General features: G+C 34.9%; 15 protein-coding genes across 17 annotated transcripts; 8 read left to right on the forward strand and 7 right to left on the reverse strand.

The window, feature by feature from the left end:
* The first annotated feature begins 273 nt into the window (after window positions 1-273).
* Window positions 274-3,075, forward strand: LOC130980174 (uncharacterized). Its single transcript, XM_057903822.1, has 6 exons — window positions 274-606; window positions 1,442-1,550; window positions 1,649-1,779; window positions 1,870-1,947; window positions 2,102-2,248; window positions 2,753-3,075. The coding sequence occupies exons 1-6, from the start codon at window positions 304-306 to the stop codon at window positions 2,855-2,857; spliced, it is 873 nt and encodes a 290-aa protein (XP_057759805.1). The 5' UTR covers window positions 274-303; the 3' UTR covers window positions 2,858-3,075.
* A 503-nt stretch (window positions 3,076-3,578) lies between these two features.
* LOC130980173 (rhomboid-like protein 19) lies at window positions 3,579-6,199 on the reverse strand. The gene is made up of 8 exons (XM_057903821.1): window positions 6,034-6,199; window positions 5,823-5,950; window positions 5,296-5,356; window positions 5,010-5,176; window positions 4,687-4,792; window positions 4,401-4,603; window positions 4,156-4,293; window positions 3,579-3,911 (listed from the first exon to the last, which is right to left on the reverse strand). Exons 1-8 carry the CDS (start codon window positions 6,088-6,090, stop codon window positions 3,821-3,823), a joined length of 951 nt encoding a protein of 316 aa, XP_057759804.1. The 5' UTR covers window positions 6,091-6,199; the 3' UTR covers window positions 3,579-3,820.
* Window positions 6,200-7,028: 829 nt separating this feature from the next.
* LOC130980176 (chlorophyll a-b binding protein 6A, chloroplastic) lies at window positions 7,029-8,723 on the forward strand. Its single transcript, XM_057903824.1, has 4 exons — window positions 7,029-7,286; window positions 7,375-7,477; window positions 8,132-8,420; window positions 8,507-8,723. Exons 1-4 carry the CDS (start codon window positions 7,096-7,098, stop codon window positions 8,644-8,646), a joined length of 723 nt encoding a protein of 240 aa, XP_057759807.1. The 5' UTR covers window positions 7,029-7,095; the 3' UTR covers window positions 8,647-8,723.
* Window positions 8,724-9,490: 767 nt separating this feature from the next.
* On the forward strand, window positions 9,491-11,661 carry LOC130980172 (putative pentatricopeptide repeat-containing protein At5g59200, chloroplastic). Its single transcript, XM_057903820.1, has one exon. The coding sequence runs from the start codon at window positions 9,491-9,493 to the stop codon at window positions 11,411-11,413; it is 1,923 nt and encodes a 640-aa protein (XP_057759803.1). The 3' UTR covers window positions 11,414-11,661.
* A 10,046-nt stretch (window positions 11,662-21,707) lies between these two features.
* On the reverse strand, window positions 21,708-26,121 carry LOC130980171 (patatin-like protein 6). The gene is made up of 4 exons (XM_057903819.1): window positions 25,992-26,121; window positions 24,705-25,887; window positions 23,186-23,493; window positions 21,708-22,070 (listed from the first exon to the last, which is right to left on the reverse strand). Exons 2-3 carry the CDS (start codon window positions 25,788-25,790, stop codon window positions 23,224-23,226), a joined length of 1,356 nt encoding a protein of 451 aa, XP_057759802.1. The 5' UTR covers window positions 25,791-25,887; window positions 25,992-26,121; the 3' UTR covers window positions 21,708-22,070; window positions 23,186-23,223.
* A 1,212-nt stretch (window positions 26,122-27,333) lies between these two features.
* On the forward strand, window positions 27,334-30,149 carry LOC130980170 (uncharacterized). Of its 2 annotated transcripts, none has more exons than XR_009086888.1 (7): window positions 27,334-27,682; window positions 27,944-28,334; window positions 28,518-28,655; window positions 28,746-28,905; window positions 29,001-29,148; window positions 29,243-29,373; window positions 29,609-30,149. XR_009086888.1 is itself a non-coding variant. In XM_057903818.1 (7 exons), exons 1-7 carry the CDS (start codon window positions 27,344-27,346, stop codon window positions 29,801-29,803), a joined length of 1,488 nt encoding a protein of 495 aa, XP_057759801.1. In that variant the 5' UTR covers window positions 27,334-27,343; the 3' UTR covers window positions 29,804-30,149. The 2 variants fall into 2 exon arrangements, 1 of the variants encoding a protein (XP_057759801.1); XM_057903818.1 differs by having other exon boundaries at window positions 29,257-29,373.
* A 177-nt stretch (window positions 30,150-30,326) lies between these two features.
* Window positions 30,327-30,881, reverse strand: LOC130981587 (uncharacterized). Its single transcript, XM_057905168.1, has one exon. It carries the CDS (start codon window positions 30,879-30,881, stop codon window positions 30,327-30,329), a length of 555 nt encoding a protein of 184 aa, XP_057761151.1.
* Window positions 30,882-31,414: 533 nt separating this feature from the next.
* On the reverse strand, window positions 31,415-34,974 carry LOC130980165 (uncharacterized). Its single transcript, XM_057903812.1, has 4 exons — window positions 32,257-34,974; window positions 32,040-32,166; window positions 31,808-31,909; window positions 31,415-31,706 (listed from the first exon to the last, which is right to left on the reverse strand). Exons 1-4 carry the CDS (start codon window positions 34,884-34,886, stop codon window positions 31,632-31,634), a joined length of 2,934 nt encoding a protein of 977 aa, XP_057759795.1. The 5' UTR covers window positions 34,887-34,974; the 3' UTR covers window positions 31,415-31,631.
* Window positions 34,975-35,548: 574 nt separating this feature from the next.
* On the reverse strand, window positions 35,549-36,589 carry LOC130980178 (uncharacterized). The gene is made up of 2 exons (XM_057903825.1): window positions 36,262-36,589; window positions 35,549-35,785 (listed from the first exon to the last, which is right to left on the reverse strand). Exons 1-2 carry the CDS (start codon window positions 36,524-36,526, stop codon window positions 35,766-35,768), a joined length of 285 nt encoding a protein of 94 aa, XP_057759808.1. The 5' UTR covers window positions 36,527-36,589; the 3' UTR covers window positions 35,549-35,765.
* Window positions 36,590-37,857: 1,268 nt separating this feature from the next.
* Window positions 37,858-41,219, reverse strand: LOC130980175 (aquaporin PIP2-1). The gene is made up of 4 exons (XM_057903823.1): window positions 40,750-41,219; window positions 40,357-40,652; window positions 38,569-38,709; window positions 37,858-38,396 (listed from the first exon to the last, which is right to left on the reverse strand). The coding sequence occupies exons 1-4, from the start codon at window positions 41,054-41,056 to the stop codon at window positions 38,277-38,279; spliced, it is 864 nt and encodes a 287-aa protein (XP_057759806.1). The 5' UTR covers window positions 41,057-41,219; the 3' UTR covers window positions 37,858-38,276.
* A 3,494-nt stretch (window positions 41,220-44,713) lies between these two features.
* LOC130981588 (protein FAR1-RELATED SEQUENCE 5-like) lies at window positions 44,714-51,467 on the forward strand. The gene is made up of 5 exons (XM_057905169.1): window positions 44,714-44,923; window positions 48,072-48,092; window positions 48,179-48,283; window positions 48,568-50,835; window positions 51,375-51,467. Exons 1-5 carry the CDS (start codon window positions 44,714-44,716, stop codon window positions 51,465-51,467), a joined length of 2,697 nt encoding a protein of 898 aa, XP_057761152.1.
* Window positions 51,468-67,993: 16,526 nt separating this feature from the next.
* On the forward strand, window positions 67,994-68,620 carry LOC130981589 (uncharacterized). The gene has a single exon (XM_057905170.1). It carries the CDS (start codon window positions 67,994-67,996, stop codon window positions 68,618-68,620), a length of 627 nt encoding a protein of 208 aa, XP_057761153.1.
* Window positions 68,621-75,762: 7,142 nt separating this feature from the next.
* Window positions 75,763-77,118, reverse strand: LOC130981590 (stemmadenine O-acetyltransferase-like). Its single transcript, XM_057905171.1, has one exon. The coding sequence runs from the start codon at window positions 77,116-77,118 to the stop codon at window positions 75,763-75,765; it is 1,356 nt and encodes a 451-aa protein (XP_057761154.1).
* Window positions 77,119-79,416: 2,298 nt separating this feature from the next.
* Window positions 79,417-87,057, forward strand: LOC130981591 (protein ENHANCED DISEASE RESISTANCE 2-like). The gene is made up of 20 exons (XM_057905172.1): window positions 79,417-79,575; window positions 80,087-80,161; window positions 80,336-80,389; window positions 80,469-80,534; window positions 80,619-80,668; window positions 80,770-80,897; window positions 81,011-81,048; window positions 81,151-81,248; window positions 81,350-81,445; window positions 81,540-81,604; window positions 81,695-81,766; window positions 81,864-82,305; window positions 82,446-82,519; window positions 82,605-82,777; window positions 82,845-82,997; window positions 83,104-83,247; window positions 83,334-83,429; window positions 83,512-83,613; window positions 84,310-84,390; window positions 86,839-87,057. Exons 1-20 carry the CDS (start codon window positions 79,417-79,419, stop codon window positions 87,055-87,057), a joined length of 2,385 nt encoding a protein of 794 aa, XP_057761155.1.
* Window positions 87,058-90,770: 3,713 nt separating this feature from the next.
* On the forward strand, window positions 90,771-94,723 carry LOC130979065 (GATA transcription factor 8-like). 2 transcript variants are annotated; one of them, XM_057902425.1, is made up of 4 exons: window positions 90,771-90,911; window positions 91,027-91,097; window positions 91,773-92,043; window positions 93,569-94,723. In XM_057902425.1, the coding sequence occupies exons 3-4, from the start codon at window positions 91,789-91,791 to the stop codon at window positions 94,358-94,360; spliced, it is 1,047 nt and encodes a 348-aa protein (XP_057758408.1). In that variant the 5' UTR covers window positions 90,771-90,911; window positions 91,027-91,097; window positions 91,773-91,788; the 3' UTR covers window positions 94,361-94,723. The 2 variants fall into 2 exon arrangements, with proteins under 2 accessions (XP_057758408.1, XP_057758407.1); XM_057902424.1 differs by lacking the exons at window positions 90,771-90,911; window positions 91,027-91,097 and having other exon boundaries at window positions 91,143-92,043.
* Window positions 94,724-112,090: the final 17,367 nt, after the last annotated feature.

Genomic DNA, 112,090 nt, shown 5'->3' on the forward strand with positions numbered 1-112,090 from the left:
GACACATGTATACGCTCTTTTTGTTGGATTTGTGTCAATTTTATTGTACTTGATTAAAAAAGATTTGTATGTGTCGTTTATTTATTTATTTATTTTTCATTTTTGGAAAAAAAGCTATGACTTAGGGACTTGAGAGATTGGATTGTGTTTGGAAAATGGAAGGTCAATAAAATAGATAATGAAATAAAACAAAAAACAAAAAACAAATAAATAAAAAAATGAGAGTATAAAAAAAGGAGCAAAATAGCACGTAATGTAGAGAAAGAGAATAGAGCAAGGAAAACGGTTTCCGTTGCGGTTGAAATGAAATCAATTAAAACTGAGGCGGAGGCAGCTGACGGAGGAGGAGGAGGAGGAGGAGGAGGAGGAGGAGGAAGCAAGCAGAATGTGAACAAAGCTGGTGGTGGATCATACGGTTATGGCGGTTACTTAGAGACGAGCAAAGCTGAGAGAGCCATGTGGCTTATGAAGTGCCCTCCTCTCGTTTCCCGTTGCCTCGGCGCCTCTCCCTCATCCGACCCCTCCCGCCCCGTCGCCAAGGTCATCGTTTCCATCGATCCCCTCAACAACTCCGACAACTCCTCCTCCGATGACTCTCCTCCCCAGGTACATTCCCATTCCCTCGCACATCACATTGCTCAATGCCTCAAATCCATCTTCATATCTTTCCACTAACAAAGTAACAACGTTAAACAAAAATCCTGTTCAGTTCTTTTCTTAAACCCTAGCGAATTATGATTAACACGGCTTCAGTAAAAAATAAAAATGTCATTTTTTTGGTTGATTCTAGATTCATTGTTTAGTGTAGACAGCTTTCGTTGCTTCATGTTGAGGAAATGCCATGCCATGCCATGGCCTGATTCCTTGATTTCTAAGCATTGCAATGCTGCTGTTATGGTTGGTAACAATTCAAGAACCAGCTCTCACATCTCAGCAACATAAATTGTTGATATCAATGAATTTTAAGTTGATAGCAATGCAATATTAATTTATTTTGTGATTATTCACCGGCTGGAGTTAATATCAGCCAGCTATCTCTGGATCTTGCAATTTATATAGTTATGGAGCAGTTGAGCAATTAAAAATCTGATTTGATCCTCTGGATGTTTCTTGAATCTAATTTACAAGACTAACCTTCTGCTTAATTGAGTAGATAAGTGGGGCCGTGAATGAAATTAACTTTTTACTTCATTGCTTTAACAAACATGATATGAAGGTCAAAATCAAATGTAACTAGCTTTGTATTTGAATTATATAACTTTGGTCAAAATCAAATTTAACTTCTTGAATTGCTTTAGAATTTGCTTTTTATTTCTATTTAAGAATGGGATATGTTGTGTATCATATGTGAGAAAATATTTTGATTGTTATTGTTAGTGACACTTCTCTCTGTAATTTTTCTTTTTTCTCTTTAAATTGATTGTTTAGTTAAAATCCTCAGTTTACTATGGAATTGGCTGCGACCGAAGCTGGGAATATACCCAGATGTTTTGCTATGGATATGTCTAAAGACTTCATTCCCATGTCTGTCTTCTCGGACACACCCCAAGGTAAATATTTGTCATTGTTTGACTTGATAGAACTTACATGTGATGGTAACTAAGCTGTTAGCTCATATCTTTCTGTGACATAATGTTGCTGGTTGTAGGAAAAATATGTGTGGAGGGAAAGATACTGAACAAATTTGACATGAGACCCCACAAGCAAAGCATGGAACTTTATGGGAAAATATGCCGTGAGAGGACACAGAAGTACATGGTCAAAACTAGACAGATACAGGTTTCTTGTGGCTCTCATTCTCATAATATTGATGTAGTGTTTTGAGCAACTTTCATTTGCCTCAGGTTTCTTAACTATTCTATTTTTCAGGTTATTGACAATGATAGTGGGGCTCATATGAGACCGATGCCTGGACTATTCACCTTTTCATCATCTTCTGGACCCATTGTAAGTTCCTCATGCAAAATCTAAATCCGTATTACCATGCAAAGTGAGAGGAATCCGGGGATGAGGAGTTGGAGTTGAGGAATTTATATAACTAGCCATATGCGGTTTGATATATTTCTTTTTGTTTGTCTCTGAAGTTTCTATATTGAATTAGGAAAAGAAGAAAGCTCCAGCTAAAGCAACAGAAACGAAGAGAACAAGAAGGGACCGTGGAGAGATGGAAGAAATTGTGTTTAAGCTGTTTGAACGGCAGCCAAATTGGAGTTTAAGAAATCTCATACAAGAAACCGACCAACCTGAAGTATGTGCTTTGACTAATATATTTCTCTTAATATCCAGCTTTAGTCTATTGGATGTTACTTTATGATAATCTTATGGAGCAATCGTTGGAAACATAGAGTCATAATATGAGGAATTTGTTGCTTCTAGTGGTTATGCATGTACACTAGATGCCCAATACGTATGCAATTGGACGACTTAAATGTGCCAGGTAGATTTCATTAGTTCAAAGAAATTGTATATATCATGCTGAGAAATTCTGAGAGATTAGTACTGTATCATTAATTGTTGAGATCTTATTCTGTGCTGTTGCCTATCTAGTGAGCAAAGACTCTGGTGTTGTTGCTGTTGTTATGTAATCTTACTCTGTTCAATTGGTAGATATCTCACGATTACACATGGATATGAAAAAAATTCACCATTATCTCTCCACCTGACATTTATTTATTTATTTTAAGCAAGATATATAGTTTCAGTAGTGCCTTATATAACTGATGTGTTGGATCTAACACACTTTTTTCTGCAGCAATTTCTGAAAGATATACTTAAAGATCTGTGTGTCTACAATAACAAAGGAACTAATCAAGGCACTTATGAACTGAAGCCAGAATACAGAAAAGCCGGGGATTAAGCAACCTTATGTTATGCTTATTATCAATTTGTTAAGTCTCTTTAACCAAATATAGGTTACTCATTCCCGTTTGTCCATTCATTTTGGAGTTGCAAAATGGAGCCAGTGTGCTTCTTGTTTGTGCAATTTCTTTAAACATGAATTGCCTTTCAGTGAACTATCATAAGGTTTGATATTTGAGTATATCCTTATAAATGTTTTCTTCCTCTTCTTTATGAATTATGTGCTACAATTTGCAATCTTAACTCTGGTCTAGAATATGCTATTCTCTGTGCACTAAAGCAACATTTACATTCTTTAGGTACATTCTTTAGGTAGAAACACATGAAATTTTACTGCATTATGTCCTGACCGTGAGACTTAGCATTGCAATCATTTCGGTAAGGACTGTACTTGCTTTTACAAGTTTTGGGTTCTAATCTTAATTATGAAGCTGTGTTAAAGCTTAAGAGACCATTTTCTTCCAAGCAACTCTACTTTCTCGGAGAACTGGATTGCGTGGTTGTTTTGATTAAAAAATAAATGCAAATTTTCTTTTAAACATTATAAATTTTGACGAATCAGCGGGACGAAATATTTTCCAAAATCCATGCAACATGGTACACGATTGATTGATTTATTTTTCAAATAAATTATACCTAATATGCCAGGTTACCGAAAACAAAACAACGAAGGAGAGCAAAAACTTGGATGCATGCGAAAGTTACTATTGATACTGGTATAACAAATACAACAAATCTTTTTATTCTATATCTTGGTTAGGTACAAATGTGAGTCGGTTATATTTTATCCGACAGAAGAAAGAAAAAACTTTAGATTCACAAATATCATTGTCCAACGGAAAATGAACATAAAAATGTTACTTGACCTAGACAAAAATTTTGTAACTATACCCCTCCGAAAATGTCACTTGTAATAGTTTCATATTGACTGAACCGATCCCAATTTACAAAAGTTGAGGAATTATACATTTTCTGCAGCATCTCTCTTTTGTGACTCTCCAGCAATGCGCGCAGCAGCCAACCTCTCTTCCAGTGCTCGGGCTCCTCTTTCTCTGCAACAACAGGATCAGTTAGAAGGGAATGTTTAAGAAGAACTATTACTAAACAAGGTAAATATACGAATAATTTAGTTGAAGAAACCAATAAAACTGGCAAAAATGAAAAATAACTGATGAGGACCTCCTCCTGTTCATTGTTCATTTATTTTATTGTTTTCCAACATGTCTCACAGAAGCAATTTCTATTTGGCAACATCACTGATCTGATTATAACTAAATTGCAGTAGAGTGAAAATACCGTCTCCTAGTAGCTTCGAATGAGTCAGAACCTGGCAAAGACTCACTATCCTGGGTGTAAGCTTGAGCATTGTTCAAAGCATCGGATCTTCCGCAGAGCATTCGATGAAATATTGATGCAATAGGGTCTATGATTGGTCTACAAGGCAGCATCCAGAAAAAAAAAAAATTATTGATATCTACAAAGATTTCAGGAGCCTATAATGAATCATTAATTTTTTGTTACAACCTATGATCATAGTTTACCTTAAAAATCCAGGGAAAAATGAGGAGAATGCAAAATCCTCACTTGGGTCACCTCTAATTTTTGTCTCTAGTTTGCTCTGCCAGTATCTAAGGTAAATCCAGCTTATATATGTGCCAGACACTATGGTTGGAAGATACTCTGCAGCCTCTTCTGTCCAGAAGGTGATGGCGATGGAAAGCAATAAAGTGATAGACGGCAACCACTGAAGAGACATGGAAGTGGCAACATAAACCTATCGTTGCGGGAAAGTAACAACTTCGAAGCAATAGCGGAATAGTATCAAACCTTCGCTTTTATCTTGATGAGAGGAAGCTCTTGATCTGGTATAATTTGCTTAACGCCAACCAAGAAACCAGATATAACTCCATGAAATCCCGATAGGGGAGTGTAACTAGAAAATTCCAAAAGAACATAAGTGGATCAAAACAACAAGTACATGGTGGAAATGGAAAGTAGAGTATATGTTAAGATTTGACAAATAATAGAAAACAAGTAATTCAAAATGATGAGGCAGGCAAAAAATAATTAGAAGTAAAAATGAGACAGGAAGTAGCATGAGCAACATGCAGAAAATATCATCTCAGATGATAATATTAATATGTGCTTACAGGTAACTCTCCTTTGTTGAAATGTAGTATAAGGCAATAGCGGTGACGAATACACACATCGAAGTTAGAAAGTTAACCACGAAGATGAACTTCAAGAATTCTCTGGAACCCCATATTGGTTCAAGTAGCTTTCCAATAAACAGAAGACTTATTGTGCTGATCACCACCTATAAAATTGTGCAACCAATGTCAATTGCTGAGTTTTCTTCAAAACAACATAAGCAACTCTGGAATTATAATGTTCTATAGCACACAAACTTAAGCCTGAAAAACAGTAAGAGCATACCCCATATACAGATTGCTCGACATAACCAGCTGTAATGAGATTCCAGGCGAACGGAATCGTCCTGCAAAATGAATGCAACAGCAAAATAACTTCCCAGAGTTAAAAAATTTAAAATAAATAAACCGGATGCAGGCTATGAATAGCCCTTGTATGAAAGCTAGAAGCAAAGGCTCAGTTATGAAAAGAATTTACTGAATATTGCAAAGCAATGGTTTCACACTTGAGCAAGAACAGGCACAAGCACAGGACTCAAAAATGCTTAAGCTGTGAAACCTTACTAATCTAAGATTAGTTTCCTTTCAATCTGAAACTAAGGGAGCTCAAGTCACCCGCATCGTCATGGTCATCATCATGATCAATCGACTTTTCCAACTTGAAGTCCCTAAATCAAGTCTACGATTACAATTGAACTTTACCTAAGCTCCTGAGTTTGATTACCTTGATAATCATGTCTTAAATTAACCGACTATTCCCTAAAATAAAACGATGAATTGGAGGAGCAATAGTAAAGAAAAAATGGAGGGAACCTGGCGGGAACGAGAGCGAGGTAGGTAAGAGAAGAAGGGAAGAGGTAAACGAGAATGTGAGCGGCAACAAGAACCACTCCAAGGCCCTTACACAGCTTCGTGAATCCACCTGACAACAGCCCCGTTCCCTGTCATAACAAGAACAAAATCCGTCACAAAATTTGGAGATCTGGCAATACGATCATTGAGAGATAGAGAGAGAGATGCATACCGGTGAAGATGCTGAAGATGAAGATGAAGGTGCAAGTGGAATCGCTGACGTGCTCATCGACTCCGATTTCGATTTCAATTTCGATTTCGAGATAGGTGATGAATCAAGTGAGGTATGCGTATGCTACGTGCAATTAGAATTCAGAGTTAGAGTGGCACTTCTAAACTAATTCAACTATTCAAGATTCAAGAAAGAAGAAATCATTTGCTTGTTCAGAAAAATTTTTTTTGGGTCAGGACTCAGGCCCACATATGGGCCCAAACCACTTGGTATACTGCTTGTTCAGAAATTATTGGACACAAATAAAGCCCACCCAAGTGCAAGTATCCTTGGCCCAATATAAAGCCAATATGAGAGAGACCACCAAAAACATTATGTACAATTGTACATATTAAAAAAAAATTTTACCTACCAATTTAATTATTATACATTTGTATACAAATACATATAGTATTTCATAAATTTCCAACGTGTATTTATATTAATTTTATTTCTAGAGCTAGACACCAAAAAATATATATATTTTAATGTATTGTTAGCTTTTAGTATACATATATTATATAATATGGTAATTGGGAAATAAAAAGCACACTGCATGATAATAAGAATTTACATGCATTATCCTTTCGGGTAGTAACATTACTCCACATATATGAACTTTTCGCATTATAGTTTTTAGATAAATACGTTATGTTAAAAATATCATATATGAAGTGATAATAACATAATAACTTGTTAAGTTAGCAAGCAGATGTTTTGTTTTTTCTTTTTTACAGAGAGCAATTAGTTCGGATTGCACAAAAAATGGATCGATGGAGTTTAGATTTTTGAGAATCTAGGAAGTGATTTGCACCACACAGAAAGAGAGAGATATCCACAAGGGACAGAGTGGATGGACAAATATCTACGTGGACCAATGACATGTCTGAAGTTACCATGATTATCCAATAGAAAGCAACTTTTGGATTCGCCTATATCCACACCAGTCTCCCTATATTCTTGAGGCTTCAACTTACTTACAAGCTGCCATTTCCTTGATTGACTATTTTTGAGTGAGAGAGAATGGCGTCTAACACATTGATGAGTTCTACTATATCAGCTTTCCCGTCTCTTCTTTCTTCCTCAAAGTCAAGATTTGCCACTTCAATTCCAATCTCATGCTTTGGAAGCAATGTGTCTTCTCGCTTCTCCATGACTGCTGACTGGATGCCAGGCCAACCTAGACCCCCTTACCTTGACGGTTCAGCTCCAGGGTATATACACATTCATTGATTCAACAATTCAGGTTTCGTCATACACATTCATGGTTCTAATTCCTGAGTTTGATGTGGTGTGTTTCAGTGACTTTGGATTTGACCCTCTTCGTCTTGGAGCAGTACCAGAGAATCTTGAGAGATTCAAGGAGTCTGAACTTATCCACTGCAGATGGGCTATGCTTGCTGTTGTAAGTCTCTCTTCGCTTAATCTTCCTTTCCCCTCTTTGTGATCTGTGTTATATATATAGAACAGTTAGGCTGTGTCTTGAGAAGAGTATAATACAAGACAGTCAAAATAAGGACATAAATATAAAAATAAAAAAAATGTAGGAAACAAATTATAACATAAGCTAATTCAAGCTGACTCTTTATATTTCTAGTTTTGAAATTAGAAAAATTAGGATAGTGAATTTTTTTTCTTTTTTATAACGAACTTCCTGTTTTTTCAACTAATTGGTTCTAGTTGACTACACTCTTAGTTGGTTCTCTAGTAAAATGGTATAAAAATAAATATTTTTTTTATTTTGATTAGTAATAAATTAAAATCAATTATAAAAATCTAATTTACATATGTCATTTCTCTCTCCTCTTCTTTTTTGACAGAAAATTTATGTCTCTATACATAATATTTCTATATTGTTTTTTTTGTTTGGTTTCCACGGTATTCCTAGTTCGACCGGACAGAGACTAATCCGCTGGCCAATAAGTTGCCACCTACACATGGCGGGATTCTATCATAATTTTGTGTCCTGTGTCTTAGTATATGTAAACAAACTTAGCCTACAAGACCTTAGAAAGCAAGTAGGAAAAAAAAAAACCTTGAATTTTGTTGTGTTTTGCAGCCAGGTATGTTGGTACCAGAGGCATTGGGCTTAGGAAATTGGGTGCAAGCTCAGGAATGGGCTGCGAAGCCCGGAGGCCAAGCAACCTACCTTGGAAACCCTGTTCCATGGGGCACCCTCCCCACCATTTTGGTGATTGAATTCCTTGCTATTGCCTTTGTGGAGCACCAAAGAAGCATGGAGAAAGACCCCGAGAAGAAGAAATACCCTGGTGGTGCCTTTGATCCTCTGGGATACTCTAAGGATCCTAAGAAGTTCCACGAATACAAAATCAAAGAAATCAAGAATGGTAACAACTTGATAACATTCTGTATTTTTTCTTTGCTTGATGAATTGAAAACTGAGACAAATTTGTTTCATGCTGGATATTTTTAGGACGTCTTGCTTTGTTGGCTTTTGTGGGATTCTGTGTGCAACAATCAGCATACCCTGGCACTGGACCATTGGAGAACTTGGCCACTCACTTGGCTGATCCATGGCACAACAACATTGGAAATGTCATCATTCCCTTTTGAATTCAGAGATTTCTCTGCTCTTTTGTGCTGTACTTGTAATTAGAATTTAATTTGATATGATATGATATGTTTCAGAAGTCACAACTCATACTTCGTGATGAAACTTTTAAGCTCAAAGATAATGATAATCAAATAAAAAGAAGCAAGAGATGGTGATAATTGGTGTTAGAATCAAATTAAAATGTGTGTATAACTGTATCCTTCCTTTTCTGTTGTAAAGTTTCTTCAATATTTTCACCAATCATCATCATCATCTAAACAGTGATACTTTCAAACAAAGCTATCATAACTCTTCTTTGTTTTTTGAATCTAATGGGAAACAGAATCTAAGGTTAACTATGATCAAAGATTGCACAAGCAATGAAGAAATGAGATGTCAGATGTATGATCCATTCAAACTAACTAATAGCAAACTTCTTTAACTAACTTGATTAAATAATAACTCTTAATAAGTAACAATGATATGAGTAATTTTTTTTTAACGAAAGATTGGAGACTCAAACTCGCAACCTCTTAATTGAGTATGAGAAGATTATGTTATTTGAGATATGAGTACAAAGTCATGTAAAACAATTTAAAAAGAATGTAACCGTATTAATCTTAATTCGACGCGAGTTGAATATATCATCTTAAAATAATTCAAAATATACAAAAAAAATTAGCAAATTAGCTGTTAAATTATCTATTATGATTATATATATATATATATATATATATATATATATATATATATATTATTTCACACAATTTTTTATATTTCGTATTCCACGATATATTTAAGCAAGTGGTGATGTATTTTTACATTTTCAGTTTAAACTAACCAAAGCCAAAGAGAGAAAAGGAAATGAGTATTTTGGTTTTGCCAAGTGTAACCACAAACCTATATAACTCATCAAATTCATATACACATTCTAAGGCCAAAACCAACAACGACCAAAACATTTGTAGAGACACAGACATCATCTCACTCTTGCAACAGAACCGTAAAAACCTCAAACATGTTGAATCCATACATGGCAGAGCCATAAAGAAAGGAACAGAACAAGACCCTTTTGTTGTCTTCGAGCTTGTTCGGCTCTACTGCAAGCTCAACTCCATTGACCATGCCACCAAGCTCTTTCACAGCACTCACAATCCAAATGTGTACCTTTACACTTCCCTCATTGATGGGTTTGTGTCCTTTGGATCTTACTCTGCTGCCATTGGCTTGTATGGCCAAATGGGACACAACAATGTTTTGCCTGATAGCTACGTTGTTACTTCGGTGTTGAAAGCCTGCGTGTTTCAACGTGCTCTGAGATGTGGCAGGGAGGTCCATGGCCAGGTTTTGAAATCTGGATTGGGTTTGGATAGGTCCGTAGCATTGAAGCTTATTGAGTTATATGGGAAATGTGACGAGGTGGAAGATGCTCGGAAGGTGTTTGATAGAATACCTGAAAGAGATGTTGTTGCGCGTACTGTCATGATGGCTTCATATTTCGATCATGGCATGGTTGAGGAGGCGATTGAGGTGTTCAATGGACTCAAGACTCAGGATACTGTTTGTTGGACTGCTATGATAGATGGGTTGGTGAGGAATGGGGAATTGAATAGGGGTTTGGAGATGTTTAGAGAAATGCAAGTGAAGGGGGTGGAGCCTAATGAAGTTACCTTTGTTTGTGTCTTGTCTGCGTGTTCGCAGTTGGGAGCCTTGGAGCTCGGCCGTTGGATTCACATGTACATGCACAAGTGCAATGTCAAGTTTAATCAGATTGTTGTTGGAGCACTGATCAACATGTACTCAAGGTGTGGTGATATTGATGAGGCACAATTATTGTTTGATGACATGAAAGTGAAAGATGTTTCAAGTTACAATTCCATGATCTGTGGATTGGCTTTGCATGGGATGAGCATTGAAGCGATCGAGTTGTTTAGGGAAATGCTTAAGCAGGGGATTAGTCCCAACAGTATTACCTTTGTTGGCGTCTTGAATGCTTGCAGCCATGGTGGGTTGGTTGAGTTAGGATTTGAGATATTTCAATCAATGGAAACACTTCATGGGATCAAACCACACATAGAACATCATGGATGCATGGTTGACATTCTTGGTAGGGTAGGTAGGCTTGAAGAGGCCTACAACTTCATTGAGAGAATGGGAGCACAACATGTTGATGATAAGATGCTCTGTGCTTTATTAAGCTCTTGTAAAATCCATAGAAACAGTGAGGTAGGAGAACAGGTTGCAAAACGTTTGAGTGAATGTTCTAAGATGGACTCTGGATCCTACATCATGCTGTCAAATTTCTATGCTTCATTGGGAAGATGGAACTTTGCTGCAGAATTTCGAGAAAAGATGGAAAAGGGAGGAATCTTGAAGGAACCAGGTTGTAGTTCCATTGAAGTTAATAATGTAATACATGAATTCCTCTCAGGGGATCTTAAACACCATGAGAGGAGAAGTATCTACCAAAAATTAGAGGAATTAAACTATTTGACAAAGTTGGAGGGATATTCACCAGCAACAGAGGTGACTTTACATGATATTGATGATAAGCAGAAGGAATTGGCTCTTGCAGTACATAGTGAGAGGCTTGCAATAAGCTATGGATTGATCTCAACTGAACCTCACACAACGTTGAGAGTTGTGAAAAATTTAAGGATCTGTGATGATTGCCATGCCATGATCAAGCTCATAGCGAAAATTACTAGCCGGAAAATCGTGGTTAGAGATCGCAATAGATTCCACCATTTTGAAAATGGACATTGTTCTTGTAAGGATTATTGGTGAGGGATGTTAATGTTACACATAGCTCTTGCTAAACACCAGAACTTGTCTTCCAATTATGGTGAAAGAGAATTGAAGTTAGAGTCAAACCAAGAAAGAAACTAAGGATATGTTAATAGAATCAAGCGAGAATTTTTGGGAGGACAAGATAGGATTCCTTTTCTTCCTTCAATTTCAATTTTAAGTATAAACTTGTGCCTTGTTTTGTTTGGCTCGGTTTGGTTTGTGTTTGCATGCATGCATGCCAGAACTTTAATGTAATTAATAAGATGGTGAAATTTATACACGTAAAAAATTGTGAAAGTGAGTAATCACACAATTATTGTCTGTGAACAATGTACGAACCCAAATAATTTTAACTTTTTTTGTTGTAGTGATGTAATAGCTTATAGCTATCTACCTCAATCACAATTTTGTCTTGCTTTCTGTTATCTTCACACATGAACATAGAGTAAGAGCATATTAGGACTCTAACTCTATTATGTTATTTTCTTGGCCCACTTAACACATGGGATGTTAAATTGAGTGATTGTTCTATAATTGCATCCACACTAATAAAATAATAATAATAATAATCTCACCTCATATAATTAATAATTTATTATTATTATTATTATTATTATTATTATTATTATTATTATTATTATTATGTTTTTTTTTCCTTTTTTACTCAAATGATCTTATTCTTAGGCTCTTTGATTTTTTTTATTAAACTTGATAATTTTATTTTATCTTATTTTCTTATAAATTTCGAGTGCAAATTAAAGCGCTCACCGAATAAAATAGAATAAAATGAATGCTTCTAAGTTTTAACTAGAGTATGCATTAAATTTAAAACTTCATGACAATCAAAACCAAATAATATAGGTTAATTCATACTTTTTTTAAGTTAAAAAAATCATAGAATCTCTAATCCAAATGGAGAATACTCATGAGAATGAAAGAAACACTCAAATTAAAACCATCACAATTATACACAATTCAATCCTATGACACAAATTTATGTAACTTATCAACTCTTATTTTCTAATTTTTATGACTATACAACAGATAACCATTCTCTTTATTATTAAACAACTGTGTCTATTTTTTTTTTAATTTTTACTTATTATTACTCTAGTTCAACACTAATTTTCACGTTTGATTTAGTAATAAAAGAGTCATTAGTTGTTCGATAAGAAAACACAAATTTTCTCTTTAGCTATATATTCAATAATTAATTCTTTTATGGTTAATATTACTAATAAAATTAAATGTAATAATAATAATGAATAATACCGAAGGAAGTATTAGTAAACATAAATATTATAGTATATTCTTTAGAATATTATTATTATTATTATTAGGTTTAATTACTTTGTTAGTCTCTATAGTTTTACAAAATTTTTAGTTAGGTCCCTATATCTTTTTTTCTTTTAATTAAGTCCTTGCATTAATTTTTTTTAATTGAGTTCTTACACTTTTTTTTTCTTTTATTTGAATCTTTGTACCTAATTTTTATTTTAGTTGGTTTCTATACAATTAAGTTAATTACTATAAAAAAATCTAATTAAAAAAAAATTGATATAAAAATTCAATTAAAAAAATTATAAAAATTTAATTAAAAATTTTGTAAAACTATAAAGAACAATGCAGTAATTAAACCTTATTATTACTATTTTGTTTTTTCTTTTTTGGAATGATAAAAGAGATTTCATGAGCTTGCTAGCCTAGGTAGGGATAATAATGGAGCATATGAAAAAACAGAATAATTTGTACAGCTGTAACATTCACACAGAGAGAATAAAGTTGTTATAAACAAATGAAACAAATGTTACTTACATTATTACATGTAAACATTCGTATGTATCTATATTTACAGTTGACAAATTAAAGAAACCTGCCATATAGCATTGCATCCACCACATACGTTATTAGGGTTTTTTAGGCAGAAGGAAATAACAATAATAATAATAATAATAATATATTAATAAAAAAACAAATAGAAGAAGGAAAAGAAAAAAAAAAGCTGAGCTGGCTAATACTACTAATAATAAAATTTAGCTAACATGTAATACATAATAAATTTATGATTAGCAAAATATTTTTTAATTTATAATTGTAATATGTGTTTTTAGGTATAAAATAAACAAAAATATTTGATAACAAAAAAAATCAGCAAAAAACAATCATAACTTGTCTTATTTTGTATTTATTAATTATTGTGACAATTAATAAATATTAAATAAGACAAATTTTGACTGTTTTTTTGTCTATCTAACATTATTCTACAAATAAACTCATGATAATATTAATAATAACATTATAATAATATAAAAAATGTTATTTATATATTAAAATTAATTATTAATTTATTTATATATAAATATATATATAATTTAATTTATTTTTAATATATATTTATATTTTAATATATATTTTATATTAATAAATAATTTTAATGACTGATTTTAATATATAAGTATCATAAACTAATGATGCGGAATATATGTAATATGCAATTGAAAGCAAACAGGCTTTCGTTTCCTTGCTTTCTCCTCAAAAGGGGAGCAAAATTAAAGTATTCAGAGAGAGGGAACATGGTGATTGGTGATAATGCCAACACCCAATATCTGTGCTTTCTTTTTTCTAATGGAAAAATATTATACATATATGATGGAAATATATATATATAATTGATGTGTTTGATTGTTAAAAAAACACACACACATATTATATGAATAAATGATGTGTTTGATGATACCAATGGGGAAAGAGAGAGAGAGAGAGGTACAAGCAGAAGAACACAAGACTGCAGGAACTGAAGCATGCAGGCACAGGCATTAGGCATTAGGCATTAGGCAAATAATAATGGGGGCCAATGCCAATGAAATCTGACACCATGATTCCCACACTTGTTCCTTCCAACACTCTACACGATAAAGCTTCCATCCCCCAACTCTTTTTTTTTTTTTTCATTTTTATTCCCTCTTTTCTCTCAATCCCTTTCTTAATCATTTACCATATTCTAGCTATGCACAATAATTCCCTATCATAACCCTACCTACTTAATTATATTATTCCTCTCTTCTCTTCTCTTCACGCTTCAACATTCCATACCCAGCAGTCTTCACCTTCTTTTTGACTATTTTTTTATGTCCTTTCTCCTGTTTAAGCATAATGCATTAATTAATGTTAATCTATGATGCACGAATACTGATATGGACATCACATACGATACGACATAATATAGAATATGTTGACATACAAATTTTAAAATTGTATAAGACATAAAGATACACATGTTTATAAAATATAATATTTTAAAAAATAATAATAATAATAATACGTTGATATTTTATTAGTATTAAAATATAAATTAATTTTTTAATTATTTTTAATATTTTATTTTAATTATACAAAATATTTAAAATATTTTTTATTTTAATAAATAATAATATATATTATTTCTAAAATTATTTCAAAAATACATATTAAGAATAAGGTTAGACATACAAACACAGCAACTTAACAAAATATTCGTACTTCATAGATATTAATTAATTAATTAATGACATATGCTTAGTTTCAAGCTTCTAAACATTATAGTGTAACCAACTCATCTGTTTAAGTAAGTATCGGAAGTTCAAATTTCACTTTATATATATAATAATTCATTGACCAACGATAAATTTTTAAATAGAATTCAGATTCGCAACGAATTAAGTTTTAATTTGTCGGATGAAAAAATACCGTAAAAAAAAACATTAGTCTCTTTTGACCAATGCTATTAGGTGCTCTTATACATATCCTTTGCTTGAATTAGCTTTCCTGCTAGGCTGCTAGGGTTTTATTACTTGCCCAAAATTTATTGAATAATTCAAGTTAAATAAAATAAATTATATCTATTTAAATTTCTTAATCTGTACTATAAAGATATTTGTGAGAAATTTCTGGTAGCAGTCAACATATTTTTTACTAACCAAATTAAATTCGAGTTGAAGAAGAGGCTACTAATTTAATCAATGTTAAAGCAAGTTTTTGGACTTATCAAGCATTTATACAAAACACATATTTATAGGTAAATATAACAGGGAAAACAAGTTAATATTCAATATTTCAAATACAAGATTGATTGGTAAAATTAATTCATATTCTTTCACTTGTATGTGAATGAATATGATAATCTCTTTTGAAGTTTAATTAGATAACACTACATTTGAAATTATTACATTTTAAAATTATAATACCGATTGTATTTCTGATACAAAGTATGACTATTTTCTATGTTATAATAAATTAAACGATATCCACTTAATATCACCAAACTTTTTGAGATATCAATATATAATAATTTATCCAAATTAAAGTTATATGTTTCTCCTTTAAATTAGAGTAAACTACTATTTATTTGAATACTACAACTGTAACTATTATATAAAAGAATATATATATATATATATATTAGTTGGACAAAACTACTTAACGAACTATTTATTTAAGACATGTTGTCAAATTATACTAACTCAAACTTTTATGAATATAGAATTAACGTGTAACTTATTATTTTGTCCCAATATTGGGAATAAATTATATTTGTGTTTTAAATATTTAAATCGTCTTATTTATATTTCTAACGTTTATAAAAGTAATTTAATATTATCCTACCGTTAATTATACTAACAAATCAGATTATATTTTTCAATTATTCTCATTTGAATATATTCATTCTCATTTATATCTCATTTGAATGCGTTTGATTTTAATATTATACCCACTATTTATATTTAGGTTCAATTATATTCCTAAAAAAATAAATTATTTAAATATTGTAAAGATTAGTTTCAATTTTTAATGAGTTGTTTTTTGGAGTAGATCATCGGTTCTATCCCATACATTTATGTTTTTAGTTCAAAAAATTTTTTAAAACTCAACCTAAAACTCATAATGTGTAATTGACGACAGAATAACATTAATTTACTTTTACAAATATCAAAAATACAAATACAACGATTTAAATGTTATAAATACAAATAAAACTTATCCAAACATTGAAGACAAAAACAATAATTTACTCTTTTTACATCATTAAATTGTTGGTGTTATATATATTGCTTCTCTTACACATACATGATACACCCATGCATAATCAAACTTCAATGACTTTATATCCTAGAAACAAAGTATAAGGACCAAATTAGTAATAGTTGATAATTGATTTTGTGATAAAATTTCCTAATTTATTCATCAGCAATGTCATAATAAATTTATTGTCAAAGTGTGAATTTTTTTCATTATATATTCTTTAAGTAGGAAAAAAAACATATGAAAAATATATTGATTGGCTTGATTAGAGCCCAACTAACTTTTTTTTTTTGGTGAATATATATAAGATGAATCTATTAAATCATAAAGCAGTTAAAGTAATTAATATGATTTATAAAAAGCATCAGCCATGCTCTTTCTATGATAAACCAAATAGATAATAAATAAAAAATATCCAATTAAACCATGCTTATTTAGTTTAGGAGCTTTTAAAAGGATATAATTTTGATCTTATTAGAGCATATGGATTAAACCTGCAAGCTAATATATTTATATATATTGTCACTTATTTATACACTAATAATTATGATTTAAAATACAATATATATAATATGATATTAGAAGAGCAGTAGTTGGGTAAACATAAAAAATAAAATAAAATAAAGTATACGGAAACATATGATGCCCAACAAGAAAAAGAAAGCACATTATGGTAATATTTATTTGCTTTATCTTGCTTTAGCTTTATTTTTATTTAAAGAAAGTTAAGTGATAGGAATCCATTATCCATGTCCTCCAAGCACTCTAAGACAAATTGAGTTCAGAGATGAGAAAGCAATGTTAGCTTTACGACCTAGAAAAGGAGATTTCAAACACCACAAAAGTTTAGCTTAGGAAATTGAGTGGTTAGTATGTAGCCTTACACACACCACTATTCTCTCTCTCTCTCTCTTCTCCATTACTTTCTTCCTTCCCTCCTTCCTTGACTACTTACTATTACTAAATGGGGTCTCTCATTCTCTCTATATTTAGACCTTGGCTTCAATTCAGGGCGTCCACAACCCCACATCTTCCTCCGATCCTTTCCCTTTCAAAATCCACTCCATTAATTATTATGCAAAATTAATGGACTTTCTTTAATTCATTTTATTCCATAGTTTTCTTTCTAGGACTCTATATTCTTTTCATTATTATGACCTACATATATACATATATACACCTACCTACTCCTCAATTAACTAGTTTAATTTTCCCCATCTACTTTTACAGATCTTGATACTAAGCTTCATTAATTCCTCCATCCACTCTTACTCTCACTCCTTCTCTTCCGATCCTCACTCAAGAAGGAAATGAGAAATGATCTACGGTTTGATCATGATCATTATCATGAAATTATGCACATACACATACATACATATATGTCATGACATTGCATTTATATATCGATGTCATTGCATATATACATGCACATTCTGTAGGTTTAATTTGTTACTTGCTAGCATCCTTACTAGCAATTTAGTCCTTTAAACTCCATGATTACACATCCATATACACATTGCATGCTTTCATATTCATGTCTCTGTAGGTTTATTGTTTGATTTTTTTTCCTTGATCTAGATCACATCACATTTAATTAGTTGGATGAATATATGTTTGTGTATGTGCCTGGCTCCCTGTATGCCATTTTTAGAGCCTATTGAAATTTCGATAATCTCTGTAAATGGCGTATGAGGAGCCAAGCACGCATATGTTTCATATACATCTATGAAAAATGCTTGGTTAGGTTTATTAGAATTTAATTATATATATATAATTATATATAATGTCTAATAATTAATATGATTCTCTAATTTCTTATAAGTTGTTTATCATATGTTATATATACATAAAATACATGTAAATTATTTCACATAGCACGGCATTGTCATTTTCAAAGTCCAGGCTGTGTTAACTCTGGAATCAACAAGATATATGTGCTTATCCTTATTTCGTTTTATTGTTTTTGCATAATAATGCTGACCTAGGAAACAATATATATCACTTGTATAACAACATTACTAGGTAAATATTCCCTCATTTTTATTGTTGGGGCTTATATGTATTAGTCTTTGTTTTATTTTTCATCTTGCCGACTCTTATATATACTATTTCACTGTGCATTAGAAGAGAAAAAAAATCTTATAATAGATAAGAAACTGTAAAAGAGTATAAGTTCCAATGAAGTAGTATTGTTTGTGAAAATGATCATGATAGTAATAATAAAAAGAGAAAATATAGAATACTAATTTTTAGTTAATTAATATTAGTTAATTTTAGGATTTAGATTTATAATTTAAGATTTAAAATCTAAAATTTAAAATAAACAAAATAATTTTAAAAAATTAATTGATATTAATAAAAAAAAGTAATTATCTAATGTTATTCTTGTAAAAACTAATTACCTCTTCTTTTTTAATCCTGTAGTCATGTCATGCTTGTCTACAATAGCATAAAAAGAAGCAATAATGTCATCATATGATACATTGTATTTAGTACGCATTACATATTTAAAGATAAAACCCACAATTTTGTATGATGAGAAGTTAATTAGTCACATGGTAAATGCCAGTTTTGACTTCATTCAAATTACTGCTTCTTCTAATAGGAATAATTTAAACAAGTTGGCAATTGAAGGCATATTTTATTTCTCAGTGATATAAACATAACATTTCCATAAGTTTATATGTTATACATATACATATTGTTCATTAATATGCATGATTTCTTAATAATTTTAGTTAGCATGTTTATTGAGAGAATTACATTGAAATATATGAAAATAAATGATAGAGTCAACCTACCAAGAATATTTACCTTCCTTACCTTAATATTAACATTATTGAACATGGTTTATAGCCTTAGGAGTTATTTTTGATAGTCTTAAAAATATGGGTATGGAAGCTATTATTCTATTAGAAATTATTGTCCAGGTCTAATCGAAATCATCTTTGAACAATATAAACTAAAGCAGATCATGCTTTCTAAATTCATCTCAATGTTATGTATAAAAGGGCGAAAAAGAGTCAAATAAACTTATGATTTTTGAGTTAAATGTGAAATTTTTGGCAAACATACTTAAATTTTATAATTAGATTAAGTGGTTAATTAACCAAGTTGTGAATGGAATAAAAATATATATAAGCCAAAGTAGTAAACTAGACTTAACTCAACTCACTCCTACTCTTAATCCTTTTATATTAATTCTTCACGCTATGATATTTTGCATGCTGGAGTCCCTTCATACCCTGTTCATTCATTCTTTGTCATGCAAAAATGTTCAGCATTAAAATTATGTTTCCGGCATATAACCTAATTCACTTTCCATGGCAACTTTTATGGAGTATATGGAAACATATCATATGAGATCAACATATGATATAAAATAGAACCGATTATAATAAAAATCTAGTTAGGAATTGGACCATTTTTTTCTATACAATATTTGAGGCAACAACATAACCAAGTAATTTTGGCATGTAGGGATGTATCTTTAATTCTTTATTTACGTTGAATTATTAAATAATAAATATCCATAATTAAAAAGATAAAAACATTTTCAATAACGGTATTTGTATATCAAACATTTCAGACACTGATCATATAAATTTGTTATTAATTAATTTTGAATTTAAATTATCTTTTAATTAAGAATAAAGAGAGTGGATAGTAGACGACAATGGATTGTAGCGATGGTGAATGTATTATATATATATAAAGCTTATCCGTAAGCGAAACTACAATATTATTTAGGTAATTAATACCTAAACGAATTCATTTTTCGAACTTATTATCATTGTTGTTATATGTCACTATTTTGTTATAATTTTAATTTGTTTGATTTAATTAGGTCAACATGTTGAGTATTTTAGATTGTCAGGGGCCTATGAACATCCTAATCTTATTAAGAACGATAATAGGTGGATAGGTAGATGACTCACTCATGGGGCCATAGATAGAAAAGATGCCTAAATGTCAAAGGGATATTTATATATAATCCAATCATGCATTTTGTTTAAGAAAGGATAATTTAGTTCCATATATATAAAGTTTGGCCATATATACATCCATTGATGAAGATCAAAACAGTGATTTGTATCTAAAGGATGAGGAATGATGTGGTGTTTGTGCCTTTGTTGGCAATAACAAATAAACAAACAAATAAAGCTACTTAATAATAATACAAACTAAAGATCTATAGTGGGTTGTGAGACATTTATCTACCAAAAAGATTGCATAGCCCTAATAAACAAGACAAGATTAAAGGATCACATCCCACTAATATATTTAAAACTAATATTCAAGAAAAACAAATTAGGGAAAAAGAAAAGTCGTATCAATAGAAAAAATTTCTTGTTAATTTACTTTGGTTAATTAAGATATTCAGAGAAGAATAACTGAAATTAATTTTCTTGAGCTGTATTATTGGAACAATATAATTAATGTGCGTGTGAAACATGTGCATGGGAGTTGAAGAGGTTTCCTCGCCCTCACGCACAAAGCAGAGGGAGATTCATCCATTAAGGAGTTTAGGTCCTACATGAAAATGTAATCATAGATGTTTGACAAATAGATGCATGTGAGGTGGCAAGAGCTGGTGTCGCCACTGCCATGCATCCTAACCACGTTACTTATTATTAGTGATAAAGAATTGAAGGAGATTATCACACAAGTAATTAAGATAGATGGAAGGTTGTGAAGAAAGTACAACACATAAACATAGTACCTTTAACCTTTTTCCGTTTATATTTTGAGAGGCACTTCAATATTCTTACTTATTGGTTTTATTGCATGGAGAAAAATTGTATTTTTTTTATGGTAGATTATTAATAACAAATGATTGAACATGTGAAAGTGATGAAGTGAAAACGCATATATATACTAGTCAACAAGACAAGGATTTGATTCCTAGCTTGCTACCTTACATTTCGGCTACTAGGGTGTTTCATTAGCCAGTCACTAGATTAGGTGATTAGCACACAAATTAAGGGTACACGATGCATAAAGAACTGTTTTTCCTCTCTCTACTTTTAAAGACTTACTGAGTATCATATAATATAATTTGGATAGTATATATGATATGAAATGTTTAAATCCCATTGTAAAACAAATGTACCAAAATAATGGCAGCTTTATATAAGAAGCTGAAGAGCAATTTTAATACAATTCAAAAGATATATTACAAGAGTATGTTTGATTTTTTTGGGTTTTGGGGGGGGGGGGGGGGGGGGGGGTGTTGTAAAACTGGTGAACATTCATAAATGAATTTCAAGGCATGATAATTTTCACCTCATTTGTTTCCTTCAACTAAATATGCCCTAAAGTGGAATGGACCTCTATTCTGATTTTTGAAAATGAGAAAGAAAAAAAAAAGTATAAACAACGTATTCATGTTTGATCCTAAAAATGCTTCAACATATAAATATACTATACACTTCTGACTTAGAAATGTGATGTGGGCACCTCAACTATATGTACCTTGATGAGCAAAGTATTCACAGACATTTTCCACTCTTTTAGCACTCAACTCCCTAACTTGTATTTTCTTCTACTTTTACCCTTACTCCTGCTTTCTAGTTTTTGCTTCCTATGTTTTCCCCTGCAAAACAGGTAGAACTTGATATCAAAACATTTTGCATGTGAAATAAATAACAAGGATTTTGAAGAACAATGAAGATATTTATTAAAAGAACAAAACAATGCTTTTTACTGTGTGGGATAGACACAATTTGTGGCTTATAATTTGTTTTGCTTCACAAATAAGGACAACGGGACAACAAAGAGAGACCAGAGCAAAACTATTCACGACCTTAAAGGAACGAAAGAAAAATTTTGGAATTTGAGAAAGCGTGGAGCTTTCTGTTCTTTAGTCAAATGAGCAGTGACTCACCTTATTTTTTCTGGGCCAAATAAAGTAAATAAGAAAATTTTGTTTGGTCTATTCATTTTAACATGCCCAATTGAATATCCACTGACTAAATTCAACTCAGAATTCTATATCTTGCAAATCGCTTTGTAAAAATCAGCACAAGTTTTTATTCAGCAAAGACTGATATATGATACAACAAAAAAATTACTCCTGAAGAGATGCTGTTAAATTATGAACATTTAATTCTGTGAACTACCACTGCACGTGGCTTGAATAATAGCAGACAGATTACCAATTGAAATGGTCATTGTAATGTTCAAAAGGGTCCAATATTTTGTCAGGTTTGGCTGTAAGTGATACTGATATGCAGCTCATCATATACCCAAAGGAGGAAACAAGACAGGCCACAAAATAATTCAATTGGAATAGGACCTAAACTTGGTGTCTTGATGAATATAAAAAAATTCAATCCAACGATCTAAATGGGCAGATGAATTTAATATCTTACCATGGTGGCAAAAAAGAATGAACTGCATATCAGTCATCAACCCTACCATAATTTTTTAACTTGTATCAATGCATTATTACATCAGAAGAACCTTTTCAGGACCACGGATGTACCCCACCACTGTCATCTCATTGTTAACTTTTTATCGCTAGCCTCTTCAATTTTGACATGAATTACCCCATGCCCAAGACTACAATGTTGTTCCATAGCATCAAATTAAACAGCAAGGCTCTAATACTTTATCTATATTACATATTTACATAGTTCAAGATTTTGATTATCAAACAACAATTTACTGATTTAGAATAGCCTTATCAACAAGGAAAAGAAATGTTACCTTTTTCTTCACCTTGGTACTGAACATAGTTTTAAACTCTAGGCATTCTTTGGGTTAATTTGCTTGAGTGCAACAGTGGGAGCTATTCTGCTGCTTCTCCTCTGATGTTCCAGAACAAGTTCTCCGGCAAACCAGTCAAGTTTCTCGGAATTACTCTGCTCTGATATTCTCTTTCCTCCAAGAAGCACTGACTCTACATTCTTTTGCTTCAACATCTCCTCAGCCATCTCAGTTAATATTTTTACATTAGCGGAACTTGTATCTATATCCAAGTTGGGTACACTTAGTCCAATACTTGATCCATTTGCCTGTTCATAAGAACTGTTTAGAACAATTTTTTAATTTAACATGTAACAGTAAATATTCTTAAAGGAGAGAGGGTGTCATTAAAGTGGTGTTCATTTTAATAAGGGTCTAGAACTTAGAAGTTGTTTGCTATATGCACAATGAGCTCTATAAAGAGCAAAAGGGAAAAAACAATTGAAGGATTAGATGCACACACATAATTAAACAGAAATAAAAGCCAAAATTTCAAGTGATGATAGCTGCTTAGAACCAACTTGAATAGGATTTTTCAGTCAAGGCCTTCTTAAAGGACTCTCCTTGAAGCATTTAATGCTTTTGCTATAAAAAATACCACCCTTTGGTCCTACAACTTCAAATGTGCATTCATGATTCATCCCATTTCATCAGAGGGACTAGGCACATTTCATTGCATGAAAACCAAGCTTTCCCTATTATTGATACATTCTTATAGGACAAAATGTATTGGAGATTACCGGCAATAGATATCCCCTTTACTCACAAGAAGTACAAATCCAGCTATCCAAACCTGATCCTATCAACTTGCAACATACAGACAAGGCAAAAATCATTTACCGAGACCCCATTCTCCTGCCATTCATCTGGTGTGAAATTGACTCAATTTAATGCCCTTTTTAACGTTTACGAAATTAACACGAGTTAGGTAACTCAAAAATGAACCAGTTAGTCCTAAACTTAAGGGCAAATAGCAGTTTTGCTGTTGACATTCTGAACAAAGAAACAAAATCCAACAATTCTCCACCACAGCACCACACAAGAAGACAACCGACCTTTCAACGGAAAACACAGAAAACATCTCATTTCCTGAGCCAACCAAAAACAACATGCCACCGTTCCTCCCAAAAATCATGTGCACCACCAACACTCATTATGTTAACCCCAAGAGAGGGGGATAAAATTATAAAAAACTAAATAAACAGATAAACTCTTCTCATTTCAACCATAATATATTCTCATGATTATGAAATGAACCAAATTGATTCAACCGTGCATCACTATACCATAAACATCCCTAACATAATAATCACCTTGTTTGCACAGAATTAAGTCATTTCAAGCAAAACAAACATGTCAAATTGTAATGTAGCAAAGACTTGAGGCTTGGTTAAAAATTAAAATGGTAGTCTAAACTCTAAAGTGAATAATAATTCGAAATAACAAGAAATTGCATGCCAGTGTAAAACAGTTTTACTACCTGTATTCGAACATAGTTGGAGGTGCAGCCAGCATTAGCGAAAGCCATGCCGACAGCCTGGTCAACGAGGTCAGCGGAGCCATCACCGGCGATTCGAGCCATGGGCCGAGCCCAGTCCTTGGGCTTCCAACGCTTGACCTGGTCGTAGCCATATTCCATCAGCTCCAAAACCTGACCCGTTCCGAGAGACAGCACCAATATGTCCTCCACACCTCTAACCATTGGGAACTCCTGCTTGTTATGGATCACGTGCGTAATTGCGGCCCCGGTGGGGTTCACCGTCGCCAAACTGCCGTCCACCGCAAGGCACCCGGTCCGACCGTCCAACGACCTCATTTTAACCGGATCGAACCGCCCTGGTTCAGCTGATGTGGCCATGCAAACCTCCCAGAGCCGAAAGTCGAAGCTGTCGCTCTCAAGCGCGTCAGCGCGTGAGAACAAGAACGCCGCCGTACTGGACAAATCGTAGCACGGTATGAGAACCGGTTTAAGCGTGTCCTTCAGCGTCAGGCTTCGACCGTTCGAAACAAACGCTTCCTTTAGAGTTTTTTCCAATCCGGCAGTGGCAGGTCGGGTCGAACCGGAAGTTAAACTCCGCCGGAAAAATCTACGGGCGCCGGAAGAGCTCGGACGATAGAACCTCCTCCCTCGCTCCGCCAGAAGTTTCCACGTGTCGTCAGCGTGGAAAATCGGCCGCCGATGATCCTCTGTGGCGGAGAGCATCGCGGCGAATATGCCTCCGACGCCGGAGCCAGCTACGACGTCGAAATAATCGGCGATTCTGGCGTCAACGTTGCCGGATTTCTTCTTGAGCGCGTTCTCTAGATAAGCCAGAGCTTTGCCGGCGAGGATTCCACGCATGGCTCCGCCACCGTCGATGGCGAGGATGCATACTTTGCCACGCTGACTCCGAAGCAGACGTTCAGGGTCGGAATTTGTTGGACTAGCGAGTTGCTTCGGTAAACAGAGCTTAGGTTCGTTGTAACCGAAAAGGAACTTTGTCTCGAGAATCGAGAAGATTTCATAGCTGAGTTTATCAGTGTCAATGCTCGGCTCTTCCATATCCGCAAGATTATTAGAATCCATTTCTTGACAGAATCAACGAAATAATTTTAATTTGTTTTTCTTGAGCTGAACCTTCAAGCTACGGTTACCTTGTGTGTTGCATGGGATTGGATTCAATCTAATAAAAAAACGAAGAGAAAGAAAAATGGAATTGTGGTTGAGAATGTCAACAAGTTTGAAAGTGATGAATGTTGAACTAAGCAGAAATACAAACATACATACCTTTCTTTACGAGTGCTTTGCTTCCACGTGGCAGTTTCCTGTTTTCCCAAACACCCGCTTTGACGCCTCGCTCAGTTTCGGCGTTTTTGTTTGTTCAAACTTTCAAACTTAAAACTCCAAGTGTTGTGTTATGTCATAATCCACGTTTTTAATATTATAGTGCATGTATCATCCTATCACGATCGTGTTGTTGTTTTAAATTAGTTTTAGCTGAGATCAAGTACACCTTTGGTTAGCTATACCCGTCTTTGTACAAAAACCATAACTACATAATTATAGATTAAATTCTTACAAATAACTAACATCCTACGCAACCAATAAACCAACCAGCACATAAAAACAAAGCAGGAAATTGCCATATCACCAATGGATTATTAGTTGTACAGGATCATGGATAAGTGACGTGGTCATTATCCAAAATGTTGTCCCAATAATGTGTAGTGTAATAATCTTAAATACTATTTTGTTTTGGTCAACATACGCTATTCTTTGTTTTCACGCCTTTTATTATTATGTTATCATTATTATTTGAGGCGTGATTTACACACCTAATAAATAAACTATTTTTTTTCGCACGGTATCTTCCATTCCAGCAGATTAATGACTAATTTGTCGCGGTATATAGCCAATGAGTTGCTGCAGTCTCCATCTCGGGATTTGAATTCTCGACACTTGTTTAACCGGACTAGTGAGCTAATCATTAGACCAACCTAACTTGGTTAATAAATAAACTAGGAAAAGTATACGTAACCAACAAAATTTTTGAACAATGTGTAAACAATGTGAATTAATAGGGTTAAAAGAATAAATTTAATTAGTAGCATTAAATTAGGGTGTGGACTTCCGTTGCTTTTGAAAGAATTTGAGAGTAGTATTCAGCGGGACTGCCTTTCTTAAGCAGTTTCTTGTTTTTTTTCTCGTTCTTAGTTTTTGTTTATTTTCTTTTAAGTTACCAAAAAAATTAGGGTGTAGTGTATTTTTATTTGATTGGTGGTTGTTCATGTTGTTCAAAATTTTCATTGTTGCTGTAGCACTCCCCAATAAATTATTACTAGTAACTTACTTTCGCATCCAACATTGGGCCTTACCAAAAAACACATTGGGCCTATATATGTGGCTTTGGGTATTCATTAAGTTCCAAATCTATGGCCTTGAAGCCCAAGGAATTATTTTCACATGAAATACAAAACGTTTATTTTTTGTGTGGGCTTTGTCCTTTGGATCAAGCCCGGACCCCAAAAACATGTGTGTTATTGTAGGCTTGTAGCATGGTGGGGACCATTTTCCAAGATATTTGGAGATCACAGAACAAGCAATTGATTAATGTTAACCATGTGTCACTTTGTCCACTCATGGATTCACAATGCATTACTCATTTTCGCTCTTCATCATACTTAACTCTCAAAATTCAGAGACATGCAGAAGCAAATTCAACATGGGCAGCAACAAATCCACCAAGGAAAATTATTAGCTTCAAAACAAGCAAGTATGATATGTTGCAGCAAAAGGCATCAGTGAATTGCAGCAAGAAGGGTTCTTATGCTAGAAAGGCAGAGAAATGCTGCACTCAGTTAAGCAATTTTGCTGAGAAGACCAAGAAGAAGGGTAGTGTTGCTGGTGCAGTAGCTCTAATCATTGGTACTAGCATTGGTTCTGGGATTCTTGTACTTCCACAGAAAGCCTCTCCTGCTGTACAATACTCACTCTTCTCAAATAAACTCTCAGTTTTAGTCTGTGTAACTTTAAGCTTAGATCAAAGTTTATGGTATTTATAATTTACCATTGATGGATACTGTATACATATGTGAATAAAAGTGAAATATTTGTGTATCTTAGTGTAATGTGTTAATTATCAATCAAATTAGTTCTTACTCGACAGGAGAAATGTCCTATATAGTTAAAGTTATTTGACTAACTAAAATATATTGTGCAATACACATATGTAATTGCAGGGATTTATTCCAAGTTCTGTATCAGTGATTCTATGTTGGGTTTTTCTCCTCATTGAAGCACTTTTGCTAGTTGAAATCAATGTGGCTCTGATGAGAAACAAAGAAAAGGAAGAGGAAGACAATGAGTTGGAGGCGATTTCTATCAGAACCATGGCACAAGAAACACTAGGAGTTTGGGGTGGATCATTAGCAACTATTGCTTATGTTTTCTTGGCATATAGTTCCATGGTTGCCTATTGTTCCAAGTCTGGGGAGATCCTTTTCAAATTGATGAATATCCCAGCACCAGTTTCTGGTTGTCTATTTGCCTCGCTCTTCGCAATGCTCGTCTGCTTTGGAGGAACTCGCGCCACAGATCAAGTGAACCAATATCTAACTGCTTCCATGATTGGTACATAAACATTTGAACTATGCCTGCTTGTGAATTCTGATTTGTTATTAACATCCTTCAAAAACTTTGGAACAGCCATTTCTTTTCTTACTTTCATTTATTGGCATTGTGTAAACATGACCAAAGATCACTAAATGTTGTGTTATTCTGTCACTGTGACACACTTTAGATTCTTGTTAGCAGGTTTATTATTGGCTATTGAGGTGGTAGCTGTTCTGTTTGGGGGATGGTCAGGAGTAGGGGGCAACAATGATTGGACAAAAGTTCCACCAACCATTCCTGTAATTATTTTTTCCCTTGTGTATCATGATATAACACCAGGTAAGAATCTGAAAATTTTTATCTGGCTTTATTATTTTCCCTAAGTACTCTTGCATGAGATCAGTAACTGTTTTTTTCAAATCCTTACAGTTCTTTGTGCTTATTTGGAAGGCGATCTTACCCGCATAAGAGCTTCAGTTATTCTTGGTAGTCTTGTTCCACTGGTGACATTGCTTGTCTGGGATGCAGTTGCACTTGGTTTAGCAGCTGAAGCTGAACAAGTAATTGATCCGGTTGAGTTGTTATACAGGTAATTCAGCTTCTGCAGAATAATTTGGAGAGAATACTGAGAAATTTAGAAATGGAAGTTGGATAACTAAAAGTTCATAAATGTCAATGGCTTAGGGTGAAATGGAGTGGTGTTCCACTTATGGTTGGAGCATTCTCTCTTTTAGCTCTAGGCACATCTCTTATTGGCACCCTCCTGGCCTTCTCAGAGTTCTTTAAGGAGCAACTGAAAAGCTTATCTTGGCATTCCACTTCAGCACAAAAGGTAAATTTTTACATATATGTAATGTAACTAGAACATTTTGATAAGAGAATAAAAACTATGTGACATGATCACAATTGTTATAACTGATGAACAGAGCTGGTTGGGCAGGGAAATTGGTGGGGCAGGAATAAGGTGAATCTTACAGCTGTCACAATGGTAGTTGCACCTTCTTTGTTTGTCTCAACAACATTTCCAGATGCATTCTCAGCTGCCACAGATATTGCTGTAAGTTGAGGAAGAGGGTATTCTATCTTTAATGGGGCATTGGGAATTAGTTTGTCTTTAATATATATTCATTGAGATGGTCTGGTTCTTAAGCATTGTTGGATCAAGTGCTTATTATTAGACCAAAAGATATAGCTTAACCTTTATGCAATAGTTTAAGTATACTAGAGTCATTTACATATAAGAGACTTCAATTCTGCATTTTTGTGACTGTTGATGCTTGATTCGGAATTAGGGGGGCTACTGCATGTCAGTGCTCTATGGAGTTCTTCCACCGGCGATGGCATGGGCAATGGACAAGGGTGAATCCAAACATTCTGGGGAAAGGGAGTTGTCCAATGCTAGGCCTGCACTTATTGTGGTTGGACTATTTGCATGTGGCATTGTGGTGGAGCAAATTATTCATGATTTACTAGTATTGCACCTATAATATACTTCTTGGTTTCTTATGAGAGGTACTGAAGTAGGTTCTACAAAGCACTCCCTCCTGCTTTGGCAACTGAACTATGCTGGATGATTTTGAAGGAAAGAGGAGATATGTCATGGTGCTGATAGTTTGTGAAAGCACTGTTGAAGGAATATAGAACTTGCTACATTCAACTCTGCATGATTGAACTATGCTGGATGATTTTGAATTTCTTTAGGATGTATACAATATGCTTCTCAATCTGTAATCTGTTCATAAATATCCATTTTTCTTCTTGTTTTGAATACTAAGGCGCCTTGAAAATTTTATATATTGTGAATTTTATAATGGACAAAAAGTTATTTTCCTACTTTTATACTGCATACTTTCAGATTCTCAATCTAAAGAACAAAGTTAAAACTGATTATCCATAATGTCCATGCAACTCTGAACAAGGCTTCTACCTCAGTTCTTATTAAACCATTAAAAAAAATGACCTTACATAAAAAAAAGAATAACAGAAGAACCAAGATATATACTAGCCAATTCAAAGATTGAAGTCCTGTGCTGCATTGCTATAATGGCTTCTTCTGATATTGTTTTGGCGCTTTTTATAAACCAACCCTCCAAATCCTATCAGAGCTGCTCCCAACAGCACTCCTATTACTATTCCTGCCTTTTGTCCACCACTCAGACCAGATGAGCCTCCTCCACCCCCTGGACTTGCAGGTGCTGGTGCTGGTGTAGTGTGAGCAGGAGGAGCTGGTGCTGGAGATTTAGGTGTTGGTGCTGGAGCTTTTGGTGCTGGTGCTGGAGATTTAGGTGTTGGTGCTGGTGCCGGACCTTTTGGTGCTGGTGCTGGAGATTTAGGTGTTGGTGCTGGAGCTTTTGGTGTTGGTGCTGGTGCCGGACCTTCAGGTGATGGTGCTGGAGATACGGGTGCAGGTGTTGATGCCGGGCCTTCAGGTGCTGGTGCCGGACCTTCAGGTGCAGGTGCAGATCCTGGTGACATAAGCTGAGCCTCCAAAGAGTTCATCAAATTTGCTGACACTAGATATAGTACTAGGAGACTTAGCCAGCTACTTCTCATTATTCTTGCCATGGTGTTTGTTCTTACACTAAATGCAAGGCATGACCAGCATTTAAAGGCATCAAGCTTTTTCAACTTCAAGATGGAGAAAATTTCTATGCTTATTAGAATCTACTCTTTGTCCTCCTCATCCAAACATTGTTTTTGACGTCTTTCATGGTACAATATTTCCAAAGTTTTTGGCACAGGTCCTTGGATGTTTCTGAAGATTGAGAGGGACAGAAGCATGCAATTTTTAGAAATTCCAATGGTAAACACAATGTGCTACTATTATATTAGTGTCAACAATTGAAATCTGCAAATTGCAGTGGCCTATGATTCAATTATGAATATCTCGAGACAGTTGAACATAACTATATTAGTTGACAGCTTGAAACAGATAGTTTAAAAGTCTTCTTTGACCAAATTATTATATTGATTTTCTTTTCAACGGGTCTTATAACTTTCTTCTTGTTGCATTCCTTCGTAATCTTAAGATCATTTCTTGTATATTCCGCTACAATTTGTTGGATTCTCAATTCAAACAAAGGTCACTTAAACTGCAGTAATTAATTCCACTATTGGGGATACCCTCACTTGTATCATAAAGTGTTTTATACAACTTTTAATTCTATTCATAAATGGTATTATGATACAATGTTATCTTAATGATTATACACTTTTATCACTGTTGCAAAACAAAATATAAAGTACAATCACTTTTTCAGTTACTTTCTATAGCGAGCACAATACATTGGTACTCATTGTTGAAGTCACTATTCTCTAGTTTACACTTGCAAGTGTCTGAGATGCTCCTCTTATCAGTTCTGCTTTTATTAGTTCCAAAATGTTAGAGACCTGTTGAACATTAGAACAATTGAAATCAGAAAAGATACATATGAACTAAGAACATGATATGATTTTAACTGGAAAATCAAATAGAAGAGGAATTTCATTACCTCAAAGTACTGCTGCAAAGTTGGTGCATGCAGAGCAAGTGTTACATAAATCTGCTCAAGTAATGTTAGCAGTTCTTCTACTTGATCACCAAGAAGATCAACCTGTATTTCAGCATTTAAACTTCATTTTGACCATTTTCAATAATGCTATAACTGTGAGTGCTTTACCCGTTTATTTAGCTAACTAATTAATTAATATAGAACATAAAGAGTGTGAGATTGTGATATATACCTCAGCTTCAGCATCTTGGAGATTCTGGCACCTTCTGATGAAGGCCTTTTGGTAAAGCAATTGTTTGTTTCTCAAGCTATCAACTAACTCAATAACCGAATCTAAACAACACTTCATCTTTTCCAATCTATAAGCATATTTTTGGGAAAGTATAAGAGGAAGCATGAGATTGGTACATGTTAGTTATGCATATAAAAGATATTGGAATTCGAAATACCTCACAGTCATCATCTGTAAGTTTTGGCTTACCATCACCTCAAATTCCGGAAATGTTCGTGAAAGATTCAAGAGGGGCAAGAAAACTGAAGAAGCAGGATGCAGATACTCTTCTTCAATAGATGACGTGTGATGATGAAAGCTTTCTGAGTTACTTAGTCTGTGGCCTAAGTTGCTGCCTAACTCCCTTAGAAGTGCCTTGCTTATACCTAATTGTTGCAAGACATTTTCTACCTTGCTATTTAGTGAAAAGAAAGTTCTTTCCTCCCCAGTTATCAAATCTTCAAATATTTCATGCTCATGTAGGTCACCATATTCCGAACCCAAGTCCAGTTGTTTGCTGTGTTCGTTGATCTCCGATTGTGCACATAGCAGCAGAGTCTCTCCAGCTTCAAAACATCTAAGTAGAGACTCTAGCAATACAATGGTCATGTTCTCTTCTCCCTGTGTTGCCAGAACTTGATTTAGCATCACAGTAGGATAATTATCTCCACTTATGTTGTAATGACCTTGTGATTTGACTTCCATGGATAACAGAATAGCATCAATTAGTGTCTCAACCATTATGAATTGGTGTATCTGCTCCCTTATCAAGTTCTCCATGTAGTACTTTTCTGCCTCATTCTTCCACTCCTTAAGCATGGCTTTGAAGACAACCATGCTAACATCTTCCTTCAGAATACTTTCTGTAATTATGAATTGTAACTGATCTACAAGACTGGTGTTGTTATCTCTTTTCTCTCTTGAAGCATAACTGGCTATATCTGCGAAACTTTTCAATGTTTCTGCAAAAACAATCCAATGTATTTCTTCTCTTACTGTGCTGTCAACATTACAACCTTCCATTACTGTGTTGAATTCCTCACAAGTTTTCCTAAACATAAGCGAGCATATATCCTCCCTTATGGTGCATTCTATTTCATCCTCTTGGTTACTACACGTCGAACGTTGTACTTGTACACCATATTCCTCAGCTTTACCACACTGACACTTGGTTAAGGCAAATTCTGGATTAGAACTGATATCCTTAGCTACCTCAGAGAAGAGAACCCGAATTATATCATCACTAATCTTCCTTTCAATGATATTTTCTTCGGTATATTCATTCCACTGATTAATTAAGTAGCATTTAAAAACACTCTCCTGTATTAGCATCTCAATGGCATAACTATATGATATACTATTAAATTCTTCTACCATACCTTTACCTACAGAACCATGAATGCCTTGTGCTTTTGACCTTGCCATTGTGTTATATCTCTTTTCTGTTGTTAACAACTGTCCTTTTCCTGCATTGAATACTCCAATTTCATTCTCCCAGGTGCTTCCCCAGTGATCAGTATCCTTGTTAACTATATCAGTCTCATATATTTCGGATAACCTCCTCCGTGGAAGTGTTTTGCTTTCACGAAAAGATTCACTCATCTCATCATTCCTATCTGTAAGATTATCCAATCTTTCTATAACGGCACGGATTCTTTCTTTGAGGCGTTCCCTTCTTATTTTGGAGGATGAGGCCTTCTTGTCTTGTGCAAGTCCAAGCTTACTCAATTTCATTTCTTCTTTCGTTCTGCGAATAATAGACTCATGACTCTTTATCAGTTTAGCAACAATGTTACTCCCATCTTCATTCTCTTCCACTTTTGGCGGCTTTGCCTCATCCACCTTCTTAGGAGACCTTGGCTTTTCGAAACATCCTTCGTCCTGGGAAGCCTTGGTTGGCGAAGAAAGCGCCGAGCAGTCAGAATCCTCAGCACATGTTTCATTCAAATTGGCAAGTTCATACTGCAGACATGTAACCTCATTCATCATTTGTGGCCAATAATGCTCCTGCCAATGTTTCAGAACCTGATCCTCTTTTTTCCTCTCTTTTGCATCAGCATTCTCTTGAAACTCCCTCAAGAAACTTCTAATCAAAATAGACATAACATCTTTTTCGATTGCCAACTTCCATTGCCTCTCCTTTGGCCTCATCTCACACAAGACAAGAGCACTCTGCATCTTGGTAAAAGCAAGATCCATAGTCTGCTTTAGTATTCCAATGTCTGAACCCATCTCTTCGATCTTTTTCCTGTCGATGCCACTCTGTGATGCCTCACCTGACTTGCCATGTTTTGTTTCAACTCTTTGTTTCATGTTTTGCATATGTTGATCCATACAAGTCCTTAATTCTTGGACATCACCCTTACTATGCTTGTTTCTTGTTGTTTGATCATTCTCATAAGTTGGACTTGTAGCTGTCCCAGTTCCAGGGCCGGAAGACGGAGACATTGGCCCTCTTTCTTTAAGCTCTGTCAACTCTCTGTCCTTCTCTGATATGGCCAATTCAGATTCCTCGAGGCGACCTTGGAGGCGATCTTTGATTTCTCTTAGCTCTTCAAGTACTTCTTCATGATTGCTTTCTAGAGACTTGTTTTCTGTCCCAGCTTTAACAATGTTGAGGCATCCTTCAAGCTGCATCACTGCCAATTCATAGAACTTTGATATCTCATTCAAGCGTTCGATGACTCCAGTTTTCGTCTTCATCCTTTCTTGAGCTTTGTTCATGCCGTATTGCACAATCCACATCATGGTGGAGTCTGCCAATGATACGTCATATCTGCCTTCAATGTGTCCAACAATCTCGTCCATTTCTTCAAGAACATGCACACCATAAGGCAATTGCAATCTGTAATCAACAAAGAAAACAATGCAGAAACTGAAAAATAGATCTGAAATCCCCAACTGACCATTTCAACAGCATTGCATAGTTATTACCATGTCTCTAGCCATGCTTTAAGGAGCTTCCACTGCTGTTAAGTAATTATCATGTTAAATAATGACCACAGAAGGTTACCAAAGCATTTTATGTTATTTCTCACATTTTCTTTTCATTATTCTTAGCTAATTTTTAATTACATTTTCACAATAAATATCATTAGCCTGTGAATCATGAGGTTAATATCTGTGACTGTGTCTATAAATAGGAGATTCGGTTATTTTTGTAAAAGAAGAAGAGTCCTTATTCCTTAATATTTCGTATTCCATATTGAATCTTTATCAAGATCATGATCATATAAAATAACGGAATAATTACATCCAATGATATTCCGCTTATTATATACATACGTGGGTACATTTGATTCTTGCAACACATATTGGCGTTTAGTAGGCATCAATGGTTTATATAATTACTAAAAGAAACATTTGTGGGCTTTCTTAATATCCACATTAGTTGTTTTCTTATCACTAATTTGAGCAAGTTGTTGGGAATGCCTCAAGCATAATGTGAGAAGTTGTTAAAGATTAAAAAATAAAAACAAAACAAAATGAAATAGATCACTTGCTACAACATCGACGACAAAACCTTATCCCATTATTTACAAATTTGTCACAGCACAATTATGTATTTAGTACACTGTATAGTGTATGGTATGATGTAATCTGAATATTACAAGAAAACCAACAAGACGCTTCAAGAATTTGGTCCCTGTACTTTGAACAAATAGAAGGCCAGCAAGGAGTAACTGCTTATTTCTCTTCAACGCATGCTTCAAAATCAAGTCAAAAGAAAACAAATCACAATTTAGATTAGAAAAAGGACGTGCAAATAAAGAGCAAGTTCAGTGCGCTTAAGATTAATCATATTAAAACTCAAATGATCATTGTGGAATTTCTGAGCTCTAAGGAGATGAAGAGAGATTCTTCAAGGGGTTGATTAGTGATGAATCACACCTTTTACACACATATATATACATTGCTATAAGAAACTAACTACAACTGAATAACAAATTCTGCCAGCTGTCACTAACTGATTCTATTTCTAACTAACCTGCATAACTAATTACAGCTTAGCTACTTCACTCAGAGGAAAAACACAAGATTACAATTCAAAAATCAACTGTGTTAAAGAAGTAAAAATTAGATCTAACTTCTAAATAATTTAATGATATCATATAAGAGCAATTAAAATTGAAAATAGGGCAAAAAGAAAGAAAGGTGAGGGTTAGATTAGAGAGGTAGATACCACCGCAGCAGAAGCAACAGTAGCAGCAAGAGAGGAGCAAGATGAGGTCTTGGCACATGGAAGCAAAGGAAACGCCGTCGTTTTGGGATGCTGAGTCACCCTCCACCTCCACCTGCACCTGCTGCTGATCCTCATCATCCAAAAGCTTCTGCTTCTGCTTCTGCTGCTGTTTCTGTTGTTGCATTCTGTGGTGGTTCCATTCGAGCCTCTTTATGTATGAGAGCTTGAAGGAATCTCTCAGATTCTTCGATGGCCATAGATGCATCTCTTTTTCTCTTTTTTCAGATCCTTTCTTAGTTCAAGATATGCTTTATGCTATCACAATTGACAAGTGTGAAATTATTTTTCCATTTTATTCATAATGCTTCTAATTAAATACTGGTCTTTTTACGATTTTACCCCTTCTGTTTCTCGATTTGGAATTTGTACTTTGATTTTGGGCCAAACACTAAAAGAAACTCGTTTTTGTACAAAGGGCCAAAGCCCAAAGGAAAACGTTATGGGCTCTTTTACATATTTTTATTTTGGGGCCAGATATTCCTACAATGACACTATTTGTACAAAGTTTCTGTTGGCAGGACCAAAAAGTAAATTTCTTCGGACACCAATCAATTTGAATTAGTCGAATCGTCAGTTCACTCTTCTTAAATAAGTGTCGAAAATTTAAATTTTGTCTTGTATATGCAGCAACTCATTACCCAATAATAGACTTTTAAATGAGCTAAATTACGCAACAAATTAGTCATTAATATAGATCCAAGAAGTAAATATTTTACGAAAATATTTAATAACAAAAAAAAAAAACTAAAAACAGTCAAAACTTGACTTATTTAACCTTCATTAATTGTCGTTTCTGTCTCCTTATACTAAATACTAAATAAAGCAAGTTCTGACAGTTTTGTCTGTCTCTCCAGCATTACCTTACATTTTATATGCATATGCATGATCATTTACTGAAAGTGGAGATCTAGACATGGAGGGTTGGGATGTCAGGGTAGACAAGGGCAAAGCACAAGGAAAAAAATGAGTCCCCAACCCCAACTGATGATGAATTAGGTGATTGGCCTTCCCTTAAACTATAGAGTATTGAGGACACCAACAATACTAATGCTGAAATTGGTGCCATTTTTGTTCTCAAGGGATTATGCATCTCATGGCCCCTCCACTCCTCACTTTTTAAACTATACTTTTTGTAACTTTTCAATAAACACGCCACTTCCTGTGAAAATTAAGAATGAATTTGGACCTTAGCCTTATGCACCTAACACAAAAACAAGGGAAATATTCATCCACAGCAACAGTCAAGAATTATTCACAACCATTATTTTAGTATATTGAATTTTCTTCTGAGTCAAACTCCTTTTTCTTTATTCAAACTCATTTTTCACTTCCCTTCCAAGTTCGAATTATGTGCTATCACTGTACACTAGCCAAAATAAAAAGCAACATACAAGGATCATGAAACTTAGAAAATCATGACTTAGGAATGACGTTTGTGTCTAATCAGTGATCACTAAATACTAATCTATGCAGCATCAAAACTTGAGCTAATTAAAAGTACTACTTCATTAGATATGCTGTTAATTTAATAATTAGTTGGCACATAAAAGGTGGGATTCATTTATAAATAATGTTACAAATCACCAGCAAGTAAACCTTGATTTTTCTTAAAATATTCTTTCATTAACATAGAATAGAGTACAAGGAAAATAACCAAGAAAAGAAAACAACACACAGAGAGGAAAGTGTTTGTGCAAAGACAAAAGGGATTTTACAAAAGGCTCCCTTAATTGTCATGAAAAGAGACTTGAATCTACAATGATCCACCATCTTCAAACCCCCACCCTACACCCTGTGTTATCCTTGAAGAGAATGCAGTTGAGAAAGTTCAAAGAAACCTTGGACCATGCAATGCAAGCACAACCACTTCACATTATTTTACATTAGCAAGTAGCAACCACCATCATCATCAACTCAATAATCTTGTTTAACTTGCACTAATTAAGATTAGCTCATTAGACATTGGGATTGCTCCTGAATGATCCAAGAGCCTTAACTGCACCTGCCCTCAAGATGAATTGGTGGTAGAAGGCTGCAATGGCTGCCCCAATGAATGGTCCTACCCAAAAGATCCACTAAACAAGAGCACAAGAAATTACATGTCAGCCAACAAAATATGCAACCAATGTTTTACTTAAAAGAATATTCCCCTGCGGCCACGAATAACTGTCTATTCTATTCGAAGATTCGACAGTTGTCCGTGGCCAAAGGAAATAAAATACTTTGGCAAAAGAAAAGGTTACTAACATGGTCATCCCAGGGCTTGTCTTGGTTGAAGATAACAGCAGCTCCAAAACTCCTTGCAGGGTTAATGCCAGTTCCAGTGACTGGGATGGTGGCCAAATGAACCATGAACACAGCAAATCCAATTGGAAGTGGAGCCAAAACCTGAATAGTACACAAATGCAACATAATAATTAATAAGAAACCTTTGATCACATTGAATTAAAGCCACAAAAAAAGAAGAAAAAACTGTGGATACATGAGAATCTAAGGTTAATTGAGGAGCCAAAAGCTGATAATGACAAATGTGGATGATGATGGCTGGAAATTCCCACTAGATTTTGCAATATTGAGAAAATGACATATTAAACATCATTGTCACAATTATTTATGATGGCTTTAATTTTAGTCCTTGAACACAGTCACACGCAATGGTTAAGAAAAGATATGTTATGCTTTCAAGTCCCTAAGATTTAAAAAAGCAAAGCCTGAGAAAAGTTAACCAAAGTAGAATCCACTTTTCTCAAGAGAGGAATAAAATTAGATCAGATTCAATTTTTTGAATGTGACAAGTCATGAAAAATCAACCACCACCACAAAATTTATAGATGTTTAGTGGGTCTGTTTTCCTCAATCATGCTACCATTTCACTTCACTAAAATCATAATGCATCCGGTAATTTTGGTGAAAGAAAGAAAGGAATGGATTCAATAGGAAATTACTTATATGCCATCTGAAAAAGGTTACCAACTTTCTTGTATTGAAAACTATCAATTAATAAAGTAGTAGAAAGCAAGGAAAGGCAAGCTTAATAACAAGGAATAAAAGGAACAAAAAAAAAAAAAAAACCATTAACAGTTAATAGTGCCGAACCAACCTAATTTGTTTCTTTAGGATGAAGTCTCTAGAGAAAAAGTGGTGGAAAGAAATGATAGTTTCCAATCTCAAAAAGGAATCTAATTGGGTAAGAACTGATTTAATTATGAAGGATGGACCCTCTACTATTTCATATCATATGATGTATACAATATATTATAAATAAAACAAATAATGTTGATCAAATATAAATCCGCTAGCACTATTATTAGTCTTTAATAATTATATATGTTGACTATGCCCAAAACTTTGCACAATAACGGAAATGGCATGATAACATGAGCTGTACATCATCATTTCATATGGAAAAATAATGAGTGACACTTTGGCAGCATGTACAAAATTATAGAAAAGGAATGGCTAAGTTTTCAAATAATTGTGGCTAACTGAACTGGGAAGATTAAATTGGTAGAAGATTAGCAACAAATAAGTGAGATTATCAGTATTTCATGGAGATAATCCTTGATTTAGTCCCTAAAATTTAAGGACTGACTCCTAAATTTCAATTGATCCAAATTAGATCTAACTGGCATTAGTATTTGAGATCATTTCAACATTGGGCATCAATATTATTTTGTTTTATTCAGCATAGAAAATTAAAGTGCCAAGTCAGCACATCATTAAGGGATATAAGCTTAGGGATATGATTGTAAATTTAGAAGTCTAATTTAGATCATTAAAAATCAATTTGAGTTCAACCTTAAAATTATTTCTAAACCAAATTGAATATTAACACTCAAATTTCATAACTGAGAATTGATATTATCCTCCACTAGCTAAATCTACAGAAGCACAAGATATATTTGATATTTCCTTACCAATAACCAATTTGTAATAATTTATTGTAAACAAACTACAAGGGCTGAGTAAATCCATGCTTCACAAAAATATGGCAAAAACAGAACACAGAAGACTAATAATAAGTGAAATTCTTACCGGAACATGAGAATCTCTGGCGCTTCTCTTAGGGTCAGTGGCAGAGAAGACAGTGTAGACCAAAACAAAGGTTCCAATGATCTCAGCACCCAAACCAGTGCCAGTGCTGTAACCATCATTGAGTGAATTAGCACCACCACCATACCTGGTGTAGAGAGATTTCTGGAAGGCCTTGACCAAGCCAACTCCACAGATAGCACCTAAGCACTGAGCCACCATGTACAATATGGCTCTGATCAGAGACACCTTCCTTGCCAAGAACAACCCAAATGTCACAGCTGGGTTAATGTGACCCCCTGATAGAAAAAATCCAAACTTTTAGAACAATAAAAACAGAACAGAACAGAACAACATCCTCTGTTTTGAGACTAAGAAAAAGGAAGAAAGAAGAACCTGAGATTCCAGCAGTGCAGTAAACAAGGATGAAGATCATGCCACCAAAGGCCCAAGCGATGCCAAGAATGCCAACGCCGCCGCAGACATCACCGTTGGCGGTGGTGTCAGTCTGGCTCTTGTAGCCAATGACAGTGAGAACAGTGATGTAGAGAAAGAGGAGTGTGGCTATGAACTCAGCAATCAAGGCTCTGTAGAAGGACCACTTAGTTAGCTCCTCAGCATCAATGAGTGGTGCTGGTGGAGGGTCTTGGTAGTCCTTTCCCGAGAAGGATCCACGCTCAGCAACCTCAACGTCCTTCGCCATTACTTCAACTTGAACTAGTTCCAAACACAAAGGGAGAATAGAAGAGAAAGGAAGAGAATAGAAGAAGAGAGAGAGGATGTTGTTGTGGAAAAGGGTGAGAACAGAGAAGAGAGAAGAGGGGGTATATATGGTGGTGGTGGAGTGTGCTTACTACTTACTACAAATCGCAAAACACAGAGATTAATAATACGTTCATGTATGATCAAGCATTGAAGCTACTCTGTTAAAGTGTGGAGTAGTTAATAAGTATTTTAATGTGATTTGTAGCATTAATTATCCGTTAATAATATTTTTAAGAGTGAATATTTCATTGGATCCTGACAATTATTTTGAAAGGATAACGAGGTCTTTAAGAAAAAAATATTCAATCCGGCCACTGATATTTTTTTTTAAACTGATTAGTTCTTGTACCAAAAAAACAACACTGATTTTTTTGTGTATAGGGCCTAATCAGTCTAAAAGCTCAGGGTTGGATTATGTATTTTTTTTTGTCAAAAATTTCGTTGTCTTTTAAGGTAATTGTTAAGGACTATTTTAAATTTTTTTCTATTTTTAATAGTGTAAAATTATATCTAATAATATAAAATTACTCAATTTTCTCTTTTAATGATTAAGTGTTGGCCAAAACTTAATAAAAGTATCGATTTTTTAGATTTTTCTTAGAACAATTACGTCCGTTTCTTTATAGGATTATTCATACTATTAACATAAAATATAATTATTTTTATTCATATAATATTATATTATTAAATATATATAATATTATTTTTTATTAATATAATATTATATAATTAAAAATATATATAAAATTATTTTATATTGATATTATATATTTAAACCTTTTAATTTAAAAAGAAATTTTTTTTAGAAATATACTTACGTCACTCTTTATTAGAAATACATTAAACTATACATTTTTTCTAAAAAAAATAACATATATCATTATTTTTTAAAATCAGTCATATATATGTTTTATTATTTTAATTCAAAAATAATTAGATTTTTATTTTTTATTTTATCAATCTCAATATTTAAAAAGAAAATAAAAAAAAAAACATAACTCTTAATGTTTCATTAATTAGCGCTTCAGCGCTTGCATCACTTCTCAATCAAATCCATGAGTAATAATAACCATTCTAGTTTTCCTTTTTTCTCATTTTGATTTAATTTGTTTGTACTTTTATTTAAAAAAATTGTTTGTTTTGTCATTATTTACCCTGTAGATTCTAGAATATTCTATATTGCATGGTTTTTGGCTTATGTGAGTTATATCCCTTCCATTCACGGATTATATTCACATTTGCCAAGTTGCTCATTATTTTCAATTCTACACCTTTTAGGTTTTTAATTCTTCGAGTTTATTTTTTTTAATGCCATTTTTGGATATTGCTAAAAATTGCCGTAAATTAGGTGTTTTATGCATGGACAAAACTTATTTTTCATGGAAATTATAAACCATGGTAATGCACTTAGCTATTAAAATAATGTTGTTTTTATTAGCTATCACATAAAGTTGAAGCCTCTAAAACGTTCACAGATTTATTTAAAATAAATAAAATCAAGCACAAAAATGATGGATATTTTCAGTAATAATCGTTCCACTTCCGTGGAGCCATGGAGAATTTGAAATTACTCTTTTGCCCAGCATTATATTATTGAACACTTCATGAATCCATTGGATTTCACTACTACTCTACTTGCTTCCCCATGAGTTGTCTTTAATTCTCATTTATTTTTGGCTAAGTAACAAAACAGGTGGATTTGTGACTCACAGGGAATACCTAGTTAAGCAATTAACAGTTGTATTCAAATCAAAGTTCATTGAGTATGATTCACGTAAATTATTACCAACAAAATACAAGGTTATCTTATTATGGGGGCAAAAAAAATTCCTTCCAAATAAGACTTGGCAACAAATTATACGGAGTACAGAGCAAAATTACAATGTTGATATCTTAATTTACTTTTATAAAAAAAAATTATTTTCTGGTAAAAAAAATAAAAAAATGCTTTTTTTAACCTAATAATATTAAAGAACTCAAAATAAAACAAAAATATTTCTACTAAAAATTTAAAATAAGCTTAATTAGATTCTGAAAATATTTTCCAAGGATTCTTCAAATGCCAGTAGAGAGGTGACTAACTTTATCATATGCTCACTGTCAAAAAAACAAAAACCTTATCATATGGTCAAACTGGCAGCATCTGTCGTTACCTCATTTTTTTTTATATCGTTAATATCATCCTGTTCAATTTTCATGCGTCCAATTTGAAAACGTGTTTCACCTTTCATATATCTAGCTAATTAAACCAGCAAGAGTTAAAAGAGATAGCCAGAAAAAAATGAATAAAATTTGTCATATATTTTTTGTTCTTGATGAATGCCCATAATATAATGAGTAGCCTTGCTTTGCAGTTTGCATTGCATACATACTGTTCGGTCCACAAATCTAATCTAATGAAAAAGAATGTATATCTTTCTGGTTCATTCATGATTCATGATTCAATGTTCGAGGACCACTTTGGCTTCCATAACCAGCAGACAACTTGTCTTTGACCACCCCCCCTTACACACGTGTCGACTTCTCAATGGAGAAGTGATTACGTGTTCCATTTAGACTGGGAATGCCAGCTCTAGTTATAGACACACAGTGCTGCACTGCTGCATTATTATGCTAAGTGTATATTTTAAAATGGACTATATTATGTGGATATCAAAATCAATCATTAAAATTAATTATTAATATAAAATATATTAAAATATAAATATATATTAAAAATAAATTAAATTACACATATATTTATATATAAATATATTGGTAGTTAATTTTAATGGTTAATTTTAGTTGTATAAATAATATTTTTATGTTAAAATTAATTATCAAATTCAACTACTAATATAAAATGAGATATACTATATTTATATTAAAATCAGCTATTAAAATTAGTTATCAGTATAAAATATATGTGAGGATAAAAATATACATTAAAAATAAATTAAATCACATATATATTTATATACAAATATATTGGTGATTGATTTTAATTACTAATTTTAGTTTACAAATAGTATTTTTTATATAAAATACATACTGAAATATAAATATATATTAAAAATAAATTAAACCAAACATATATTTATATATAAATAATTATTAATTAATTTTAATAGCTTATTTTAATATAATAATAATAATATTATTATTATTATGTAGCAAAATAAAAAAAAAAGCTAATAAATTATAGCTCAAATAGCATAGTTTTTTATATTTATTTAAGAAATCGTAGATTTAAGTCTCTCTAATTTTAATAAAAAAAATAAAATAAAATTAATTTTATGGTGTCTATCAATTATTACCTAATTTTTGTTTAACTTATTTTTTATAATAAATTTTAAATTTTAAAAATAATTGATTTTTATATTTTTTAAATTAAATATTAATTTTTTATCTTTTTAATAAATAAATATCGCTTTTTAGGCAATATAACATTCAAAGTAAAATAAAATAGAAAGGAAAAGTACACTTTGAAAAAATATGAAACGACTAAAGATGAGTACCGTAATTACTGACAAAAACATAGAGGATAGTACTAGTGAAATCAAAAAGTGGGGTTTGACAGTCAAAAACAAAAGAGTTACTGTGCAAGTATTGAAGAATGTGTTTTGAAGTGTTGGACACGTGGTTGACCCTGGAATTCACAGAAGCAGGTGCTGCAAAAGTTGTGGCTCCAAACGACTCGACGGTTTCGCCGTTTCACATTTTGGGCTTGTGGGACCCTCCTCTTTGTAGCTCCTTTTTTCTTATTGGATTTGGAGCCCAACAGCTACGAAACCAAACTACTCGTTATCTTCCACCTCATCACTCAGTTATTCATATTTTTTAATATAAAGATAATAAATAAAAATTATTAAATAATAATTTAATTAAATATGTTAAATTATTTAATAATTTTTTTCTTCTAAAAATAATTATATGTGAGTCGTCGTTTTTTATTTACGGCAATTATTAAAATATTTTTTATATAAAGTGATAGTTAAAATTTATTAGGTAATTTTACATATTTAATTAAACTATATTTTATAATATATTTTATATTTTATCTATTATTTTTACATAAAACAACTTTATATAAGTAATCACTTTTATTTAAAATATTATCCTTTTTAAATTAACGGTCAGCTAATAATACTATAAGAAATGAATAAAAGTTAATAGTTTAAATTATTTGAAAAAATCAATTCACCGTCTTTCTCCAAAGTATTATTGACATTAGGACACCAATAATGATTCATTTGATAAGAGTAGGAGAGATAGAACAGAGCCATCATTAGAATTGTAGGAGTGCCGACTAAGCAAACATATTTTGTTATTTAATTATTTTTTGGAGTGGACAATATAACGTTTTAAAAAAGTGTTTTCTATGAAGGAAGTTTATAACAAAAAAAATAATTAGAGGCTGAGAATTGGTATGATGATACTAACCCTTAACTAAAGAACAATATCTTGCATGGTCTACCTAGTTTTGGCTGGCTGGGTGAGGAGTTTGGCATATATTTATTTAGAGCACTATTAGTCATTTGGATTAACAATGATTAGCTTGCCAACCATATTCTTATCATTGGAATTAAAAATGTTGTATTATACAGAACTAAAAGATAAAAAAGAACATACAAGAGAATATATATAGTTAAGGAAGAGGAAGATAAATGTACAATTAAATTATGCTTTATTATTATCCTTCAACCTAACAATTATATTGCTAGCATAATTGCATGCCAAAGAATTATCAATTGAATGAATTAATATCTAATTTTGTAAATGTCTTTTGAATTAGACATAATCTTCTTATTTTAATAAGTCTCATTTACTTTAATAAGTCTTTTGAATTACACATAATGTAACGGTCAAAAGTTATTGGACAGTCTGTTTATCTATTTAAATAAGCAGATTTTACCTCTAAAATTAAGCTCGTTTGAATTTCGGGCTAAACGAAATGAATCTAATTTACCCGAAAAAATGACAAGTTAAACGGACTAACCCGCGAACTAAACGGGTGGTCCATTTTTTTTATATTAAAAAAAAAACAGTATTTTTAATTGATATTTCTCCCGATTCAATCCGAAAATCAGATCAATCAACTAAAAAAAATTATTTTAAAATTTTTTTACTTAAAAGTGGTATTTTTTTTAAAAATATTTTTCAAAAAATAAAATTAAATGATAAACGGGTTGGCCTGTGTAACCCATCGGACTTATCATAAATGGTCCGGGCTAAAAAATTCTGCCCGTGAATAAAACGGACCAGTCCATTTAACCCACGAACTTAACGGGCCGAACTTAAATAGTCAGGCTAACCTGTTTGACAGCCCTAATTGTTATGAAAAAGTTAAAGAAATACTAATGATAAATTATTAGATTTAATAAAATTAAATATTAATAAAATAAGAAAGTAAATATTTAATCAAATTTAAGAATAATGAAATTTTTATATTTTTTTACTTTATTCATTTTCCCAGTTTGGATAAATTTAACCTAAATAAAACAAGTGGTTGGTTACATATTTTGTCTTTGTCTTATTTATATTATTTAAAAAGGATATCTATTTTTGGTTGGGGCGGTGCTTAGCGCTGTAATCACATGTTGAAAATATAAAAGATCATTGCATTGTTTGTTGTTTTCCAAAAAAAAAAAAAAGAACATTAAACTAAATTAAAGTGGTGCATGAATCATCAAATAGGTTGTTGATTTGGCTTCTCTTCATGTCCTTGTAGAAATTAGTCAGGCAACCTCCACAAAATGAAGGGAAATTAAACAAATGAAGTATTAAAAATTTTACTTGTGCTCAATATAACGGGCATATATGATATAGGAAGGTTTTCAAGTGGTCCAGACCACTTTTTTGGATCTCTGATGATCCATGTACGGCCGGTTAATTTTTTCGAGTTTGTCCTGTAGCGGGTTGTGAAATGACGTGAATGTCCCTGAAGAAAGTCAAAAATGACGACAGGAGGAGTGCTCAGCTCAAAGGAAAAGTGAAGCCGAGTAGCCCCTCAGCAAGCTGGCGTAAGAGGTAGAGTGCTTGGGATGTAATACGCTGTCGTTTTGGAGAACCCCATATGCCCTAATCTGATATTGTGGTCTCACCCATGGAGGCTTCGAGACGGTCTTCATCCCTCATCGTTTGTGTTGTTTGTGTATGTAGTTAAAGTGACGGTGACCTTCGAGTAGTGGATCGGTGATAACGGCGGAGGTTGGAATGTAAGTAAATGGTCATCGCAGCGGAGGCGTTGTTTATCTCACCCGGCCGATCGCACCAGTTCTCAGCATAGATCGCGGGTCGTGTTAATTAAAGGCGGTGGAGATCGCGCAATTGTGTTCGTCGACGCGTGGGTCCGATCGCCCTGTGTAAGTCCGTCGATGCGTGGAACTCATTCTGCCATTTTCCGTTTTGTTTTCAATTTAATTTCTCCATTGTGACATTGTTGCTGAAAGTTTAAGCTGTCTCTGAAATAATGGAGTTTTTACTACCCTAATTCGATGTTGTTGTTGTTCTCGATAATTATGAAAAGATATTGTATGATGTTGTTGAAAATTTGTGTGATGTGACAATGTTGTTTTAACCCCATTGTTGATGCAATGAGATGATTGAGCAGAAATTGTCCTGTGAAAAAAGTTGAGGTAATCGATTTTGTTGCTTAATCCGGTTACAAACTCTTGAATTTGCTGCTCCAAAGAATGCGTTATTGTACTCTGTTTTTTTAAGAAAAAGCCGTCGGCATTTATTTTTTTACAAATTGCTTTGTACCTACCTGTATTGTTAGTAATGTTAGGAATTAACGGTGAACGTGTTTGGTTCTTTGTGTCGTAGTTGTAATGCATGTGGTGTTTTTGGAAGTTTGTGTATGTAGTAGGGAAGTGGAGGCTGTCATGATGTTGGAAGCATGTTGGATAGTAGATGTGGTGGTAAAGTAAGGGTTTTTGTTGTATGTAAGTGTCATAATTTTTCATTGATAGGCTGAGTCAGTTTTGATTCGGGCAAGTTGATTATAGTAACTGTGGCAAAGAAGTTTGTGCAATCCCTTGTTTATTGTTTGTTATAGTTTGACATTTTTGGCTTTCAGGTAATAATGGCATCAAGTAGCAAGTTTTGCAAGGATGCGTGTATGTGGAATGAGCCTCTTCTGGACAACTGGATGGAGGGCAATGCTGGTGTGTCGAATCCACAGGTACGACGGGTACACGTGCCAATCTGTATAGTGTGTGGGTGGGTTCGAGTTGGATGGGAACGGTCTGTTACACCAGCTGGGTGGTATTGTTCATGGAGTTGGTTTTACTGTTAGCATGGGTGAGGGTTATGCTGTGACAAGTTATATTCTATGTGGTGACTATGATGTGACGAGTCTGATGCGTTTAAGATCGCATCTGCAAGATATACATTTTGACTAATTTAAAATGCAAGGCTTTGATGTTATTTAGTGTTAATATGCATGGATATGCAATATTTAAACAGAATGCATTGCACATAATGGCAGCTGGTAGCATAATGTTTGTCTTGTTATTTCAGGACACAATGTATGATACCAGAGTGGAGGAAGATGCTGAGTCATCCGATTGGGAAGGTAGGGGGGCTTCGATGTTGCCCGTTTTTTTGGGTTTGGATGGGTTGCGAGTTGAAGATGTTCTTGAAATGGAGTTCTCTTCACCTCAGGAGGCAAGCGGCTTCTACAACAATTACAGCCGACTAAAGGGCTTTGCATCAAGGCGAGGCAAGACAGTTAGAAACACTGCTGGAGAGATAGTGCGGTACACGTTTGTTTGTAATAGGCAAGGATTTCGAGAGAAGAAATGGTTGGAAAAGGTTGATCGCAAAAGGGAGCATAAGGCTGTAACCCGATGTGGATGTTTGGCGGAGATGAGGATAAAGAGGAAAGAGGGTAGTGGGAGGTGGTATGTTTCGCGTTTTGTCGAGGAGCATAACCACGAACTTGCGTATGGGAAGCTTGTTGATTATCTGCGGTCACACAGGAAGATATCTGAGGTAGAAGTTGCTCAGCTAACAACCATGAGAGAGCTTGGGATTAGCATACCTAAGATTTATGAGTCCTTCGCAGCACAACTAGGGGGTTTTAACCTGGTAACATTCACAAAGCAAGATATGTATAATGAGATACGGAAACAGAGAGGTCTGCAAGGCGGAGACGTAAGTGCAGCTGTTAGGTACTTGGAAGGTCTGGCACGCATGGATGGGAAAATGTTTTGGCGCTACAAGTTGGGATCAGGGCAACACCTATGCAACTTGTTTTGGAGCGATGGTCGTTGTCAGGAAGATTATGCGATATTCGGCGATGTGCTAGCATTCGACGCAACCTATGGCCGCAACAAGTACAACCTACCTGTTGTAGTATTTTCCGGAGTAAACCACCACAACCAGACATGCGTATTCGGAACAGCAATGGTGTCATGCGAATCGCAGGAGTCATATATTTGGGTTCTTAGGCAGTTTCTGGAATGCATGCAAGGTAAGGCACCGCAATCAGTCATCACGGATGGCGACCCGGCGATGCGTATAGCAATCCGCACTGTTTTTCCTGACGCACATCATCGGTTGTGTGCCTGGCATCTGCTGAGGAACTCGACTGCTAACATAAGCGACCCGAGATTCACACAAATGTTTAGACACTGCATGCTGGCAGATATGGAAATCGAAGAGTTCGAAGCGTATTGGGAGTCAATGGTAAATGAGTGCGGTGTGAGGGAGGTTGAGTGGGTTAAGGACTTGTACACCAAAAAGCACGCTTGGGCAACCGCATACATTCGTGGTAGATTTTTTGCTGGAGTACGGACAACCTCTAGGTGCGAGTCACTACACGCCAAACTAGGGAGGTTTGTTGAGAGCAGGTACGGGGTGTTAGAATTTGTGAGAAATTTTCAAAGGTGTGTGGATTTTCTGCGTGACACCGAGGATGAGCTAGACTTTCGTTCATGGTACGGAACACCTGTGCTACAAACGGAGTTCGTTGAGCTGGAAAAGTCTGGATGGACTATGTTCACCCGCGAAATGTTTCTCAGATACCGGGATAGCCTGAAACGGTGTGTTCGTGTTAGAATATGTGAATTTGATGACAGTGACAACCCTCATGCATATACTCTTCAGAAGTTTCGGAGGCCTGAGATGAATTGGAAGGTTTATAGGGACCATATCTCGAACAGATTTAGTTGCAGCTGCATGCGTATGGAGTCGTTTGGCATTCCTTGTGTGCATATCCTTTCCGTTTGTGTAAGGCTAGACTTGGTGGAAATCCCTGAAAGCCTGGTGCTGCGTAGGTGGTCTAAGGCAACCAAATTGGAGATACATAACCAATGTGGTGAGCAACACATTGCTGAACCAAGTGTGACCTATAGGACACGATTGGGTGCTTTCTCCCAGCTGTGTAAGCGTTTAGGGCGCGTTGCTTGCATGAGCGATGAAGACTTCAAGCTTTACTCAAACAAGCTTATGAGCGATGCTCTGTTCCTTGAAATAAAGTACGGCTTAAGACCATTAACGGATAATATGACAACAGCAAATGATTGCGGGGTGAAGGACCCCATTCGTGTCAGGACAAAAGGCACGGGTCGGATGAGTCAAGCAGGCGGTTCTGCGCCGAAAACGAAAAGAAAGTGCAGCACATGCGGGAAGCTCGGGCACCGGAGGACTAGATGCCCCAACGGAGGCGCACAAGCTTCACCCAGGAACAAACAATCACTTGCTGGGAGAAATAAACGCAAGCGAACGAAGGTTACCACCTAACTTATTCCTGCATGGTCTATTTAGTATACGACGTTAGCAATAAAACTAACTCTATGGAACGGTTTAATATTAATGCCATCTAAATCTCTGAACTCAACTAAACGGTGTTTTTGGAGCAGCAGTAGGTATTTCATTATTATGTTCCTGCACATATGTTTTCTAAAAAATTTAGAAAATTTGTGTGTGTGTAAATAAAATACAGTTAGTGATTAATGCACGCAGGCAATTGTCTGTGTGTAAATTTTTTGATTCCCATTGAACTGTGTGTTAACATGTTACCTGTTTTGCGGGTATATACAATGCCCGACGATGGTATAGCGGCAGTCCTCGTTTTAATAACATTAAAGTCACAAGATACAACTTGGCTTTTATTAAGCCAGCGTCTTCACAAATCGTTCATGCAAATCATTGTGTGCATAAGTATGATTTAGCCAGTACAATGTTCATGCTGCAAGGCGTTTCCCTATCATTGCCTAATTAGTGTCTTAACAGCTATGTGTTTTGACATGCTTGTTAATATGCAACAGGTACCCGCCGTTGTTCCAGATAATTGTCCCCCTGAAAATGCATGTCAAGCTGGATGCGAGTTATGGGAAAAATTTTCGCTTGCAGACCCATGACGATGGTCGACTTAGTTGTGAGCTGTTATTCCAACTACGATGTTAAGCACGACATGTTTGCCTGAAACCGATTATTATCTGATTTCTGATGTTTGCATATAAGGATGTTGTTAATAATAAACCGGTAAATCTAATTTCTATGTTATTTGGTGGCTACAATGTTAGACTCTGCTCGTACTGACGTTTATTCATACGAACACTAGGACAGCTGTGGTTTCTTATTATAAATTCCATAATGAACGGGATTATGCGGATTAGTTGCATTTTATGTGCTGTATTACCCATGATTTTGACGTTCTGCGTTGAGGATTCATGCAGGAAGGTATTGATTTAGGTAATCTAAACCGTGATGTGTTCCCATATGGCCCCAAAAGTGACATAAATCGTGTACGAAGGTTTGGCCTTTCACCCATTTGGGTTAATTAATATTTATATATTCAACGTCATAACCGGTAAACCGTTTCAGATGGGGTTTCTCCAGCTACGTAATGGTCGGTGTTTCATTGGTCCACTAGTACACCGATTAAGATTGAGTATTTTAACTATATGCAGTCATACCGTAATAGTTAAAAAAAACTAATCATGTCAACAATTCATTAAATGCAGATACTGTAATATGGCTTATTTTTTGTTTATTTTTTGTTGTTGCAAACATATATAATCTGAAATTTGATTTTAATTGGCTTACAAAATTTTATATCTATCACATTCAAGAATGAAGAAGCTTTAGCCTAAATCAGCTGATTGTTATTGTTAAATATCATAATAGGTTACATTTTGAAAGCAATTAAATTGAAATGTAAGAATATTAAAACTTTATAAGAATAAAAAACCTTTAATCTACCAGACCACAGCTTGCATTTACGGTAGTATTACTCTAAACAGATTAAGCTATGATTATTAATAGCGAACCAACATTTATTGTTTCCTAAACGTTATTCATATAATCAATAGTCGTATGGATGAACGAGTGTTGTGTCTTTTTAATTACATCTAAAATTTATTCCAAAACTATTTTTATGATTATCATTTCATAGCATACCGTAATATTGCTTCAGAGTGGAAATAGCAACAATTAGATATCATCGTTAAACCTTTTCTTAACGAAGGGGAGTAAAATCGACTGTCAGCTTTTGATCCCTTATCTTGTTCGACTACCATGTAACAACTGCAAAATGACACAGGTCCTGCTAGTGCTTCTAAAATAGCTATAACTTCATTCATTAATAAACTGCATACGGTTCACATAGTTTTCCTAGCAAAAGCAGGCAGCAGCCATATATAACATCAAGGGCAATCAAATTGCCATAACCTACGTACAAATACGTTTTGGCCATAGATCCCCATTCAATACCAGTAGGTGTACCTCGGGGGGTGTGGATGTTGTGCTCTAGTCTGTCGACAGGACCACTAGTATCCACACTCAAAAGTAGCCATGAAACACATAATAAAACCAGACATACATGTACCACACAGTTTGAAATAGTAGTTAGCCAAACAAGTAATACGAGTTCTACTAAGATCACAGTTTCCTGCTTGTAATCAAACGTTAATCTATAACAAAATGCAGTTGTCATCTGTGTTTCTACCAGATTTCTGAAGTTTTTCAGTCCTTCATGCGAATAACCTTCCTCCACGCTGCATCTGCCTTGGAGACCACTGTTGCCTTCACCTCGTTACAATCCAAAAGGACAATCTTTGTTGCAGTTTTCATCCTTAATTTCAACGGGTCCATCTGCTTGTAAGGAAAATATGGGGTCAAAATGCATGTACTCCTTCGTAGAGACACAACATGGTAACATAATGGAGGACGAACCTGCCAGGGAAGGTTTGAAACTTTGAATTTGCCTTCTGTTTGGATCCAGTTCAAAATCCACAGACATGAATCATCGCTGCAAATTCGGAACATGTCATTTCAATCACGAATTCCGTCGGCCAGGTAGAGTTGAGAGATTATAAAAGAAATCATTACCATTCCTGGTAACTTGGGACTCCATCAGGATACTTAATTGGTCCCCAAGTGGTCGGATCAGCACTAACATGGGAAAAGCTCAGCATGTTAGGTTCCAGCATGAAAAACTGGGCGAGCAACAGTAGCTGCATTAAAGAAAAGCAGAGGGGGGTAAGTTGGCACGGAATGATAACCGCATTCACGTCTGTAAAAGTTATGGAAAATTTGTTGTGAGGTAGAATGTTGTGCAAATTCTTTTTAGACTAACAATGGTTCGCATGTTGCGTTCCCTCCGCTCCTTGTGCTCTGGAGATCTTGTGACATCTAGGCAGTATACCCTCCCATGCTTAACGTCCACCACCATCAGGTACCAGGTGTATGTTTTTTCGCACACCGGGACCAAAACCTGTCAACACAGCAAAAATTAATGCTAGGCTATTACTTGAATGAAAAAATGGTCAAATTTGGAGTTAAAGGTTATGTTAACAATGTGTTCTAGACGACTAGTTGCCGGCAACCATCTGTTCATGTATTTTCTCCTTATGACCTCGAATGGCGTCATTGCTATGACGTCATCGGCAAACACCGAAGGTGTGTACCAAACACGAGGAGGCAGAACGCAGCAGGCTCGCATGGAGGCGCTCATGAGGATTATGTTCATAATCTGTGCACAAAGGAAACAACTGTGTCAGTCTTGTTATGTATCTCATCTTTCTAATATTAACGGCACCGTCGGGTTGTACTCACGTCAACATTGGGCATATAAACCGGCGATAAGGAATGGAATCCTGCTCTAGGAACTTCCAATGGTGAGAACTTGAACAGTGTTTCCCTGAAATTTGGGGAACAACATTCACGTCCATTACAACGTTATCTACAAAAAATATATTAGCTACATTATAAAGATTCTAATAACCAAAGATTATCCTTACAGATATTGATCATTTTTTCCAAAAATGTAAGCGGCCATCTTGCATTCGTCAAGTGTCAGGTCCATGTGAACGGTTGGCCTAAAAACCATTTGGAATCCCTTAAGAAGAGGCAATATAATGTTAGTTAGCCACAGCATACGAGGTTCTAATCAATTAAATGCGTAATTAGTATTATACTGAGCATTCAACGGTGGGGATTCTTGCCAGTGGAATTAATAGAACGGGAGACTCCATTACGTTCATCATTCCATACGGTTTGAATGCACTCCCAACCCCTACAGAAGAGACATTAACATTCGTCTGGCTATTCTGCTGAGTCGTTGCGACCTTCCTACAGTTAGGCTGTTCTTCCCCAACGACATGGTTAGAATCGATTGGCTCCAGTTTAGGGATTTTAAGTGGAATGCCGCATGTTTCTGGGGGAGAGAACATCTCACATACTTTTGTTGTGCACTCAAACTTTGACATGCTCGGTAGGTCCCTGTAAATTTGCACAGCCCCCGTATGTTTTGTTAGTCGTTTGTTTATAAGATAAAGAACGGCAGTTACATAAGCTACCAAGTGTGTAAGTTACCTTTTCACAGACTCCGTCAACTGAGTCGAGTGTAATGGTCGCAGAGTGGGTGGTCCTTTTAGGCACACCAGAGCACCAGTACTGCGCAAGTGGGCGCTTAGGCTTTCCTGAACTGTCAACGCCCTTAATAGGGCGAGGAGTTGAAAGTGCCTCGTCTATGATGACGTCGTCGTCAAAACCAGGAGAGTTTGGCACGATTATGTCTAGCGACGGAGTAACAGCTGACATGGCCAACCACTTTCCTTTCTCCAAGCTTTTCGCTTGTTCTGCTGGTGATCCAATTTCCTTAGTAACAGCTGTTAAATTTTGTCTTTGCCCTATGATGTTGGGTTCAACCTCCGGGTAACGATCAGCTGCCATTGTGGTCTTATGTGTGGATGGCATAGCGGCTGCTGAAGATGGACTCGCCCCTTGTGTGGTTAATAGTGAATGGATCTCAGTAACGGACTTCCCCGTCTGGTACGTTGGTCGCTCCAGCGCCGACATGCGACCCTCTAAAGCAACTGTCCTCGCATCGATCTTCTGTGAACTCAGTCAAGAAAGCAAAAAACACAAACATCAAACAACATCGCATTTGAATACCATTTTCGACCTAACCACCATGTTAGAATGGGTCAAATGTGGTCTTGCTATGACATGGTCACGTGGGATATTTTGTTTTGCTCGGGTCAAACAATATAAATTAAAAATATTTTGGACGAAAAATGGATCACCACATGTTCTTTAAAACAGGGCATGTAAAATATATGTTACGAAAGATGGTGCCTTTGTTCCAAACCCAGGCGCATTTCATAGATATCTCATCGAACATAGTTGGACTCAAATTTCTTGTTAGAAAAAAAATAAAAACGGGTCACGTACCTCGAGCAGCTTCACTGCGAGGAGCAGTAGTCCATCATGTTGGGTCTTGGGATCTTCAGTTAGGTTTTCTCCCTGACCACCATTAGGGCTCTGTACCAAAAAAAAAAGTTACACAACCATTATAACAAACTCCGGTTTCGCACAAAGGAAAGAGGGTAGACCAATGTCAGCAAGACGGTTCATTCGTACCACGTTCATCGTTAGCTCTAGATTAAGGGTCGACGTTCCATCTGCGACCGAGACCTTGGGAAGGGTTTCCATTTCTATCACGGGAACAACTCTGGAAAACAACGTCAAAAGTTGTTAGTAAACTAAAAAAAGTGCTTAAACGGATAAGAAACACACTATTTTGATAAACTCTTTAGGCCGAAGAAGGTGTGAGCTTCTGAGGACCCACATGGGGGGAAGCAACATAGACGAAGCAACATTTAACTTACGCATCATTGGTCTCAGTCTCCTCGGACTCCCCCGGCAGATTCTCCCCGTCGTCCATTATCGCCATTTGTTGGTTTAGGGTAATGTCTGCCTTTGGTAATTGGCTGGAGTACCGTTGTTAGGCTTTCTTTTTGGTTGTGTGTTACTCTCTTGCTTAAGCTAACATTTGATTTTATACAGATCCCATGACTGAAGCCTTTGTGCCAACATTGATTGATGTGACCCTTCCAGGTTGACCCACCTATTTCTGTGCTACCCACCCCTTGACAATGTGTGTGGAAACTACTCGATGTTCACAATATATTTCTTGATTCACTAGCAATTTTGTGTAGAGTTTGAACAGTCTTGCCTTCCACAGGTTGCCATTTCCAACGATAACATAACATGAGATCAAAAATTTATAATTGTAAAGCTAAATATTAAATAACAAGTTTAAAATTAAATTTAAATTCAGTAATTCTCTTCTATGCATAATGTCAAATACATGTTTTCTAAGCTAAACATTTAATAATTAAAATCTTAATTAATGCGTCAATATAATAATATAATCAGCCGTTGTTCGGTTTCGACTGGATTCGAATTGTTATGGATAGTCGCTGCGACATCCGCTGCAATTCAGCCTTAGGTACAAAAATCCAATCAGATAAGATCTAAAGTATTTCGGTTTAAATCGGTTATGGTATGGGTGTGATTGTAAATTTTGGTTTCATTTGGCTATACTTTGATTTTACAACCGTCGAGCAAAGGTTTTAGATGTACTTACAACAAAACTTTTCGCAGTTTCATTGTATTGAATTTCATCGGTTATTCACCAATTAACCTGGAAAACCTACCATTTTATTTCAATGTAGTAAATTCAATATAAGCGTGGATAAATACTACAACTTCATTCCGTTCGTCTTGAACACTAACAAGCCGTTATCTTATTAAGTTTGCAAATAATATTAAATTGTTATTGATAACCTTAATTTTATTGAACTCTTGTTAACCGGACAAAGTATATGCATTTCACAACATATTTAACTCTGGACGTGTTTGTCATTCAACTGTTCCCTCCGCCAACCTGGCTCTCACAGAGGATAGCAACAACTTGAGTCAGCTGTTAATAACACTGCTAACATGGAGTGGCTAAGTGGGCCAATCCATCCCAGCCCGATGCAGCCACGCGAATACAATATGGACAAACGGGGCGGACTGGTTCGACCGGCAACTAAATGTGTGGAAAAATATACTTAAAGTGACAACTCTATGGACGACATGGCTATAAAATCAATTGCACCTGGGGGTGGAAACAGGCCGGGCCCGGTGGGAGCTTACTCGTAACAGGCCATCCCTGTATTAGAGTATGTCAGGCATAGCCTGACCTGTTGCCTGGTACAGGTTTTGTTATGAAGATTGCGCCTGGCCTGTAATTAAATCTGGCCTTGCCTGAAGCATGTAAATTGGCCTTTTTTATTTTTTATAATGATTATTCGTAAAAAATATTTTAACGTTTAAAGTTACAGAACATAAAATAACAAAAATATGGATAACATTGATGCAAAGCACACATATCAAATTACAGACACAAATGGTGCGATGGACAAAGATATTAGGGTTAACCACCAAAAACTCCCCCGAATTATTCAAACGCTGACAAAAATACACCCGGATTTTACTATCGACAAAAATACCTTTAAATAATTTAAAAACACAACAAAAAAATACATTAGAGATTGAATTTTGATGCGATTTTTGGAAGCATGATTAGAAAAATAAGATATTATTATCTTTAAAATTGGTGATTTTTTGTTAAGTATATAATTTTTTTGTAATTTTTTTGTTAATAACCAATAATACTTTTAAAAACTCACAAAAAAATATATATTCAAAAAATTACCAAATTTTAAGAATAATAATCTCATTTCTAATCATGCTTGCAAAAAATTGAGTCAAAAATCAATCTCTAAGGTATTTTTTAAAAATATATATTTACTGTTGGGTATTTTTGTTGTTTTTAAATTATTTAAGGTATTTTTGTCGATAGTAAAATTTGGGTGCATTTTTGTCATTTGAATAATTCGGGGACGTTTTTGGTAGTTAACCCAAGATATTATTATAAGAAAGGAAACACATGATCCAATATTTTTTACTAGCATTTCAAGTAGCACAATAAAAGTCTCCATATATATATATTTGCAGGCAGATGCCGGGCTGACAGGCGCAAGAGCCTTTTTCAAGTGACTTCGAATGGCCTTTTAAGTAATATAGACTTAGTTAATAGCTTGAGCCTTAAACTATTTCCTATCAGTCCAGACTAGACCAGGCCAAACACAGGCCAGGCTGCAGGCCCTGTTGGCCGCCTTGCCTCTGTTATTAGAACATGTTGGGGTTCTATTCTGTGATTATATTTGAAAATAATTCAATCTATATTATATAACACAACTGATCTAATCATTGAGCCAGTGACCCACTCACCAGACCGGTTCAATAACAGGTTTGGTTTTGGCAACTTTCGGAGGAACTTTATGGACAAGAGACTCGATCCACATATCAACATTTTAGTCGGGTTGTCAGTACGGTTGGCCTATTATGAAATTTAACCCATAATTGGTGGGCAATGTGCTACAAACCAACATAATCACCCCATAATATCTTACTCTAAACGGCCACAAACCGTAACCATATATATTATATGTCTACACTAATAGCGAAACGTTACTAATTGTTTCTTCACGTTTGGCCAACTTTACTTCTGAACGTAAGTCGTGTTTAAGATCTTCAGATTATTTTTTCATCTTCTGTTCCTTGCTGACTATACTAGTTATACATGGTAAGATAAAAGAAGGGATACTTTAAATTAAAAAAATCATGTTTGCTGTGTAGTTTATTATCGACATTGAAGCGATGTGTACGAACCACATTATGAAGATGCCAGCAGAGATATGTCTTTACACAACTGGCTTGTTATACAGTTACGTGTGCTGGGTCTGGGCCATTAACGTTTTAAAGCGTTTAAAAGTATCCGGCCCAGTACGTTTTTTATAACAGACCGGAACACGCAATAGCAAACAAAGGCCAGAACGCAGCTCCCTTGCAGGAAGCCTTGCCAGTTTCCAACAAAATAATATTGCAGGCCTCGTTATAAATAAGATTCCATCATAACCATTTTACAGGTCATGCTTACATTATCTGGTTTTTTTAGGTTAAAAGTGAAATTTGCTTTCGCTACAGTAACGCAGACAACATCTGTTAGCCGTACTTTAATCACCCATTTTTTAAAAAAAGTTACACATAAACAAAAAGAAACATATCCAAAAAGGAAAATTATTGTTTTTCATTAATTGGTTGAATATGAAAATTGAAGATAAAGAATACGGAGGGAAAAAAATTTGGCGGGCCCACTCAATTTCTTTGCTCTCCTTTCTATTTCCTTCCTGTCTATTTCTTTCCTTTCATGCAAACATAGCATTATTGAATGAAAACTATCGACTTTGGCTTCATGATTCACTGCAATATAGAAATACATAATATAATAAATAAAATATTTTAAGCTGTGTTTTGATTCGAATACTAATTATACATCCTGATTGTTTTAAGTTAAAATTTAAATTCCGGCTTCATCAGTTTAGATGTGTTACAAATGGAAAAAAAAATTGTCTTTTTCGCCGATACGATTCCATAAAAATAAACCCGTTGACCATTCAAAGAACCAATCTGAAAAAAAAAAAATCTGACTTTAAAAAAATCGTTGCTCTAACATTTACTTTTTATTTCGCTGGTCATGTCTGTTCAGTGTAAATATAACGTTTAAAGCAATAAAACAAGGACAAACAGAAAAGAGAAAGTAATATCTAAGGTTTGAAATGGGAATTAATTTAAATTACCATCATCGTTAGAACTTTTTCTTTTTAATATTGTATTACTAGAGGTAAAATCCTTCATTATGAACCAAACTGTGTGTTAAACACAACTATGGCCATTTACAAAACGTCAGTGATGTTTTGTGTTTTTTCAATTAAAATAATATTTTTTTAACAAAACGTCAGTGACGTTTTGTTCTTTCATGATCAAAATATTTTTTTTATTACAAAACGTCAGTGACGTTTTGTGCTACTACCACAACTGTGTAAAACACCAAAATGATCAAATATTTTTGTATTTCACATTAAAATTATTCATATATAAAAATTTTAGCCTCATCGTTACCTACAAGTTACAAGTAAATATCATTAGTAAATATCAATATATAATTTGTTGTAACCAAATTTGTGTACAATTATTTTATGCGAATGTATAGAAATCTCTGCATGTTCTTTTAATCCTGTCACAACCTTATATTTCCCGTGATAAAGTGGCTACTGTCTTCAAAACAAATAAATAAATTTGAGCCGAAATCCCTCCTCCTAGCACGAGTTTGTGGCCCATAAAAAAAGCATGGATTTGCAAGCAAACATCGTCTGCACTCACGTACCATAGTTCCCTTTCAGGGAAATGAACTCTGCTAGCCTTTACCCTCCTAGTGGCCAAGGCCTGAACGCAAGCCGGTACTAGGGGTGCAGGAGAAGTAGGCATTAAAAGTTTCATTACACGTCAGCACCAACTCTTGTGTCAACTTGGCCAAAACCTACATGATCCGGGAAGGGTACGTGTGTCGAATTACCAGTGACACATCAATCAGATAAAGATTTTGATGTGACGCGAGTGAAGAGAGGAGGCGCTGATTTCATGCTTTTGAGGGTGTTGTTACCCAAATTATCATTTTCAAAGCTTCCCCAGGAAGACTGCTTAACCCTACAAAGACATTATTTGTGATGATGGGGGCCGAAGCAAAGCGAAACAAATTTTGAATCCCCATATCCTCCCACCGTAAAATCCCAAAAAGTTAGTCAGCTTTCCTCAGCTTGTCCTGACCCAATGGAGGAGACCATGAAGCAATTCACCTTTTTCGTTGTCACGAAAGGTCACAACACCGGAGTATACATCTCCTTTGAAGAAGCCAACAAGCAGATTCTCGGCCACCCCGAACCGGAGTACACAGGGTTCAACAGTTACGTCATGGCACTTCACGCCTACGAATCAAGGATGGAAACGCTGCAGGATGACAAGGAGGCAACTGCGGAAATGATGGCCGAGACGGGCACGGTCGAATCACCGATGCGGACGCCCCAAACCCTACCAACATTCGAAGGGCGCGTTGCCTGTGTTGTTGGCGGTAAAGTTCAGAATGACCATTTCTCCAGTGTCACTATATTCACAATTAGTTTATTATTGACAGGCAAACAATTCCAAATTAAGGCTAAATTTTTTTCTTACTGACAGGAGCACCAATGATCCCGGCGGATGAGTGTGCGTCGCATAACTTCGCCCTTAGCAACAGCATGGAGCTCTGGCTATCAATGTATTGCTACGACAGTAAAATACCCAGCCCGTGTTTCTTCCGTGAGGAAAAATTCCACAGGGTGCTGGGACCAATTTATGCTTTCAATGTTATAATCCCTGGAAACCCGTTTGGGCCAAACCTACGTGCAAAGGGTCGTTACACGGTACTGGAGGATGATGCGAGGGAGGACGCTGCGTTCAGTATGTTGTGGGTTCTCTTAGCATACACGGGTAACGACGTCAGAGACTTCAACTATCTTCGTGCTAAGTCTCTGGAGAGGGAAAAGGCGGATCTTCGGGAAGAGATCACGAGGCTGGAGTCTAAGATACACATGCTTGAATCTATTTGCGACAATAGCCTTGATTGTATGACCCCATAGATCGAAGTTAAAATGATGTCAACAACCCAGCCATAAAGGTTGCTTTATTCCTGCTAATCCCTTGTTTACCTAAAACTTTGTTATTTCCGTGTCTCTAGGAGGAGGTTTTTGAAGGGTTGTGAAGACTTTTATGTTTTACATATTTTGTATATCATGCTGTATCTTCTATGTCCTGTTGAAGCATGGCATCGAGAGACACATTACGTTATGGTTAATCTGCTAATCATTTCCCGTGCTTAGATTGTGAAACGATAATGGTGTGCAACGGCAATTACAGGTGTATTAGTTTCTCCCGAATAATTTTCTTATTAGAAGATCTTTGTTTGAACTCATGTGTTGCGAAAAAGGAACATCTAATTCATGTTGCTTAATGCTCTGTGAACTGATAAGACGAGATGCAACTATGCAAGTGTGCCAGATAAACATTGTAGTGTTGAACCCAACGTTTTACAGCTACAACAACTAAGCAGAGATGAAATTGTGCATACCAAAGTGTATTGTGCAAAACGATAAACAATTTATATTATAAGAGAAACATGGGTTACTTCCAACATAGGAACCTGTTTGTTTGCATGCAAATAAACTAATCGAAAAACTAATGCCTTCTAATCCTGACCAAATTATGGTGACGCCATTACAACAATTAACCGAACCTGCACCCTCCAGCAATGTAGAAGAACAAAAACCGACGAGAAATGTAGAAGAACAAAAACGGACGAGAAATATGGAAAGATTCCACTTTTACACAAGTTAAACAGTAATAGTGAAATGCGAAGACAAAACAGGTCAGAAATATGATGCGCTTGTCCAATGCTAACAAGGTTTCAATGCCAAAAAAATAACATAGCAGAAGAATTGGCTCTTCTCAACCGCCAAAACAACAACTAAAGAGATGATTGCATCGCGCTGGAGAAATTCATATGGTAGAGTAATCTAAGGCACACAGATTATGTCAAAACTACTTAGTTAAAGGAGAGAACATTTTAAAAGGAACAAAATCAGTTAAGCGTAGTCGTTGCAATACAATCACCCATTCACGACAGAACAAAATTTTTTGACAAATGAAATAGGACAATCCAAAACAAAACTCAGATCCTCTTTAACCCAGGTTGATTCATTCAAAATCAACAAATTGGACCAACAGCTCCACCTCTGGTTGGGTACGGGAGATCTCAAACACGGCCAGCTTGGGTACAGTTATGTTGCACTTCCTCAAGAATCCCCCCACCCTTGACTAATGCTGCCACAATTGCGCCTTCTTTTGCCAACGTATCTTCCGTAGACTGCCTGGACGGAGATCTCCCCCGCTCTCAGATTTACAAGGGCATCATCGTTGACGTCGTCTCCAAAGTGCGGCACATTTGGCTGACCAAACCATAATTGAGAATCGTAATTAAGGAATAAAACAGATAATGTGGTCCCCAAACTTAAAGAAAAGAAATAGGTGTATATAGAGTGTAGAGACAAAGCCATTACCAGGAAGTGGATGCCCAATAGCCTTTTTGTGATGTGCATGATGAAAAAGGGGTGCTCCGACTGAAAAGTCTGCTCCACCTCAGCTGCAGCGGAGCTCCTGGGGACATTGATACATCCCATTCGACGCCGGGGCGCTTCAGTAGGGCATGTGCGTTTCCTGGGCGTCTGGGGGGGTGTTTCGTCGCCGGAGTCATCACCCGACATATCATACGTCCTTTCCACACCCGGCGACTGAAAGATGCGAACGCTGAAGTCGTCTCTGCCCTTGTGCTTCAACAGCAGAATGTTAGATGGATTTAGCTTGTATTCATGATAGAACCGCTGCCATCCCCTGCCGAGAGTGATCTCTTTCCACCCATTGGGGGTGCATGCAATCTTGTAAGAATGGTTTGACCCATCGGCGACCGTAATGTACAGATGGTTGCTATCTTTGGGGAGGAGCCCATTCGGTATAGGCAGACGCTGCGTAAAAGGGAAGATGAGGAGTGCGAGTAAGAGATAAAACAAAATCCCGCGATTAGACTAAGAAAGAATCGCAGAAATAAGAATCGGAGTCGACAACCTACCATTGGCCGCGACATCTCTCCGGCCGCTTTGATAACCCTAAGGGCGTCACCTTTGGCGTGAGCTTCTGCCATCTCTTCGTCAGGGCACGAACACAGTGGATGAAGGGCACCAAAACAGTGGATGAAGAACCTGTTCAGAGTGGATAGCGTGTGAATCAGGCGGATATCAGGTGGAGATCTTATCTAACTCATTAGGGAAGTAATGTATTGAGAATTGCAGTACCTAGAACAATGTGCCCTGGGCTTTTGATGAAGTCTTCCTCTAGAAGCCAAATGGTTGCCTTCCTCGGGGGACCCAAGAAGAAATTATGGTGTAGCCATTTGCCACTCAAATATAACAAAACAAAATTATTTAAAATGGAAAAATTTTTATTTTCGATCCAAAAATTTGAATTTACAAAATTTGTAATGTGATTGAATTTAATTAAAAAAGTAACTAATAAATGAAGACATTAGGTAATTTGCACTAGTCATAAATTAGAATTTCTTTTTTACTCTTATTATGATATAAATCACCCTTTAATTAAACACGGGAGAAATAAATTAAAGTTTTAAACGAAATATAAATTACAATTTCTTTTTTACCTCTTATTAGAATTTCTTTTTTAGTGTCTATTTAAAATTAAATACACATTCAAAATATACCCTAAATAAATTTTAAAATAAATGTCTATTTCAAATTTAATATATTTAATTATTAGTATATTATAATTACAATTTAAATACACATCCAAAACTCAAATTAGTTGTAATTCAAAATTTTGAATTTCAAATTTTAAAATAAATGTTAAACCGTCTTAAAATTTTGGATGTGTTTCAAACATGTTTTGCATATAAGTCAATAATTTTAGATGTGTAATAAATAAAAAAAATAACCAATATTTACAAACATACATTATAAAAATATTAAAAGCATTAATGTTCAAATAAGTAACGATAAATTTCAACAAATCATTAAAAATTGATAAACATTACATGAATTTTATCGAATAAGATATATAATAAGTTTATTTTATATTTAATGTTTAAATTTAAATTTCTGATTTATGATTTTGGATGCGTTTTACATATTTTTTTTGTATCACTTAATAATTTTAGATGTCTTACAATTGAAAACAAAATCGAATTTTTACAAACAACCATTTTAATACTTTTAGAAGCATTAATATTAAAATAAGTAACGAAAAAATCTAAATATTAAAAAAAATGAAATATTACATGAGTTTTTCTCGAATAAGATATAATAAATCACCTGTAGAGAAATTATTACGCTTCTGTGTAAATTTTTTGTAAAGAACAGTAAGAGAGAAGAAACTAAAAAGAACGTTCACAAGAGAAGAAAAGTTCTATTAAAATAATTATTTTATGAAGTAGGTAGGAAGTTAGACAAATTCTAGTATTTTAAATTTAAATTAATTTTAATTGCCAACATGTTTACCTACAAATTAGGAATGTCTTTTAACAAAAATTTATTTAAATAATAATATTTAAATTTAAAGTCTGAATAAAGGCTGAATTTTAAAGGACACATAGTTATCTTGTAATTTCACCACAATAAGAATATTATTTCTAACTTTATTTGTTTCATGGATAAAAAAATTCAACCATCGTTACTATCCCTCTCTTGAAACAAATTCTAGCTCGAATAGCAATAAACTCAAAAAACCTAATCATTTTCATGTTGGTAACACATTTCACATTATTAAAAATGATAGGCGAAAAATATCTGAACTTTCAAAATATCTGTGCAGCATCTGTTGACAAAGTCAACATGTTAAAAAATATTTTATTGTTATTAGCAACCCTGGTACCTAATTTAAAAAATCACTAATAACAAAATTATGGATATATTGACTACATAAACACCAAACACCATGTATGTTCAGGCCACGTCCTAACCGTCTCCATTCCAATTGGAACTGCCTAATGATACCAGTTCACGAGGGAGTTATTGCAATTCCATAATGAATGCAATAATTCTCCATAAACCGTTTTCACAAACTCCAACTAAACACTTTCTGCCGTCTCGGCTTCCACATTTATGATAATTACTTGTATGCTCTTCAATTAACTCCATATTAAATGGTATACCACGTTCTTAAAAAAAAATTTCTACCATCACTGGAATCACTTTAAATTTAAAATGTATTGAAAGCAATGCACTGTAATCTATAACAAAATAACGCCTAGCTTCATGACTATATATGGAATGAAAATAATCATATAGATTGTAAGTACATAATATTGTAATAACTAGATAGATGTTAGAGTCACGAACAAAAAACATGAATAAGAAACCCTTGACCACAAACCCTAAAACCGTCAACCACGAACCGTAACCAACAAACCCGAATCCCCAGAAACTGTTAAGGGTATGCCCAACACCAAACCAACCTTATCCACGGCGGTGCAAGGTCTCCCAAGAAGCCAGCCGCTCCCTTAAGCGAGCGTTCTCAGCCTCCAGTTCAGCAACACGGGAGTCGACGGACAGACTACATATCCGCTCCAACTCCAGAACACGTTCCCTGCAACTCTTAGCGACGAAGTAATTGTAGTCGAGGATCTCCTTTCCTGACTCTCCCACAACCGCTTGCAGGGATGATAAAGCGGCATCTTGCCTGGCCATCCGTTGATCGCGAGAGAACCTGCCGTAGGCAACAAAGTTGACTCCGTCCGGTGGGCCCACCACATGAACCACAAACCCATAGTAGCGGACGCCGTCGACGGAAACGCAATCGCGGGCCTTAAACACTGGAGGCTCTGTCTTAAGGGCGTCGCATGCCCTCCGCAGCGTCTGCTCAAGGTCCTCCGTGATGACAAACTGGTCAGGACTGACGGTGGGGACAACTTCTAGAATTCGAAATGACAAAAAACAATAACAATGAGCAGACGTAAAGCAAAACCGGGGAAAGAAGATAATGTGAAACCGCCTACCGTCGTCGCCGAGAGGGTCGCTAGGGCCAGGTCCTCCGGAAGAACCACTTGCATCACCATCGCTGGGGCTCCACATTGTTCCAACCCAATGAAGACCGACTCACTCACAGCATAATGTATAACAACCTTCGATCTTATTAACAAATTCCGCAACAACGAAGTAATCTCAAACATCAAACTTATATATACTTATATATGGCGTGCCCCATCACATTCTCCAATCCAGTTATGTATACACACTTATCTCATTCGACACTCACACCGCTTCCCCAGGGCTTTAAATTGGATAATAAATGCATTAACCTCACCTAACCGTATTTTCCAACCCTCCACCAAATGTTGAACGCCTTTTGATCTCTCATTAAACGCGTCTCATCATCTCCTCTCTATGTGATAAAGAAAACAAATTTCAAAAACACGAAGTTCGAATACGTGATATTAAACTAGCGTGCACTATGCAGATAACACAAGTAATTAACGATTAACTATATATAATAAACGGCTAACTATCTGCCCCAAAGTTTAACATTCTACTAGTTGCACGTGGAATAATGTATACAACAACAGCTTAACAAAAATAAACCCATTTTTACAACTTTTGTTTAAGAACGGGTGAACAATGTATTATAATAACATTAATAGAGTTAATTTAATTAGGATAGTGCTAGGGGAACATTGTTAAAACATTTTCTGGTTCATGTACTTTTCCAATAATACCATTCCCCAACACTTTTCAGTTTTCACCAAACTACACTTACGCTTACTCTAACGTTTAATATTACGAATGCGAAACTCACAACGTATCTGCTACACTCAAGTTCAGGTTTCCAATCCTATAGGTGGACTTATAAATATGGAGTCTATCTACACTCCTATGCCACACTCAAAACACCATACTCTGACGACGTATCCCCATCCACATCGAAAGAGGAACCAACAGGAACAAACTGAAGATGACAGTACTGTTGTTCAAATCGCTTTCATTCCGAACAACATATGGGAAGAATAGCCATTAAAGTTGCGACAGACTCCATCCAATCCCTGTGCAGTCTCAGAATGAGCTGTAAGGCTGCACACGATGCGGGAGAGGCCGATATCGTTCACCGGAGTGTTTCCATACCACCCCCGCATGCTACGCCCTGGTGGTGGTGCCTCAACCCGGAGGCAAAGACATTCTTTGATCGCTGCATGGCAGCTGGCAACCCAGAGCTTCTGTTTCGGGAGGCACTGCGGGAACTCTTCATCAGACGCAACGAAAACGTTGGCATCCAGATGCTGAACAGAGCATCAAGTAGAGGACATGCAGCCAAATACGCACTGAGCATGATGTTGATGCTTCGCACTGACTGCAACGTAGAAAAACAAAAAGGCCTGGAACTGTATCGGGAGCTTGATGCGGCTGGTTTACTCGCTGGCAGTAACGCGAGGTGCTTTTCAATTCTGACACAATCGTGGCCAGGTGAGGTCCATATGCCCCGTATAGAAGAACAACACACTGTCTGTGCCTCACCTACGTGCTCCACCAGGGGCCACATGCCTCTTCTCTACGATTATCGCAGACGTGCGGCAGAGCGAAACTCCGTCCATGCTTTCGGCAGGGCCGCTCATATCCCCTGCATCCAGTGTCGCGCAGACTACGACCTGCAAGCCTTCGTCAATCTCCCATCACTTAATACAATTTGATTACAACCTGCATATTAAACATAAAATAAATGACTTGCTACAATTGAATTTCCCACTTGTTTTATATTTAGTTTTGATAATTAAGTTTCGAAGTTTGTAGATAATTTCATAACATTTAATTTCAAGCGCAACCCTGCCCATCATCGAAGCTAGATTAGGCAACTTTATGCTCCTATCAGAACGACACATGTGAGCCCAACATTCGCTAACTTTCCTACCGTTGGAAATGTTACAGTTGCAAAATTTTAATTTCCCGTTCAAATCACAGGCACATTCCTCGTTGACTATAAAAACCACCAAAACCAAGCTCCCATCTTAAACATGCGCAACCTCTTAACCTCCCATCTATACTCTCACTTGGAATCTCAACATGGTCCGTGCCAAGAAGAAATACTATGTTGTTTTCATAGGGAGGGTCCCTGGTATCTATAGTTCATGGCCTGCCTGTCATAGGCAAGTTAACGAAGTTAGCGGCAACCTCCATAAGTCTTACGAAACCTTCGATGAAGCTCGTATGGCGTTCGAACAATTCGTATCTGCCAACCAATTACAGACTGAGCTCACCAACAGTGGTTTTCTAGTGCATCCAATGCATGCAGCTTCCATTCGACACAACCCATCAAAGATCCCTGACCAACTACTCCCTTTCGACCAAGGTATTCAGGAGCAACGTCAAATTGAAGGAGGGGACAACCAGTCAACTGGCCGTCATAGCAACCGATCCAACCAAAGCCGCCGCCAACAAAATCCCTACCGCTTTATCATGTTTTTCTTCGTCACCATCGTCGTCGTATTCTTAACTCTGCTTTGGTGGTAGGCTCCTCTTAACCTTACCTATAACAGAACCTACAAGCATGTGTTACCTGGTTTGTAGCATTCTTACTTTCCAATGTCTTGCCTTGTTTGCTTTTTATCGTATATTCTATTGTATTACTTAGTCTAATGCTCACTTCACGCAGAACATCAGCTTATTATTCGACGTGAACTGTTATTAACTCAGCCAAGTCTAGTTTTCATACGTGATTTACCAACTTAAGCCCTTAATCCATTTACCCTCCTCCTCTGTTCAGGACATCTGAACATTCCTAAGATTTATAGAAATCGACAACTTTAAACGGAAAAGCGATGATTTTTGGTTCATTCTGATTTTTTACATTCCTAGTATGATAGAACGTAACGTTACTTCATAAAGGATCTATTTTTTTAAAATATAAAAAGACAAAACGTCGTTATTGAACAATGAAAGACTGCTTCTAATTATGAAAAGCGACTACGTCATACGCGTTTTGTTCAAAAGACAAATTTGTTATGCTGAAAACAAAATAACTTTCCCAACGTAACTAACGACAAAAAACCAAAAGAATCATACGCTCTAGTGCAATTGGGGATTGAGAATGACACACTTAATTAATGATAATAATTTTACGAATCACACAGCTGCACAAAATTTTTAAACTGAAAACTGCTATAGGAAAGGCAAACTGCACAAAACATTATTTCGTAGTGCAATGCAACGAAGCAAGTAACGGAAAAAAAAGGCTACATTCTTTACCCACTCTATGACACCTACAACTAATACGCAGATTTTATTAGCGGAATAAAAACATGAATGGCGGAACAATGTAAAAAACTTCCATGACAAACACAACTGCTTCACTTGCTAAAAGCTGCGTGAAAATGTATAGCACAAAGTAGAGGTGTAATTCATCTTTCAGCCCGACTGGGAAGTAGAAAGCGAGAGTTGATGAAACGGACGGGAGGAAACCGAATAGCATGTCATGAACTTTCCAAGTAAAAACGCCTCCATGATGGTTAGATTATTGCCAGTAATGGATCCGATTGAGACTGTGTTTCTTCATTGAAGCGAAGTCTAAATACAAATAAATTTCGTACAACCCGGTTGTAACATGAATAGGAAACAGACAATTTTTTAGTTTCAGTTTCACCATTCTGTCATGAATTGGAGAAGATCTTTTCATCTTTCAGCCCGACTGGGAAGTAGAAAGCGAGAGTTGATGAACGGACGGGAGGAAACCGAATAGCATGTCATGAACTTTCCAAGTAAAAACGCCTCCATGATGGTTAGATTATTGCCAGTAATGGATCCGATTGAGACTGTGTTTCTTCATTGAAGCGAAGTCTAAATACAAATAAATTTCGTACAACCCGGTTGTAACATGAATAGGAAACAGACATTCTTTTATAGTTTCAGTTTCACCATTCTGTCATGAATTGGAGAAGATCTTTCACCAACCCCCTGTCATGAAAGTACACATTTGAGTTAAAGGGGTTGAAAATTTAAGGCGTCTTTGGGATCTAAACAAATATCAACCGAAACAACATACAGAACATAAACTTGGCTAACACTAAGTCCAAAACAGATCAAATGGTTCATCGGCTTCTGTATTTCTTCATCAGACAAGAAGCATTGCTTTGAAGGGACAATAGAAAGTCAAAGGAGGTTCTTTAAACGATTCATTAAAATATATAAATTTTCATAAAAGGGGAAGAAGAAACATTGGCATAACGATGGGAAAACAACAAAATAAAAACAGGAACAAACAGAAGCATACCTGAACCGGATAAGCATAGAAGACAAACATGGTTCCAGCCAAGAGAGCAAAGCGTGTCTTTTCCATCCACTAAAAAAAACACAAATCCCATGATCTCTTCCATAGCAATCCTGAGAGAACGAACTTGCACCTTCCAACAATATAAAGCACAGAACCCTCAGAACATATCTTACATACTAAAACTGATGAACCAAGACAAAACAATGGAGAAAGATGCAACATTACTCTAATAAAGCTTTCAGTGCAACAACACGGAAGAACAGAACAAAATATCGCGCCAAAACACATACACAATCTGACAATCTAAGAAATGTAGAGTAACGTTAAATTCAATAAGTTCCTTTCCAACAAGGGAAAAATGCTGAATATATGCAGCCTCATGTGGCCAGCGAAGTCAAAAAAACACACGTCTTCCCCATGGTCATGCTTTGAAATTTAACGTACCAAAACTGAAACAACCTGTCAACAACATATATGTACCTCTCCAACAAAAGCCCTTTTCATGTTGCGCAGAATGCGTCTCCGTTTGTGAGATTTTGTCACTTTAATTTCTTCACGTGCCCCTCCCTCCTCACGAAAACATGATTTCTAGCCAAGGACCATAGTACATGTCGGCATGTGCGCACGCACCCTTTTCTTATTCCCCCTTCTGGGCCTCCACTCAGGAAGTCAGCATAAAAAAGTACACATTAAAAAAAGGTAACTGCATTTTATTTCTATTGCGTAATAATTCGACGCCAAAAGAGATCATAAATCATATCAGTTTCAATTTCCTGCATTCCCATTGGTTATCGTTCTAACAACAATCATTATAGACCGTGTTACCACCTAGCACGAGGTAGCATTGAATTTCTTAAAACAGAAATATTCGAATAGCCTGCGGAAACAAATATTGTTGGAGTTACCAACCGGGATAAAGTAGAAGTAAATGGAGAAAGAAAAAAAATGATAGTGTTTGAATGATCGAAGGCTGAGACAGAGTTGTAGAGTTATCAGAACTAAAGCAAGAGTTTCTCGTGGCATTTAAGTACAAAGGAGAATCTAAATTTAAACCCGCGGCGATTCGTTTGACTGCTTCCGAAATTGATTACTCAAGTTTCAGAGGTTTCCATATTCATCACCATCGTATGAATAGGAAAATTGTTTCCCATACGGCGGTCATCCTCATGGAAACTTATCAAACTTGAATCATCAATATCGGAGTCACTCAAATAAATCAACGGGAATTTAAATTTAAATTCCCCGTTATACTAAAAAACAACGAAATAATCTTGCTTTAACGCCGATAACTATACAACTCCGTAACAACCTTCATTCAAACAAACGCTAAAATCTTCTCTCTACCTCCATTTTACTTCTACTTCATCCCCAGCTGGTAAGTCCAACAATATTCAAGTTTTCAAATTACATTAAAATGATTCTTTGTTCTCTAACTGGCAGAATCAACCATAACCAAAAAGCCAGCAGCTTCTGATGCAACATGAAACTAACCGAATCATCAACTTATTCACCATTTTCGGCACCAAACAAACTATTTGCGAATTTATTTACCAGCACTAATCCCCTTCATAATTAATTAGTTAAATTTCTAAGTCAATCATCAACTGATTAAAAAATATAAATGACACAAGGACAAACTTCAACGTCACTCACCTCGCCAATTGGCTCGCACTAACTGAATGGCTGTGGCAGAACAATATTGGTTTTGCATCCGGATCTCTCATCCCATACATTCCGGCAGTATTCTATAACCAAAAAATTTATAAAATGGATTAAACGAACGAATAACCTCTTTCATAACCAAAATTAGAACATCAGGATCTCCGAAATCATGTTGGTTATACTTACAGTTTTTCCAAGGTCTGGGTGTGCTTCCCACAATTGTCCCACCGCACTGCACACTCCATCGGTTATCGCTGACATAAACACTCAGGATTTCATCCACCTAATACAACCGACTTTCAGATCCGTCGGAAGGCCTCTCTCTCAGCCTCTATCAAACAGATTTCAGATTTACCAAATTTAAACGAAGTTTGACATCAACAAAGAAAAATATCACAAACCTGAATGGGAGAAGATGGGCCCCACCTCTTAGGTATCAAACATCAAGGGCAACCCATTTCATCCATATGATGCTGGCTACTAGATCTGCCAGGTATTAACGTTCTTGGCTCTCCGAAGGGGTAAGGTTCGCCGGTATGCCACTGTTGGGAGGGTATGGTCCCCGCTTCTTCTTGGCTCTCCGGACCTGCTTGGAGTCGGTTCTTCAACGGGACTCGCATGGGGTTAGGGGGCGTTGGTTCCTGGGACTGCGAGTGGCTGTGAGGTGCTGCTTCCGCGCGACCTCGACGGTTTCCTAGGTCCTACGAGAACTGCGTGGGGTTGGAGGCGGTCGTTCGACGACACTGGCACCGGGTTGGGACACGTTGGTTCCTGGGACTTCCAGTCGCTGCTAGGTGCTGCTCCGGTGCGAATGCGAGGGGCAGGGAGACCCTGTGAGGGCTGCGTAGGGTTGGGTTTCGCGTTTCGGATACTGGGGTTTCTCCTTTCTTTGACGGTGGCTGCCCTAGGTTACGACTTACGAGTTTCGATATTTACGTGATCTAATGGGGGTGGGGAAAAGCCTTTTTAAACAAACTGGATCTAAAAAAAACAACCTGGCCCATATTACTACTGTTAAACATCCTGGCCCATTAAGTTTCCAGCAAGCCGTTCCACACTTTGGCTGGCTATCTCTTTCTGGGTCAGCGCCATATATGGGCATCAATGACCCCTGCTCCCCTATAAAGCCAGACAACCGCATCAACAGGTCACCCCATACGCTACACTCACTTTTCCATGAATCACATTATATAAATCTACATCAATCATGACCCTACCTTTATTAAATTATTAAATCCAACGGCTACTAGAACTGGATCATCAGAGATACAAAAAAGTGGTCTGGACCACTTGAAAACTTTCCTATGATATATGTGCATTTGAATAGTTAAATTGAATGGACTAATGGAGTCATCTATGTGAATTCGTCAAAATAATTATATTCTTATATATATAATCATATGCCTCCAAATTCATTTCAACCATGTAATACATATAAAACTAAAAGCATGAAAGTGAAATCTTAGGAAAATCTATATGAGTCGGCAGTGGCTAAAGTGTGAAATGGAAAAAAGAAACTTCTTAATTACTCCATATATTCGATTTTTATAATCTAAAAATTCATTTAATTGGATTATATATGTTGTTTATTCTTTTTAAAATGAAAGGTTTTATGATTTATTGTTAAGCGAATTTACTCTCCAGTAAATAAATTTATTATTTTTTATAAAGTTAGTCCCTCTTAAGCAAACTTTCTCCCCGTCCATGGAATAAGGAGAAAATTGTTCACTTGGTTAAACATGCTGTTCCAAATTTCTCTAATGTTGTTATCAATCAAAAACATATTATTCCTTATTCTTTAAAATATAACTGGGAACCACCTCTAATAAATATTTGTAAAGTGAACTGCAATGCAAGTGTTTTTGAAAATGAGCAATTAGCTAGCTTTGGATGTATTATCAGAGACAGCATGGAAATTTGGATAAAAGGTTGTTCTGCGAGTATACCTCTTTCTAGTGTTCTCTGTTGTGAGCTTCATACTATTTGGAGAGGGCTTGTTATGGCTTGGGATTGCGAGTGCAAAGAGGTCATCTGTGAAACTGATAATCTTGATGCGTTTCTTCTTGTTTCGCGAGGCACAACCAGCATGATTAGGAATGACTCTGATCTGCTTGACAAAATCAAAGAGATGCTCCAGCGCAATTGGACAACTACTTTAGTTCTCATCCAGCGCACAGCAAACAGAGCGGCTGATTTAATGGCTAAGACTGCTGCTTTAAACAAGCAAGTGTATCTAAAGTGGTTATTGCCCCCTAATAATTTAGACATTATTATTAGAGAGGAGTGCTACTCTTTCTCTTAGTTCTTTTTTCTTTGTATTATGTTTAGTCACAAAAAAAAAACTTTCTCCCCAATCTACAAGTTCGTTGAAGTGTTAGGCGAATTTATTATTACATAAAAAAAAGGTGAATCGTAAAAAGTTAAACAAAATATATTTTTTATTCTATTTAAAAAAAATCCTCCAAAATTTTATCTAAAAATTCCATATTAGTGTATTACACAAAAAAAAATTAACTTACAAAATTAAGTCCAAAAACACAACAAATCATGAACTAAACCAAAACACCACTTTTACATGTTTGATCACCTAGCAACCCCCATCCACTATATGATGTCCATTGAACCCATTTGCTTCCATTATTGTTATTATACATTAGTCCTTATAATTATACATTAGTTCTTATAAAAGAACTCAACTTCTATTGTTACAAAATGCAAATTTGCAATAACAGAAAGAATAATTGTACCAGTTCCAGATGCTTCAAATTGATGGAAAGAAAAGAGATGATAGGAGTAAACCAAACCTTGATATAGACACACAATATTTCACCATACATACTGATAACTTCCTCTACATAGTTATAATTTCATTAGCATAAATGTAACTTCACCATAAATAAATGTATGTTACTTTAATAGAATTGAAACAGTAGGATTAAGCAGAGCAAATTTGAGAAAATCCACATCATTTTCCAATCTAGCAATGTCTTGGGGTCTCATTGAGATCCATGCTTCCATTCCATCCTTTGTGTCCATGAAAACCACTGTGTTTGGAATTGTTTCACTATTGCCACCTTTCTGAGCCAACCACAAAGGTTTTCCCAACCCAAAATCCAACTCTTTGAATCCCATATCACACCAACTTGTGAACAAAAACGACACCGGATCTTTGTTCACCACCTCTTCAAGCATCAACTTGCCACACTCATCACTCCACCAAAACCCTTCATCCTTTTGAATTCTCACCAGCAATTCCTTTGTCACTTTCCCAATTCCACCCTTTGACACCTTTACCAATTCACTTATCTCAGTGTCCTTCTTCACATTCTCACATAGCATCACTGCTGGCCACAGCAAGTTCCCAATGGAGTTTTGTGTGAAGGGTTCTCCCATTCTTCTCCTCATGTCCACAACATGCAGCACTACCACTGGCCTATTCTTGTCTTCTTCTTCTTTCATGCATGACATAATCATGTGTTTGCATATGAATGATGACACTGCTTGGTACCTTGTAGGGTTTGTGTTCATCATTCTTCCATTATTTCCTAATGCAGCCTTGGATATGAGCTCATTCATGGCTTTGAAATCAAACAAGAATCTTCTTGTGGTGCAGAGTGTTTCAATTTCTATGTCCCTGCCGAGGTTGAGCACCCCCGAACGCATTAATTCGGAGGTGTTCACCCTCGGCGGGAACAGAGAAGGAGCGGAAGAGAAATCAGGAAATGATATCTCTTCCGCTGACCCTCTAGAAATTGCAAACCAAGTCTTCAAGAAAGTGATGCAAGAAGAAGCATCCAAGAGTGTGTGGAGGTTGCACATTGCAACAGCTATTCCGCCACACTTGAAAGTGTTGGCTTGGATCACTAACTGTGGCAACACTTCATGATTAGGGTGAGTCTTGTTTGGCTCACAAGGAAGCAATTCGTTAAGCAATTCTAGTCTTGGTGGGTTGAGGAACTCTTCAATGGTGATGTTCACTATTGTGGATTCTATGTAGATTGCACCTTCATCATTGCAATTGATTGAAAAGGGATCATCACTACTCTTTCTACCTGCAAGAGGGTAGAAAATTGTTAGTGCCTCGGATAGTGATTTCTTCAAGTGTGTTAAAATGTCTGAAGATCCTTTTTGGTAAAATAGGAGTAGTGGAAAATAGGTGTTAAGTTGATACACATCGAATAAACATAGTTTGTGCTTTCTTTGTTCTTGGGGAGTGGGTAATGATGGTTTAATGCTTTCTCTACATGATATCTTAATTTCCATTATAAACTTTTATTTAAGATATATAGCTGTGATTGAACAATAACGAAGCTCGAAGTATATATTATAATTTATAGGGATTTAAATATATTCGCTTAAATAGAGGAAGGCTATGGTTACAAGCATGAACCAATAGTTTTGAACTTCTAACTTACATTATACATAATAACGTAACTTATTATAGAGAGGAGTAACCACTTGGTTTAATTAGGATTTCAGGTCTAGTCATATACTAATTAAGCAATGAGAAGGTTACATTAAGATTCACTATTATTATGATAACGTTTATAATAATTATTTTCAAGTTAAAATTGAATCACGGTATAATTTAAGGTAAATATTTATATGCATTGTCTTTATGTGAAGGTAATATATATAATTAAAAAATATTAAGTTATGTTTGTTTATAAGCATCAAATAGTGAGATAGAGAATATAGAAAAATAAAATGATATTTAACATATGAGATATTGTGTTTATAAATATTAAATTAGTGTATTTTATATTTATTTAAAAAAATAAAAAATATTAACAAAAGACATAATTTATTTTTTATTATTTTTATTAATTTTTTATAATTGTATATTTTTTATTATTATATTTTTTCCAAATTTTTTGAATGAAAAAAATAAGAATAAATTAGATTTTTATAATATATTTTAATTTATCACAAAAAAATATAAAAATATTATTTTTGTGTCTCTATCATGTGTATTTTATTTTTAGTGTTTTACTTTATGTTTTTTTTATAACCAAATGCAGTCTTAGATAATAATTTAGTCAAATATATCAAATTATCTAACGATTCTCAACTAATAACTTTATATAACAACAATTGTACGTAAGCTTTTACCACAATTTAACTTAAAATTTTTCGTAAATAAGTAAAAAGATGCTTTTTATATTATGAATTCAATAAACAAATTAAGGACGGAACATTTGAAATTCTTCCCATCTCATAATACCACTTCAAAACTCTTATCTTCCAAGTTAAATATACCAATATTATGATAATATAGACGGTCTAGATCTTCTAAATTATCAGTTGGATTTGATTTCTTTTAGGGTTTAAAAAATTGCTAATCAACATTTCAAGAGAAGAATTACACGTCCAATCATTAGTGTGTAATTTCTCAAATCATATATTCTTGACCATGTTTTGTATTTTTTTTTAGTTCATAAATATTAAATTAACCATGATTCTAAAAATTAAATTGAATCGATTGATCGGATAAAAAATAGTTAACTTAAACAGTTAAACAATTCAGTTTACATCATAAAATTGTTAAAAAAAATTGTCATTGAATTAGTAAACTGGTCAGTGAGACTAAATCGAAATTTGTCATTTAATAATTTATTTAAAAAAATTGAGAATAAGCTATTTTAAATATTTTTTTTAGTATTTAACTAGTACAAATATTAAATTATCTTTAACAAATAAATTTATTAATAGAAAAAGTTGAAGAGACTAGTATTTTTATTGAAATTTAGCCAGTACTTAATCAACACTTTTATTAATATATTATATAAATTCTGATAAATATAAATGTAAATTATATTAATTCATGTGTATAAATTTTAGTAAATATAGATGTAAATTATATAGTTTATGTGTTTAAAGTATAAACTCTTGTAAATATGAATATAACTATAGCTAACCAAATGTTAGTTCAAAATAATAACATCTAGTGAGCATATAATATTATTATATTGTATTTTTAGTGTAAGCATAATATTTTTTAATAAAAAATTAGTTATAATTAATAAGTCCATCTCATTTTTATTTGCTCATGTGAAGACATGGTGGCAAGATATATGATTGTGATGATAATATGAATACGCGTAATGAAAGTTAAAATGTAGGTAGCCAACTAAGTGAAGGAGAATTAATTTGGAGTGAGAGGTAATTATATATGGAAGGAGATTGTAATGAATAGAAAAGTTGACCAAAGAAAAGAGAATAATGTGTGATGAGTAAAACACGCATGAATATTATTGTTCTTGAACGAGAAGTGAGGGAACAAAATAGGTAATATTAAAACCAATTCAAATCTCATAATCTAACTCATGCAAAGGATAGGACGATCATAGGTCTCTTTCATCTCTCATTCCCCGTTGCAAGATCCGCCGTGTAATCACATCATTATTATTCTCCTTCATGCCGCCACTGCCTCCTCCTTCTCCTTCGTCTTCTTGATCCCTTTCGAGAGAGATCGAGAAGGCCGAAAGAAGAAAGGAGGAGGTTTTTATTTTCATTTTTGAGGATTCGCCTAATAACCATCCATAAAAACAATAAGTGAAAATGGGTGGTGGCGTTCAAAGTGAAAATGGTGGCATGGAAGGGTGGCTCTATCTTTTCACGTACAATAGGCTTGGCTATCAAGTCTCACGTAAGAGATATTTCATTCTCAAAGAAAATCTTCTTAGTAGCTTCAAAAACCAGCCCCTCAACGTCGTCAAGGTCAACAACCTCACCCTTATTATTCTTATTATTATTGCATGTCATGGATTTGTTAAATAAGGAACGAAGATATAAGAGAGAGAGTTGGAGTAGTATTTATTGTGGAAAAGATGGTTGAATCGTGTTTTAGGTAGTTTGGATATTCCAGTCAAGAGGGTGGATGAGATGGAAGATGGACAAGAGAAGAAAGACAGAGAAAGACCTAAAAAGATCATCCATGAGGTGGTCAAACGAGATCTATATGTAAACGGTCTCTCTGTAGACATGATACATGACATAGCACAATAGCGTCGTTTAATTCGACCCCACTTAGTGGGACAAGGCTTTGTTGTTGTTGTTGTTATTATTGCATGCCATGGATTTGTTTCTCTCTATATATGTTACAACACTGTAATGTACCATTTCACCTAGTGTGTTATGAAAATGCATAACCCATTATTACAATGATTGATTAATTTATATAATTAAGTTGACATTGGTGACTACTAAATAGAAGTAACATCTTTTTCAGGAGCCAAATAGAAGTGCAATTATAGACTCCAGCGTTCGTGTTAATGACAATGGAAGAGAGAGCATCAACAAAAAGGTACATTAATAACTAATAAGTAAGTCAGCAATTAACCATGCATTTATTGTAACAAAGTAATACATAATCAAGAAAAGCAATTGAATTTGAATTTTGTTGTAACATCTTATCCAAATTGGCTTATTTTTTTAACACTAATTAAGTAGCAGTGGTTCTTTGCTTTAATTTCTGCAGGTGTTCTTCATCTTCACAGTATATAATGCTTCAAACCAAAGGGATAAGCTTAAGGTTGTTCTATTCAATAAATTAAATACATATATATAAATCAAACTTTTACTGTGATTGATTGAGCTATTATTGTTTATAGTTGGGAGCAAGTAGTTCAGAAGAAGCTGCAAAATGGATTCGTTCATTGCAGGATGCTGCTATGAAGGTTCTATTTCTTATTAAATCTCATTCACCATAGATAAATTATAATAATAATGTATGTTATTATTATTATATGGTTGCATTGCAGGAGCCTCCAAATCTGCTGGCTTCTCCTTTGCCAAAAAAATCATCTCTAAGGTACATGATGAGATTTATTTATATATGATGAGCATGCATATAACTGTATATATATATAGAAATTGTTGTAATAATTATTATTATGATGTGATCTAAAATAGAAAGGGCGGTTCAAAAAGGCCAGATTGGGTGAAATTCTCATTTGACTGGCAATCATGGATATACAGTGAAGCAATGACCTCTGATGTTATTGATCATTCACCATGGCAGATTTTTGGTTGCTACAATGGTAATATAAGTACTAATTAATTCTCCTCATCAATGCAAGTACATATATATATATATAGAGTAATAAATATTCATTCATAATCATAATCTTTGTTTATTATATATTGTGTGTAGGACTAAGGATGTTCAAAGAGGCAAATCCTCGTAGAGGTGTAAGTTGCATTGCATGATCTTACATATATGTAGTAAATGATGTTGTTTGATTAATTTTAGATGAGAAAATGATATGATATGATTTTTGTACTCATCCTCAGTGGGGTGATATACCTGTAATGATGGGAGTGGGTGTGGTTGATGCAAGTTCAGAAGCTATTTTCCACACTCTTATGTCTCTTGGTCCTTCAAGATCAGAGTAAGTTTCTAATTATCCAAATGGTGATGAATTTAATTAGATGATGATTCATGTTCACTAATCAGATTATAGATTTTTTTCTGATGCCAATAATCTTGCAGATGGGACTTTTGTGTATACCAGGGCAATGTGGTTGATCACATTGATGGTCACAGTGATATTATTCACCTTCAGATGTATAATGATTTTCTACCATGGTAATAATAATCAATTCAATTCTTAATAATAACAATTAAATTAAGTATTCATATTCATTTTTCTAGCTAATTAACTTGTCTCATCTTTAATTAGGGGAATTAAACCACGAGATATGCTGTTGCGAAGGTATTGGAGAAGAGAGGATGATGGCACATATGGTAATCTTATTATCATTATGATTATTATCTTTGATATTAATTAATTAATTATTCATGAGTTGGGTTTAATTTAATTTGGCTGTGAAACAGTGATATTGCTCCATTCTGTTCATCATAAGAAGTGTCCACAAAATAGTAACTTCGTCCGTGCATCCCTTAAAAGTAATGTATGCTTTTAAATTGATGTTTAATGCTTAATTAAACTAATTAGTTAATTAATTATTATGTGTTTCTGATAATGGATGGCATGAATTACTAGGTGGAGGATATGTAGTAACTCCAGTTAACAAAGGAAAGCAATCAGTAGTAAAACACATGCTTGCAATTGATTGGAAGTTATGGAAATTGTATTTGAGGCCTACAGCATCAAGATCCTTGACCATTAGAATGCTAGAGAGAATTGCAGCACTGAGAGAGATGTTCAAATCAAAAGGGGAGGGAGAAAGTGTAGAAAATATTGCAGCAGATATAGGGATACCAGCAACTCCAGCAAATGAGAAGGAGGATAATGAAGTAAAGACAGGAGATAATAGCAGCAAAAAGGTAGTGGACCTAATGGAAGTGGAAGATGATGCTCCCAAAGAAGGTACAAGGAGAACAAGTTTGGTTGGGTTGCATGAGTCAGCTGATGAGTTCTTTGATGTTCCAGAGCCTATTGACCAAGATCATCTTGACAATGACTGGCAATTTGACAATCAAACCTCTCAGGTTGCTCTCCATCCTACCTGTATCTTTTTTATTAGGCGACCACTCACATGAAGACAAATGAAGTAAAATGTTATTATAGTAAGATAAAATTTGTGTTTTTCTCTGTTATTTCTGATTGGATTGAAACTATGTGATGTGTACAGTCTCCATTTCACCCCAAGTTACCAACACCTGCTGGTTTGGTGAAAAAGCTGCAGGGCCTTGCAGGTTTTTAATTAGTATATACCAAACATGCATATTTTTAGATGATTTGCTGAAACAATATAACATAATAGTTGATATTTTATTGCAGTTCAGAAGAAAGGGTATATGGAAATACCAGAGGTAGCATTGGAGACGGATGAGCCAGCTTATGGAACTACTCTTCAAAAAGATTTAACTTGTGATTCACCATGCAGTTGGGCTGAATCTGATCCATCTTTGTATTTGATTCGCGGCCCGACTTATTTGACAGATAATCAAAAGGTATGCTTATACAAATTACAACAATTTTGGAGGATGAAGTATTAGATATATAATCATTCGTCTGCAGGTCAAGGCAATAGGCTCCTTGATGCAACTAGTCGGCGTGGATTGGCTCCGATCGGGTGTGCGAGAAGATAATCTAAGTAGTCGGCCTAATAGCATAGTTCAAAAGTATGCAGCAGCAGGTGGTTCAGAATTCTTTTTTGTTATCAACATACAAGTGAGTATTAGCAGGAACTAACTCATATATAAACCATATAATATAGAACTCATGAAGTAATGTATGTCATCACAATAATAATATTGTATGTGTGTATAAATCTCAGTTGCCAGGGAATCCATTGTATTCTGCTGCACTCTATTACATGATGAGAACTCCATTGGAAGACAATTATTTACTGCATAATTTTGTTGAAGGAGATGATGCCTACAGGAATTCAAGATTTAAGTTGATACCATACATTTCTAAGGTAGGTAGTAGTGATCATTGATAAATATATAAATGCAGAGTGATGTGTATATTAATATTGGCATGCATGTGGTTTAATTTGTTTAGGGATCATGGGTAGTGAAGCAAAGTGTTGGAAAGAAAGCATGTTTGTTGGGACAAGCGCTAGAAGTAAAATATATACGTGGGAAGAACTATTTAGAGGTATATAACCAAGTCTTTAATATGTAATCATATGATGAATATTGTTATGGTTACTGATTATTGATGTATTATTTTTTTTCAGCTTGATATCAATGTTGGATCTTCAACAGTTGCAAGGGGGGTTGTAAACCTTGTTCTTGGATACCTTAACAATTTGGTCATAGAAATGGCATTTTTAATACAGGTAAAATATTGACCTTTTAATTTATGTAAAAATTAAAGTGCAGTTAATTTTAGGGGTGTTATCGGTTTGGTTTGGTTCGGTTTTGGACTAAAAACTAATCGAACCGATCTATTCGATTTTTATAGAATACCTATCAATTAATTTGCTGTTTGTGTAACAACTGAACTGAACCAAAAACGGTTTGGTTCGGTCAATTTTTTCGGTTTTTAAATCCTAACTAATAGAAAATTAATATTAGTAAAATGATGTTCAAAACAATCAATAAACTGAAATAATATTACATTACATTCAAATTCAATACAATTTCAACTCATTCCAATAACTAAATATAAAACAAACACATTTGTTAAGTCTAAAATTTCCATTTCAATGCATTACTAAGCCACTTTTTCGGTTTGGTTTTAGCCGAGCCAACTGAAAACCAAACCGAACTGATCGGTTTAATTCGAAAATAAACCGATTTTTTCGGTTTTTTATTCAATTGTTGTAAATTTCGACTCGGTTTTGCAGTAAATTTCGGTTCAGTTCAGTAACTTACACCCCTAGTTAACTTTATGTAAAGTTATAGTTAAATCTGTCAAATTATTTAACGACTTTCAATGATCAGCTTCACATAAAATTGACTACATCTAAGTTTTTACGTTAATTGATATATTTGCGAACAAGAAGACATTTAACAAAATGAAAACTGTGCAGGGGAACACACAAGAGGAGCTCCCAGAGATACTTATTGGAACATGTAGACTCAATCATTTGGATTCATCGAAAGCATTTATGGTCAAACAATAATGAAAATTAGGGTTGTTGTTGGGCTGGGCTTTGATAGAAATTGGGTCAGTAAGTGGGCCTGTCAGGGACCAGAATCATTGGTCCGACTGGTCAAAGCGTCATCTATTTTGAGAAAAGTGAAGAGCATGGCAACTCTTCACTACAGTTTATGCTTTCATTTCTGGTGGATATGCCAATGCTATTGCTATTTCTAGGAGAGTTTCCCTTTTGTAAAACTTAAACCTCTTGTTCCCTTTTGCAGTTTTGCCTCTTTATAGTGATATATAATTAAATATCTTTCACTTCATACTAATTAGAATATTATATAAATATATGTGTGACTTGTGAGAATCCCACTTTGCATTTAGACACGTGATAAAAGAAGAATATTACTACATGATAGAATAATGAATGGAAACCCCGTTTAGAGAAGATAATATTCTTTTTGTGATAATTGTAATTAGTTGTCTTGAATTGTAGTCACGTTCATCAACAACTTGAGGTTGCAAAATCTTAACATTTTAATATAGTGACTAAAAATAAAGCCTAACAAGTTGACTCAACAGAATTGAGTTGGGTTTTGAACCAATTATTGTTATTATTTTTTTTCTTCTTTTTTTCTAACAAGGGTTGAAATTGAAGGAGAAGTGTTTGAGAAAAAAGGGATTCAAAGAGTGCAATCCAAGTTAGTTAAGGAAGGGTTGTGAAGTGGAGCAGCACTAGTGCACTAGTGCCACCATACTCTGTTGTTTATATTCCCTTTGAACAGATTTTTATTTCTTTTAGAAAGTGAGAGTATATTTGAAGGAAACTATCAATGATTCAAAGAGTGTAATTCAAGTTTGCTCAGTTATTTAATTAGTACCAGTCAGAAAAGTTTGATTTTTAGATGAACTCTTTAATGTTGTTCAACTTCACCCTCAAATTTTACTACTACTACTATTATAATATTATTGCTTTAAGCCATCAAATTACTTATCATACCTTTTTTTCTTTTATTATGTTTCTTTTAAGTGAGTAATTTCCTCAATAATTTTCGAAGAAAAAACATTTAGAAAAAATGAAAATGGGATATGAATTAACGGCGTTTAAGGCCTTCCGTTTCTATTCTACAGCTCCTCAGTAAGCATTCAAAGCATCAACCGGTTCTAAGTTCAAGTTGCATTGTTGCAAGGTAAGTGAACTTCAAAAGTTGACCAATTTAATTCTTATTTTATTTATTAATTTTTTTTAAAAAAAAAGGGTAGAGACATGGGAGTATAATATTATATTATTAGGGTAAAACACTTATATAAATCAAAGACAACTCAATATTACGTAAATAACCAAAAACAAAAAATGTTACGTAAATGTCTCCCTACATATTATTTTATAAATCGAATTCATTAAACTCGAATTACATGTTATAATAGTAAATCGAATTAAAATATATCGAATTAGTAGGACTTCATGTAAATCGAAGTAAGTAGCTTCGATTTACTAAGAAATGCACATGGTATTAGACATCATCCATAATAAATTGATACAGCCTATCTCAATTTAGTCCATGATATTTACACATAGTAAATCGAATTGGTGGAATTCGAATTACACCAATGGTAAATCAATACACCTTGATTCGATTTATGCATATTCGTGTTCTAATGTAAATTAATATACCCTTATTTGATTTATATACATATCTCTGTATATAGAATTCAAATTGACTTGTTCGAATTATATTTTTTCACACCATGTCCCATCAAAACGAGAAATTCATAGCAACTAAGGGAATCTATAGTAGAAGATTGAAACTACAGAGATGAAAAATGACCTAAATCGAATCTATTGGTTGGATGGAATCATATATATTGCTGATAGGATGCATGAAGAGATTAGTAAATAAAATTTATTTTTTATTTTCTTTAAGAAATAAAGAATTACTAGTGATATTAAATCGTTCAAAACTTGATTATTAGAATTATTAGAATATTTAAACTTTAAATAGTAGTTAGGGTATTGATTTAGGGATTTAGGGTGTTAGAAGATTGAAATCACAAATGCATGTAGGATGAGGGAGTAATGAAGTATGTTGACGAGTAGATTTAACAGGTTTGGTTAGAGTTTGTAAGTTTTTACTGTTAGAAGTTTAACGAAGTTAAAAATTTTGTTGGAGTTTAATTTAATTTAATTTAGATTTTAAGTGTTGGATTAACTAGGCATTAGAGATTAGCAAGAATTTAGAATGATTTAATTTATTTAAAAAATTGAATTTCAAATGTTAGAATAACGAGACACTACAATTTTAGTTATATACTAAAAGGTTTAGCTTTCCGTCGTAAATACTAGATTAACTATGTTTTGTTAGAATTTAATTTAGTTTTGGTTAAAGTGTTTTTTTATTAGAATTATCTGTTTTAGATGATTTTTGTTTTCTAGAGTGTTATGATTCTAAGAGAATTTTTCATTATCATGCAGTCCCACCGCTGTATCACGAGTATGAGGAGGCAGCATGACATGTCCTTAGACAATATAATCATGTCGTACCTGCAGATGGTTGGTCTGGCTCATTTCGCGAGACTTAACGACCGCTTGTTTAGGTTGAATAAGCCATTAATGAGTGCATTTGTTGAGAAATGGCATCCAGAGAAGCATACATTTCACCTGCCATTCGGAGAGTGCACGATTACGCTATAGGATGTAACGTACCAGCTAGAGCTCTCGATCGACTGACAGTACGTCAGCGGATGTTTGACAGATTTCAAGTGGTACATCGATAGCAGCCATCTAGCATGGGTTTAGTTCGAGGAGTTATTAGGTGTGTTGCCGACGGCAGACTGCATCGACAAGTTCACTGTGAAGTGCACTTGGAACAAAACTTGCAAATCATTGTCACTGCCTATGACGAAAGAATCGTACTTCACATCATCCTGCATTATGAAAATCAGAATTCTATAGAATAACTTCTCCATCGTTTCACGCCTTGTATCCCCAGATTTTAGATTATAGTATTCTGAAACTCGGTAAAACTCGTTGAAGGTTTGAGGAAAATACTAAGCGGATCCTTATCAGTAATTTTAATTCCAAAACATATTTTTTTTCTTAATTGACCCTTTTATAATGCACCAAAACTAAAAAACTATCATCACTAGCTATTGTGACTTTCATTATCATGAGAAATTCATGTTCAGCTCCTATTTAGATACGTTGATTTTATACTAAATCAAATTCTTTAAATTCGATTTATACATATAGCTCAATACATACTAATATGAGCATAATGAATTCGATTTATCCCTAGTGACCATTGAGCATAAATTAAATTTGTTACATTTGATTTACTAAGGGTATTAGAAAGGGTAAAAGAGAATAATAAAAAAAAGGATTTGAGTGCATTCTAGTTGTATAGAATGATACAATATAGAAGGATATTTATAAGTGCTAAGAGAATCAAAATAATAAAGACATAATATTCTACAATAAATATTCAGATATGTTAAATAATGCTAATTGATATAACTAATCTTAATTATACTCCAACATTCCTCTTCCCTTTCAAACTCAAGTGACAACTTGAGTTTGAAACTTATTTAAAACAGGAAAATAAAAAAATACATAAGCTGATAAAATGAGTACAGACGTAACTGCCTAAAAAAAATGCAGATAAAATTGTCGGAAGGAAGCGCAGACAGAACTGTTGGAAGAAAGCGTAGATGGAACTGCTACAAGGAAGTGCAAACAAAACTGCCATAAGAAAGTGCATACAGAACTGCCACAAGAAAACACAGCGTAACTGCCACAAGAAAACGCAGACGAAAACTGTCACAAGAAAACACAGACAAAACTGCCGAAAGGAAGCGAAAAACTATATGATTTCTCCATGAGAATAGGTAAGCAGCAATGGTGTTTGATCATTCAACTAAAAAATATACAAGACAGGGAGAATAGACTAGTCGGTGAGGTGAAAAAGGATTAAAGAAGTGACAAAAAACAAGGAAACTAGAATAAAGAAAAAATATGAAAAATACGGTGATTTCACAAAAAAAAAATATATCATCTTCAAGAAGGATACCATGACTATGATACCATATTAGAAAGGATAAGAGAGAACAATAGAAAAAGTATTTGTGTTTATTTAAGTTGTGTAGAATGATACAATATAAAAAAGTATTTATAAATATTCAAAGAGTCAAATTGAAATAATAAAGACGTAATATCTTATAATAAATATTCAAATATATTAAAAATGCAAATCAGATTGGCTTAATTTGATTTATTGTTGCACCATGTAATTCGAATCATGATAATCTGATTTAATGTTACGTAATTCGAATTAATATGTTTCGATTTACTACTAATATTGTGTAATTGGAATTAGTTTAATTCTATTTATATAGAAGTATGATTGAAACATCACATAACATTTTTTGTTTTGAGTGATTCATATAATATTGAGTTACCTTTGGTTTATATAAGTGTTTTTACCCATATTATTATAATTTTATCGTTTTCTATTTATTAGCCCTTTTATTAGGTAATATTTATTAGATTTAAAGATACTCGGTTAAGAAAATAAATACTAAAAAATTATTAAAAATAAATTTAATATATTTAATATAAGGAATGTTAGAAGGCCAGTATTTAACCATAAAAAAAAGAAAAAGTATATGCAACCAAAAGGTTACCAGCCAAAAATTAAACAAAACCATATTAATTTATATTAATAATTAATTTTAAATTTTTTAAATTCAAAATTTAAAAGATTTAAGTAAACCTAATTAAAACCTATAAATACCTTCCTCTTTTCTCTCCCATTAACCTATCCACCTCCAACAATTACACACAGACCTCTCTCTCACTGTCAGACCCTCTCCACCTTCCTACCGCAACCCACTCCTCTTCTTGAAGTAGAAGGCGACGCGTTGAAGAGGCTTTGCAGCGGTAGAGAATCGGAGACGTTGATTGAGTCGATCCAATATGACGTGAGCGACGTGGAGGTGGTTGGTGTCGAAACAATCGGCAGCACGGATGAGCTCCTCTATGAAATCGAAGTCGGTGGCGGGAGAATTATTGGAGGTGTCGTGGAGGAGGCGGTCGAGGATGGCAGTGGCGTTGGCATAGTTGTAGGACATGGTTTGGATGTCAGGGAATTCGGAGTGTGGGTCAAAGGAAGGAGAGAAGTTAGGAACATTAGGGAGGGTGGTCTTGAACAAGGGTGGGTTGAAATCTTCGTGAAATCCAAGGTACCCAATCAAGATTGTGCAGCACATGGTCCTCCAGCTGGTCAAGACATTCTTGCTGTGTGTTGGGTGCAGTAGCTACCATCGCAGCCATTGTCTTCTCAGGGGTGGGACTTCTACACAGGTCCAGCACCGAAAAAACATTCATTTAATATGAAAAAAAACATTCTAATACTTAACAAAAGAAACATCCAGTTATATTTTAGCAAAAATAATATATAAAATTAAAAAAATATGAAATTCTTAAAGAAACAGAGACATTCACATTTGTAATACAAAAAAATTCGAAAAATATATAAAAGAACATCCATTTAGTATGAAAAAGAAACATTCTGATACTTAGTAGAAGAAACATCCATATATATTAATTCGTAGAAATTTTAAATTCACCAAAAAGTATTTGACTGATTTTTGGCTAATACCCTTTTGGTTCCCTAGCATTGCTCTAAAAAAAATTGAATGATTCTACATTATTAGATACAATTTTACACCATTAAAAATATCATTAATGATTAATTAATGGCTAAAAACTACAAAATCTACTTACTCCTAGACTTTCTCATTTAATATTATTAAAAGTTAAAAATTTGTATTTTTTTTTGTCATTTGTTCTCTTTTAGTCGAATGGAACAAATCCCTTAACATACTTTATAATTTATTGAAATTAATTTATTAAACATAGAAAATTGTATTTAATCAAAAGGAACCTACAATTTGAAGAACTAATAGCTAAAAACTTTTATCAATTTCAATGGGTTAACTAAATTCCCTAACTCTCCAATACCTCATAAATCTAAGATTATGCGTAGTCTCAATTTTTATCGACTTTAACAAATATACAATAAATTTATTAAAAACTTAAATTTTATAAAATAAAAAATAAAAAAAAGAAAGTAATGACTATTAAATTTATAACTTTGATCATATATTTAACACTTAATGAATATTCCTTTACTAAATTGATAAGTTAATAATGAGAAGATGCGTTAGAGTGTAAGATTGGAAATGGTGTCCAGCGGTGGTTTGAAAGATACAAGCGGGGAAATGGAGACAAGGAGGTAGAAGGGAAGGGGGAGTGGGGGCCCATCCATAAAAGTTAAAGAGAGAAGAACACTTCAACATCAAGACACAACTCTCAGATATGATATGATATGATTTTTGAGATGATATACATGTCAACATAGTAAAACCCATCCAGCTAGCATTCAAGTAGCAACTTCTTTCACCTACCATCTCTCTCCTCCCTCCCTTCTACTTCTCTTCTCCTCTCTTCATTCATTCTTCAACCAAAGCAACCATTTTTACTTCCAGGTTTCGCCCTTCATTCCTTATTTGCTTCATAACTTTTTATTTTCAACCATACCCTCTAATTTACCACTATTTTTACCTCTCTGTTCTTATATATTGTTTTTTTACTTCTTTTCAGGGTTCAAGGTTTTAAATAATTTATATTACACACTCCCAAGAAAGAAGTATTCAACTCAACCGCAAAGAAAGGTTAGCTCCTTCATCTTCTTCCTCCATTTTTTATTTTTTCTATAAATTATATTTAGAAAGGAGAGGAGATGAGAAACATTCAAAATACCGAAATTTTCTTTATCTTCAAATTTATTACTTCAAGGATAAAATGAACACGAAATTGTACCTGTTTTATGTTCCGGGCGGGACCAGCTGTCGCTAACATGCACCAAGAGTTATTTACACTTAAAACATTTTCCCATTGTGATAAAATTTGAAAAAAAAAAAAAGGAAACATGTCAAAAAATTTAAAACCTTTTCCAATATTACGATTTGGTCCACCCAATTATTTATATATATTACATGTGAAGTTTATTTTTAATTTTTATTGTGTATAACGTTATGTGAATAATTAATTACTAAATAAGTATAGATTTTGTTGCAAAATTTTGAATAATAAAAGTATTTAGTGGAAAAGAGTATTGCTAACGTGCGCAGGGGGTTCCTCTAAGATGGACACATAGCATTGGGCCTTTCATGGGTCCCCGGCATGGTCGCTACTACAAATAACGGATTCCGAAACCATTCACATTTCATTCATTCACCAAAACAAAACAAACTACTCATAACTTCTTTGCTTCTTTTCCCTTCTCATTTTCTTACACTTACACCGCAACATTTTCTCCTCTCTTTTTCTCGTTTCAATTTTCTCAGGAAAATCACAGACAAAATGATTGAGCCAAACTTCGTCGACGACGTAGACTGCGGCAGCTTCTTCGACCACATTGACGACCTCCTCGACTTCCCCGCCGACGACGCTGCCACCGCCGACGCCTCCTTGCCCGTCGCTGCCGCCTGCGCCGGAAACATTGAAACGCCGGCGAGCTTCTGGTCTTCCGAGTCCAACAGCGGTCTGCCGGCCACAGATACAGCCTTTCCCCGCGGTGACGCCGTGACGGACCTCTCGGCAGAGATTTCCGTTCCGGTGAGTTTCTTACAGTGTAAACTGTAACGTACTCCTTTTTTTTTAATGCGTTTTTGTTTTTTGTTTTGTTTTTATGTTCACGTGGATTCCATGAACGTGCATGTGATTATATCAACGCGCTTGCCATTTTTTCTGATTTCTGTCATCCGTTCGATTAACTGATGATGACGTCATTGGCTTTGTATACGTTCAGGATTGTCTTTTTTTGAAACTTGACTGGTGTAATGTAATTATGTAGCGTTGCATTTTTAGTCACGACTGCTACTTTTTTGCATAAAGCACCGTTGTTTACGCTCACACTCCACAAAATATTTATACTTATTTGGTAGTATATTTCATAAAGATACTCTTAATTTGGTGTATATTACTTATTTGCTTAATATACTAATACTATGTTAGTGATGCTTCATTTGGCCATTTGGTAAATCTTTTTTTTTTTTTTTACTTTTTTTAATTATTTTTTATGCATATGGGAAATCCGGAAATGTATATGTATGTATGGTGATAATTTCTAATAGATAATGGAAAACCATTTTTCCTGCGCGAAATGATTAATGGGTAGAATGAAAATTGGGTTACTTAATACTAGTCTTTCATTTGTCGAGTGATAGTACATATATATAGAGGTTATTTAAAAAAAAAATTAAAATGATTTCGAGTTCTTATGTTATTTTTGTGTGGCCATATGACTTTTTTAAACAATAGATATAAGTCAACTATTTAGCTATATGCTAATGCAAAAGGCGAAGACCCGTATAGATGTTAGTCGAAAACCGTAAGATAATTCGACAAATTTAACTAAATTATCAACTAACAGTTCTCAAATCTTAATTATTAATTTCACATAAATACAATGGCATGTGAATTTTTCCCATTACAAAATTGGGTATTGTACAATTATTTTTTTTTCCCTTTCTCTGAAAAAATTATATTGGCTTTTTCTAAAAAGAAAAATGATTGTGGGGTTCTTAATTTTATTACTACTACATTTCAGTAACTTCAGTGTTGAAGACATTTATGGACAAAGGTATTGTGACCATTTGGTTTAGATAAATTAGATTTAAGTTTGATTTTGATATAGTGTGTGCAATTTGGATTAGAACTAAAAGCCGAGATTAGGAAATAGGAATACTCAATAGTCAATACTCTAAGAGAAGGGCAATATGGTCATTAAGAGAAGGACGCTTTGATGGTGTCGGTGACATGTAGCACACGTCCTCTCCACTCTGCATTCATTGGTTGGTGGGGTTTGTTTTGCGTAAATTATTTGTATGATCATTATTGGAGCCGGATGTCATGTGACTTGCCATGTGATACGATAATGAACATTGAAAACAGAGGTTGTAATGTCACTCTTTGTAGCAGCATCCCACATGACTCTTCCTCCTACATCATTTACCTCTCTACTAGTTAATTACCATAATTTTCATATCTATATTCAATTATATGCACTCCTAGTAGCCTATACTAACCTTTATATTTATGTATAGAAGTCTCATTTTGATCAATGTGCTGTAATTTTCAGTATGAAGACATTGTGCAGTTGGAATGGTTATCCACTTTTGTGGAGGACTCTTTCTCCGGTAGGAGCCTTACCATGAAGAAGGTGGAGCTCCCCACCACCATCACCACAATCAAGGAGGATTTGACTCGTTCACAATTCCGGACATCAAGTCCAGTTTCTGTCCTAGAGAGCAGCAGCTCTTGCTCCAGGGAGAAGGTTGTGGCTCAATGCCCGGAGATTTATATCCCAGTGGTGCCTTGTGGACGTGCGCGAAGCAAGCGGCAGCGCCCGTCGAGCTTCAAGGCACATCCGGTGATGCAACTCATCTCCCCTGCTTCCTCTGTTGGTGAGAACACACAGCCTAATGTCATTCTTAAGGCTTCTTCAGATTCTGAGAATTTCGCGGAGTCTCATCCTGCAATCAAGTTAGCAAAGCAAGCTTCTGGAGAGCACAAGAAGAAAAAGAAAACCAAAGCACCTAATCCTTTATCTGAAGATGATGATCATGATACTAACCAGAATAGTGCGGCAGCTAGGAAATGCATGCACTGTGAGATAACCAAGACACCACAGTGGAGGGCAGGGCCAATGGGGCCAAAAACACTCTGCAATGCCTGTGGTGTTCGCTACAAGTCGGGCCGCCTCTTCCCCGAATACCGGCCTGCTGCCAGTCCAACGTTCTGCCCTGCCGTGCACTCCAATTCACACAAGAAGGTCCTTGAAATGAGAAACAAATTTGGCTTCTCAACTGATTCAGCTGCTTCTCCTGAACTCATTCCAAACACTTCAAGACTTGGATTGGAATACATGTGATAGGGGCCAATGATTCGAGTTGGACAATTTCTATCTCAATATATCTTTATTTACAATCATGATTTCAGTTATTTTCTTATTAGTATTATTTCTTAGTTAATTGGATTTTTGTACAGTGCTGGAATGGGGGGTTTATAGGAGCCATAGTTGATGATGATGACGATAATCATAATTTAGCTATTAGAAGAGGATTAATATGAGAACTGAAGAAAAAGGGTAGAGTATTTGCAAGTAAAGGTTAGAGTTTTTAGTCTAGTAGTTGTAGTAATCAATAGGCATTGGAATCCCCCAGTTGTAGCGTTATACTTTTATTCATTTCATTTTTGTTTTTGGTTTCTGTTTCTAATATATCTCTTCTACCAATTCTTTCTGACTTCTGTAGCTAATTTCTGATTTAAGCATGGTAATGAACTTTATAAAATGTCCCTTTTACCCCCGAAGATACTTTCATTACTGTCATGTTGATGTTTACTTACCTAAATCAGTAGAAAGTAGAAACCTACCTGCTACCAGGTACCAACCCCAGCAAGAAAGGAAAGTGAAAACTGAAAAGGGGAGAGAGAAGTGGTGGTGGTGGTTTTAGAAATGATGATAATTGCTCATGCCTTGGAAGGTAAGAGTGATATGCTACTAAGTACTAACTAAGCAAGTTCAATTATGATTTATGACTTCAAGCGGCTATTTTTCTAAAGGATTTGGTGACGTGTCACGGTCTCACTGGACTTTACAACTGACAATAAAGTTGTGAATGATAACTAGCTAGAATTCTATTGATTGTACCAATCATTTTAGCTAAAAAAGAATTTCCGGCAGGTAGGGGTAGGACATTTTCTTGGGTGCCTGTGAAGATTGATGCATGCATATACCCCAAACAATGTTGGCAATTTTTTTTAACAATGATATCACAATCATTTACCCATTTTGTGTTCATTATTTCACCTCATTTCTAATGATGTAGTTTTATGAGAGAAAAATACTAGAGGGCTATTAAAATTTATTATTTTTTGTCATTAGTTTGATTTTTTTAATTTAGTAATCTAACAACATATTTTAGTCTATACTTTCAAATATTGACGATTAATTAATAGTCAAAAATAATAAATTCTAATAGTCTTTTAATATTTTTCTTTGTGAAATATTTATTCTGTAGAAGCAAAATTACTGTCATCATCTCTAATATGCTCTTCCATTTTTTGAAAGGTTAACATAATTTCATTGAAGGGAAACTTTTAAGTTCAAACTAACTAATCTAAGAGCATATTTAATATTTAAATATTATGAAATATAAAAAATGCTTATTCTTAATTGTTTTAAGTATATTTGTTAAAATAAAATATTTTTTTGGTATTAAGACGGGGTTAAAGCCCGTGTTTGTTAAAATAATATAATAAACTCTTTAGGGTTTGGTTTTTTTACATTTGGGTCCAATTTATGCTTAAATTTCGAATATAATCATTGGGCTCTTGTTGTTTTGGCCCAATAGATACTTATAATTTTTCTTAGGATTCATTATCCATTCATTTTTTGTTTTTATGTTTAACGAATATAAATTATAGAAAGAAAAGTATGAGAAATTAATAAAATATTTGTATAATGTGTATAATGGAGGTTTAGGGAATATGAAAAATATAATCATTAGTTTTATTTTTTTCATCAACTAAAACTTTTAAGATGAGTGATATTATGACATAATATTAAAATTCTAGATCTAAAAAGTCAAGAGTTCTTCCAGCTATTTTGTAATCGCCAAGTTTATAGAGATTCACCAACCATAAGTATTACTCTATCTGTGAGCTCGTGACACAAGGTTTTGGGGATTAAAACTATATAGACAATAGATATTAAATTTAAGTTGCTGAAACTAAGCAGTTTTCCTATCATTTCATCACATGCTATCACAATATTTAAACATTTTGATATGTTGTATACGTAGTTTATTTAGTTTTTGTAGGTTACAGTCGAATTAAACTTTAATACTTAATTAGAATACGTTTTTATGATTTAGCAGTTGTGCTAATCATTTTTAACAAAGTTATTTTTTTATTATTTATGTTTCTCTGAATTAGATAATTGAAAAAATATTTATTTTGTGAACTCCAAAAGGGAAAATGCAATAAGCCATTTCAAAACAGGAAGGAAGATATTAAAGAAAAACACATGCATTTTATTTTTTAAACCATTGTTTTGAGACATTGTATTTGCATGAATGGTAGTGCATTAACTTTCAATTTTATTTAATTTTTTCCCCTCACTTCCATATATTGCTCAGTTTTCTAAAATACAATTTGTTTTTTCGCTAACAATAAAAGTTAAGAATACTGGTGTAAAGTTATTAAATTTGGATCCTCTAAATTTTAAATTTTTACTTTAGAAAATAAAGTGTGATTTTTTATTCTGAAATAATTTCTCTCTTATATTTTTTTGTCCCACCTATAAAATAAATTGTAAGAAATTACATTTTATCCTCTAAAATAAAATTCAAAATTTAAAAGATCCAATTCCAAAATTATTAATAGTGAAAACTAAAAACTTTCAATGGATTAGAAGTCTTAAAAACTTAAAATCTTTATCTTTTTAATAATCGGAAAATGTCCCCATATATGTAATAACCGTAGATTATTTCTAAATAATGGGAGTTCGCTACATTTAATTTATCAATAATGCTACTATGAGAATAATTTAAAATTATTTTATTTAATTTAATATTTATAATTTTATATATATAATATTTAAATTTATATATTTATTATTATATATTTATTTTAAAAATAATTAATAGATATAAAATAAGATAACTTTAAACTGATTTTACCTGATTTTATTATCTCCAATATATATTTCCGTTAATTTATAGGGTATATCAAAGCCGAAAAGCAGTGCAAATGGGTGGCTACTTTAAATCAAATTAATAATGGCTAGTGATCAAAATCAACTACATAGTTGTAATTAAGGAAAACAATCAAATTAGACATATTAGTTTTAGGCTCAATTTGGATAAACAACTTAATTAAATTTCGTTTGAAAAATAGCTTAAATAATAAACATTTATATTAAATATAGTTTATAAATAAGTTATTTTGTATTTAGTTTTTTAGTTTTAAAAGTATTTATTTTAAAAGAAATGTGATAAAAAGTTTTTTATTATTAGAAAAATTATTTTTTTAACTTCTCTATAAATACTTAAATATTTTCTTAAAAAGCTATAATTTAGTTTTAAAAATTATATCAGATATTAATATTATTACTTTTCATAAGTCAAAAACTCAAAAAAAAAAAATGAAGCTTCTCAAACAGACCTTTTGTAAACTCTAGAAAATTAATAAATAATTAGTCAATAAATTAATTTTTAATAAAAAAATTAGAAATGTAAATCTTATATTGAAATAGGATAGAACTTATTAAAACAAGAATTTTTTACACTAATTTTAAAAAATTTGACCCAAAATTAAGTCGAATTGGCTGAGCCAGTCAAACCGGACCCAAACCAACCCAATCCTTATTTGAAGAATCCAGCTACCCTTTCCCCTTTTCTTCAATTCATGATGCAACATTGATGGGGAGAAAAGGAAGGATCCCAAACCCTTATACCAAATTCAAACCATCACAAATTTTCACTTCGAATTTCAATTGTCGCATTGTTTGTGGCCACGCGATCATTGCGTCGAGCTTTACGATTTTATCGGATCAATTTCATAGGTAAGTCACTCTATCACCTCATTCTCTCTACTTCTCAATTTTTCGACATTTAAGAGAATCCAAGTTGAGAATTAATTGATTTTGGTTCTCTAAGTTCAATTTAGCTCGTGAAACTTGTTGGACTTGGCTCTCTTGGTCTGTGGGTACGGTGAGATCTCTAACCTAACCAAAATTTGGTTCTAGTATGTTAATTGTGAATTTTGAGTATGTATAATGATATATGTGAAATTAGGTGTATATATGTATATATTGGAGTTTGAATTGTAAGCTTTGGAACTTGGTAGAGGTTGGGTACTTGAGCTTTGATAATTTTGGGGGCTTGAGGGGCTGTGTCAGTTGGTGTTTTGCCTTGGACAATAGGCGAAAATCGGCCAAGGTATGATTTAGGTTTCACGTGTTTAATATATAATGTTCTGTGAAAACTTAGGTTAGAGATTCTAGGATAGGCATTGAATTTGAGATGTTGTGGATTGGTTAGAACAGATTACATGGATTATGTGATTATTGATTTTTGAAGGTGGAGTTGGTGTTTTTGTTGATGATGTATGTGAATTGTGTACGATGATACTTGATATGTATGAAGATTGATTTGAAGTTGAGAATTATACTTGATTTGATTAATTGGTTTGTATGTTGAACAATGTGAAATTGGGAGTCTTGATTTTGAGTTTTGATGAAAATGGAAGATTGAAAATTGATAATATATATTGTGAATTGTGAACTTGGATTATTGAGTTAAAATTGATGAAATAGAGAATTGATGTGTTGTGAAATCACTGGAATGAATAAGAAAATTGGAATGTGGTTGAGGCTGGATTGGTAAAGTTTTGGTTGAATTTAAGAGGTTTGAGAAGAGTTTGTTTTGAAAATTGAGGTTTATTGGTTTTTGTGAAAATTGTGATTTTTTGCCAACTTTGGCGAATTATAGCTTGATCTTCGCCCCCCGATTTATGTCAAACTTGTTTAGAAATAAAATTAGGTCTGAAACGTTTATGCCATTTGAAGAACGGAGAAAAAATGATTTAAAACAAAAAAGTTATGTGCGTCGGAAGTTTGAGGTTAAGAACTGAAATTCTACCGCTTTTAAAACTTAGTGAAATTTTTGGAAAAATGCAGGTCCACGCGTACACATGACATGAAGTTTTTGCATATGCATATACCCCTTTCGCAGACAAATGCTACTGTCTGGTTTGTATGCGTACGCGTAAAGAGGGATGCGTACGCGAAATGGGCCAAATGCACTCCCATGCATATGCGTGGCCCACGCGTACGCGTGACATTTTAGTAGTGCACTTCCACGTGTACGCATGATCCACGCGCACGCGTGGCCCCTGTTTCGGCAAAATTGTATTTTGTGTTTCTAAGCCTAATTGCAAACTTTTAAACCTCTGTTTTCATTCTTTTAGCCCTAAACTATAGTAGTAAGTCTAGTAATGAGTTGAAGTCAGAAAAATGTGATAAATTGAAAGTGAAGTAATAATCTTAAATGATGAATTAGGTACACATTGCAATGATATGAGGTGTATGTATGAGACCATGTTAAACTATGGTTATAAAGAATGAATGTAAGAAAATGATGATGATAAATGATGAGATTTAGGATGAGTGTATGTGGCCAGAATGGTCAAGATATGTATGTGGCCAAAATGGTCGAGATGACAAGATTTGAGTGTAATCCTGCTTGCATATTAATTTGAAAATGTGTTCAGATGGCAAGTTGAGGACGGAAGTTTCCTCTCTAGTCGTGATGTGGATATGGAGAAGGTGGAAAGATACTCTCCTTCGTATTGTTTCCCCCACATTCTTCTCTGGTTGCAAGGTGGAAATGCACACTCCTAACTCCTTCGATGTGGAAAGGCATTCTCCTTCGTATGTCCTCCAAGAGAAGGTGAAAAGGCACACTCCTTCGATGTGAAAAGGCATTCTCCTTCGTTTATGATCCTCCTGGAGATGCGCAACCTAGAGACCAATGTCTGGGTTAGCTACCAGATGTATCGGGTTTTGGCAAAGTAACTGACACGTGAGCTCACGGCCAGTAGGATAGACATTCATCATATGCATTTTGTTTGTTTGTTTGCTATGCCTTATTTGGGATTGCCTAACTGAATATATTATGATAATTGTGATAATTGCTACTTGCACTACTTGTCTCCTATCTGTGCTTGCAATTTCCTGTTTGTCTGTATTTGTAAACCCACTGGAGATGTATGAACGGAGGAAAGGTGGACAGGTTGGGTGTCAAGATAAAGTTTAAATAGATTTTAGAATTCCCTAAACACCTGCCCCTTTTATGATTTTTTTTTTAGTAATTTTAAGATTTATAATCTGAGTGTCAGCGTTCTAGGATTGCCTTTGGCATTCCCAGGACCTTATATATTATGTGCGTGGCACTTTTACCATGCTGAGAACCTCTGGTTTTCACCCCATACTGTGTTGTTATTTTCAGATGCAGGTCGAGAGACTCCTCGCTAGGCGTCTGGACTTGTGAAGCGGAGTAGTCTCTGGATTTTGTTTTGATGTACAGTTTTGTATATATATGTACTTAATTTTCTCTCCTCATATCTTGTTTATTTTGTATCCTCTTAGAGGTTAAGGAGAGCTAGAGTTTTATCTCTGTATTTTGGACATTTTGGGACACGTATATATGTATGTATGTATGTAAGTATTTGACTACATATGTGAATAGTGTAAATAGTTTGTCTTTTGCTTGTTTACTAGATTTTGTTAGTTTTATTTTGTTTTTCCATAATGAATTCTCACTTTGGCTATGAGTTTGGCTCTAATTGTGTTGTAGGGAATGTGAACTTCAATGCTAACATGTACCAAGGATGGAACCATCAAAGATGGGAGGAGCCTCAAGGAATTGATCACTCCTATTGGCAACAACCTCCAGATACTTATAGGTATAATTTCCATCCTAATGCATGTCAATTTAACGGCTATGATGACTCTTTTTGTGACACTCAACAACCACCATCATATGCCTATGAATCTCATCCTCAACATGAACCTCAACCATTCTCACAAGCTTTTCCATACCAAGCACCTTCCTATGATCCATATCCATCATATGACCAATCATCCATACCATATTTTTATGACCATTATGAGCAAGAACCCTTAGAACCACCACAACCCTATCAAGATTACTACCAAGAACCACCTCAATACACACAATCTCCACAACCTTACCAAGAAGAACCACCTTCCTATTATGAACCCTCTCTCCAAAATAATGAACATTCCTACCCACCACAAGCCCCAATAGACGATTCTCTCACTTTGTTACTTCAAGGACACGAGGCCATGAAGCGGGATACACTTGAGTTTGTGACCAACTTGACCAAGGTAGTGTCTACCTTAGCCTACCAATGCTTGAATACTCAAGGTACTTCCGTAACCACATGGGAAAGGTCAAAAGAAGAGCAAAGCATGAAGGAGAAATTGGAAAATCCGGTGAAGAAAGAGGAGTCAAATTTTGTATTAGAACATTTGGAGGAGCCTATGATCATTGAAGAAAGAGAAGAAGTGGTTGAAGATTTAGGAGATGTTGAAAGTCCATGGGAATGTAGCATCATGGAGAACTCTTCCACGAAGCTTGATATCGATGTTGAGGAGGGTGCGCAACCTCCAAGGCATACCATCTTTGGAGTCTTGGAAGAGGCTTATCAAGAGATGGATTCAATCATGGATGAATTTCTCTCTACAATGGAATCCTCTCCCATTGGACATGGAGTTGAAATTATAGAAGAGTATGCACAACCTCCCATACCCTTGGTGAACAATGAAGAAGAGAGTGAATCAAAAGAGAGCTACCAAGAGGAAAAAGTTGGCATGGTGTATATTGAAATTGAAGAATATGAAGAGGTTGATCAAGAGATGGATTCATTCATCAATGAATTCCTATCCAAAATTGAATCACCTTCCATTGGGCAAGATGAAGTTCTTGAAGACAACACCAAGCCAAGTGAAAAAAGGGAAAAGGTTGAAATTGAAGAAGCTTGTGAAGAGGTGGAAATACACAAAGAAGAGCACAAGGAAGTGGACCTTGCATTGTCTAAGTGTGGGGAAGCCTCCCTTCCCAAGTTACCATCCAACACAACATTCAAGTGGGTAAAATTCTTATCCATAAGCTTTGTTTTCTCGCTTGAATATGGTTTGATTGAAACGGATGGACAACTTAGAGCTCTTTGTGGAATTAAAAGCAAGAATGAGTTGTGTAGTGGTTGGAAGTTTGGAATTAAGCTCATTGAGGTCAAAGCTTCAAAATGTGGGAACTATGATTGGATGCATGCTACCTTGTGTTGGTCTAGGAGGAAGACTTGGTATACTCAAGAGAATTCTATGTCTCAACCACCCGGATGGAAGAACCATGATAATCAACTAGAAGATGGGTGTGAGAATGAGATATGGGATCCCGGATCGAAGCATGTCAACCAACTATGGGAGCTCATTTCTTGGGTAGAACTTTGCCCAAGGATGGTGAATTTGGTTGGAATTTCTGTCAACCATTTGAAGAACAATGATCCTTGGAGATTCAAGGATGAGTACAAGCATAAGCCACCATGACAAAGAGCTTCTCAAAATGTCCAACTTAAGGACTTAAACTAAAAGTGCTAGGTGGGAGACACCCCACCATGGTAAACTCTTTCCATCCTCTTTTAGTTTTGTTTAATAAGTGATTTGAGTTGCCATTGTAGATAGATTTTCACTTCATAATTAGCTGTTTGTGTACACTAGTTGCTAGCATATTAACATGTATGTTGTGCTTAGTAGAAATAGAATAAATCTCAAAACCAACTTGCATTTTAGAAAGTGTGTGATTTTGACTAAATAAGAGTTGTGAACACTAAGGGGAGCACCCAGCAATTTGTTTTCTGAAAAAAAAAAAGAAGAAGAAAAAAGGGGGTTGGACGCGGGCGCACCATGTACGCGCACGCACCCCTGTGTGGATGCACCACGAGCCACACTCCCGAGAGTTGGGCTTCCCTTGGGCAAACATTATGCCTTCAGCCCAACATGATCCACGCGGACGCGCACAACGTGCGTGCGCGCCGTCTTTAAACACATGGACGTTCACGCGGACGCGCACTTGCCGCGCCCGCGCCGATTCGCTGTTGCAACGTTTGAGCCAATCCACAGAGAGTTGAGCCAGTTCTGGGCCAACCTTAAGCCCCTGGCCCAACTTGCTTGGCGCGGACGCGCACATGCCGCGTGTGTGCCATCTTGTCATCAATCATCAACTTCCGCGGACGCGCACTTGCCGCGCGCGTGCCTTTGCGTGCTGCCACCAAACTAAGCCACGGACCCGAGAGTTGGGCGTGCCTCAAGCCCATTCTAAGTCTCAGGCCCAATCTCATGTACGCGTGCGCGCACGGTACGCGCACGCGCCCTTACCACTTCTACCATCCCACGCTTGAGCGCACTGCACGCTCACGCGTGAATCTCCATTCCTCTCGATGCGCGCGGACGCGTACATGCCGCGTGCGCGCAGATCTGGTGGCGCGACTTTCAGGCCATTCTCCAGAGAGTTAGGCCTGCGTTGGGCCAATTCTAAGTCCCTAGCCCAACTCCATGCACGCGTGCGCGCACCGTACGCGCACGCGCCCCCTCCCATTTTGCTCACATACGCTTAAGCGCGCTGTACGCGCACGCGTAGATCCCAAGTTTCCTCAATGGACGCGGACGCGCAAGGTGCGCGCTCGCGCCGATTCAAAAAAAATGGGAACCCTAAGACGCGAAGAACATTGCGCCGCAGCGCACTTCTTCCTTCTTCCCCCCCATATTCTTTTTCTCCCTCTTCTTTCCCCCATAACCGCCTCTGCTACTCCGGCGACCACCATCAGCGGCCGCCGATCACCACCATCATTCACTTCCGCCACTCATCCTCGTTCTCTCCCTCCCCTTCACTCACTCTTTCTCTCTCCCATCCGGATCTCAACCTCCCTCTGTCCGCGGCCGCCACCACCGCCGTCCACTGCTCGCTGCCTCACCCTCCCTCTCCTTCATTCACTTTGTCTTCTCCCATACACTCCCTCTCTTCTCTCTCTTTTGGCCGAACCTCCACCGCCGCTCATCTTTCCGGCCACCGTTCACAGCGGTGCCAGTTCCTGTTCCTGGCCCTATTGCCCCTCATTCTCCCTTCCATTCTTAATACCTCTGCTCCCAGGTTCCACTCGATTTTTTTTCTATTTTTCTTTTAATCTTTAATTCCTGTTAATTAGTCTAATTGTATGTTAGTTAGTTAAATTCAAACTCTGCATGTTAGGTTAGATAGAAATAATTGCGGTTAGGTAGCTAGGGCTGGATAGAGGATTCTAGGCCTGATAAGTGCTCCGTTCGTGCATAATTGCTGTCTGCTTATTTGGATGTTGTATGCTGGTTTTGGACTGTTTTTATGCATTTCTTATTGCCTGAATATTATACCGTTGTTGCTGTACTTACTTAATGTTGTTTTCTATGCTAATTGTGATAATGTTGCTATCCGGGAACGTCCACTTTTAAGCCGGAATGCTGCCCGATTTTCACAGAAATTAGTCTCATTTTTATCTTTATTTCGAATTGGGCAACTTTCTATTTCCTTTTTGACTTCCCGGATCTGCACAATCTTTGTGAACATGAACCACATTCCTTTCCTTTTTAATTGCGCAAAAATGTCATCATTCTCCTAACCTACTTTTCTAACTCACTAACTTCTTTAACCAATTACCTCCCACCCCTCTTTAACATTCTTTAACCATTCTTTTACACTTTGATGACATTATTGCCTTTTGAATAAGTATTGTTGTCCTAATGGGGACTACAGTTTTTTTCGGTTCATTTGTTCACTTATGATTTACTTGTTCACTTTTGCATATTCTTTGCAACATCATGATTGTCCTTTGTTCATTGTATCCTGAACATGCCTTCTTTGCTACATGCTAAATGTTTTATATATTCTATCATATTTTTCAGGATGCCGGATAAAGGCAAAGCCATAGCCACTGCCTCCAAGAAGAGAAAACACTCTACCCCCTCCATTCCTTCCATCTACAAGCATTATGCTAAGAACCCATTGAATGATGAGGAAAAAGAAAACCAGTTATTGCCTTCCACCAACCCGAACAAATTCCCCAACCTATACTGTGAGCTCCGGTTTTCTAGATATCGAACCACAAAGCTAAACATTGAGAAGAAGTTACTTCTACCTAATGATGTGAGACGGTCCATTACCGGTCGGATCCTTGATTTGGGCATTGACTTTGTTGACCGGGAATTGGGTGATATCAACATATCTTGGGTGAAGGAATTCTACTGCAACTTCTTCCGCCCAACTTTGGATTCGGTTCAGGTGAGGGGTAGGGAGATTATGATTACTGAGACTGCGATTGAGGAGGCGCTACAGTGCCGCCATGTCCCCGATGAGCTGTGTGCCCATCAGCAGGCTGAGTTAGCCATACACAGCATGACTTTTGATTATGAGGCACTCAGGACTGTTATTGGGATACCAGATGCCACATGGGTTATGGATGCCAACAACACCAAGCCGAAAGGGATGCTATTTACTCATCTGACTCGTGAGGCCAAGACTTGGCAGATGATATTCGCTTGCTATGTCCTACCCACCACCCACTTCTCTGAGATCCCTATGGAGATGCTCCTGCTGATTGGGTGTGTTATGGAGGGGAATGAGGTCTCTTTCCCTAGGCTTATCCGACAGTGTATGTGGCGGGCGCATATTCATGGCCTACTCCCATTTCCTACCTTGGTCACGAGTATGGCGGCCCTAGCTGAGGTCCCATGGCTGGACGATGATGTGCGACCACCACCCCCTGATGCTGATGACAGGGAGGTCACTATCCCCTGGGGTACGAGAGACCACCTGCGAGACGCCGCTCTCGGGCTAGAGCTGTCATTGGGACACCTTCACCATCAGCCCCTACAGCTGCCCCATCATCCTCCACAGCAGCTCCTTCATCGTCTACAGATCCTCCAGCAGCCCCTGAGCCTACCTATCTCCTGGTCCAGCGTCTTTTCAGATTCTTAGAGAGAGAGCGACGCCATGTTAGACGCCGTTTAGATCGGATGGACCATGCTCTTATTTCTTTGGGTGCTGAGCTACCTCCGCTTCCCGACTCTCCGGCCTCCGATGAGCAGGATCATCAGGAGGAGGATGCGGAGGCACCGGTTCAGCAGGATGCCCCTGACACCACAGAGCAGCCACTGACTCAGGAGGAGCCGGTCCCACAGCCACAGTCAGAGCCAGCACCTATCGTTGTACCTCCCACTGATCCTCCGGTTTAGCATCGAGGACGATGCTTGGTTTTAAGTGTGGGGAGGGCACCGGTAGCATTATTTGGGAACCGGTGAACTTTTCAGCCTAGTATCTTATTTTGCACATTTTTGTACATATTTTGATGCATTTCTAGTTATTTTGGATACTTTTATTGCCTATTTCGGATTTTAGATATTTTGATGTTTGGATATTTTTAGATGTTTTTGATGATGGATTCCGTACTTTTAGTTGGATTTTTCTTTATACATTTTGCATATCTTTATTTGTAGTTGAGGTTGTGATTAGAAATCATACTTTGAATTGCAAATATTTAGTCACCCTTTTTGCATAACATATTGGTTTTAAGTGAAAAAGGGAAGGGTGAACTAAGAAAAATATTTGGGTTTTTCAATCACAACAATGCTTAGTCAAACATTGAGATTTTTCAAGAAGTTTAAATAGGGGGCATTAACCCAATTGATTGAAAGAAAATTTTTGGTGAAACTTGCTTGAATTTCATACTTTGTGAAGCATGTATTGAATTGAGAACACAAGCTTGTGAGACTTGAGCCTATTGATGTGGTTACATTTTATAACCACTTATTTTCCATTCTTGTGTGAAATTGTTCTCTTTCTATGATTATGATCCTTGATTTGCTTGATTCTATATATCCATTTATTTCTTGTATTTATGCATTTATATGATTGAGGCCATTATTTCATTAGCCACTCACCCAAATAGCCAACCTTTTTACTCTCCATTGTTAGCCAATTTTGAGCCTATGCTTAGCCAACTTATTCTCAATTTAGCACATTACAAGCCCAAGGCGGAAAACCAATGAAAAGTCCTTGTTTGGATCTTTGATTAGCCTAGGCTAGTGAGAGTGTTTATTATTCAAAGTTGGTGAGGCTTGGGAACATTGGATAGGATAAAAGGGGTAGTACACTTTCATGTTTAGGAATTGGGTACATATTCATGTATTGATTAAATGTAAAGACCTTATGCATTGATGTTCTTGTATGTAGTTTGAAAGAAGAAAAAAAAGAAAAAAAAAGAAGTATATAAAGAAAAAAAAATGAATGAAAAGAAAAAAAAAAAGAGAAAAAAATATATGATGATGAAAAAGAAAAAAAATATATAGTAAAGAGGGGACAAAATGTCCCAAAGTGAAGTCAATAAAAAGGAATCAATGCATAGGTGTTGTGAAATTAAAAAGGAATACATGAGTATGTAAGAAAAAGTGAAGAATGGGTAGTTAGATTAGTGCTTAATTGTGTAGGTCATTATATAGTTAGGTGGGAAAGTCTATGTTAATCAAAGATTCAATCCTAGTCCACTTAACCACAAATGATCCTACCTTGACCCTAACTCCATTACAACCTAAATGAAAGACCTCATGATGAATGTATGCATGCATTGAATAATTGTTGATTGATAGAAGAAAATCAAATTTTGGAAAACATGAGTAGAAGAGAACTGAGTGAATTAACCCTTAAACACTTGAGTGAATAGAGCGGATACACATCCGGTGAGGGTTCAAAAGTTCAATCACATGTGTTCACCCATATTGTCTATATTCTTGCAAGTTTAAACTCTTTTTGATGATTCAATACAATTGTGGTTTGGACTTAATTCCTATTGCCTAGCTCTTGTGCTTACACATGCTCTCTTAAAAAAATTGATTTGTTTGAACTAAACACTCCCATTTGCTTTGGATAGTTGCACTTAGATAGGATTCATGTAGTTTAGTTGCATTCAAAATGTCATGACCCTTAGTTCCTTCTTATTTTAGCATGAGGACATGCTAAGGCTTAAGTGTGGGGAGGTTGACAAACCCCAATTTGACGGTTTGTTTTGTATTGAATTTAGAGCATCTTGATAGCCTTTTGTCACATTTAGCCTAGGAATTAGCATGATTTCGTAATCTCTCCCGTATTTGTACTTAAGTGTAAAAACATGCTTTTTAAGCCTTATTTTGATGAATTCTATTTCCTCTTTGATTCCATAAGATGCCTTGATATGTTTGTTAGTAATCTCAGGATGAAATAGGCTAGGCATGGATCAAAGGAAGTAAGGAAGGAAGCATACAAGTGGAGAGAAGCATAAAAAGTCAAAGAAGCAAAGTCAGCCAAGCACGCGCACGCGCACAAGGCGCTCGCGCGCACATTGCGAGACAGGCCAAGGACGCGCACGCGTACCATGCGCGCACGCGTCGATGATGGCACATGACCTCACTAATGCAACACGTGCCTGGCGATTTTGGGAAGGTTTCAGCAACCAACTTTGGCGCCAAAATGCATATAAGAGCCAAGGATTGAAGGGAATTGACAACACATTGACACATTCACATCCATAGACTAATTCTAGATCATTAGATAGTTTAGTTTTAGTTAGTTACATTTGTAGAGAGAGAAGCTCTCACTTCTCTCTAGGATTAGGAATTAGGGTTAGATTAGGATCTCATAATTCTAGGTTTAATTCAAGTCTCCTTCTACTTCTACCTTCAATTGATGATTGCTACACTTTGGTTCTTCTTTCTATCCCTATCCTCTTGTTGTAATTTCTCTTGTTTTGTTTCTAGGTTTTATAATTGAGATATTCTTGTTCTTTTGTTTTCTTCCAATAATGCAATTTGAGGTAATTCATGATAATTGTGATTTCCTTGATTGTTGTTGTTAATTCTTTGTATTCAATTGTTGTTAGAATTCTTCCTTGTTGTGATTTACTATACTTTCCTTTTGTGCCTTCCAAGTGTTTGATGAAATGCTTGGAAGAATGTTAGACTAGAATTTTATGTTCTTGGCTTGAGAAGGTAACTTAGGATTTCTTGAGTCACTAGTGTCCAATTGATTGCTAGTTGATAGCCATTAACTCTAGCCTTCATTAATCCAATTAGTGGAAAGCTAGGACTTATGGACTAGGATTGATATAACTCACTTGACTTTCCTTTGTTAATTGATTTAAGGATGACTAAGTGGGATTAATCCTTGCAACTACCATACTTGTGGCTAGTGATAATGATGAAGACCCTTGACAACCAAATCTTGCCAAGACCATTTTGTTAATAAAGTTTTCTTACCATTTACTATTCATGTTTCTCATCTAAAACCCCAAAATCAACAAGTCCGTAACCAATAACAAGAACACTACCCTGCAAGTCCTTTGAGAGACGACCCGAGGTTTAAATACTTCGGTTATTAATTTTAGGGGTTTGTACTTAGTGACAACCAAATTTTTGTATGAAAGGATTTGTGTTGGTTTAGAAGCTATACTTGCAACGAGATTTTACTAGTGAAATTCTAAACCGTCAAAAATCCAATCGTCACCAGTCTTAACTTTGCAGGCTAAATTAGGAGTTTGTTATTTTGTACCCTTGATCCTCTGCTCTTATCTCTTGTACAATGTTAGTGAACTTTAGTTTTCTTCTCACGCAAGTAATCCTTAATTCTAAGCGTTGCGTTTTTAATTTTGCGATTTTGCTTTACCTATTCTTCAAGGCTCCTAGAATACTACATTCTTTCAATTATTAAACGTATTATATTTTATTTTAGAGGTCGTAATACTACACCACCTCTGTTTTACGACTTAAGCGTAAGGTTCTGTGTGATAGGGTGTTACACCCTTAGTCTTCTTTGTTGCACAAGAATAAAATGGATATGCACTTTATAAATTATATAAATTAATTTAAAAATTTAATATTAAAAAATAAAAAATTTATACATAAATTAAACTTTAAGTAAAATTATAAAAATTATCAATTCAAATTTATTTATTTAATTTTATATTATTATCTTTATTTTTGTTCTTTTAAGCAGTTACTTTTGTTTTTTTAAATTATATTTAAATACTATAGGACAAATATAAAATTATTAAATGAAATACAATTTTAAATATAATATTTTAATAGTTGAAATTAACATTTAATTTTTTAATTTTATTTTTTATGACTCACGATAATATCATATATTTTCAAAAATATTACAACTAAATGATATTAAAAAATATAAATTATTAAAAAAAGAAATAATATATGAATGATATAATATAACTAATAAAGACAGTTAGACAAAAAATATAAAAAACTAAAGAAATTTTAAAGATGTAGTGTTTTAGAAACTTATCACTTATACATATATGTTTAACTAACAAAAAAAATTATTCTCATCAATCAAATTCTTCAAATGTTTGTACAAAATATTAGAAAGTAAGAATGGAAGAAAAAAAAAGAATAGAATTATGTGAAAAGAGAAAATAAAAAAAAGGTGTGAAATAAATGTTGATTTATAAAGTGAATACAAGGAATGAATATGAAAGATTATGATAAATTATGATTTATTACTCAATTTGTATCTACTAAAGAGAAATCATATTAACATTAAAATTATATACTATTCTATATAAAAATAAAAAATAAAAGAATATAAAAAGTATTGAATAATTTAAAGAAAAATAAATGTCATAAAAATGGGAAGAAAAATAAAAAAAATTTTAAATTATAATCTTATATAGTAAATATAAGAAAGAGTGAGTATAAAAGAAGATAATTATATTTATATCTATTAAAAAAATAATATTAATATTAGAAGTATACAATATATTTATATAAAAACAAAAAATAAGAGAATATAAAAATTATAAAATAATTTTAAAAAATAAATATCATGAAAATAAAAAGAAAAATAAAAAATAAATTTAAATTATAATATTGAGGCGTATAAAAAATAAGAATAAAGAAATTAAAAAATAATTTAATTAAAAAAATTATAAAAAGTAATTTAATTAGATAAATTACTTAAATTTTGACATGGTATAATATTAGAAATTAAAGGAAGAGGATTAAGAATTTATTATGAGATTATATGTTTTATTTGGTTGTGTTATATATGATAGACAGGTAATTAGAGCAATATGTAGTGGGAATGTTAGAACAATGTGAATATATCTCGATGACAATGATGTACATATCTAATCACATGTATATAGATCAAATGTGATCAATCTAATATATTGTTTTATGAGAGTTAGTTGATAACATTATCACAAGGATATATATAGGTCGGTGAATTTCCGAGACACACATACTTTGGTAAAAATGATATAGAATGTCACTATCCTTTCACTTGTTGCCTAATAATTAACAAATATATATGCAACATTATTATTATTATTATTATTATTATTATTATTATTATTATTATTATTATTATTATTATTATTATAAAAAGGAGATAATTTGCCTTAAAAAACTTGATGACCGACCTTAGTAACTTGCCGTATTTTTTGGCTTTTGCTTGCAACTATTATAGATGTCATGTTACCCTTGTAACTTGCAAGTTGTGTAACTGAATTATTATTTTTTCAAGTTTCATCCCTCTTTTGATACGCTTGTCACCCCATTAAAATTAAATCTTGCTTCAATATCAAACTTAATTATACTAAAGTAGTATAATTATTATTACTCCTATTTTAATAATATTAATTTTTCAATATATATAAATTTATACAAATATATAATGTAAAAAGTACTTTACAATCATATATAGAGTGATTTTCAAAGGAAAAAAAAATCATATATAAAAACAACATTCTAAAAAATAAGAGTGTTAATATTATTAAACATGATTTTATTAAAAGTTTGTATAAAAAAATTATTTTTATATGTTTAGTATATTAAATCTATTAAAAGCGTAAAATATTAATATTATATTCTTAAACATTTTAGCTAAATCCTTAGGACTTTTTTCAGAAATAAAAAAAATATATTTTATCCAAAATAATT

This window comes from Arachis stenosperma, chromosome 5 (assembly GCF_014773155.1).
Source record: "Arachis stenosperma cultivar V10309 chromosome 5, arast.V10309.gnm1.PFL2, whole genome shotgun sequence".
NCBI lineage: Eukaryota > Viridiplantae > Streptophyta > Magnoliopsida > Fabales > Fabaceae > Arachis > Arachis stenosperma.

Coding starts and splice junctions, on each gene's coding strand:
- LOC130980174 (XM_057903822.1), top strand. CDS start 304: ATGAAATCAATTAAAACTGAGGCGGAGGCAGCTGACGGAGGAGGAGGA. Junction 607..1,441: donor CCGATGACTCTCCTCCCCAG/GTACATTCCCAT, acceptor TAAAATCCTCAG/TTTACTATGGAATTGGCTGC. Junction 1,551..1,648: donor CTTCTCGGACACACCCCAAG/GTAAATATTTGT, acceptor TGCTGGTTGTAG/GAAAAATATGTGTGGAGGGA.
- LOC130980173 (XM_057903821.1), bottom strand. CDS start 6,090: ATGAGCACGTCAGCGATTCCACTTGCACCTTCATCTTCATCTTCAGCA. Junction 5,357..5,822: donor CTCGCTCTCGTTCCCGCCAG/GTTCCCTCCATT, acceptor TTCATTTTGCAG/GACGATTCCGTTCGCCTGGA. Junction 4,604..4,686: donor TCATCAAGATAAAAGCGAAG/GTTTGATACTAT, acceptor ATGTCTCTTCAG/TGGTTGCCGTCTATCACTTT.
- LOC130980176 (XM_057903824.1), top strand. CDS start 7,096: ATGGCGTCTAACACATTGATGAGTTCTACTATATCAGCTTTCCCGTCT. Junction 7,287..7,374: donor CTTGACGGTTCAGCTCCAGG/GTATATACACAT, acceptor GGTGTGTTTCAG/TGACTTTGGATTTGACCCTC. Junction 7,478..8,131: donor GATGGGCTATGCTTGCTGTT/GTAAGTCTCTCT, acceptor TGTGTTTTGCAG/CCAGGTATGTTGGTACCAGA.
- LOC130980172 (XM_057903820.1), top strand. CDS start 9,491: ATGAGTATTTTGGTTTTGCCAAGTGTAACCACAAACCTATATAACTCA.
- LOC130980171 (XM_057903819.1), bottom strand. CDS start 25,790: ATGGATTCTAATAATCTTGCGGATATGGAAGAGCCGAGCATTGACACT. Junction 23,494..24,704: donor CCAACTATGTTCGAATACAG/GTAGTAAAACTG, acceptor TCTTATGAACAG/GCAAATGGATCAAGTATTGG.
- LOC130980170 (XM_057903818.1), top strand. CDS start 27,344: ATGGATTCACAATGCATTACTCATTTTCGCTCTTCATCATACTTAACT. Junction 28,335..28,517: donor TCTAACTGCTTCCATGATTG/GTACATAAACAT, acceptor TCTTGTTAGCAG/GTTTATTATTGGCTATTGAG. Junction 29,149..29,256: donor ATTCCACTTCAGCACAAAAG/GTAAATTTTTAC, acceptor CTGGTTGGGCAG/GGAAATTGGTGGGGCAGGAA.
- LOC130981587 (XM_057905168.1), bottom strand. CDS start 30,881: ATGGCAAGAATAATGAGAAGTAGCTGGCTAAGTCTCCTAGTACTATAT.
- LOC130980165 (XM_057903812.1), bottom strand. CDS start 34,886: ATGGACGAGATTGTTGGACACATTGAAGGCAGATATGACGTATCATTG. Junction 32,167..32,256: donor TTACAGATGATGACTGTGAG/GTATTTCGAATT, acceptor ATATGCTTATAG/ATTGGAAAAGATGAAGTGTT. Junction 31,707..31,807: donor CTTTGCAGCAGTACTTTGAG/GTAATGAAATTC, acceptor AATGTTCAACAG/GTCTCTAACATTTTGGAACT.
- LOC130980178 (XM_057903825.1), bottom strand. CDS start 36,526: ATGCATCTATGGCCATCGAAGAATCTGAGAGATTCCTTCAAGCTCTCA. Junction 35,786..36,261: donor CTGTTGCTTCTGCTGCGGTG/GTATCTACCTCT, acceptor TTGATTTTGAAG/CATGCGTTGAAGAGAAATAA.
- LOC130980175 (XM_057903823.1), bottom strand. CDS start 41,056: ATGGCGAAGGACGTTGAGGTTGCTGAGCGTGGATCCTTCTCGGGAAAG. Junction 40,653..40,749: donor CTGCACTGCTGGAATCTCAG/GTTCTTCTTTCT, acceptor TTTTTCTATCAG/GGGGTCACATTAACCCAGCT. Junction 38,397..38,568: donor ACAAGCCCTGGGATGACCAT/GTTAGTAACCTT, acceptor GCTCTTGTTTAG/TGGATCTTTTGGGTAGGACC.
- LOC130981588 (XM_057905169.1), top strand. CDS start 44,714: ATGTGTTTTGAAGTGTTGGACACGTGGTTGACCCTGGAATTCACAGAA. Junction 44,924..48,071: donor ATCTTCCACCTCATCACTCA/GTTATTCATATT, acceptor TTTCATTGATAG/GCTGAGTCAGTTTTGATTCG. Junction 48,284..48,567: donor CTGGTGTGTCGAATCCACAG/GTACGACGGGTA, acceptor ATATTTAAACAG/AATGCATTGCACATAATGGC.
- LOC130981589 (XM_057905170.1), top strand. CDS start 67,994: ATGAGCTGTAAGGCTGCACACGATGCGGGAGAGGCCGATATCGTTCAC.
- LOC130981590 (XM_057905171.1), bottom strand. CDS start 77,118: ATGGAAATTAAGATATCATGTAGAGAAAGCATTAAACCATCATTACCC.
- LOC130981591 (XM_057905172.1), top strand. CDS start 79,417: ATGGGTGGTGGCGTTCAAAGTGAAAATGGTGGCATGGAAGGGTGGCTC. Junction 80,390..80,468: donor ACCAAAGGGATAAGCTTAAG/GTTGTTCTATTC, acceptor TATTGTTTATAG/TTGGGAGCAAGTAGTTCAGA. Junction 83,614..84,309: donor AAATGGCATTTTTAATACAG/GTAAAATATTGA, acceptor AAAACTGTGCAG/GGGAACACACAAGAGGAGCT.
- LOC130979065 (XM_057902424.1), top strand. CDS start 91,609: ATGGTCGCTACTACAAATAACGGATTCCGAAACCATTCACATTTCATT. Junction 92,044..93,568: donor CGGCAGAGATTTCCGTTCCG/GTGAGTTTCTTA, acceptor TGTAATTTTCAG/TATGAAGACATTGTGCAGTT.